This window comes from Chiloscyllium punctatum, chromosome 50 (genome assembly GCF_047496795.1).
Source record: "Chiloscyllium punctatum isolate Juve2018m chromosome 50, sChiPun1.3, whole genome shotgun sequence".
NCBI classification, from domain to species: domain Eukaryota; kingdom Metazoa; phylum Chordata; class Chondrichthyes; order Orectolobiformes; family Hemiscylliidae; genus Chiloscyllium; species Chiloscyllium punctatum.
Genome location: NC_092788.1, coordinates 5011233 through 5155411, shown reverse-complemented (window position 1 = coordinate 5155411; position 144179 = coordinate 5011233). Strand labels below are relative to the sequence as shown.

Here is a 144179-nt window from a genome sequence, read left to right as displayed (position 1 = left end):
GCACAAGTCCAGTAGTTTAAGTATGCCGTCTTTGTTGATAGATTTAACGTCCTGTTGTCTGTTATGTCTGTCTAGAAGGGTGGGCTATTGTTTCTCTGGCTGGGGTTTTGTCGATAGAGGTGAAGAGTGCCGTTACATCGAATGAGACCAGAGTTTCTTCCTTGTCTATGTGACTATTTCTGATGATGTCCAAGAATTCCTGTGTCGATTGTATAGATTGTCTGGATCCGCTGATCAGGTGTTTCAGTTTCTGCTGTAATTCTTTGGACAGTTTGTGTGATGGTGTCCCTGGTAGTGATACTATGGGTCTGAGTGGGATGTCTGGTTTGTGCACTTTGGGTAGTCCATAGAATCTGGGGGTGTTGTTGCTTTCAGGTTTCATTCTTTGTCGGTCAGACCTGGTTATCTGTCCGCTTTTTTGTAGATTCCTGAGTGTGTTTATCCTATTAGTGAGCTGTGGGGTGGGGTCAAACTCCCGCTTTTGGTAGGTGTTGATATCTGCAAGTAGTTGTTGTGCTTTTTGGATGTACTCTGCTTTGTCCAGGATGACCGTCATTCTGCCTTTGTCTGCTGGTAGTATGATTATGTTCTTATCATTTCTTAGTGATTTTAGTGCTTCCCTCTCCTTGGTGTTGAGGTTGTGTTTGTCTTTTTCTAGTTATCAGATGTACGATATTTTGTCTCACTGTTGTGTCTCTTCTGTCAGTCCATTATTCCTGAGTGTGCATTCTAGTGCTGCTAGGAAGTCTGCTGTCTTGGCGTCCCTGTGGTTGTAGTTGAGCCCATTAGCCAGTTTTGTTCTTTCCTTGTGTGTGAGCTGTCGGTGGGAGAGGTTTTTAACCCAGGTGTGTATTGTGGTGTCCTCTTCGTTGTGTGTTAGTTTGACCAGTTTTTCTTTTAGTGACGTTTTTTTTGCGGTGTGTGGACCTGTTCTGTCCTATGGCGACGGCCTGTTCTATGGTCCAGGTCCTTTCCTGATTGGTGGTTTTTGAAATTAACGGTTTTAACGCGCAAATTCTTGTCTGTATTTGTGTAGTCTGCTGTGAGCGTCTGTAATCATTACCTGGATCATCCTGAATCCGTTCTGCCTGGCTGTGTCCCTAGCTTGTGGACATGCCGCAACCCAAAGGACTAGCCACACTACCATACAGCAGGAGCATTTCCGAACTGACAGCCACACTACTGCGACCACTAGGACTCATAACAGCACATAAACCAACAGCCACTCTCAGACAATATCTCACCAGAACGAAGGACCCGATACCCAACATGAGCAAAACCAATGTCGTGTACAGAATCCCATGCAAGGACTGCACAAAACACTACATAGGACAAACAGGAAGACAGCTAACGATCCGTATCCATGAACACCAACTAGCCACGAAACGACACAACCAGCTATCCTCGATAGCCACACACACAGAGGAGAAGCAACATGAATTTGACTGGGACAACACTACCATTATAGGGCAAGCCAAACAAAGCACTGCCAGGAAATTTCTAGAGGCATGGCACTCATCCACAGACTCTATCAACAAACACATCGACCTGGACCCAATATACCGGCCACTACAGCGGACAGCTGGAACTGACAACCGGAAGCGGCAGAGACAGGCCACTATAAATGCCGGAGGAAACAGCACAGAATCGCTTCACAGGAGGCTCCCAAGCACTGAGGATGTCACCTAGACAGGGGACGAAACGTCTGCAACACAAATTCCCAGCTCGGCGAACAGAACCACAACAACGAGCACCCGAGATACAAATCTTCTCCCAAACTTTGAGATTACTTTATCTTAGTTTTTTTTTTGACGAGAGGTTTTTAAGGCAGAGGTGAAGAATTTCTGTCTGAAAACAGTTTAAGTAAATAACTGAGAAAGCCTTTAGGTTTTATTAAAATGGTGATAACAATGGAAGGGCAGTGGCCAGCTCTCCCAAACCAGGTTTCCTCGTTTTGTTTTTAGCTGCAGCATTCAGAAGTTGCTGGGGATCCCAAATATGTTCGGAGTTTCAATACAGGACCCCCAGCTGCTTTTCTCTCTGAGATCTCTGTTGATGTTGATTTCTCCTGGATCAGAAAACTGCATGTAAGAATCTGTATTTGAATATATCGTTGTGCCAAGCGGTGTATACCAAGAAGGTACGGAATCTATTGTTTGTGTAACTGTTCCAACATATAAGCCATCCGGAAATGTTCTTTTCTTTGATTGTATTTTAACTAAAGCATTTAATTAGATTATGTTTTGCTTAACGTCGAGTGGTTTGACCAGTCACAACATATCTGGAAAGCATACTTCACATCTATATTCAAAATAAGGAAAGGTTTGGGTCTAAGCGGCCTTCTTATTATATTTTGCGGGAATCTGATCTGGTCCACAACACTTCTAGACGAGGGGTTTCCAACTGACTCCTGTTATTGAAATGTTAGTGCAGCAGCTGGGGATGGTTTGCTGGAGGTTGTGCTCTGAGCTGCCTCAGATATTCAGGGTGACCTTTGGATTTGGTGACCCAACTTTGGATGGAGCCTGGGGACTGTAATTACAACATCTGGATCTGCAACATGAACAACAAATGGAGCAGAGGTTGCAGAGAGGGGAAGCTTTGAAACCACGCAGTGTGTGTGGGGAAAGGGATCTGCTGTGTCCACCCCGGATTTTCCAGGAACAGCTTCCCAAGCTCCACTTAACCCAGGAGCAGAGTGTGAGAGGACACTGATTGAACAAGGAGCTGGTCACAGAGCGGTGTCACCTCCTTTAACATGTCCTGCAGCTTCACACCAGGGGGAGGATGGTGCTGCCAGTGGCTGTTCGGGTCACAGTTTCATTCAACTTCTATGTTCTGGAACTTTCAAACAGGACTGGGTGACCTATCCATTATCTCCCAGTATGTTGCCATCAATGTAACCATTCAGTGACGGAGGATAAAAATGGTGGATGAGGTAAATACATTGTTTCACCCTCAGCAGGGAGCTGCCGGGTGTATCCAGTATAATGGGATTCCCGATGGTGTACATGGTATCTGCGGAGTAGCCATGTCAATGGGGAGAGGTAGAGGAACTGAAGGAGCACTGTCTGTATTAATCTTGCAGCGTGCCCATCACAGTGCATCATGTTGGTGAATACCGCTGTCCTCACTGCAGCCACAGCCTCTTCATTCACAAGCAGGCAGCCATTCCCATCGTCTTCAGATCTTTATGTATAAAAGAATGAATGTATCTTGGATAAAGGCCATCCCTTGATACACGTTTAAAAATAGCATCCCCCATCACCAACCAAACACTTCAAAACATTCCATGTGTACGGAGAGCAATGGGGTCACTTGGACCATCAAGGAGCAGATGATCAGGGATGAAGCAAAACCTCCCATGTCTGAACGGGGCTGAGTGAACCCCCCAGTACACAGTCTCATTAATCCCTGTAATCCCTCTCCATTGCAGTAACATACTGCCTTCCATTATTCCTGTAAATGAAATGACAGATTATATCATGTTATATTGCAGCTGCCAAGTTATTCTCCATTGCCTTTTCCTCTCTGTATCTATCTGTAGACCCTCCACTCTCTCTTGATAATTTAATCTCTTGCTTATCACAGCAACATGACCAAAATCAGTATCTGTATATCTGTTCCATCCTCCTGATCATTGATATAGATTGTAAATAGTTGAGGACCCAGCACTGGTCACTGTGTGACTCCACTGGTGACGTTGTGTCAAACTGATTTGGACTGTTTTATCCGTTGTACCTGCTTCCTGTTTGATACATAATCCTCCCCCATTACTGTGTAACACAGTCGTAAAGCTGAATATGAACAAGGAGCATCAGTCAGGAATCCAACCCTTCGAAACTGCTCCGCCATGGAATACGTTCATGGCTGGTGTCATCGCGGCCTCTGTTCGACATCCCTACTTTCTCTCGATCCTCAAACTGTAGTGTCTTATTGTAGATTGCGCCACATGAAAAAATATCCATTCAACCGCTACACTTTCAATTACGTTTAGCATTTTACAGACCTCAATTTGCTCTCCTTTCATTCTTATAAACTCGAGAGTATAGGCCTAAACTGCTCAATTTCTTTTCATAAGACAAACACTTCAAATATGGAATCAATCTAATGAAGCTCTTCTGAATTGCCTCCAATGGAAATACCTCATTCTGCAGGACACCCAAACTGTACTCCACTTGCAGCCTCACTAATACCTTGCATAGCTACAGCAACACTCCCTACCTTTCTACTCTATCCTTTTATAAATAAACGCTGAAGTTATGCTTGCATTCCTCATTACTTCAAGTACCCGCAAGCAAGTTTTCTGTGATATGCAAACAGACACCCAGCTCCCTCTGCACTTAAGCACTTTGAAGTTTCTCTCCATTTAGATAATCATCTGCCTTTTTATTAGGCTGGCTAACTTGAATAACCCCATATTTATCCACTTTAATTTTCATTGCCAAATGTTTGCCCATTCACCCAATCTATTCATATAGTTTTTAAATCTCTTGCATCATCATTCCGAAGTAATTTCCCACCAATGTTAGTGTCATCTGAAAATGTAGCTATAGTATTTTCTATCCCGTCAACCGAGTAATAATATCGATCCCAAATGGTTGAAGCATGAGAACTGAAATCTATGACACCCAACAAATTGCATTTTCCAATAGAAATTGACACAGTTTATTCATCTGACTGCATTTTGTTCGATATCCAATCCTCCATCCAAACCAATAAATTATTTCTAAACCCATGCTGTCTGGTCTTACCACTCACTCTTTGGAGAAGTGACGTATCTGAATCCTTCACGAAGACCAGATATATTCCATTTCCAAGATTCCCACTATCCACCTTGTTTGTCACATCTTTAAAGAAATCAAGAAAACACTTCAATCATGATTTTTCCTTTGTAAAACCATGTTGACTCCGATGGATTGTGGTTTACGTTTGCAAATGTCCACAACAATGGATTCGAATAATTTGCCTTAAATTACAATACTTTATTGTTACATTTTACTCCCTAATGTATTCAGTTATTATAAGTTTTTCCCTTTCTAAACCCTTTACGTTTTCTTTGAATTCCTGTTTGATGGGCAAAAGGGTTTTAAGAGATGTGATCCAGTTGCTACATAAGCGGTATGTGTGGCTGACTGGACTCAACATCCTGCTGGTGTACAAAATCAATGGGATGAAGTCTTTCTGGGGTTCCCAAGTTGTCATCTCCAAGGCCAGAATGACCACCTCCTGTTGATGCGTTAGAGGGGTGGGGGATTATGGAATCTTCCCGTTACTGTGTAACATTTTGAGGGTCTGATGGGTCTTCTCATATTTCTCCATAATCGGTGGAGATACTGAACGGTCTCCTCATGTATCCCAGAGATGGGACCAAGGGAGAGATTGGTCTTCTCTTGTTCCCACACAACAGACACGTGTCTGAATTACCTCCTCCTTTCTCATGAAATAAGTCTCAGATTTTTTTTATCCTTATCCAATTCTCTTGCAACAGACTCAGTGGGTCTGAATGGCCTCCTGTTATCCCAGTGTAACAAATCTCCAGTCACTGTGTGACCACTTTCAGTTCCTATGTTACGGACTTGAGATGGCTGAATGGGCTGATCCTGTTGCTGTGTAATAGGATACAGGTGCTGCATGGCCAACTCTGGGGCCAGTGTTATAGAATCACGGGGCTGATTGGCCTCCTCCTGTCCTCCTGGAAATATACATTCGGCTTCAGGGGCTGAACAGCCTCGTCCTATTCTGGTGTAACAGTGTCAAAGGCCTGAATATCCTTCTGTTGTTCGTGTGTATCAGGCTGGAGAACGGAATGGATTCCCCCACTATCTGTGTAATTCTCTTCAGTTGTTGACTCCTTCCTGTCATCTATGTTGAAATAAGATCTTCTTTCATTTTTGTAAACTCCAATGGCTATTGGATCAACCTGATCATCCTTTCAATATAAGCTAGCACCTTCATTGCAGGCATCAGGTGAGGGGATCATCTCTGAGCTGCTTCCAATATAACAACATCCTTTCTTCATTGAAGAGACCAAATCTGTACACACTACTCCAGATGTGAACTCACTAAGATCCTGTACAGCAGCAGCAATGCTTTACCAGCCTGCTGTAAGGTTCCCACCCAGGTTAGAGCAGTCTCAGCACGCTGGGGCAAATACAGAGCATTGTTGAATGATCATTGTTCTTCTCTACTCCACTAGGATAACGGGAAATCTAGAGAAAATGTCACAATGATGCTTAAGAAGATCATAAATGATGTGGCAAGATGATCTCTACGACTAATCTCCCCAAAGTCCACGTCACTCAGATTTTACAGAATCTTGTAAGGTGGAGCATAAAAACAGCAAGCAGAAGGAAACATTGATGGGAGTTAGATATCAAAGTGAAAGCTGCAATACAAATGCTGGACATGTTATAAAACAGGAAAATGAGATATACACATTTGTGGGTACTGCAGTAATAATGTCCTGTTTACATTATATCGAAACTGTGTTAACCCAACTGAATGCTAATGCTGGGAAAAATGGATTTCATGAGCATGTGTTAGACAGCTGGCATTGACATTTTGTCGAGCACTGAGCTAGAGATCAGGTTATTTAGAAATTGATGTTGGATGATCAAAAGAACGAATTGGAAACTTTGCTGTAAAGGACCTTTTGGGAACTGTGAACACAATGTATTGGTTTTCTTTTATGCTGTTTGAGTACACGGTAGTGTTTGTTTTATTTGAAGTCACTGTTATAAATCTGAATCATACAAGCCCTGAAGGTGTGAGGAGAAAGTGGGCACTGCAGCTGCTGGAGATCAGTGGCGCAGGAAAAGCACAGTCAGACAGTGTACTAGGACCAGGAGCATTGACGTTTTGGGAACAACCCTTCATCAGGAATGAGGCTTCTGGGTCAAGGGAGCTGAGTGATAAATGAGACGGGGGTGTGGCAGGAGGCAGGTAGCTAGGAATGTGATAGGTAGATGAAGGTGGTGTTGAAAGTGATAGGTGATGAAGGGAGACAGAACACCTCATCTACTGCATCCTTTAAACTCAGTGTGGTCTTCTCTACATTGGCGAGACATACGTGGATCATTTCAGAGAACATCGCTGGAACAGCCACATTGACCAACTCCACCACCTTGTGGCTAAACACTTTAACGCCCCTTTCCACTCTGGCAAGGACATGAGAGTCCTGGGCCTCCTCCATCGCCAAACCCTAACCACCCGAAGCATGGATGAAGAAAGGTTCCTTTTCTGCCTTGGGACACTCCAACCACAGGGAATTTCTGTAGATTTCACCAGTTTCCCCATTTCCCGTAACTCCACCTTATCCCAGTCCAATATTCCAACTCAGCACACTCCCCCTTTTGAACGTTCCAATGTGTTCATCTTCCTTCCCATCAATCTGGTCCACCCTCCTCTCCGACCTAACCCTTTCAGCCTCACCTTTAACTACCTATTAGGTCAAAGGAGGCAGCTTAGAAAAATGCCAAGTGTTGTTGTAAGCCAGTGGATTCAGAGAAATGGAGACCCAGTAAAGGATGACCAAGAAAATGAGAAGGAAATCAAAAAGCGAAACAGAATGCAAACAAAAGAAAAACATAAAGATTGCTAAAGAAAACCATAAAGACTGCTGAAGAGAAACATAAAGACTGCTAAAAAAACATAAAGACTGCTTTAAAAAAAAGTACATCAGTGTATGAAACAAAACTAAAAACAAGGTCACATGTGGAACAGTAGGTGTGCGGACAGGGTAATTTATTGTAGAGAACAGAGAAATCACAGGGGAAAGAAACAATTTCTTTGGGTCTATCTTCAAGGCAGAATATCCAGAAATTCTCCCAGAAATACCAAGTGACCATGGGAATTGTGTAAGTAAAGTCTAAGACCATTCTTATCAGTGTTGAGGTCATCTTTGAAAAGAAAGCTGGATTGAGTACCTATAAATCTGACAGATCAGATGTACTTCATACAAGAATTCCAGAGGAAGCAGCAAACGGCATATTGAATGCATCGCAGATTATCACGTTATTTTCCAATACATTCCGGAAAGATGTTTAGCCAATCTGGATGTGGCAAAAGTTATAAATATTATCCAACAGTTTAAGAAGGGATGAAGATGGAGAGTGGTGAACTACCGATCAGTTAACTCCGCGGTCGGGTGTCTCTTGGGCTGAATTACAAAGAACGTGTTACTGGATATATAGAAGGTAATTGGAAAACTGGGGAGGATGATAATGCATCGATGAAATGAAAACCATAAGTGGCAAACATTTTTTGGAATGGTTGGAAGATGATTCTTGTGGACGTAGGCAACAAGGAGCTAGTGGATAACGTATCGTTGGATATTCAGGAGGATCTTTCATTAAGAACTCTCCCACTAACATCATAAGGAAAGTTAAAGTGAAAGGAATTGGGAAGAACGCATGCAAATAGGAAACTAAAAATTAGGTTTACATTCATGTGAATGTAATTGGAATATAGAAAATGTCGTGCACCAGCTGCATACAGTGTTGCTGAGACTAAACTTAGAGTATTGCGTACCGTTTGGAGTCCCAATCTAAGATAGAATATACTGACTACAGAGGAACTGCGAAAGGTATTCTCCAGATTAATCCATATAATGGCAAGATCGTCTGATGGGGAAACTCAGCCTGTGATCTCGAATTTCAAAAGATGAGAGGTGATTGTAGTGAAACTTAGAAACTTAGGAACATAAAGGGGACTGAATAACAGAGAGACATGGAGAAGGGCAAGCAGGCGAGATTAGGGAGAATCTCACGGTATTCTACACGGGCAAGTAGAACAGAATAATCAGCAAATAGTTAGTATCCATTAGAAACCAAAGGGGCAATCAGTGTGTCAAGCCGGAGAACATTGATAGATTGTTACATGTAAACATCACAGCTGTTTTACTTGGGAGAAGGAGGATGCAGGTACAGAATTCGAGAAGATGGACTGGAAAGCTCTTGAACAGATTGATGTAAAATACGAGCGGGGGTGTGAGGCTGTGTCTGGTATAAAATTGGACCGATCCACAGGTCTGGATAATGTTGGAGTCAAGGGAGGAAACTTTAATTGGAATCTGACCACAGGGGAGGTGCCAGAGGGACTTGAGAACAGCTAATATGATTCCACTTCACAGTAAGGGTGGTAGAGATTTGCCAAGGTAACTATGGACGAGCGAGTATTAGATCACTGTTCAGGAAACTACTGGAGAAAATAGAGAAGGAGAAAATCGAACTCCAATCAGAGTCACAAGGTTTGATCAGGGATAACCATCATGACTTTATCAGAGTGAAGTCACATCTAATGAATTTGATTGAATTAGTTTGAGGAGGTCGCTTATTTAGATTTGCAACAAGGCCTCTGACAAAGTTCCACATGGGAAACTGAAAAACATAAAGTAAAATCTCAGAGTATCAAGGATAACTTGAAAAGTTACAACGAAATTTGTCTTAGTGTCAGGAGACAGAGGGTGGTGGGAGAAGGCTGTTTGTGTGACTGGAGACCAGTGTTCCCTGGTGTACCACAGGGATCAGTGCTGTGTCCCTTATTGTTTGTAGCATTCATAAATGGTATAGATGTGAATCTGGAGGGGGAGTGGGTGGAGGGGTGGGAATTGTGATAAGTTAGTTTGTGTTTGACACAAAGATTGGCCGAATGGTTGGCATTGAGGAGGAAGTTCTGATTTTACAGGAAAATACAAGTGGAATGATCAGATGGGCAGATTAATGGCAGATGGAATGTGATCCTGATAAATATGAGGTGATGTACTTTGGAAGGAGGAACCAGACATGGGGTGTACACAATGATTGGCAGCACACTAGGAAGGTCAGAGGGTATTTCTCCACACATCCCTGAATGTGACTGAACAGGGTAATAGACTAGTTGAGAATTGAACCTTGGGTGTAGCGTTTATTAAGCAGGGAGTAGATTATAAGTGCTATACAGGACTTGGTTTAGTCCACGTTGGAGTACTGTATGTCGTTCTGGGAGCCTCATTACAGGATGGATGTGATTGTTCTGGAGGGGTTTGCAGAGGGGATTCACCAGGATGTTCCCTGGGATGGAGCATATCAGCTATGGGGAGAGGCGAGATAAGCTCGGGTTGTTTACTTTGGACGGAGAGGCTGAGGGGGATGTGATTCAGAAGGATAAGTTAACAAGGGGCATGGACAGTGTGGACAGACAACAACTGTTCCTTCTAGACAGAGGGTCAAGAACAAGGGACATCACGTTTAAAGTGAAGGGTTTGAGGTTCAGAGAGGATTTAAAGATTACTTTTTTTCACCCAGAGGGTGTTGAGGTCTGGAATGTACTTCCTGAGTGGGGAATTATCACGGCTAACCTCTCAACGTTAAAAGTACTTGGACGAGCATTTGGAACTTTCATAACATTCCAGGCTATGTGCCTGGTGTTGGAAAGTGGGACTAATATAGATCGTGCTGTATTTCTGTTGGTACAGAGACTATGCTCCTGTGCGTGTCTGATGTGGAGCTGAGCAGCTTAAGATAGGAATTGATGGGTTTCTGAAGATAATGTTCACAAAGGTTATAAGAGTGAACTGTTATAGCTTGTCAAATTATGTCAATGTGAGAAGTATGAAAAAACAGTGCAGTTTCTTTCCAGTTTGAAACCAGAGAATGGAGAATGGGAAACAGGGAAATGGCAAAACTATGAATCCACTACTTCAGTTCTGTCTTTACAGAACTTTCTGACAATACCAGGAAAACCAAGTCTGGTCTGGAAAACGAAATAGTACATGGAACACAGAACATAGTAAATAAATGGTTTGGGAGAAATCATTGGGACTGAAAGTAATGGTCATAGACAACACTAACACAGGTTTATGAAATGGGAATTATGTTTGAGAAACAGACTGGGAGACAAATGAAAGAGAAACAATGGATGTAAAACACGTGGATTTTCAGAAAAATGTTGATAAAGCTCCCAGCCTAATTTGCAAATTCAAATCTTAGTGGATTGGGGCAAATATATGGTCATGTTTCTAGAATGGGACAGCAGGCAAGAAACAGTGAATAGAAATAAACAGACACGTGGAGCAACAGCCTGACATTGTATTTAAGGTAAGATTTAAGGTTTAATTTAAGGTAACTCTGGGTTAGGGACGTCAATGTCCACAAAAAGAGTGGTTCAGCAGCAGCATTACTGATTGAGCTGGCCGTATCCTAAAGGATATAAATGAGAGACTGGGTCTACGGCAGGTGGTGAAGGAACCCACAAGAGGGAAAAGCCATATTTGACCACAGCCTTACTAATCTGCCAGTTGCAGAAGTATCTGTCCATGACAGTGTCGGTAAGAATGACCACTGCATAGTTATTGTGGAGATAAAGTCACACCTGCACATTGAGAATAACCTCCACCATTTTAGGTGGCACTATCACCGTGCTAACTGGGACAGACTTCGAACAGATCTATCTGGGTTTCCATAACGTGTTGCGGGTCATCAATAGCAGCAGAATTGTACTCCAGCACAACCTCATGGCCTGGCATATCCTCCTCACAACAATTACCATCAAACCAGAGGATCAACATTGGTTCAATGGAGTGTGCAGGATGGCAGGAGCAGCACTGGGAATACCTGAAAATGAGGTGTCTGCCTGATGAAGTCACCAAACAGGACTACTTGTGCGCCAGACAGCATAAGCAGTAAGTGACAGACAAGCTAAGTGATTCCACAAGCAACGGATCAGATCTAAGCTCTGCAGTCCTTCCACTTCTAGTTGAGAATAGTTATGGACAATTAAACAAGTCGTCGGAGGAGGAGATTCCACAAGTATCCCCATCCTTAATGATGGAAAAGCCCAGCACTTCAGTGCAAAAGATAATATTCACGCATTCGCAACAATCTTCAGTCAGAAGTGCTGAGTGGATGATCCATCTCGGCCTCCTCCAGTGGTCCTCAGCAATTCAGTTACCAGTCATCAGCCAATTTGATTCAGTCCACGCGATATCTAGATTCAGTTGGAGATACTGGATACCCTAGAGGATACATACTCTGACAATATTCTGTCAATAGTACTGAAACGTTGTTCTCCAGACCTTGTCACTGCCCTCACCAAGCTGTTCCAATACCGTTACAACAATTACATTTCCCTGATTATGTGGAAAATTACCCCAAGTGTCTCCTGTATACAAAAAGCAGAACAAATCCAATCCGGCCAATTACCAACCCATCAGTCTACTCTCGATCATCAGTAAAGTGGTGAAAGGTCTCAGTGCTTTCAAGCAGCACCTGCCCAGCAATACCCTGGTCAATGACGCTCAGTTTGGGCTCCACCAGGGCCACTCAGCTCCTGACCTCATTACCGTGGTTCAAACATGGACAATAGAGCTGAATTACAGAGGTGGGGTGAGAGCGATAGCCCTTTAAATCAAGGCTGCCTTCGACCAAGTGTGGTGTCAAGGGGCCTTAGCAAAACTGGAATCAATGGGTATCAGAGGGAAACTCCCCGCTGGTTGGAATCATACCTAACATGTAGGAAGGTGGTCATGGTTGATAAAGGTCAGTCAACTCAGCTCCAGGACAAGTCTGTAGGAGTCCCTCGGGCAGTGGCCTAGGTCCATACATCTTCAGGGCTGCTTGAGCAATGACCTTGCCTCTATTCTAAGGTCAGAAGTGGGGATGTTCGCCAATGATTGCACAATATTCAGCAACATTGTGGCTCATCAGATACTGAAGCAGTCTATGTCCAAATGCAGCAAGATCTGGACAGTATCCAGGCTGACAAGTGGCAAGTAATATTCACATCACACAATTGCCAGACCGTGACCATCACCACTAAAATGCAATCTAAACACTGCCCTTGGCATTCAATGGTGTTACTATCACTGAATCCACAGTGGACCGCAGTGGTTCAACAAGGCAGCTCACCACCACCTTCTCAAGGGGCAACTAGGGACAGGAAATAAATGCCGGCCCAGCCAGTCACACCCAGATTCACAAAATAAATTAATTGAAAAACCAGATTTTTTGAACAGAGGAAGGTTGCTGAGGTATCACAGGTATCGGTGCTCGGGTCCCATCTGTTCACAATAACCATTAAACATTTGGTTGCGTCAATCAAATACAATATATCCCAACCTGCTGAGAGAACTAAAGGATGTTGGATTGCGAGTGGGTGAGGAGGTTGTAAAAAAGCTTCAAGATGACTAAGACAAGTGGAGTGAATGGGCAAATACGTGGCAGAAGGAGAGCAAGGTGGGTAGAGGTGACGGTGTACCCTTTAGTGGGAACAAGAGATTGGCAGCTTTTCATTTGAAAAGGGATCGTTTGAAACATGTTGATCTGAAAAGCGACGTATGGGCCTTTTTGTTGTTTCCTTCTGCGCGGCCCTCCGAGGTCCCTGCAGCACAGTGAGGTCTGAACCCACAAGGCAACACTGGGAATGGCATTCACACGCTGCCCAGTGTACATAGCCCTACCAAGTGGGGAGCTACAACATTGCAAAGGATCTGGATCTCCCTGTAAACCAGTCACTGAAAGCAATATTGCAGGAGCAAGAACCAGATAGGAAGATCAATGATGTGCTGACCTTCATTTCAGGGGGATTTGAGTCCAGGAGTAAGGGTGTCTTACTGCAGCTGTAGAGGGCTTTGGTGTGACCCTATCTCAAACACTGTGCAGTATTCTGTGCAGATTTGGTCTCGGTACATAATAAAGGACAAACCTGACATTGAGGGAGAGCAGTGAAGGATGACCAGACCGATCTTTGTGATGACAGGCTTGTTGTGGGAGCAGAGGTTGGGGCGACTGGGCCTGTATTCTATGGGGTTTAGGAAAATGAGTGGAGATCTCAGTGAGATATATCAAGCTCTGACAGGGTGAGATGGATTGGAAGCAGGGATAATAATTCCCCTGGCTGTGGTATCTAAAACAAGGGTCCACAGTATTAGGTACAGACAGACCATTCTGCAATGAGATGACAATAAATGTCTGCACTCAGCGACTGGTGAACCTGGGGAATGCACTCGAACCTGGAAGCCAAGACACTGAAAATAAATACGGACGTAGAGACAGTAAAGGAATGGTCGGAGAGAAGGAGAACGATATGGAAATAAAGGGCCAGGTATCATTATATTGAATTGGGTAGCAAACTCGACAGACCAAAGGGACGAGTGCACTTCCTACTTTATAGCTTCCCACAGTTAATCACATTAAGGGATGTGTACAGTGTGTGGGAAAAGTGCAGTGTGTACATATTTGAACATGAACTGGAATGGGGGAAGGCTCAATGTGTTGTATGACCTACTCCATTCCCGATGTTTCTATGTAGTTTGTAAATGTTGTCACAAGCTCTCAGATGTTAGGAAGGAGGTCTCTGCAGGGTCAACAGGACTGTGTTTCTCATTCCCTATTCCGATACTGAGGCTGGGGCCGGGTGTTCTGTCCGGTTTTATCCTTTAGACCTCGGAACAGTTTCATACAATAGAATGTCTTGTTTGGCGGATTCAGAGACCATTGAAGAGTTTATCACATGTCTGTGTGTCTGCAGTCACGTTTAGGCCAGACCAGGAAAGCACGGGAGATTCATTTTCTAAAAGGACATTTGTGAAGCAAATTGGTGTGAACAATCGACATTGGCTTGAAGGTCACTATTTACGGACACCAGATTTTGCATCCTAATATTTTGTCAATTGTGTTTAACTTCCACCAGCTGCCAGTGCATTAGCCTGGTCTGGATTAGTAATCCAGTGACTTTTCCACAGCTGCACCATCTCTACATGGGGACCTATCTGAAATCATACTGAGCAGGTTATTTCTGTGCTGTTTGATAACTCTGTCAAAAAGAACTCCCACCAATTTGACTGTCGAGGTGGGTCTGAGGGGGAGGTAACTGGTCAGATTGTAATTATAATCCTCTTAGGAACTGGACATAGTTGAGTAATTTTCCACATTACCAGGGAGATGTCAGAGTTGGAGCTGGAATGAAACAGTTTCCCCAGGGACACGGCTTGTTGTGCAGCACAAGTCTTCAGTCCTATTACAGGAATGGGGTCAGGGACCATTGCCTTTTTCGTACGTACTGTGTTCAGCTGTTTTTTCATGTCACGAACAGCAAATTGAATTGGTTGAAGACGGGCATCTGTGATTCTGTGGGTATCATGGCGAGGGTGAGGTGGATCATCAACTCCACACTTCTGGCTGAGGGTGGTGCAGATACCACATCCTGGTCTTTTACACTGATGTACAGGACTGTTCAATTATTTAGGATGGGGATATTTGTGGAGCCCTTTGCTCCAGTCATTTGTTTAATCATCCATCACCATTTATGACAGAATGTGACAGGATTGCGGAGCTTCGATCAGATCTGTTGGTCAAATGTGGTAGCTTTAATGGGTGAGCATCAGGTTTAGGTTCACGTGGTTCTGACCCAGTCATGTTCACCCACAGTCATTACTGAAACATAGATCATATTGATGGCAATGGCAGACTGAGGAAATTATTCGAGGCTAAAAGTTACAGGTTGTGGTTGAATGCTGTTTTGCTTCTCCTGCTGTAGTCTACAGCACTACATAAAAACGCAGTTTTGAGCTGCAATATCTGCAATGCAATTCTGCTGTCTGTCCTTTAGTTCACATCGAGACCCATTCACCCATCAGTCATGTACTCAGTGACCTACTCTGGTTTCTGATGTGGTAACACTTCCATTTTCATACTGTCATTCTGCTGAGGGTCTCTTCCCGGGTCATGCTTTCAATCTGACACATTCTGCAAAACAATTAACTGATTTTAATTCAATTGTTTAATTCATCTGAATCTTTTTCCTTGAGTAATACCATTTTCTGTGTTTAAAGTGAATGTGTTTCCTCTGTTTCTCTCCCTGACCATGACTAAGAGCTCTGCAGTGACAGTGATGCCAGCCTTATGGAGTTTCAGAGCCAATGAATTCTCTGGATTCCCAATCATCTTCACCACATTGTGTTTCTTTTTTTGGTTTGATGCCTTATTACTCATGGTTGCCTTGTCCTGCCATGAGTATGTTTCATCTCCTTTGGGATGAATTTCTGATATCCTCCGAAATATCCCCAGAAATTCCTGCTTTTGCTGTTCCATGGTCTGCCCTGCTCGGCTCCCCTTCCAATTAACTCTGGCCAGCTCCTCCCGCATGCCTTTGAAGTTACATTGCACATTTATAATCACATTACATCAAGAAGAGAGCAATAGATATAAACTGAAAGAAGGAGCTTTGAGAGAAGAGACGCAAAGAATAATTGGTAAATTTCTTAACTAGATACAAAGAGAGAAAGAGCGAGACAACATAGATGAGGAAATGTGAAAAATGAGAAAATTAGATCATCGAAAGAAGTAGATGCATATCCCTCAATGTTTTGGCAATTCCTGTGCGCTGTGGTCCTTAGTATAGTGCATGGACAACAGAGCAATGTGTTCAAATGCTGGCTCTGATGCCAGAATTTTTATCTCCAATAATATGACAGACACTAGCTTTGGAAAATATCCAACAGGCCAATATATTGAATTCTGGTAGAAAGGGGATTAACTGAAATAAGTTGGGACACCAGAAGCAAGAATTTATAACACATCCTGATAAGAAGGAGAGATTGGAGTAGAGAATTCCAGAAAAGGAGGGATCGTTGAGAGAAAGGGAACATATCATTTTAGATGAGAATCAAATGATGTTTTAATGTTTTATAAATTCTTTACATCATATGCATCACTTTTTGTTAACTGTGTCTCCGTTATTCATTTAGAATGTGTTGTGCACATATGAAAAATGTTACTTATCTGCACACACACATTGATTAAACAGTGCATATAAAATCATTGTTCCACCATTGAAACTGTCCTGTTGTTGTGTTACGCGGATACACGAACACCAACTAGCCACCAAAAGACAGGACGCACTATCACTATGTTCCATACATACAGACAAAGAAGGGCACCACTTTGACTGAGACAAAGTACACATATACTAAGACACGCAAGGACATTCTGAGAGGAAAGGCATTCTGACCAGAAGTCCATCAATAAACGCATCAATTTAGATCCTATCTACCTACTCTTGTAAAACAAAAGAACTGGAAATGACATCACCCATCTTAAGAACCCAAGACCTAAAAATAGAGAGGCGCAACATACCACCAGCACTTCAGCAGAGACTCTCACTGATGATGTTACCTAGTCATAGTATCGAATCATCAGAAAACAAACCTTCAAGCACAGCGAGCTAACTTGCATACATACAAACTGTTATTTTTCTTTTATTAGTGGAATTTGGGAGTTCTTTGTCACTCATGTATTAACAGATTACGAGGTGAGGTGAGCTTTCTTGGGTTTGTGGTTTTAATTAACAGAAGTGCTCGACATAGATGTCTCCACAGTTTGGGGCCATGCCGTAATGGACTGGGACAGATTTGAACAGATTTCAGGTACAAAATGTCCCAGCAAATTCCAACACGTTGCAATTAGTGACCTAGATCTTCAAATAAAACCGGTCTGAAAATCTGTTTAATTTTGTTTACTGGTGGTTGTTTAAATTAAAAGTGAGGGAAAAGGCTTTTAAAATTACTAAAGAGGTTCCCAAATTTGCCAAGAAAGTTTAGAAAGACAGAAGCAGGACATTTTTTAGAATTAGCAAATAGGTTGGAATTGGGTTTAACCAGGGACAAAAGGAAAGCTGAAATTGTAATGGATTTGGTCAAGCAATTTGATGTATCAAAGAAACAGACAAGTGCAGTCGAGTTAGAAAAAACTTAAATTGCAAATATGGCAACTGAAGTTAGAAGATAAAGAAAGAGACGGAAACAGAGAGAGAAAAAAGAGGAGAGGAAAAAGAAAGAGAGAGAGAATTTGAGATTCAGAAGTTGGGAATTAGACAAGAAAGTTGAATTAACAGGATGGAGATGAAGGGAGAACGTCGGCATGTATACAAATATATTAGTACCTTGCCATATTTCGGTGAGAAAAATGTCAAAACTTTTTTTATTTCATTTGAAAAAAATGACTCGGCAGATGACGTGTCCAGTGAACTTGTGGGGAATGCTCGTTCAGACTAAGCTGGTGGGCACAGCTGGTGAGGTATGTACAGCGCTGTCAGATGAGGGATCAAGAGATTATGCAGGTGTCAAATTGGCTATTTTGATTGGCTATGAATTGGTACCAGAAGCATGTAGACAGAGGTTCAGAAAAATAGAGACGGAACCAGGTCAGACTTATGTTAAGTCTGAAAGAATTAACTGCAGTCATTTTGATAGTTGTGTGCTGGACTTAAAAATAGATAAGACCTGTGAGGCTCGAAGGGAGATTATTATGCTGGAGATGTTTAAAGACTCACTTCCAGAGATGGTAAGAATTCATGTGCACGAACAGAAAGTTCAAGAAGCGAGAAGCGCGGCAGAAATGGCAGGTAAATATGCATTGGTGCATGAGATGAAATTTAGCTTCCGGGAGAATTTACATGCAATGAGGGATAGAAATTGGGAGAAGGGAAGTTCACACATTACAAAGCAAACAGTAGCGCACAATAGTTTACCACAGGTGAAAAAAGAAGCCCAAAGGGGTTGAAAGGAGGTGAAAGGCCTCAGGTGTTCTCAGTATAAGGGAGTGGAACACATAAAATGACAGTGCTGATGGTTTAAGGAGGGCACTGGGAAAAGGTGTTTTCATTGAAGTAAGCTGGGACACACTGTGATGGTCGTTGAAGGAAGGCACTTTGGGGAAAGATGCGGTAGAAGAGGCTAAGCCAGTGGCATTAGTGAAACTGGTAAAGGAGACCCCAAGTAGAGCCGAGGAGCTGCAGGAGAGTGCACAGCCGAGGCAGGGTCTGGGTATGGAGTCGGTACCTGATCTCTGAAAGAATTCACCTCTGTAGATAAAGTTTACTTAGAAAGATCGGGGGAGAAGGACAAGAAGTTATAATTTTGTGAGATGTGGGATCTGCTCAGTCTCTAATAGTTGAGAAGAGAGACGCTGGAAAAGCACAAAAGATCAGGCAGCATCCAGACAGCAAGACAATTGAATATCAGGCAGAAACCCATCGTCAGGAATTTGGGGGGGGGGCGGAGACAAGGGGACTGAAAGATAAATACGAGGGCAGTAGCTGGGCTGGTGGGAGGGTCACCGGGAAGGCGATAAGAAGATGTCGGTTGGAGTAATAGTGATATATCGGTTTGGAGGGTGGAGTCGGTAGGTGGGAAGGAAGATGGCCAGTTAGGGCAGTTCAAGAGGGCAGTGCTAGGTTGAACGGTTGGATATGGGAGAGGTTGGTGGAGGGGAGATTTGGAATTTGGTGAAGTCAACGTGGATGATGGTTCTAGTTTGAGGGTTCTAGTTGTCCTACCACCTATCCACAACACCCTCCTCTCCGAGCTATCACCATCACACCCCACCTGCGTCTACCTATCGCCTTCCAAGCTATCTTACACCCAGCTCCACTCCCACTCTCCTATTTATTTCTCGGCCCCCTTCCCCCTCCCTTACCCCACCTCCCACTTTCCTGATGAAGAATTTATGCCTGAAATGTCAACTCTTCTGCCCCTCAGATGCTGCCTGGTTGGCTATGCTTTTCCAGCCCCACACTTTTCAACTCTCACCTCCAGCATCTGCAGCCCTCACTTTCTCTCGGCCTCTAATAGTGAGAGATGAAAGTATTTTCACTCTTTCTGTCATATTAATCAAGATCGTGACAATTTGTGGAATGGGGTTAGAAATTAAGTATTCCCTTGTGTGACATCAGGATGGAATGCCAAATCAAGGTTGGGGCAGTAACAGCGACAGTGAGTAACAGAGTGTCATTTCCAGGAATATAGTTTATTCTTGTGAAAGATTTAACAGGATCCAAGGTGGGAGTGGCACCCCTTGTGTTGGAGAAGGCAAAAGGAAAACTAGGGAATTGGGGAGTTAAAAGAAAAATACCCAGGATTTTTTCCAGACTGTGTAGTAACAAGATCCCACTGTCATAAGTTAGAGCAGGAAGGAAAACCGAAATAAAAAGCCAAAGGAGTTGATGCTCAGTGAACTGACCCCCTGTTTGATGTCACGGTGCAGGAAAAACCTGAACAGGCAGAGGATCAGGCAGAGGGGTTTAGGCCAGAAAGGCTCATGGACTTACAACAGATATATACACACACATTCACACACACATTCACATGCACACACACAGAAAAGGAATCAGAATATATTGTCGAACATTATTAACTTAAAGATAGAATCATAAAATTAAAATGGAGACCCCGATAGGTTACTGCAGAAGGGAAATGGGCTGAAGTGCACGATATTGTGTTAGCAGTAACGTACAGTGTTACGGGTAGCACATAAACTAACTGCAGGGGGTCACCTAGGTGGACAGAAGAATCAGGTTAAGGTACAGAGGCATTTCTAGTGGCCTGGAATGCACAAGTACGTGGTTTTTTTTTTGTTGCACACATGTCAAACATTCTAAACGATAGGTCAGTCACAGGCAGTAATAAAACCAGCACCTTTGTTACCAATTCCTGCATTCGAAGAACATTTCACGTAGGTTATGATTAGTTGTGTCGCTCCCCTATCTAAAAAAAAGGTGGAAACCATTATTTGCTAGCCATAATGGATGTGTCTACCAGATTTCCAGAGGCAATTCTATTATGGAATGTTAAGGTAAAAAGGGAGGTGGAGGAGTTGGTAGCTTTCTTTACTCACTGTGGGCTCCGCAGAGAGATTCAGTCAGACCAAGGTCTCATGTTACCGCTCAGCTGTTTAAGGAAGTCATGGATAGCTTAGGCATACAGCAGTTTAAATCAAGGGCGTCCCATCCTGAATCCCAGGGAGCCTTGGAAAGTTAGCATCAGACGCTGAAGACCATATTAACAGTGTACTGTCAGGATTACCGGAATGATTGGAATGAAGGTGTCTCATTGAATTGTTTGCCATTGGACAAAAATTATTTGCCCCAAATAAATCTACTCAGTTTACTTCCTTTGAGTTAATATATGTACATGAAGTGAGAGGTCCTTTGAAATTAATTGAATATAAATTGACAGGACCGAAGTCAGAGATCTCACACTCGGATTATGTATCTGAGGTGAGGGAGAGATTAGATGGAGTAGGTGAGTTCGCTAAACAGCACCTGAAGGGCACAGCATAGAATGAAGCAAGTGGCAGATAAAAACTCTGAAATTTTGACGATTTCCTGTGGGGATGACGTATTAGTATTGTCACCAGTGATAGGAATTCCCTTCACAGCCAGGTTTAGTGACTCAGGAACAGAGTTACAGTCAGATGAACAAATTGTGCAGTTTATCTGTATGATGTAGTGACCTTTAGCAAGTGATTTAAAGCTCACACGTTACAGTTGGCAGAGCATGTTGAACGATTACAAGAAGCAAACTTGGTAATAAACTTAAAGAAAACAGAATTCACGAAGGCAAAGGTGCCGTTCTTGGGACATTACATTAGACATGGAAGATTGACCCCATGGAACACAAAGACGAAGGGCTTTGTGGAATTTCCACAACCATCCTCGAAGAAAGAGGTGCTTCGATTTTTGGAACTGAGTGGATTCTATCGGAAGTTTGTTCCAAACTTCAGCAGCGTATTGGCACCACTGATGGACTTAGTAAAGAAGAACACAGAATTGTGGTGGACAGAACAATGCCAGGAGGCATTTGAGAATTTTAAAGCAGGATTAATCACCGCACCAGTTTTAGCCATACCAAATATTCTGAAACCCTCGGGATATAGGGGTCGGAGATGTATTGATTCAGAAAGATGATGATGGGATTGAATGGCTAATTGGCTACTTGTCAAAAAAACTCAATATCCACCAGAAACAAAATACAACATCTCCATTACTGAAAAAGAATGACTAAGTTTCGCACTGGCCTGACAATATTTTAATGTTTATGTGACAAATAAATTGTTGGAGATGGTTGTGGACAACGACAAACCTCTCGCGTTTTTTGGAATATTTAAAGACCAGAATATGAGAATATTTCATTGGAGTCTTATCACGCTGACTTTAAACTTACACAATGTACATGCTGTGGGTCCTAAAATGTGATAGCAGATGTGTTATCGCGGATTTAAAGGAACAGGTGTTGATAAGATTTGACTTATCCCAGTGTTTTATATGTGTGCAAAATTAATATGAATGATATAACTGAGATTAATACTTTTGTATTTCATAATAATGGGATTAAGAATTAGAGGAAAGGAAACGAAGCCATCTTTTCATTCTGATGGTTCTTTTTTTTTCTGAAGGGGGGTGGTGTTATGAAGCCGAAAGCAGGTCAGGTCACTTTAAGACAGAACGGGTTTTGTTGAATGCAAAGTACAGCACAGATGCCAGCTAAATGTCTGATTGTTCCATATGTCACAATTAGCTGGGAAATGATACCTGGGCTTTGGTTGCTGTTTTGACAACAATTCAAATACAACCAAAGAGTTTAAATAACGTTCAGGATACCAGAAGCCAACGGAATTTGAATATTACTGTTTGGGTACCTGGAAAGCAATCAAATGTGAGAATTATTGTATCATTGGAAGTATATAAATCTAGCATTTTGAACACTCGAGGGAGAGCCACTGCCATCCAACAGCAGAGTAACTGCTGTAGAGCAGGAGTGCTAACTGACCATCCCAAACACTCTCTATCAAAGATACATGTTCATGTAAACCTACTTGCAATAAAAACATGACCCAGGGAGATCAGCAGCTGGAAGAGTGAACACAGCAGGGAAGATAGAGACTGTGTGGTCTTGAGATTGTAATGTTTCATATGTGGGTTGTTGGAACAGCAGATTTTGACAGAGTCAGAGTCAGATAATAAGTAGCTAAGAAAAGAGGGGCTTGTATTTGTGAAGCCCCTCTAGTGTTCACTATTAAAGTTAAGAAACTAACTTGTTAATTTTTGTTTAAATAGTGGAATGTAGGAGATCGCTGTCGCTCATATTTTAACAGATTACGAGGTGAGGCGAGCTTTTCTGGGTGTTTGGTTTTAATTAACAGAGGGGTTCGAGTCCACCTTGTAAATGTCCATCCAAGCTAACCCCAATTCCCTGCAGTTGGCCAATATCATCCTAGACTTTTCCTATCCACATATTTATCCAAATGCTTTTGAAATGTTGTTAATGTACCCCCCTCAACCACATCTGCTGGCAGCTCATCCACGTCCCAGCCCTCTGTGTAAAGAAGTGGCCCCACAGGTTCCCTTTTATTCCTTCCCCTTTAACCTTAAACTGGTCCCCTCTAATCCTCGATTCTCTACACCTTGGAAAAAGACTGAGAGCATTAACCCTACCATCGTGATCTTATTCAGCTCTATAAGGACTCCCTCAGTCTCCTTCACGCTAAAGAAAAGGTGCTAGCTTGTCCAAACTCTCCCTATAACTCAGACCAATGGGTCCTGGCAACGTCCTTGAAAATTTCTTCTGCACTCTTTCTAATTTAATAGCATCCTCCCTATAACAATGTGACAAAACTGAACACAATACTCTAAGTGCAGCCTGACCAAAGTCCAGTATAACTGCAACATAACTTCCCAGCTTCTCTGTACTCAATGTCCTCCCTGATGAAGGCCACTGTGCAAAAAGCCTTCTTCACTGCCCTGTCTACCTGTGACTCCACTCTTAGAGAACCGTGCACCTGAACTCCAAGGTCTCTCTGCCCACTACACTCTTGAAGATCTTTCCATGCACCATGAAACTCCTACCTTGATTTGATTTCCCAAAATGTAAGACATCACCCATCTATATTAAATTCCATTTGCCATTTCTCGGCCCACTTCCCCACCTGATTAAGTCCCTGCTGCAATTTCTGATAAACTTCCTCACTGATCACGCTACCACTTATTTTAGTGTCATCTGCAAACTTACTAATCATACCTTGTACATTCTCAACCAAATCATAGATAACAAACAGCAATGGGCCCAGCCTCCGGTCTGACAAACAACCTTCCACTAAACCCTCTGCTTCCGACCATCAACCCAACTGTGTATCCAATTGGACAGTTCCCCCACCATTCCACGTGATGGAACCTTCCTGAGCAGCCTGCCATGTGGAACCTTCTCAAAGGCCATACTGAAATCCATAGAGACTACGTCGACTGCTCTGTCCTCATCAACCTTCCTGGTCACTTCACCAAAGAACTCTAAGAAATTTGGGAAGCATGATCTCCCACTCACAAGTCTATGCTGACTGCTCCGAACCAAACCCTGTGTAAGTAATGGGTGCAGTCAATGGTATGCTGTGCTTCATTGTAAGATGATTCGAGTACATAAGTAAAGGCATCTTCCTGCTGTTGTAGAGCCTTGCTGAGAGAGCATTTGGGGCACTCTGTACAGATTTGATCTCCTTTGTAAGGAATGATCTCCTTACCACAGACATGGGTGATGGTAATATGAGGATAGAGTGAATAAGCTGAGTGTTTAATCTGTAGAGCTGTGAGAGACGAAGAAATGGTGATGCTGAAACACGAGGAGTGGCAGCGATCACTTATTTCCAAAAGAGACATTGATAGGGAGAGAAATTCCATACTTTACCCAGGATTGATTGGTTTGATTTATTGTCACGTGTACCTCAGTACAGGGAAACACGTTGTTTATGAGCAGTGGGGGAAGATCATATTAAGCAAGGCCAGACAAATCATAGGGTGGAAATAGACTTGGACAAAGTAAGGCACACAGGTTACACTGAACAGGACATGCACTAGACAAGGTCAACATGAACAAGATCACCATTATTTGAACTTAGAGAGTCCATTCATCAGTCTATCGTGACTTTCCTAATAGTTTATTTGCCTAAATTAACTCTCCCCACGTTATTGAGCAGTCGGCGTGTGAACCCTGTACTGAACATCAGGTTATTCACAATCCCCAACAGCAGCCACAATACCTTCCATCGGAAACAGGTAGCCATTCCCACCAGCTTCCACCCTACATAGAGAACACCAGGCAGCCTTCTCGGAGATGGTACATGCCTTCTTGAGATTTCACACAACACATATGATTTCCCTGCTCACCGTGAGTAACCCACGTTAAAGTCCCACATGTGTATCATGAGCGTTGGCGCCACGAGGTACAACGTGGAGCAGTCTGTTTGTGCAGCCTCTGCTCCAATTGTTCATCACGTTAGAGCATCTATTAGGAGACAGTGAGGACTGCCCATGCTGGAGATCAGAGTAGACAGTGGTTTGCTGGAAAAGCACAGCAGGAGAGTCGACATTTTGGGCATAAGACATTCATCAGGATCAGCATCAATTACCCTATTCTGCCCCCGTGTAAGTGCATTGAGGTGGAAATGGCCTTCTACTGTTCCTGTATAAGTGGCTCAACTGGCTGAATGGCCTCCTCTTGTTCATGTGTAAGTAACTCAAGGGGCTGAATGGCCTCGTTCCGTTTCTGTGTAATTGACTCAGGGGACTGAATGACTTCTTCCTTGTCCAATTGGACAGGGCCAAGGGCCTGACCTTTTACCCCTGGTTCCTGTTTGAAAGCTCGATGTACTGACAAGTGTGATGATGCTGCAGCTTTAAGAGGTTATTTTGTCCTGGTTTCTTTTAAGAGAGAGATTGAATGATCGTTACCAAGCTGGTTAGTTAAGACCACTTGAGTAAACAGCGAGGGAGGCCTTGGGTTTATTTTAATGCAGCCTGAATGGGTGTGACCAGCTCTCACAGATTAGGATCTTTGAGTTTGTGGCAATCTGTGACTGAATATTCAGTTTTGCCAAAGGCTGTCTTTATGGGATTTTCGTATATCGGAACAGTTCATTAGTAATATCTCCACGCTATATTATTCTGATAACTTGTCCTATAGAATTAAGTTATTCTAATTTCCTTTTTCTTTGGTTTCATTTTATCTTTCGTGTTTAAATAGTGTTGAGCTTCACACCGAGTATTTTGACCAGTCACATTGCATCTGGAACAGAGAATTTACATTCCCTTTAAAATAAGAAAACATTAGAGTCTAGGAGACTGCCTTCCAATATTTTCGAGGGGCTCTGGTGTGGCCCATCACACGAGACTCCTTCTCTTCCTGAGTAATAGGCTGGAGGCACTGAATGGGCTGTCCCTGTTCTTCTCCAATAGTGTCAATGGGCTGAATGGCTTCCTCATATTCCTGTGAAACTAGCGTGAGGTGCTGAATGAACTCTTGTTTTACTGTGGCAATGTGCAGTGCCAGGCAGTGCTGTTACATGAATGTTACTGATACTTTAACAGCACAAGTCTCAATGGAGTCAGGGTCTTGTTGCACATGAACACAGACCAGTTCAGGAGCTGAGAGGGGAACAAAATGTTCTGAACATAGTGGAATCTTCAGTGACCATCCCCACTTCTGATCTTATGTTGCGGAGGGTGAGGTTGGGGAGACATTGATGAAGCAGCTGAAGATGTTTGTGAAGAGGAAGCTACCCTGAGGATCTCCCACAGAGCTGACCCAGGACTGAGATGATGAACATCTTCCTTTGTGCCATGTTTGACCCCAAACACTGGAGAGTTTACTCTGATTCCCATTAAGTTCAGTTTTGTTAAGCTTCTAGACGTCAACAGAAGCCAACCACAGCCTTGATATCGGGGCCAGTCATTTTTACCTGAACCCTTGTCTCAACCTCTTTTGTGCACATCAATAAACCATGATATAGGAGCAGCAAGTGTTTTCTTCAAACAGGTGGGATTGAATGTCAGGATTTCTCTTCTCAAGAGTGTTCGGGGAGCGAGATGTCTGAAAGTATTTGAAGAGGATGTAGATGGATATTGATCTGACAGAGAGGTGAGGGCTATGAAGAGTTGGATATGAAAGAGGATTTGAGACCAAGAGCAGATCAGTCACGATCTTAGTGAAGGGCAAGGCAGGTTTGGGGAGTGAATGACCTGCCCCTGTTTCTGATGTTCTCCCATTCTGTTATTGGAGTGTTAGTGGGTGTTATTTTCATGAATGTGCAATTACTAAATATTGCAGTAAGGGAGACCAGATGATTTTGTGAGCCAACTCTGGTTGAGGTATGGGGGCTGTATTCACAGTGAATCTGGGTCTAACCATGACCAACAAATGAAGCACAAGTTGCAGAGAGGGGAAGCTCTGTAAAGAGAGATGAGGGGCCTCTTTCATACCCGTGCCTGGGCTTTCCAATTACATTTCCCAAATCACCTCAAAGCATGTGTAACAGTCTTGAGAGGCTGAATGGTCTCCCCTGTTTCTGTGCAACAGGTTATAGGAGTAAATGGCCTCCAACTGCTCCTGTCTAGCAGGTTTGATGGGCTGAATGGAACACAGAAACATGGGACTGAGGAGCAGGCGTGGGTCATTAGATACTTTGAGCCTTCTCCACCAGGCACTAAGATTGTGGCTGATCAAGTTGGGGTCTCAGCCCCACTTTCCTGTCTGTGTCCCATTATCTGTGACTCACTTCTCTGTCAAATATTTAACTAATGCAGCTTTCAATCAATGTGAACATAGAGGCACGATAAAGTTCCACTGAAGAGAATTCCCACTTGAAAGGTCCTTTCAGAATTTTTCGTCATCCTTCTTATAGAATCAGACAGTCATGCAGAACAGAAACAGACCCGTTAGTCCAATCTGTTCACTACGATCAGACATCAAATCTGATCCAGTCCCATTTGCCAGAATTTGGCCAATATCCCCCTTCTTTCAGATACTTTTTAAATGTGCAATTTTAACCGCCATCACCACTTCCTCTGACAGCAATTTCTGTACACACACCACTCTCTGTGTGAAACATTTATCTTCAGGTCCCTTCTAAATCATTCGCCCTCTCCCCTCCAACCTCTGCCCTCTTGTTCTGGACTCCCCTATCCTTGGGAGCAGAACGTGGCTGTTCAGAATATCCATGCCCCTGATGGTTTTATAAACCTCTATAATGTCACCCTTCAGCCTCTGACACTCCAGGAGAAAGCACCTCAACCTAATCAACCTCTCCTTAAAGCTCAAACCTCCAGTCCTGGAACATCTGTGTGTCAGTCATTTCTGCAGACAACCAAGTTGTACGCAGCATTCTTAAAGTGGCCTCACCAACATCCTGTACAGATGCACCATACCACCACAACTCCTATACTCAATCCTCTGACTGATTAAGGCAAATGTGCCAAATGTGTTCTGCACCACACTGTCTATCTGCGACTCCAGTTTCAAGGAACAATGCACCTGCAGCCCTATGCCCCGTTGTTTCACAACATGCCCCAGGACCTTACCAACAATTGTATAATTCCTGCCCTGGTTTGCATTTACAAAATGCAAAACCTCGTATTTATCTAAATTAAACTTCATCTGTCCATCCATGCCCCTTTGTTCCATCTAATTGTGGTCTTGTTGTAATCTGAGATAATCTACTACACCACCTTTCTGATGTCATCTGTAACCTTTCGAACTATGGCCCCAATATTCACATCTAAATCCATTACATAAATGATGAAATGCAGTGAACTCAGTACTGATTCTAACAGCACACTGCTGCTCACAAGCCTCCAATCTGAAAAATATCCCTCTTCCTTCAAGCCAATTGTGACGAGCTTCCTCTGTATCCCATGTGACAGAAAGTTACTAATCTGTCTACCAATCGGAATGAAATACTAGCTATGAAGAGAGGCTGAGTAGGTTAGGTTTATTTTCACTGGAAAAAAGGAGATGGGGTGGGGGTACCTGATTGAGGTTTACAAAATCATGAAGGGTATAGACAGGGTGGATAGAGAGGGGCTTTTTCCCAGAGTGAAGGATTCAGTAACGAGAGGTCGTGCTTTCAAAGTGAGAGGTGGAATATTTAAGGGGGATACACGTGGTAAGTACTTCATACAGAGGGTGGTGGGCATTTGGAACGTATTGCCTGCAGAGGTGGTCGAGGCAGGCACGGTCGATTCATTTAAGATGCGTCTGGACAGATGCATGAGTCGGTGGGGAGCAGAGGGATACAGATACTTAGGAATTGGGCGACAGATTTAGACAGTACATTTGGATCGGCTCAGGCTTGGAGGGCAAAGGGCCTGTTCCTGGGCTGTAAATTTTCTTTGCTCTTTGTTCTTTAAATGAACACCTTGCTGAAGCCCATATAGACAATGTCTACCAAACTGCCTTCATCAATCTTCTTTGTCACCTCTTCAAAAAACTCAACCAAATTAATGAGCCATGATTTCCCATGCAGAAAGCCACGTTGTCTACTCTGAACAGCCCTTTCCTTCCCAAATGTATGTAAATGCTATTCCTCAGAATCCCCTCCAACAACTTACCCACCACTGACATCAGGCTCACCCGTCTATAGTTCCCCGGCTTTTTGGGGTCACTGTTTCCTTTTCTAGTCCCACTCCTCCACTGCTCACAACAAATGTTAAATGTAACCAGGTTGGTGATATGGCCGATGATATTGGTCTCAGACTGGGTCAGGGTCAGTTTTAGGAACAAGTCAGGCTAGTTTCTTTAATCTGCTCAAACAACACGTTTATGATCGAGAGCAATGTTACTCCAACTATGGTGGAAAGATTAATGGCAAAGTGTTTGGGTATTGCAAATATATAATCAATGGCTTAGAAAGGATGGATGCTAAGAAATTGTTTCCGTTAGGCGAGGAGACTAGGACCCGTGGAATCAGAGGGGGTCAATTCAGAACAGAAATGCGGAGACATTTCTTCCGCCAGAGAGTGGTGGGGCCTGTGGCATTCATTGCTGCGGAGGGCAGTGGAGGCCGGGACGCTAAATGTCTTCAAGGAAGAGACTGCTAAATTCTTGATGTCACAAGGTATTAAGGGCTACGGGGAGAATTCAGGTAAGTGGAGTTGAAATGCCCATCAGCCATGATTAAATGGCAGAGTGGACTCGATGGGTCCGATGGCCTTACTTCCCCTCCTATATCTTATGGTCTAATATTTCCCTTTCTAAACACACATACACAGACACAGACACACACACACACACACACACACAGACACACACACACACACACACACACACACAAACACATGCATACACACACACACACACAGATTAACAAAATTTCCGCAATTTTAACTTGAAACAACTTTGTCCAGATATTATTGTAACTCCTGATAAAAGTAAAAATTGAGATTGTCCAAAACGTTATTCTGCTTCTGAAGATATTGTACTCACACAGCTGCTAGCAATGGGATTTCATCCTGGGAGAGTTGAATTTGGCTGAATTCCCTTTGGTTTAGGCAGTGAGGAGATTCCAGTGAATTCGGCTCAGGGAGCACCCAAAGGGTAGCACGGTGGTTAGCACTGCTGCCTCCGAGCACTAGGAACTTGGGTTCAATTCCAGCCTTGGGTGACTGTCTCTGTGGAGTTTGCACATTCCCCCCTTATCTGTGTGAGCTTCTAATGGGTGATCCAGTTTCCTACCACAAACTGTGTAGGTTCGGTGGATTGGTCACGCTAAATTGTCTGTAGTGTTCAGGGATTTTTAGGTTAGCTTCATTAGTCAGGTGTAAATATAGGGCTATGGGTTGGGAAGGTTGGTATGGAGTTGCTGGGCCGAAGGGCCTGTTTCAACACTGCAGGGATTCTATAAAAATAAGAATGGTAACGATGACTGCAGATTTTTTTTTAGCTCACGCACGTTGCTGTGATGAGGAACCCCAAAGGAGAGAGTGCAAGAGGCCATTCTTTTTCGGGCAGATTACAGTTTCTCCCTCTCTGAGTTGAATCACACAATAATATCATCCTCTCCCAAACTGCACCATGTGAGGTCTCCTTGTACATTGTCAAAACTATGTCTCCATCACATTCCCTGTTCCATGTAGGTACATCATTGCTACTGTCATACACCGAGCCATATCCTTAGCAGAAAATGGTCTCGGCCGATTTGAAATATGTTTACATGGCCCTGCATCAATAAAAAATAAAATAATTAATGTATTCAGAATACCTGTGTTAAAATGCATGCATTTTGTAACAAATACAGAAATTTGCTGGAAAAGCTCAGCAGGTCTGTCAGCATCCAGATGCCTTTTACATGCAGTAGTCGGACCAGCCTCCATCACTTCCTCTGGCAGCTCATTCCATACGCACACCACCCTCTGTGTGAAAAGGTGCCCTTTAGGCCTCATCAAAACTTTTCCCCTCTGGTTCAGAGTCAGGGACACTACCCACTACACTACCATACCCAGACTTGGGTCATATTTTAGTGCCCACTTTCAGCTCAGTGTGGATTTATTATAATCAGGTTCCCATGACTGAACTACACAAAACACTTTGTATTGTTAAACAAATACAAGATATTTGTCTCAACTGTAGGATATTGAGTGTACTTGCTATGCTATCAAAGTTAACTATAAACATCTTTAATTGCTATTATCTGTAGTCTGCAATATTAAGGAAAGAAATCCTGCAAACACACTCTGCCCAATGAAGAGTCTTAAATAGATATTTATTACTGAACACCAGAGACGAAGGAAGAGCTTAATTTCTGACTCCAAAACACCGATCACTCTTACCCACCTCTAACGTGCGACTGCCCTCTTCCTAAAACCATGAAGTGACACCAGGCCGCTGATTACTGTCCAGCCTCTCCTCCCCACTGACTGTGTCTGCAATCTGTCCCTCCTCTCCCTAACCACACAAGGCAAACCAAGCTCAGGGTCTTTGTGATAATCAAGGCCGGAGTGTGCAAGCCTCCTGGAGAGGGAGATGGGCATTTTAAAATTGAAGGGTGAGGGGGAGGTGACAGTAATATCACACACTGGGCTGAGGGGTGGCAGATGGAGTTTAGTTTGGATTAATGCGAGGCATTGGATTTGGTAAATCAAACAAGAACAGGACCTATACAATTAAAAGTAGGGACTTTGTCAGTGTTGTAGAACAGAGGCCTAGGCCGTCAGGTTTAATTCTTTAAAATTTGCATCTCATATAAATATTGTGGTAAAGAAGGTGTTTAACACACTTTTCTTCATTGGTCAGACCCTTTGAGTATCGGAATTGGGACGTCATGTTGTGGTTGTACAGGACATTAGTGAGACCTCTTCTGGAATACAGTGTCCAGTCTGGTCATCCTGCCCGCTCATTCCATAGGCACACCACCCTCTGGGTGAAAAAGCTGCCCCTAAGGTCACTTTTAAATGTTTCCCCTCTCACCTTAAGTCTATGTCCTCTAGTTTTGGACTCCCTGTGCCCTAAGAAAATACCTTGACTCTTCACTTTAATATTATTGACCTTGATATTATTAAACTGGAGAGGGTTCAGAAGAGTTTAACCTGGATGTTGCTGGGAAAGGAGGGAGTGAGCTACAAGGAGAGGCTGGGTAGGCTGGGACTGTTTTCACTGAAGCATATGAGATTCTGCGGTAACTTTACACAAGGGCTGATGTCTTTTCCCTAGAGTTGGGGATTCAAAACTGAGGGATATTTTAAGATGTGAGGAAAAAGATTTACAAAAGTCAGGAGAGGTAATTATGTAAGACAGAATCTGGCTTGGGTGTGGAATGAACTTCTAGAGGAAGTGGTGAAAGCAGGGACAGTTACAACGTTTAAAGGACATTTAGATCAGTCCATGGATAAGACATCAGTTTGGATGGTGCTGTGAGCAGCTGCCTTCTCCCTCCCCCTCTCTGAATGAATCTCTGTTGGTTTTTACCCTCTGCCAATGTCTGTGCAGTGGCGTGGGGAGGCCAGCAGAGGGTGGCATTGCATCACTTTAAGCACCACAGAGACTGCCAGACCTGCCCCACACACAGACACACAGATACACACAGCAATTGTTAGGACACAACATTGAGCTCATCTGGTAATATAAACTAAACATAAAGAAACGCTCAATTTGCCTTGTAAACTGTTAAAATATGAGTGACAGAGAACTCCCAAATTCCACTGTTTAAACAAAAATATCAATTTATTTTTTAACTCTGAAAGTGAACATTTTACATCAACTGTTCACAACTCTGAGACCCCCTTTCTCTTAACTGCTTATTTCCCCATTCCAACTCTACAGCAATTACATAAACGTAATTTCAAAACCACACAGCAGCTGTTGTTTCATCTGACCTCACACCAAGATCCTTTTTTCCCATCTTTCCTGGGAAGACTGGCTCATGTTACAGGATGTTATCGAAGTGTCTACATTTCAGCATTCTGAAAGCTGGGAACACATCCTTCCATGATACTGTCTCTCAGTTTCCCCCTCTCTGTCTATTTCCTAAACCCCTCCCATGTGGTGATATTTAAACTGAGTCCCCCGCCATCTCTCTCTGGCAGTGAGGTTCATACCCACAGCACACCCTTGTTAGGGCAACAATGGAGAGATGGAGCTGTAAATGGGTGGGAGCTGCACATCCTGTCACTTCCAGCCCGGGCTGCAAGTTTCCCCACACTGGGCAGGGATCTAACACAGTGTTACTGAGCAATGCCCTGGAGTGGGGTACAGAGCTCCACATGCTGGGAGGGTAACTGCTCCTGGGTTACAGATCAATGCACTGGGGTGGTGTACACAGTCCTACATGCTGGGAGGGTAACTGCTCCTGGGTTACAGATTAATGCAATGCGGTGGTGTACATAATCCTACATTCTGGGAGGGAAGCTGCTCCTAGTTTACAGATGAATCCATGGGTGATCACTGCACAGGTCGCTGTGCTGGTCAGACTATCTAGTTGAGGTTTATAGATAACACAATGATGTGGTTTGTGCAGCTCCCAATGCTGGATGGATATTTGTTTCAGGTTTAGACATGAGTGCCCTGTTCTGTTTTGCAAAGCTCCCCATCCTGGACAGATATCTTTTCTGGGTTTATAGATCAATGCACTGCTGTGGTCTGCACAGCTCCCCGTCCTGGACAGATATCTAGTCCGGGTTTATAGATCAATGCACTGCTGTGGTCTGCGTTGCTTCCCATGCTGAATACTTGCTGGAGGAACACCGCAATCCAGGCAGCATCAGGAGGTATAGAATTTGATGTTTCAGGTGTAGCCCTCCTTCAGGATCCTTACAGAATGGTTACACCTCCTGATGCTGGCAGCATTGCTGTGTTCTCACAGCTTCCTGCCTGTCTTCTTTGGACTCTAGCATCTGCAGCTTTTCTCTCTCTATCACAGCTTCCAAAACTGGACAGATGTCGAGCCTGCGTTTGAAGATAAGTGCCCTGATCTGATCTGTGTGTAGTGTTCCACTCTGGACAGATTGCTGGGTTGTATTGACCAGTGTAATGGATGAATCTGGACAGATTGCTGGGTTGTACTGTCCCAGTGTAATGGATGAATCTGGACAGATTGCTGGATTGTATTGACCAGTGTAATGGATGAATCTGGACAGATTGCTGGGTTGTACTGAGCAGGACACTGTCCTGGTCTACACAATGTTCCACGGTGAACAGATATCTCCCTCTGGGTGTATGGTTTCTGGGCTGGTTCTGTGAGGTGGATTGAGAATGTGGTATAACTAACCATTTCAGCTGATCTGGGAATGCCTTGAGTTCCCATTCCTGTGATTGGACCTTCCGTCTCTCACCCCATTAATGTTACAGTGTGTCCAGGCACAGGACATCATGTTTGTGGGGTGGATAGGGGGGAAAGGTCATGGACAGGTCAAGGGGTTAGCTAGAACGTTCTGTCCCCAACATTCTATAACTGACATTCCCCGGAACGTTCTGTACCAGACATTCTATAACTGACATTCCCCGGAACGTTCTGTCCCTGACATTCTATAACTGACATTCCCCGGAACGTTCTGTCCCCAACATTCTATAACTGACATTCCCCGGAACGTTCTGTCCCTGACATTCTATAACTGACATTCCCCGGAACGTTCTGTCCCCAACATTCTATAACTGACATTCCCCGGAACGTTCTGTACCAGACATTCTATAACTGACATTCCCAGGAACGTTCTGTCCCTGACATTCTATAACTGCCATTCCCCGGAACGTTCTGTCCCTGACATTCTATAACTGACATTCCCAGGAACGTTCTGTCCCCAACATTCTATAACTGACATTCCCCGGAACGTTCTGTCCCTGACATTCTATAACTGACATTCCCCGGAACGTTCTGTCCCTGACATTGTTTGTGAACGGCCGGATGTCAGTGAATTGAACAAACGATAATATCCCGAGGGAAGAGATCCCGTTCCAGGGAGAAGGAGACACTGTTCCGAAGGCCCCTCGGGCAGTTAAAGGGGTGAATACGTTTTCCCTGTGTTTACATTTCTCCACGACACAGGATCGACCACAATTTAGACCAAAATACAGGAATTCCCAAACTCCGTTTGTCTTCAGGAAACTGGGAGAGAATCCTTCAGGACAGCAACGTTTCCACCCTTCGTATTAGGAACTGGGAAGGAGTGACCTGTGTCTGCTCTCGAGTGATCGAGTGTGTGGGAATGTTCTAGAAACCATCTGTCCTTTTGGATGTGTCTCTGTGTGTTTGGGGAGGGAGGGTTTCTTGTGGTTTATGTCACATTTTTGTCAGTAATTCCGACCTTCCCATTTGTTATTCTAGCTCCAATTATTTTAATAAATCCCTGAATACAGGGACACATTTGAAAATCTCACTGGGTCCCCGATCAAACGGGTCCCTTTGCCTCCAGGCTGATGGATAATGGGTTTGTTTTCCTTCCTCACAGTTAACGTAGTGACCATCTACGTCCTGCTTTATAAAGATTGTGGATTGTCTCCATGTGTCAGACGTTACCTGGGGGCCATGGCAGCGGCGGATCTCCTGGTCATTATCCTCGACCTGATCCTGAGACACATTCCCATTGTCTATCGGGAACAGTTTTATTTCCTGAAGGACTCCGTCCCCGTGTGTAATATCCACGCCGTCCTGCTTTATGCAGCCACTGACTGCTCTGTCTGGTTCACCGTCACTTTCACCTTTGATCGGTTTGTGGCCATTTGTTGCCAGAAGCTGAAAAGTAAATATTGCAGTGAGAAAACGGCGGCTGTGGTTCTGGGAGCAGTGACTGTGCTGAGCTGTTTAAAGAACATTTCCTGGTATTTTATGTTCACGACTCGGTATGTGCTGATGAACGTCCCCTGGTTTTGTGATGTAACAGTCGCTGTTCTATTCTCCAGTGTCTGGGTCACAATCGAGTTCCTCCACCACATTCTAACCCCGTGTGTCCCATTTCTCCTGATTCTGCTGCTCAATGTTCTCACCGTCAGACACATTTTAGTGACCAGCAGAGCCCGCAGGAGACTCCGCACTCACACCAATGGGGACGCTCAGTCTGACACTGAAATGAGGAACCGAAAAAAATCCATCATTTTACTGTTTGTGATCTCGGCCAATTTCATCCTGTTATGGTCAATGTTAATGCTGTATTCTATATGGTACCGGATGTTGTTTATTGGGTATCGGTCTGTGTATCTCCATCCCTTTGTGCAGGATTTGGGCTTCATGCTGCAGCTCCTCAGTTGCTGCACAAACACCGCGATTTATGCCGTGACCCAGACTAAGTTCAGGCAGCAGCTGAAGAATGTGCTGAAATATCCCTTCACCCAAAACCATCCATCCATCAAATTCCCTCATTAATCAATCCATCCGGGATTTTCTCATTTCAGTTCAGTGTTTCAGCGATGAAGATCACTTCCACTTGTGAACAATAAAAATGTTGATTAAAGCGTGCCGAGCAGCAGAGTGACCGATGTTGTTGTGTGTCTTTGTGTTGGAGAAGCTGAGCTGGAGAGAGACAGACTCAGCTCCAAGTCCTGGTCCTCAGGGAAGGGGAGGGCACCGAGCCCTGAGCTCAGGAGCTGGGTTTAACTCCCTATGTCCCCTCCTCCCCAACCTGCACTCCCCATTTCATCTTCCCCACCACTTTCTACTCAATTCTCTCCCTTTCTCACATCACCCTCCTCTTCACACTCCCTCGTTCCCCCTCTCTCACACCCGCCAACCCCGGTTTCTGCACCTGCCTACACTCTTCCCTTTCCCCTCACCCTCATTCTCTCTGTTCTGCCGTCTCTGCCTCCCTGAGCAGTTCCATCTACACCCCATTTTCCCCTCCTCCTACCTCCCACATCTCCCACCCTCCACCACAGGCAGCCTCAAGATCAACCACACCCCCACCCCCCAGTCTCTGGGTCAGAGGAAGTGGGAAGAACCAGGGAAACAGAGTGTGTCTGAGAGAGAGGGAGGGAGGGTGAGAGATTCAGTCAGATAGAAACAGATGGAAGTGGGGAAAGCAAGAGAGGGAGAGAGAGACACTGATTGAGGGGGGTCAAGAGTGAGAAGGTGGAGAGAGAGTGAAGGAGTGGGAGGAAAGAGAGAGGGGGCAAGGGAGAGATAGGGTGAGATACTGGAGGGCAATAGAGGGGAAGGAGGGAGGGGAGGGAGAGACAGAGAGGGAGGGGGAGGGAAGATCAAGAGGGAGGGAGAGGGCTAGAGAGGGGATGGGAGACGGGTGGAGTGCGAGAGAGGGGGACGGCGAGAGACGGGGAGGGCGAGAGTGGGGGAGAGTGAAAGAGGGGGAGGGCGAGAAAGGGGAGAGTGCGAGGGAGGGAGGGGACGAGAGAGGGGATGGAGAATGGGGAGGGCGACAGAGGGGAGAGCTTAAGAGAGGGGAGGACGAGACAGGGGAGGGAGTGAAGGGAGGGCGAGAGAAGGGGAGCGCGAGAGAGGAGGATGGCGATACAAAGGAGGATGAGAGACGGTAGGGGGAGAGGGAAGGGCGAGAGAGGGGAGACCAAGAGAGGGGAGGGAAGGGAGGGGAGGGCGAGACGGGGTGAGTGTGAGAGAGGGGGAAGGCGAGTGGGAGGGAGAGGGCGAGAGAGGAGAGGGCGAGAGGGAGGGGGCGAGAGAGGGGATGGGAGAGAAGGGGAGTGCGAGAGAGGGGAGGGCGAGAGTGGGGGAGGGCGAGAGTGGGGGAGGGCGAGAGAGGGGAGGGAGGGAGGGAGGGGTGGGCGAGAGGGAGGGAGAGGGCGAGAGAGGGTAGTGTCAGAGAGGGGGAGGACGAGAGAGAGGGGAGGGAGAGGAGGAGGGCAAGAGAGGGTAGGGAAGGAAGGGCGGGAGGGAGGGAGACGGTGAGAGAGTGGAGGGAGGGGGAGTGCGAGAGGAAAGGACAGGATGAGAAAGGGGATAGGAAAGATAGAGAGCGCGAGTGAGGGGGAGGGCAAGCGAGGGGAGGATGAAAGAGGGGGAGACGGAGGGGAGGGCGAGAGGGAGGGAGAGTGCGAGAGAGGTGAGGGAGTGTGGGAAGGGCGAGAGAGGGGGAGAGGGAGGGGAGGGAGAGTGGGGAGAGGTTGAGAGAGGGGACGACGAGACCGGGGAGGGAGGGAGGGGAGGGTGAGAGACGAGGAGCGTGAGAGAGAGTAAGGCGGGAGAGGGGAGGGCAAGAGAGAGGGGAGAGCGAGAGAGGGGGACGGAGAGAGGGGGACAGAGAGAGGGGGGCAGAGTGAAGGGAGAGAGAGATGGGGGGACCGAGAAAGGGAGACTGAGAGAGGGGGACTGAGAAACGGGGACAGAGAGAAGGGGGACAGAGAAAGGTGGGACGGAGAAAGGTGGGACAGAGCGAGGTGGGACAGAGCGAAGGAGGGACAGAGCGACGGGGGACAGAGACGGGGGGATAGAGAGAGAGGGGACAGAGAGAGTGGGGACTGAGAGAGGGGGACAGAGAGAGGTGGACAGAGAGAGTGGGGACAGAGAGAGTGGGGACAGAGAGGGGGGTCAGCGAGAGGTTGACAGCGAGAGTGGGGACAGTGAGGGGGGAACAGAGAGGGGGGGACGGAGAGAGGGGGGACCGTGAGAGAGGGGAGAGTAGGGGGGACAGAGAGGCGGGACAGAGAGGAGTACAGAGAATGGGGGGACAGAGAGTCGGGGACAGAGAGAGGGGAGACAGTGAAAGGGGGGACAGCGAAGGGGAACAGAGATGGGAACATAGAGAGGTGGACATAGAGAGGGGGACATAGAGAGGGGGACATAGATAGTAGGACATAGAGAGGGGGCATGGGGGGGACAGCGAGGGGGGACAGCAATGGGGGTTCAGGTAGAGCGGGAACAGAGAGGGTCACAGAGAGAGGGACAGAGAGGAGGGGGACAGGGGGGGGACAGCGAGAGGGGGACAGCGAGAGTGGGGACAGTGAGGGGGGATAGAGAAGAGGGACAGAGAGGGGGGACAGAGAGTTGGTTAAGACAGTGGCGATTGGGCGACAGAGAGAGTGGGGACAGAGAGGTGGCAGAGAGAGAGGGAGCAGAGGGAGACGGGGACAGTGAGACGGGGCCAGTGAGAGGGGGACAGAGAGAGTGGGGACAAAGAGAGGGGGACAGAGAGAGGGAGCACAGAGAGGGGGCACAAAGAGAGAAAGGGGGTCTTAGGGGGGCAGAGAGGGAGGTTCAAGGAAAGCGGGGTCAGAGCGAGGGGGGACAGAGAGATGGGGTGAGGCAAGGGGTGGAAAGAGAGAGGGACAGAGAGGAGGGGGACAGAGAGGAGGGGGACAGAGAGAGGGGCAGAGAGGGAGGGACAGAGTGAGGGAGCAGATAGAGACAGGGACAGAGAGTGGGGGACAGAGAGAGTGGGGATAGTGAGAGTGGGTCACAGAGTGGGGACAGAGAGAGGGGGGACAGAGAGGGGGGGACAGAGAGGGGGGACAGAGAGAGGGGAGACAGAGAGAGGGGGGACAGAGAGAGGGGGACAGAGAGAGGGGGACAGAGAGAGGGGGGACAGAGAGAGGGGTAATAGAGAGGGGGGGACAGAGAGAGGGTGTTCAGAGAGAGGGGAACAGAGATATGATGGACAGAGAGAGCGGGACAGAGAAAGGCACAGAGAGGGGGGCAGAGAGAGGGGATACTGAGAGTGGGTCACAGAGTGGGGACAGAGAGAGGGGGGACAGAGAGTGGGGGGCAGAGAGAGTGGGGATAGTGAGAGTGGGTCACAGAGTGGGGACAGAGAGAGAGGGGACAGAGAGTGGGGGGCAGAGAGAGTGGGGATAGTGAGAGTGGGTCACAGAGTGGGGACAGAGAGAGGGGGGACAGAGAGAGGGGGGACAGAGAGGTGGGGACAGAGAGAGGGGGGACAGAGAGAGGGGGGACAGAGAGAGGGGTAATAGAGAGGGGGGGACAGAGAGAGGGTGTTCAGAGAGAGGGGAACAGAGATATGATGGACAGAGAGAGCGGGACAGAGAAAGGCACAGAGAGGGGGGCAGAGAGAGGGGGATACTGAGAGTGGGTCACAGAGTGGGGACAGAGAGAGGGGGGACAGAGAGTGGGGGACAGAGAGAGTGGGGATAGTGAGAGTGGGTCACAGAGTGGGGACAGAGAGAGGGGGGACAGAGAGAGGGGGGACAGAGAGGGGGGGACAGAGAGAGGGGGGACAGAGAGAGGGGGACAGAGAGAGGAAGACAGAGAGAGGGGGGACAGAGAGAGGGGGAATAGAGAGGGGGGACAGAGAGAGGGTGTTCAGAGAGAGGGGGACAGAGATATGATGGACAGAGAGAGGGGGACAGAGAAAGGCACAAAGAGGGGGGCAGAGAGAGGGGGATACTGAGAGTGGGTCACAGAGTGGGGACAGAGAGAGGGGGACAGAGAGAGGGGGACAGTGAGATGATAGACAGAGAGTGGGGACACAGAAAGGGACAGAGAGAGGGGGAAGAGAGAGGAGGATAGAGAGCGCAGGAAGTTAGAGTGAGCGGACAGAGAGAGATGGTCCAGAGAGTTGGGGCACAGAGATGGGGGACAAAGAGAGAGGGGCAGAGGAGGGGACAGAGAGAGCAGGATAGAGAGGGGGGTAGAGACAGTGGGAACAGAGAGAGGGGGGTCAGAGAGACGGGGGACAGGGGACAGAGAGGGGGGACAGAAAAAGGGGGAACCGTGAGAGAGGGTACAGAGGGGGGTCAGAGATAGGGGGGACAGTGAGAGAGGGGACAGAGAAAGGGGGACAGAGAGACGGGAAAGAGAGTGGGGGAACAGGGGGTACAGAGAGAGGGGGACTGAGAAAGAGGGACAGAGAGAGGGGGACAGAGACACGAGGACAGAGACAGGGGACAGAGAGAGGGGGACAGAGAAAGGGGGACAGAGAAAGGGGGACAGAGAAAGGGGGGACAGTGAGTGGGGACAGAGAGAGGGGGCAGAGAGAGAGTGGGACAGTGAGAGATGGACAGAGAGAGTGGGTCAGAGAAAGGGGGGACAGTGAGTGGGGACAGAGAGAGGGGGCAGAGAGAGACTGGGACAGTTAGAGATGGAGAGAGTGAGGGGGACACAAAGAGGGGGGACAGAGAGGAGGGGGGACAGAGAGAGACTCGGACAGTGAGAGATGGACAGAGAGGAGGGGGGACAGAGAGAGACTCGGACAGAGTGAGGTGAACAGAGAGAGGGGGGACAGAGAGAGGGGGACAGAGAGGAGGGGGACAGAGGGGGTGGACAGAGGGGGGGACAGAGGGGGGACAGAGGGGGGGACAGAGTGAGAGTGGGTCATAGGGGGCACAGAGAGAGGTTCAGGGAGAGAGGGGACAGAGAGAGGGAGACGGAGCAAGGGGAGGACAGAGAGAGGGACAGAGAGAAGGGGGACAGAGAGGAGGCGGACAGAGAAGGGCAGTGAGTGGGGGGCAGAGAGAGGGGGACAGAGAGAAGGGGACAGAGAGTGGGAGACAGAGAGCGCGGGCAGAGATAGACTGGGACAGTGAGAGATGGACAGTGAGAGGGGTCAGGGAGAGTGGGGACAGAGATAGAGGGGCAGAGAGAGGGGGACAGTGAGAGGGGCGACAGTGAGAGGGGCGACAGTGAGAGGGGGACAGAGTGAGCGGGACAGAGAGATGGGGACAGAGAGAGGGGGACAGAGAAACAGGACAGAGAGAGGGAAGACAGAGAGAGTCTGGGACAGTGAGAGATAGACAGAGAGAGAGGGTCAGAGAGAGTGGGGGCAGTGAGAGTGGGACAGACATAGTGGGACAGAGAGAGGGGCGACAGTGAGAGGGGGGGAGAGAGATGGGGACAGAGAGAGGGGGACACAGAGAGAGGGGGGACAGAGAGACAGGACAGAGAGAGGGGGGCAGAAGAGACTGGGACAGTGAGAGATGGACAGAGAGAGGGGTAATAGAGAGAGGGGGGCAGGGAGAGGGGGGCAGAGAGGGGGGATAAGAGAGGGGGGACAGAGAGGGCGGTCATAGAGAAGGGGGAAAGAGACAGGGGACAGTGAGAGGGGGAGAGTGAGAGGGGGACAGTGAGAGGGGAGACAGAGAGAGGTGGACAGAGAGAGGGGGGACAGAGAGAGGGAGGACAGGGAGAGGGGGGACAGAGAGAGGGACACATAGAGAGGGGGACAGATGGGGCAGAGAAATGGGTGACAGTGAGACGGGGACAGAGAGAGGGGACAGAGAGAGGGGAGACAGAGAGAGGGGCGACAGTGAGAGGGGGACAGAGTGAGGGGGACAGAGAGATGGGGACAGAGAGAGGGGGCACAGAGAGAGGGGGTCAGAGAGACAGGACAGAGAGTGGGGGGCAGAGAGAGAATGGGACAGTGAGAGATGGACAGAGAGAGGTGTGACAGAGAGAGTTGTGACAGAGAGAGGGGGACAGTGAGAGTGGGACAGACATAGTGGGACAGAGAGAGGTGCGACAGTGAGAGGGGAGACAGCGAGAGGGGGACAGAGAGAGGGGGAAAGAGAGAGGGGGACACAGGGAGAGGGGGACAGAGAGACAGGACAGAGAGAGGGGGCAGAGAGAGACTGCGACAGTGAGAGATGGACAGAGAGATGGGTAATAGAGAGAGGGGGGCAGAGAGAGGGGTGAGAGAGAGGGGGGATAGAGAGAGGGGGGACAGAGAGGGAGGTCATAGAGAAGGGGGACACAGAGAGGGGACAGTGAGAGGGGGACAGTGAGAGGGGACAGTGAGAGGGGAGACAGAGAGGGGATTCATAGAGAAGGGGGACAGAGAGGGGACAGTGAGAGGGGAAAATGAGAGGGGGTCAGAGTGAGGGGGCACAGAGCAAGGGGCTACAGAGAGAGCGGGACAGAGAGAGGGCGACAGAGAGAAGGGGACAGAGAAAGAGGGACAGACAAAGGGAGACAGAGAAAGGGGACAGAGAGAGGGGGACAGAGAGAGGGGGGACAGAGCGGAGGGGACAGAGAGAGGGGGGAACGTGAGAGGGGAACAGTGAGAAGGGGACAGTGAGAGGGGGACAGACATAGTGGGACAGAGAGAGGGGCAACAGTGAGAGGGGAGACAGTGAGAGGAGGATAGAGAGAGGGGGACAGAGAGAGGGGGGCACAGAGAGAGGGGGACAGAGAGACAGGACAGAGAGAGATGGGCAGAGAGAGACTGGGACAGTGAGAGATGGACAGAGAGAGGGGAGACAGAGAGAGGGGTAATAGAGAGAAGGGGGCAGGGAAGGGGGACAGAGAGGGGGGATAGAGAGAGCGGGGATAGAGAGGGGTGTCATAGAGAAGGGGGACAGAGAGAGGGGACAGTGAGAGGGGGACAGTGAGAGGGGGACCGTGAGAGGGGAGACAGAGAGTGGTGGACAGAGAGAGGGACACATAGAGAGGGGGACAGACGGGGCAGAGAAATGGGTGACAGTGAGACGGGGACAGAGAGAGGGGACAGAGAGAAGGGAGACAGAGAGATGGGCGACAGTGAGAGGGGGACAGAGTGAGAGGGACAGAGAGATGGGGACAGAGAGAGAGGGGGTCAGAGAGACAGGACAGAGAGTTGGGGGGCAGAGAGAGAATGGGACAGTGAGAGATGGACAGAGAAAGGTGTGACAGAGAGAGGTGTGACAGAGAGAGGTGTGACAGAGAGAGGTGTGACAGAGAGAGGGGAGACAGAGAGAGAGGGACAGAGAAAGGGGGATAGAGAGAGGGGGACACAGGGAGAGGGGGACAGAGAGACAGGACAGAGAGAGGGGGCAGAGAGAGACTGCGACAGTGAGAGATGGACAGAGAGATGGGTAATAGAGAGAGGGGGCAGAGAGAGGGGTGAGAGAGAGGGGGGATAGAGAGAGGGGGGACAGAGAGGGGTGTCATAGAGAAGGGGGACAGAGAGAGGGGACAGAGAGAGGGGGTCAGAGTGAGGGGAGACAGAGCGAGGGAGTACAGAGAAAGCGGGAAAGAGAGAGGGCGACAGAGAGAAGGGGACAGAGAAAGAGGGACAGACAAAGGGAGACAGAGAAAGGGGACAGAGAGAGAGGGACAGAGAGAGGGGAGACAGAGAGAGGGGCAACAGTGAGAGGGGAGACAGTGAGAGGAGGATAGAGAGAGGGGGACAGAGAGAGGGGGACACAGAGAGAGGGGAACAGAGAGACAGGACAGAGAGAGATGGGCAGAGAGAGACTGGGACAGTGAGAGATGGACAGAGAGAGGGGAGACAGAGAGAGGGGTAATAGAGAGAAGGGGGCAGGGAGAGGGGGGACAGAGAGGGGGGATAGAGAGAGGGGGACAGAGAGGGAGGTCATAGAGAGTGGGGACAGAGAGAGGGGACAGTGAGAGGAGGACAGTGAGAGGGGGACAGTGAGAGGGGAGACAGAGAGAGGTGGACAGAGAGATGGGGGACAGAGAGAGGGGGGACTGGGAGTGGGGGACAGAGAGAGGGACACAGAGAGGGGGACAGATGGGGCAGAGAAATGGGTGACAGTGAGACGGGGACAGAGAGTGGGGACAGAGGGAGGGGAGACAGAGAGAGGGGCGACATTGAGAACGGGACAGAGTGATAGGGACAGAGAGATGGGGACAGAGAGAGGGGGACAAAGAGACCGGGGACAGAGAGAGACTGGGACAGTGATAGATGGACAGAGAGAGGGGATACAGAGAGAGGTGTGTCAGAGAGAGGGGGACAGTGAGAGTGGGACAGACATAGTGGGACAGAGAGAGGTGCGACAGTCAGAGGGGAGACAGTGAGAGGGGGACAGAGAGAGGGGAAAAGAGAGAGGGGGACACAGAGAGAGAGGGGCAGAGAGACAGGAAGAGGGAGGGGGCAGAGAGAGGGGTGAGAGAGATGGGGATAGAGAGAGGGGGACAGAGAGGGGGGTCATAGAGAAGGGGGACACAGAGAGGAGACAGTGAGAGGGGCCAGAGAGGGGGGAGACAGAGAGGGGATTCATAGTGAAGGGGGACAGAGAGAGGGGACAGTTAGAGGGGGACAGTGAGACGGGGACAGTGAGAGGGGGGACAAAGAGAGGGACACAGAGAGAGGGGGACAGATGGGGCAGAGAAATGTGTGACAGTGAGACGGGGACAGAGAGAGGGGACAGAGGGAGAGGGACAGAGGGAGGGGGACAGAGAGTGGGCGAAAGAGAGAGGGGGACAGAGAGAGGTGGTCAGACAGATGGGGTACAGAGAGAGGGGGTACAGAGAGAGCGGCAAAGAGAGAGGGTGACAGAGAGAGGGGGACAGAGAAAGGGGGACAGAGAAAGGGGGACAGAGAAAGGGTGACAGAGAAAAGGGGACAGTGGGAGGGGGGCAGTGTGAAGGGGACAGTGAGAGTGGGACAGACATAGTGGGACAGAGAGCGGGACGACAGTGAGAGGGAAGACAGTGAGAGGGGGACAGAGTGAGGGGGGACAGAGAGAGGGGGACACAGAGAGAGGGGGGACAGGAAGACAGGACAGACAGAGGGGGGCAGAGAGAGACTGGGACAATGAGTGATGGACAGAGAGAGGGGGGACAGAGAGAGGGGTGACAGAGAGGGGGGTCATAGAGAAGGGGGTCAGAGAGAGGGGAGAGAGAGAGATGGACAGAGAGAGGGGTAATAGACAGAGGGGGGCAGAGAGAGGGGGACAGAGAGGGGGGATAGAGAGAGGGGGGACAGAGAGGGGGGATAGAGAGGGGTGTACAGAGAGGGGGGTCATAGAGAAGTGGACAGAGAGAGGGAACAGTGAGAGGGGGACAGTGAGAGCGGGACAGTGAGAGGGGCACAGTGAGAGGGGAGACAGAGAGAGGTGGACAGAGAGAGAGAGGGGGGCAGAGAGTGGGGATAGAGAGCGGGGGGACAGAGAAGTGGGGTCATAGAGAAGGGGGACAGAGAGGGGAGACAGTGAGAGGTGGACAGAGAGAGGGGGGACAGTGAGAGGGGGGACAGAGACAGAGGGACAGAGAGAGAGGAACAGAGAGAGAGGGGAACAGAGAGGAAGTGGGACAGAGAGAGGGGACAAATGGGGGGCAGAGTGAGGGGACAGAGTGAGGGGGGCAGAGAGAGTGGGAACAGAGAGGAAGGCAGAGAGAGAGGGAGCAGAGGGAGACAGGGGCAGAGGGAGATATGGACAGAGAGAGGGTGGACAGAGAGAGAGGGGCAGAGAGAGAGGGTTACAGAGAGAGGGGGATAGAGAGAGGGTTACAGAGAGAAGGGGACAGATGGGGGCAGAGAGACGGGTGACAGTGAGAAGGGAACAGAGAGACGGGGACAGAGAGAGGGGGACACAGGGAGGGGGACAGAGAGAGAGGGGGACAGAGAGAGGGGGACAGAGAAAGGGAGACAGAGAAAGGCAGACAGAGAAAGGGGGACAGAGAAAGGGGGACAGAGAAAAGCGGGACAGAGAGAGGGGGCAGAGAGAGGGGGACAGAGAAAGGGAGACAGAGAAAGGGGGACAGAGAAAAGGGGACAGAGAGAGGGGGCAGAGAGAGAAGAACAGAAAGAGGGGGACAGAGAGAGTGGGACAGAGAGAGTCTGGGACAGTGAGAGATAGACAGAGAGAGAGGGTCGCAGAGAGATGGGGACAGAGAAAGGTGGGACCGAGAGGGGGGGACAGAGAGGGGTGGACAGAGAGAGGGGGGACAGAGAGAGGGGGACAGTGAGAGGGGGACAGAGAGAGGGGGGACAGAGAGAGGGGGACAGTGAGAGGGGGACAGAGAGAAGGGGAAAGTGAGAGGGCGACAGTGAGAAGGGGACAGAGAGAGGCGGACAGTGAGAGGTGGACAGTGAGAGGGGGGCAGTGAGAGGCGGGACAGAGAGCGCGGGGGACAGAGAGAGGGTGTCAGTGAGAAGGGGAAAGAAAGAGGGAACAGAGAATCTGGGACAGAGAGACGGGGAGAGACATTGGGGACAGAGAGAGGGGGGACAGAGGGAGGGGGGACAGAGAGCGCGGGGGACAGAGAGAGGGGGACAGAGAGAGCGGGGGACAGAGAGAGAGTGTCAGAGAGAAGGGGACAGAAAGAGGGGACAGAGAGTCGGGGACAGAGAGAGTGGGACAGAGAGAGTGGGACAGTGAGAGGGGCGACAGTGAGAGGGGCGACAGTGAGAGGGGGACAGAGTGAGGGGGACAGAGAGATGGGGACAGAGAGAGTCTGGGACAGTGAGAGATAGACAGAGAGAGAGGGTCAGAGAGTGGGGGCAGTGAGAGTGGGACAGACATAGTGGGACAGAGAGAGGGGCGACAGTGAGAGCGGGCCAGAGAGATGAGGACAGAGAGAGGGGGACACAGAGAGAGAGGGGGGACAGAGAGACAGGACAGAGAGAGGGGGGCAGTGAGAGGGGGACAGAGAGGGGGGATAGAGAGGGGGGACAGAGAGGGGGGGTCATAGAGAAGGGGGACAGAGAGAGGGGACACTGAGACAGGGACAGTGAGAGGGGGACAGTGAGAGGGGAGACAGAGAGAGGTGGACAGAGAGAGGAGGGACAGAGAGAGGGGGGACTGGGAGAAGGGGGACAGGGAGAGGGACACATAGAGAGGGGGACAGATGGGGCAGAGAAATGGTTGACAGTGAGACGGGGACAGAGAGAGGGGACAGAGTGAGGGGAGACAGAGAAATGGTTGACAGTGAGACGGGGACAGAGAGATGGGGACAGGGAGAGGGGGACACAGAGAGAGGGGATCAGAGAGACAGGACAGAGAGTGGGGGGCAGAGAGAGAATGGGACAGTGAGAGATGGACAGAGAGAGGGGAGACAGAGAGAGGTGTGACAGAGAGAGGGGGACAGTGAGAGTGGGACAGACATAGTGGGACAGAGAGAGGTGCGACAGTGAGAGGGGAGACAGTGAGTGGGGGACAGAGAGAGGGGGAAAGAGAGAGGGGGGGACAGAGAGAGGGGGAAAGAGAGAGGGGGACACAGAGAGAGGGGGACAGAGAGACAGGACAGACAGAGGGGGCAGAGAGAGACTGCGACAGTGAGAGATGGACAGAGAGATGGGTAATAGAGAGAGGGGGGCAGAGAGAGGGGTGAGAGAGAGGGGGGATAGAGAGAGGGGGGACAGAGAGGGGTGTCATAAAGAAGGGGGACAGAGAGAGGGGACAGTGAGGGGGGACAGTGAGAGGGGACAGTGAGGGGGATACAGAGAGGGGATTCATAGAGAAGGGGGACAGAGAAAGGGGACAGTGAGAGGGGGACAGTGAGAGGGGAGACAGAGAGAGGTGGACAGAGAGAGGGGGACAGAGAGAGGGGGGAGATAGACAGGGGGACAGAGAGAGAAGGGAACAGAGAAGAAGGGGGACAGAGAGAGAGGGACAAATGGGGGTGCAGAGAGATTGGTGACAGTGTCAGTGGGACAGAGAGAGGTGACAGAGAGAGCAGGGACAGAGACAGCGGGGGACATAGCGAGTGGAGACCAGAGAGTGCAGGGTACAGATAGATCGGGGGAAAGAGAGGACGGGGGATCGAGAGAGGGGGTCAGAAAGAGGGGGTACAGAGAGAGGGGCTACAGAGAGAGCGGGACAGAGAGGGCGACAGAGAGAGGGGGACAGAGAAAGGGAGACAGAGAAAGGGATACCGAGAAAAGGGGACAGAGAGTGGGGGGACAGAGCGGAAGGGACAGAGAGAGGGGGCAGAGAAAGACTGGGACAGTGAGAGATGGACAGAGAGAGGAGAGACAAAGAGAGTGGGGCAGGGAGAGGGGGGACAGAGAGGGGGATACAGAGAGGGGGGACAGAGAGGGGGGTCATAGAGAAGGGGGACAGAGAGAGGGGACAGTGAGAGGGGGACAGGGAGAGGGGGGACAGAGAGAGGGACACATAGAGAGGGGGACAGATGGGGCAGAGAAATGTGTGACAGTGAGACGGGGACAGGGAGAGGGGACAGAGGGAGAGGGACAGAGGGAGGGTGACAGAGACAGGGCGAAAGAGAGAGGGGGACAGAGAAAGGTGGTCAGACAGATGGGGTACAGAGAGAGGGGGTACAGAGAGAGTGGCACAGAGAGAGGGGGACAGAGAAAGGGGGACAGAGAAAGGGAGACAGAGAAAGGGTGACAGAGAAAACGGGACAGTGGGAGGGGGAGAGTGAGAAGGGGACAGTGAGAGTGGGACAGACATAGTGGGACAGAGAGCAGGACGACAGTGAGAGGGAAGACAGTGAGAGGGGGACAGAGAGAGGGGGGACAGGAAGACAGGACAGAGAGAGGGGGCAGAGAGAGACTGGGACAATGAGAGATGGACAGAGAGAGGGGGGACAGAGAGAGGGGGGACAGAGGGGGATCATAGAGAAGGGGGACAGAGAGAGGGGAGAGTGAGAGATGGACAGAGAGAGGGGTAATAGAGAGAGGGGGGCAGAGAGAGGGGAGGCAGAGAGGGGGGATAGAGAGAGGGGGGACAGAGAGGTGGGATAGAGAGGGGTGTACAGAGAGGGGGGTCATAGAGAAGGGGGACAGAGAGAGGGAACAGTGAGAGGGGGACAGCGAGAGGGGGACAGTGAGAGGGGAGACAGTGAGAGGTGGACAGAGAGAGGGAGGACAGAGAGAGGGGGGACAGAGACAGGGGGACTGAGAGAGAGGAACAGAGAGAGAGGGGGGAACAGAGAGGAAGGGGGACAGAGAGAGGGGACAAATGGGGGGCAGAGAGATGGGTGACAGTGTGAGTGGGATAGAGAGAGGGGACAGAGAGAGCGGGGGAAATAGCGAGTGGAGGACAGAGAGATCGCGGTACAGATAGATCGGGGGAAAGAGAGGACGGGGGACCAAGAGAGGGGGTCAGAGTGAGGGGATACAGAGCGAGGGGGTACAGAGAGAGCGGGTCAGAGAGAGGGCGACAGAGAGAGGGGGACAGAGAAAGAGGGACAGACAAAGGGAGACAGAGAAAGGGGACAGAGAGAGGGGGACAGAGAGAGGGGGGACAGAGCGGAGGGGCCAGAGAGAGGGGGGAACGTGAGAGGGGAACAGTGAGAAGGGGACAGTGAGAGGGGGACAGACATAGTGGGACAGAGAGAGGGGCAACAGTGAGAGGGGAGACAGTGAGAGGAGGATAAAGAGAGGGGGACAGAGAGAGGGGGGACAGAGAGAGGGGGGACAGAGAGAGGGGGGACAGAGAGACAGGACAGAGAGAGGGGGCAGAGAGAGACTGGGACAGTGAGAGATGGACAGAGAGAGGGGTAATAGAGAGAGGGGGCAGAGAGAGGGGGGACAGAGAGGGAGGATAGAGAGAGGGGGGACAGAGAGGGGGTATAGAAAGGGGTTTACGGAGAGGGAGGTCATAGAGAAGGGGGACAGAGAGAGGGGACAGTGAGAGGGGGAATGTGAGAGGGGGACAGTGAGAGGGGAGACAGAGAGAGGTGGACAGAGAGAGGGGGGCAGAGAGGAGGGATAGAGAGAGGGGGACAGAGAGGGGGGTCATAGAGAAGGGGGATAGAGAGAGGGGACAGTGAGAGGGGGACAGTGAGAGGGGGACAGTGAGAGGGAAGACAGTGAGAGATGTACAGAGAGAGGGGGGACAGAGAGAGGGGGGACAGAGACAGGAGGACAGAGAGGGAGGGGAACAGAGAGGAAGGGGTCAGAGAGAGAGGGACAAATGGGGGGCAGAGAGATGGGTGACAGTGTAAGTGGGACAGAGAGAGGAGACAGAGAGAGCAGGGAAAGAGAGAGCGGGGGACATAGCGAGTGGAGGACAGAGAGAGCGGATTACAGATATATCGGGGGAAAGAGAGGACGGGGGACCGAGAGAGGGGGTCAGATTGAGGGGGTACAGAGAGAGGGGGTACAGAGAGACCGGGACAGAGATGGGCGACAGAGAGAGGGGTACAGAGAAAGGGGGACAGAGAAAGGGAGACAGAGAAAGGGGGACAGAGAAATGGGACAGAGAGAGGGGGACAGAGAGAGGGGGACACAGAGAGAGGGGGGACAGAGAGACAGGAGAGAGAGAGGGGGGGTGCAGAGAGAGACTGGGACAGTGAGAGATGGACAGAGATAGGGGAGCCAGAGAGAGGGGTAATAGAGAGAATGGGGCAAGGAGAGGGGGACAGAGAGGGGGGAAAGAGAGAGGGGGGACAGAGAGGGGGGTCATAGAGAAGGGGGACAGAGAGAGGGGACAGTGAGAGGGGGACAGTGAGAGGGGAGACAGAGAGAGGTGGACAGAGAGAGGAGGGACAGAGAAAGGGGGGGACAGCGCGAGGGGGGACAGCGCGAGGGGGGACAGAGAGAGGGACACATAGAGAGGGGGACAGATGGGGCAGAGAAATGGGGGACAGTGAGACGGGAACAGAGAGAGGGGACAGAGGGAAGGGGAAAAAAGGGATGGGGACAGAGAGAGGGGGACAGTGAGAGTGGGACAGACATAGTGGGACAGAGAGAGGGACAACAGAGAGAGGGGAACAGAGAGAGGGGGACACAGAGAGAGGGGGGACAGAGAGAGGGGGACAGTGAGAGTGGGACAGACATAGTGGGACAGAGAGAGGGACAACAGAGAGAGGGGAACAGAGAGAGGGGGACACAGAGAGAGGGGGGACAGAGAGACAGGACAGGGAGAGGGGGGCAGAGAGAGACTGGGACAATGAGAGATGGACAGAGAGAGGGGGGACAGAGAGGGTGGACAGAGAGAGGGGGGACAGAAAGGGGGGTCATAGAGTAGGGGGACAGAGAGAGGGGACAGTGAGAGGGGGACAGTGAGAGGGGACAGTGAGAGGGGAGACAGAGTGAGGAGGGACAGAGAGACGGTCACAGAGAGGGGGGAACAGATGGGGGCAGAGAAATGGGTGACAGTGAGACGGTGAGAGAGAGAGGGGGGGACAGACAGAGGGGGACAGAGAGAAGGGACAGAGAGAGCGGGGACAGAGAGAGGGGGGACATACCGAGCGGAGGACAGAGAGCGCGGGGGACAGATAGATCGGGGCACAGAGAGGACGGGGGACCGATAGAAGGGGTCAGAGAAAGGGGGTACAGAGAGAGGGGCTACAGAGAGCGCGGGACAAACAGAGGGTGAAAGAGAGAGGGAGTCAGAGAGAGGTGGACAGAGAAATGTGGACAGAGAAAGGGAGACAGAGAAAGCGGGACAGAGAAAAGGGGACAGAGAGAGGGGACAGAGAGAGGGGGGACAGAGAGGAGGGGACAGAGAAAGGGAGACAGTTAGAGGGGAACAGTGAGAAGGGGACAGTGAGAGGGGGACAGTGAGAGGGGGACAGTGAGAGGGGGATAGAGAGAGGGGGACAGAGAGAGGTGGACACAGAGAGAGGGGGGACAGAGAGACAGGACAGAGAGAGGGGGGCAGAGAGAGACTGGGACAGTGAGAGATGGACAGAGAGAGGGGTAATAGAGAGAGGGGGCAGGGAGAGTGGGGCAGAGAGGGGGGTCATAGAGAAGGGGGAGAGAGAGAGGGGACAGTGAGAGGGGGCCAGTGAGAGGGGGACAGTGAGAGGGGAGACAGAGAGAGGTGGACAGAGAGAGGGGGACAGAGAGAGGGGGGACAGAGACAGTAGGACAGAGAGAGGGGAACAGAGAGAGAGGGGAACAGAGAGGAAGGGGGACAGAGAGAGAAGGGGGACAAATGGGTGCAGAGAGATGGGTGACAGTGTGAGTGGGACAGTGAGTGGGGACAGAGAGAGCAGGGACAGAGAGCGCGGGGGTCATAGCGATTGGAGGACAGAGAGTGCAGGGTACAGATAGATCGGGGGAAAGAGAGGACGGGGGACCGAGAGAGGGGGGAACAGTGAGAAGGGGACAGTGAGAGGGGACAGACATAGTAGGACAGAGAGAGGGGCGACACTGAAAGGGGAGACAGTGAGAGGAGGATAGAGAGAGGGGGACAGAAAGAGGGGACACAGAGAGAGGGGGGACAGAGAGACAGGACAGAGAGAGGGGGGCAGAGAGAGACTGGGACAGTGAGAGATGGACAGAGAGAGGGGAGACAGAGAGAGGGGTAATAGAGAGAGGGGGCAGGGAGAGGGGGGACAGAGAGGGGGGATACAGGGGGGGGACAGAGAGGGGTGTCATAGAGAAGGGGGACAGAGAGAGGGGACAGTGAGAGGGGGACAGTGAGAGGGGGACAGAGAGAGGGGGCAGAGAGAGGGGACAGAGAGGGGGTCATAGAGAATGGGGAGAGAGAGAGGGGACAGTTAGAGGGGGACAGTGAGAGGAGGACAGTGGGAGAGTGACAGTGGGAGGGGGGACAGAGAGAGAGGTGGACAGAGAGAGAGGAGGGCAAAGAGGGGGGGGACAGAGAGAGGAGGGACAGAGAGAGAAGGGTCACAGAGAGAGGAGGACAGAGGGGGCAGAGAAATGGGTGACAGGGAGACGGTGACAGAGAGAGGGGGACAGACAGAGGGGGACAGAGAGAGGGGACAGAGGGAGGGGGGAAAGTGAGAGGGGAACAGTGAGAAGGGGACAGTGAGAGGGAACAGTGAGGGGGCAGTGAGAGGGGAGACAGTGAGAGGGGGACAGAGTTTTGGGGACAGAGAGAGGGGGACACAGAGAGAGGGGGGACAGAGAGACAGGACAGAGAGAGATGGGCAGAGAGAGACTGGGACAGTGAGAGATGGACAGAGAGAGGAGAGACAGAGAAAGGGGTGACAGAGAGAGGGGGGACAGAGAGGGGAGGACAGAAAGGGGGGACAGAGAGAGGGGGGACAGAGAGGGGGGTAATAGAGTGAGGGGGCAGGGAGAGGGGGGATACAGAGGGGGAGTCAGAGAGAAGGGGGACAGAGAGAGGGGACAGTGAGAGGGGGCAGTGAGAGGGGGACAGTGAGAGGGGGGACAGAGAGAGGTGGAGAGAGAGAGAGAGGGGTGACAGTGAGAGGGGGGACAAAGAGATGTGGACAGTGAGAGTGGGACTGACATCGTGGGACAGAGAGAGGGGCGACAGTGAGAGGGGAGACAGTGAGAGGGGGACAATGAGAGGGGGACAGTGAGAGTAGGACAGACATAGTTGGACATAGAGAGGGACGACAGTGAGAGGGGAGACAGTGACAGGGGGACAGAGAGTGGGAACAGTGAAGGGGGACAGAGGGAGGTGGACAGAGAGAGGGGGACACAGAGAGGTGGGGACAGAGAGAGGAGACAGTGAGAGGCGGACAGTGAGAGTGGACAGAGAGAGGGGAGACAGAAAGAGGCGGATGACAGAGAGAGGGGGGACAGAGAGAGGAGGGACAGAGAAAGGGAGACAGAGAAAGGGAGACAGAGAAAATGGGACAGAGAGAGGGGGAAAGAGAGGGGGGGACAGCGTGAGGGTGGACAGAGAGGGGGGACAGAGAGGGGGGACAGAGAGAGGAGGGACAGAGAGAGGGGACAGTGAGAGGGGGACAGTGAGAGGGGACAGTGAGAGGGGGACAGTGAGAGGGGACAGTGAGAGGGGGACAGTGAGAGGGGGACAGTGAGAGGGGGGACAGGGAGAGGGACACAGAGAGAGGGGGACAGATGGGGGCAGAGAAATGGGTGACAGTGAGACAGGGACAGAGAGAGGGGACAGAGAGAGGGGGAAAGAGGGAGGGGGACAGAGAGAGGGCGACAGAGAGAGGGGGACAGAGAGAGAGGGCCAGAGAGAAGGGATACAGAGAGAGGGGGTACAGAGATAGCGGAACAGAGAGAGGGGGCAGAGAAAGGGGGGATAAAGAGGAGGGGATAAAGAGAGGTGGAAAAGTGAGAGGGGAACAGTGAGAAGGGGACAGTGAGAGGGGACACAGTGAGAGGGGGACCGAGAGAGGGGGACAGAAAGAGGGGGACACAGAGATGGGGGACAGAGGGACAGGACAGAGAGAGGGGGGCAGAGAGAGACTGGGACAGTGAGAGATGGACAGAGAGAGGGATGACAGAGGGGGGGGGGACAGAGAGAGGGGGAACAGAGAGGGGGGACAGAGAGAGGGGGGAACGTGAGAGGGGAACAGTGAGAAGGGGAAAATGAGAGGGGGACAGACATAGTGGGACAGACAGAGGGGCAACATTGAGAGGGGAGACAGTGAGAGTAGGATAGAGAGAGGGGGACAGAGAGAGACTGGTACAGTGAGAGATGGACAGAGAGAGAGGGGAGACAGAGAGAGGCGTAATAGAGAGAAGGGGGCAGGGAGAGGGGGGACAGAGAGGGGGGATAGAGAGAGGGGGAACAGAGAGGGGGGTCATAGAGAAGGGGGACAGAGAGAGGGGACAGTGAGAGTGGGACAGTGAGAGGGGGACAGTGAGAGGGGAGACAGAGAGAGGTGGACAGAGAGAGGGGGGACAGAGTGATGGGGGACAGGGAGTGGGGGGACAGAGAGAGGGACACCTAGAGAGGGGGACAGATGGGGCAGAGAAATGGGTGACAGTGAGACGGGGACAGAGAGAGGGGACAGAGGGAGGGGGGCAGAGGGATGGGGACAGAGAGAGAGCGAAAGAGAGAGGGGGACAGAGAGAGGGGTTCAGACAGATGGGGTACAGAGAGAGGGGGTACAGAGAGAGCGGCACAGAGAGAGGGGAGACAGAGAGAGGGGCGACAGAGAGAGGGGGGACAGGGAGAAGGGGACAGAGAGAGGGACACAGAGAGGGGGGGACAGATGGGGGCAGAGAAATGGGTGACAGTGAGACTGGGACAGAGGGAAGGGGACAGAGAGATGGGGGAAGGTGAGAGGGGAACAGTGAGAAGGGGACAGTGAGAGGGGGACAGTGAGAGGGGGACAGTGAGAGGGGGGCAGTGAGATTGGGACAGACATAGTGGGACAGTGAGAGTGGAGACAGTGAGAGGGGGATAGAGAGAGGGGGACAGAGAGAGGTGGACACAGAGAGAGGGGGGACAGAGAGACAGGACAGAGAGAGGGGGGCAGAGAGAGACTGGGACAGTGAGAGATGGACAGAGAGAGGGGTAATAGAGAGAGGGGGGCAGGGAGAGTGGGGCAGAGAGGGGGGTCATAGAGAAGGGGGAGAGAGAGAGGGGACAGTGATAGGGGGCCAGTGAGAGGGGGACAGTGAGAGGGGAGACAGAGAGAGGTGGACAGAGAGAGGGGGACAGAGAGAGGGGGGACAGAGACAGTAGGACAGAGAGAGGGGAACAGAGAGAGAGGGGAACAGAGAGGAAGAGGGACAGAGAGAGAAGGGGGACAAATGGGTGCAGAGAGATGGGTGACAGTGTGAGTGGGACAGTGAGTGGGGACAGAGAGAGCAGGGACAGACAGCGCGGGGGTCATAGCGATTGGAGGACAGAGAGTGCAGGGTACAGATAGATCGGGGGAAAGAGAGGACGGGGGACCGAGAGAGGGGGACAGAGTGAGGGGGTACAGAGAGAGGGGGTGCAGAGAGTGCGGGAAAGAGTGAGGGCGACAGAGAGAGGGGGACAGAGAAAGAGGGACAGAGAAAGGGAGACAGAGAAAGGGGGACAGAGAAATGGGACAGAGAGAGGGGGAAAGAGAGAGGAGGGACAGAGCGGAGGGGACAGAAAGAGGGGGAGGGTGAAAGGGGAACAGTGAGAAGGGGACAGTGAGAGGGGGACAGACATAGTAGGACAGAGAGAGGGGCGACACTGAAAGGGGAGACAGTGAGAGGAGGATAGAGAGGGGGGACAGAGAGAGGGGACACAGAGAGAGGGGGGACAGAGAGACAGGACAGAGAGAGGGGGGCAGAGAGAGACTGGGACAGTGAGAGATGGACAGAGAGAGGGGAGACAGAGAGAGGGGTAATAGAGAGAGGGGGCAGGGAGAGGGGGGACAGAGAGGGGGGATACGGGGGGGGACAGAGAGGGGTGTCATAGAGAAGGGGGACAGAGAGAGGGGACAGTGAGAGGGGGACAGTGAGAGGGGGACAGAGAGAGGGGGCAGAGAGAGGGGACAGAGAGGGGGTCATAGAGAAGGGGGAGAGAGAGAGGGGACAGTTAGAGGGGGACAGTGAGAGGAGGACAGTGGGAGAGTGACAGTGGGAGGGGGGACAGAGAGAGAGGTGGACAGAGAGAGAGGAGGGCAAAGAGGGGGGGACAGAGAGAGGAGGGACAGAGAGAGAAGGGTCACAGAGAGAGGAGGACAGAGGGGGCAGAGAAATGGGTGACAGGGAGACGGTGACAGAGAGAGGGGGACAGACAGAGGGGGACAGAGAGAGGGGACAGAGGGAGGGGGGAAAGTGAGAGGGGAACAGTGAGAAGGGGACAGTGAGAGGGAACAGTGAGGGGGCAGTGAGAGGGGAGACAGTGAGAGGGGGACAGAGTTTTGGGGACAGAGAGAGGGGGACACAGAGAGAGGAGGTCAGAGAGACAGGACAGAGAGAGATGGGCAGAGAGAGACTGGGACAGTGAGAGATGGACAGAGAGAGGAGAGACAGAGAAAGGGGTGACAGAGAGAGGGGGGACAGAGAGGGGAGGACAGAAAGGGGGGACAGAGAGAGGGGGGACAGAGAGGGGGGTAATAGAGTGAGGGGGCAGGGAGAGGGGGGATACAGAGGGGGAGTCAGAGAGAAGGGGGACAGAGAGAGGGGACAGTGAGAGGGGGCAGTGAGAGGGGGACAGTGAGAGGGGGGACAGAGAGAGGTGGAGAGAGAGAGAGAGGGGTGACAGTGAGAGGGGGGACAAAGAGATGTGGACAGTGAGAGTGGGACTGACATAGTGGGACAGAGAGAGGGGCGACAGTGAGAGGGGAGACAGTGAGAGGGGGACAATGAGAGGGGGACAGTGAGAGTAGGACAGACATAGTTGGACATAGAGAGGGACGACAGTGAGAGGGGAGACAGTGACAGGGGGACAGAGAGTGGGAACAGTGAAGGGGGACAGAGGGAGGTGGACAGAGAGAGGGGGACACAGAGAGGTGGGGACAGAGAGAGGAGACAGTGGGAGGCGGACAGTGAGAGTGGACAGAGAGAGGGGAGACAGAAAGAGGCGGATGACAGAGAGAGGGGGGACAGAGAGAGGAGGGACAGAGAAAGGGAGACAGAGAAAGGGAGACAGAGAAAATGGGACAGAGAGAGGGGGAAAGAGAGGGGGGGACAGCGTGAGGGTGGACAGAGAGGGGGGACAGAGAGGGGGGACAGAGAGAGGAGGGACAGAGAGAGGGGACAGTGAGAGGGGGACAGTGAGAGGGGACAGTGAGAGGGGGACAGTGAGAGGGGACAGTGAGAGGGGGACAGTGAGAGGGGGACAGTGAGAGGGGGGACAGAGAGAGGGTGGACAGAGAGAGCGGGGTCAGGGAGAGGGGGGACAGGGAGAGGGACACAGAGAGAGGGGGACAGATGGGGGCAGAGAAATGGGTGACAGTGAGACAGGGACAGAGAGAGGGGACAGAGAGAGGGGGAAAGAGGGAGGGGGACAGAGAGAGGGCGACAGAGAGAGGGGGACAGAGAGAGAGGGCCAGAGAGAAGGGATACAGAGAGAGGGGGTACAGAGATAGCGGAACAGAGAGAGGGGGCAGAGAAAGGGGGGATAAAGAGGAGGGGATAAAGAGAGGTGGAAAAGTGAGAGGGGAACAGTGAGAAGGGGACAGTGAGAGGGGACACAGTGAGAGGGGGACCGAGAGAGGGGGACAGAAAGAGGGGGACACAGAGATGGGGGACAGAGGGACAGGACAGAGAGAGGGGGGCAGAGAGAGACTGGGACAGTGAGAGATGGACAGAGAGAGGGATGACAGAGGGGGGGGGGGACAGAGAGAGGGGGAACAGAGAGGGGGGACAGAGAGAGGGGGGAACGTGAGAGGGGAACAGTGAGAAGGGGAAAATGAGAGGGGGACAGACATAGTGGGACAGACAGAGGGGCAACATTGAGAGGGGAGACAGTGAGAGTAGGATAGAGAGAGGGGGACAGAGAGAGACTGGGACAGTGAGAGATGGACAGAGAGAGGGGAGACAGAGAGAGGCGTAATAGAGAGAAGGGTGCAGGGAGAGGGGGGACAGAGAGGGGGGATAGAGAGAGGGGGAACAGAGAGGGGGGTCATAGAGAAGGGGGACAGAGAGAGGGGACAGTGAGAGTGGGACAGTGAGAGGGGGACAGTGAGAGGGGAGACAGAGAGAGGTGGACAGAGAGAGGGGGGACAGAGTGATGGGGGACATGGAGTGGGGGGACAGAGAGAGGGACACCTAGAGAGGGGGACAGATGGGGCAGAGAAATGGGTGACAGTGAGACGGGGACAGAGAGAGGGGACAGAGGGAGGGGGGCAGAGGGATGGGGACAGAGAGAGAGCGAAAGAGAGAGGGGGACAGAGAGAGGGGTTCAGACAGATGGGGTACAGAGAGAGGGGGTACAGAGAGAGCGGCACAGAGAGAGGGGAGACAGAGAGAGGGGCGACAGAGAGAGGGGGGACAGGGAGAAGGGGACAGAGAGAGGGACACAGAGAGGGGGGGACAGATGGGGGCAGAGAAATGGGTGACAGTGAGACTGGGACAGAGGGAAGGGGACAGAGAGATGGGGGAAGGTGAGAGGGGAACAGTGAGAAGGGGACAGTGAGAGGGGGCAGTGATAGGGGGACAGTGGAAGGGGGTCAGTGAGAGTGGGACAGACATAGTGGGACAGAGAGAGGGGTGACAGTGAGAGGGGAGACAGTGAGAGGGGGACAGAGAGAGGTGGAAAGAGAGAGGGGGGCACAGAGAGAGGGGGAGAGAGAGACAGGACAGAGAGAGGAAGGCAGAGAGAGACTGGAACAGTGAGAGATGGACAGAGAGAGGGGAGGCAGAGGGAGGGGTGACAGAGAGAAGGGGGAAAGAGAGAGGGGGGACAGAGAGGGGGGGACAGAGAGAGAGGGGACAGAGAGGGGGGTCAGAGAGAAGGGCGATAGAGAGAGGGTCAGTGAGAGGGGGACAGTGAGAGGGGGACAGTGAGAGGGGGAATAGAGAGAGGGGGGACAGTGAGAGGGGGAATAGAGAGATGCGGGACAGGGAGAGGGGGTACAGAGAGAGGGACACAGAGAGAGGGGGACAGGTGGGGGCAGAGAAATGGGTGAAAGTATGATGGGGACAGAGAGAGGGGACAGAGAGAGAGGGGGACAGAGGGAGCGGGAAAGAGAGAGGGCGACAGAGAGAGGGGGACAGAGAGAGGGGGAAAGAGAAACGGTGACAGAGAAAGGGAGACAGAGAAAGGGAGACAGAGAAAGGGGGACAGAGAGATGGGGACAGAGAGAGGGGGGAAAGAGAGGAGGGGACAGAGAGAGGGGGGAAGGTGAGAGGGGAACAGTGAGAAGGGGACAATGAGAGGGGGAAAGTCAGAGGGGGACAGTGGAAGGGGGAAAGTGAGAGTGGGACAGATATAGTCGGACAGAGAGAGGCGAGACAGTGAAAGGGGGACAGATAGAGGGGCAAAGAAAGAGAGGGACACAGAGAGAGGGGGGCAAAGAGAGACTGGGACAGTGAGAGATGGACAGAGAGAGGGGAGACAGAGAGAGGGGTGACAGAGAGAGAGGTGACAGAGAGAGGGGGGATGAGAGAGGGGGGAACAGAGAGAGAGGGGACAGAGAGGGGGGTCAGAGAGAAGGGCGTTAGAGAGAGGGTCAGTGAGAGGGGGACAGTGAGAGGGGGACAGTGAGAGGGGTGACAGAGAGAGGTGGACAGAGACAGGGGGGACAGAGGGGGGAGAGGGAGAGGGGGACAGAGAGAGGGACACAGAGAGAGGGGGACAGAGAGGGGGGTCAGAGAGAAGGGCGTTAGAGAGAGGGTAAGTGAGAGTGGGACAGTGAGAGGGGGACAGTGAGAGGGGGACGGTGGAAGGGGGACAGTGAGAGTGGGACAGACATAGGGGGACAGAGAGAGGGGCGACAGTGAGAGGGGAGACAGCGAGAGGGGGACAGAGAGAGGTGGACAGAGAGAGGGGGGGCACAGAGAGAGGGGGGAGAGAGAGACAGGACAGAGAGAGGAAGGCAGAGAGAGACTGGAACAGTGAGAGATGGACAGAGAGACGGGAGGCAGAGAGAGGGGTGACAGAGAGAGGGGTGACAGTGAGAGTGGGGACAGAGAGAGGGGATACAGGGAGAGGGGGTACACAGAGAGAGACACACAGAGAGAGTGGGACGGGGGGGCAGAGAAATGGGTGAAAGTGTGACGGGGACAGAGAGAGGGGACAGAGAGAGGGGGGATAGGGAGAGGGGATACAGAGAGAGAGACACAGAGAGAGTGGGACAGGTGGGGGCAGAGAAATGGGTGAAAGTGTGACGGGGACAGAGAGAGGGGACAGAGAGAGGGGGACAGAGGGAGCGGGAAAGAGAGAGGGCGACAGAGAGAGGGGGACAGAGAGAGGGGGAAAGAGAAAGGGGGACAGAGAAAGGGAAACAGAGAAAGAGAGACAGAGAAAGGGGGACAGAGAGATGGGGACAGAGAGAGGGGGGACAGAGAGAAGGGCGTTAGAGAGAGGGTCAGTGAGAGGGGGACAGTGAGAGGGGGACAATGAGAGGGGGGCAGTGAGATTGGGACAGACATAGTGGGACAGTGAGAGTGGAGACAGTGAGAGGGGGTTAGAGAGAGGGGGACAGAGAGAGGTGGACACAGAGAGAGGGGGGACAGAGAGACAGGACAGAGAGAGGGGGGCAGAGAGAGACTGGGACAGTGAGAGATGGACAGAGAGAGGGGTAATAGAGAGAGGGGGGCAGGGAGAGTGGGGCAGAGAGGGGGGTCATAGAGAAGGGGGAGAGAGAGAGGGGACAGTGAGAGGGGGCCAGTGAGAGGGGGACAGTGAGAGGGGAGACAGAGAGAGGTGGACAGAGAGAGGGGGACAGAGAGAGGGGGGACAGAGACAGTAGGACAGAGAGAGGGGAACAGAGAGAGAGGGGAACAGAGAGGAAGAGGGACAGAGAGAGAAGGGGGACAAATGGGTGCAGAGAGATGGGTGACAGTGTGAGTGGGACAGTGAGTGGGGACAGAGAGAGCAGGGACAGAGAGCGCGGGGGTCATAGCGATTGGAGGACAGAGAGTGCAGGGTACAGATAGATCGGGGGAAAGAGAGGACGGGGGACCGAGAGAGGGGGACAGAGTGAGGGGGTACAGAGAGAGGGGGTGCAGAGAGTGCGGGAAAGAGTGAGGGCGACAGAGAGAGGGGGACAGAGAAAGAGGGACAGAGAAAGGGAGACAGAGAAAGGGGGACAGAGAAATGGGACAGAGAGAGGGGGAACAGAGAGGAGGGACAGAGCGGAGGGGACAGAAAGAGGGGGAGGGTGAAAGGGGAACAGTGAGAAGGGGACAGTGAGAGGGGGACAGACATAGTAGGACAGAGAGAGGGGCGACACTGAAAGGGGAGACAGTGAGAGGAGGATAGAGAGAGGGGGACAGAGAGAGGGGACACAGAGAGAGGGGGGACAGAGAGACAGGACAGAGAGAGGGGGGCAGAGAGAGACTGGGACAGTGAGAGATGGACAGAGAGAGGGGAGACAGAGAGAGGGCTAATAGAGAGAGGGGGCAGGGAGAGGGGGGACAGAGAGGGGGGATACAGGGGGGGGACAGAGAGGGGTGTCATAGAGAAGGGGGACAGAGAGAGGGGACAGTGAGAGGGGGACAGTGAGAGGGGGACAGAGAGAGGGGGCAGAGAGAGGGGACAGAGAGGGGGTCATAGAGAAGGGGGAGAGAGAGAGGGGACAGTTAGAGGGGGACAGTGAAAGGAGGACAGTGGGAGAGTGACAGTGGGAGGGGGGACAGAGAGAGAGGTGGACAGAGAGAGAGGAGGGCAAAGAGGGGGGGGACAGAGAGAGGAGGGACAGAGAGAGAAGGGTCACAGAGAGAGGAGGACAGAGGGGGCAGAGAAATGGGTGACAGGGAGACGGTGACAGAGAGAGGGGGACAGAGAGAGGGGGACAGAGAGAGGGGACAGAGGGAGGGGGGAAAGTGAGAGGGGAACAGTGAGAAGGGGACAGTGAGAGGGAACAGTGAGGGGGCAGTGAGAGGGGAGACAGTGAGAGGGGGACAGAGTTTTGAGGACAGAGAGAGGGGGACACAGAGAGAGGGGGGACAGAGAGACAGGACAGAGAGAGATGGGCAGAGAGAGACTGGGACAGTGAGAGATGGACAGAGAGAGGAGAGACAGAGAAAGGGGTGACAGAGAGAGGGGGGACAGAGAGGGGAGGACAGAAAGGGGGGACAGAGAGAGGGGGGACAGAGAGGGGGGTAATAGAGTGAGGGGGCAGGGAGAGGGGGGATACAGAGGGGGAGTCAGAGAGAAGGGGGACAGAGAGAGGGGACAGTGAGAGGGGGACAATGAGAGGGGGACAGTGAGAGTAGGACAGACATAGTTGGACATAGAGAGGGACGACAGTGAGAGGGGAGACAGTGACAGGGGGACAGAGAGTGGGAACAGTGAAGGGGGACAGAGGGAGGTGGACAGAGAGAGGGGGACACAGAGAGGTGGGGACAGAGAGAGGAGACAGTGAGAGGCGGACAGTGAGAGTGGACAGAGAGAGGGGAGACTGAAAGAGGCGGATGACAGAGAGAGGGGGGACAGAGAGAGGAGGGACAGAGAAAGGGAGACAGAGAAAGGGAGACAGAGAAAATGGGACAGAGAGAGGGGGAAAGAGAGGGGGGGACAGCGTGAGGGTGGACAGAGAGGGGGGACAGAGAGGGGGGACAGAGAGAGGAGGGACAGAGAGAGGGGACAGTGAGAGGGGGACAGTGAGAGGGGACAGTGAGAGGGGACAGTGAGAGGGGACAGTGAGAGGGGGACAGTGAGAGGGGGACAGTGAGAGGGGGGACAGAGAGAGGGTGGACAGAGAGAGCGGGGTCAGGGAGAGGGGGGACAGGGAGAGGGACACAGAGAGAGGGGGACAGATGGGGGCAGAGAAATGGGTGACAGTGAGACAGGGACAGAGAGAGGGGACAGAGAGAGGGGGAAAGAGGGAGGGGGACAGAGAGAGGGCGACAGAGAGAGGGGGACAGAGAGAGAGGGCCAGAGAGAAGGGATACAGAGAGAGGGGGTACAGAGATAGCGGAACAGAGAGAGGGGGCAGAGAAAGGGGGGATAAAGAGGAGGGGATAAAGAGAGGTGGAAAAGTGAGAGGGGAACAGTGAGAAGGGGACAGTGAGAGGGGACACAGTGAGAGGGGGACCGAGAGAGGGGGACAGAAAGAGGGGGACACAGAGATGGGGGACAGAGGGACAGGACAGAGAGAGGGGGGCAGAGAGAGACTGGGACAGAGAGAGATGGACAGAGAGAGGGATGACAGAGGGGGGGGGGGACAGAGAGAGGGGGAACAGAGAGGGGGGACAGAGAGAGGGGGGAACGTGAGAGGGGAACAGTGAGAAGGGGAAAATGAGAGGGGGACAGACATAGTGGGACAGACAGAGGGGCAACATTGAGAGGGGAGACAGTGAGAGTAGGATAGAGAGAGGGGGACAGAGAGAGACTGGGACAGTGAGAGATGGACAGAGAGAGGGGAGACAGAGAGAGGCGTAATAGAGAGAAGGGTGCAGGGAGAGGGGGGACAGAGAGGGGGGATAGAGAGAGGGGGAACAGAGAGGGGGGTCATAGAGAAGGGGGACAGAGAGAGGGGACAGTGAGAGTGGGACAGTGAGAGGGGGACAGTGAGAGGGGAGACAGAGAGAGGTGGACAGAGAGAGGGGGGACAGAGTGATGGGGGACAGGGAGTGGGGGGACAGAGAGAGGGACACCTAGAGAGGGGGACAGATGGGGCAGAGAAATGGGTGACAGTGAGACGGGGACAGAGAGAGGGGACAGAGGGAGGGGGGCAGAGGGATGGGGACAGAGAGAGAGCGAAAGAGAGAGGGGGACAGAGAGAGGGGTTCAGACAGATGGGGTACAGAGAGAGGGGGTACAGAGAGAGCGGCACAGAGAGAGGGGAGACAGAGAGAGGGGCGACAGAGAGAGGGGGGACAGGGAGAAGGGGACAGAGAGAGGGACACAGAGAGGGGGGGACAGATGGGGGCAGAGAAATGGGTGACAGTGAGACTGGGACAGAGGGAAGGGGACAGAGAGATGGGGGAAGGTGAGAGGGGAACAGTGAGAAGGGGACAGTGAGAGGGGGACAGTGATAGGGGGACAGTGGAAGGGGGACAGTGAGAGTGGGACAGACATAGTGGGACAGAGAGAGGGGTGACAGTGAGAGGGGAGACAGTGAGAGGGGGACAGACAGAGGTGGAAAGAGAGAGGGGGGCACAGAGAGAGGGGGAGAGAGAGACAGGACAGAGAGAGGAAGGCAGAGAGAGACTGGAACAGTGAGAGATGGACAGAGAGAGAGGAGGCAGAGGGAGGGGTGACAGAGAGAAGGGGGAAAGAGAGAGGGGGGACAGAGAGGGGGGGACAGAGAGAGAGGGGACAGAGAGGGGGATCAGAGAGAAGGGCGATAGAGAGAGGGTCAGTGAGAGGGGGACAGTGAGAGGGGGACAGTGAGAGGGGGAATGGAGAGAGGGGGGACAGTGAGAGGGGGAATAGAGAGAGGGGGGACAGGGAGAGGGGGTACAGAGAGAGGGACACAGAGAGAGGGGGACAGAGAGAGAGGGGACAGGGAGAGGGGGTACAGAGAGAGAGACACAGAGAGAGTGGGACAGGTGGGGGCAGAGAAATGGGTGAAAGTGTGACGGGGACAGAGAGAGGGGACAGAGAGAGGGGGACAGAGGGAGCGGGAAAGAGAGAGGGCGACAGAGAGAGGGGGACAGAGAGAGGGGAAAAGAGAAAGGGGGACAGAGAAAGGGAAACAGAGAAAGAGAGACAGAGAAAGGGGGACAGAGAGATGGGGACAGAGAGAGGGGGGACAGAGAGAAGGGCGTTAGAGAGAGGGTCAGTGAGAGGGGGACAGTGAGAGGGGGACAATGAGAGGGGTGACAGAGAGAGGTGAGCAGAGAGAGGGGGAACAGAAGGGGGACAGGGAGAGGGGGGAAGGTGAGAGGGGAACAGTGAGAAGGGGACAGTGAGAGGGGGAAAGTAAGAGGGGGACAGTGGAAGGGGGACAGTGAGAGTGGGACAGACATAGTCGGACAGAGAGAGGGGCGACAGTGAGAGGGGAGACAGTGAGAGGGGGACAGAGAGACAGGACAGAGAGAGGAAGGCAGAGAGAGACAGGGACAGTGAGAGATGGACAGAGAGAGGGGAGACAGAGAGAGGGGTGACAGAGAGAGGGGGGACAGAGAGAGGGCGAACAGAGAGAAAGGGGACAGAGAGAGGGGGGACAGAGAGAGGTGGGATCAGAGAGAAAGGGGACAGAGAGGGGGGTCAGAGAGAAGGGCGTTAGAGAGAGGGTCAGTGAGAGGGGGACAGTGAGGGGGGACAGAGGGGGGACAGGGAGAGGGGGGACAGAGAGAGGGGGACAGGGAGAGGGGGTACAGAGAGAGGGACACAGAGAGAGGGGGACAGATGGGGGCAGAGAAATGGGTGACAGTGTGATGGGGACAGAGAGGGGGGACACAGGGAGCGGGACAGAGAGAGGGCGACAGAGAGAGGGTGGTCAGAGAAGAGGGGAAAGAGAGAGGGGGGAAAGTGAGGGAAACAGTGAGAAGGGGACAGTGAGAGGGGGACAGTGAGAGGGGGACAGACATAGTGGGACAGAGAGAGAAGTACAGAGAGAGAGGGGGGAGACAGAAAGACAAGATAGAGAGATGGGGGCAGAGAGAGACTGGGACAGTGAGAGATGGACAGAGAGAGGGGAGACTGATAGAGGTGTGACAGAGAGAGAGGGACAGTGAGAGTGGGACAGACATAGTGGGACAGAGAGCGGGGCGACAGTGAGAGGGGAGACAGTGAAAGGGGGACAGAGAGAGGGGCAAAGAAAGAGGGGGACACAGAGAGAGGGGGGCAAAGAGAGACTGGGACAGTGAGAGATGTATAGAGAGAGGGGAGACAGAGAGAGGGGTGACAGAGAGAGGGGGGACAGAGAGAGGGGGGACAGAGAGGGGGACAGAGAGAGGGGGACAGAGGGGGTGGCAGAGAGAGAGTGAGTGTGAGAGATGAAAATAGAGAGGGGGGAACAGAGAGAGCGAACAGAGATAGGGGCTGAGAGAGGGGGCAGAGAGAAGGGGACAGAGAAATGGGGGACAGAGAGAGCGGGGAAATAGAGAAGGGGGACAGAAAGAGGGGGCAGAGAGGTAGTACAGAGAGAGGGGACAGAGAGAGGGGGTACAGAGACCGTGGGAACAGAGAGATGGGGACAGAGGAACGGGGTACAGAGAGAGGGGGAAGAGAGAGGGTGCAGAGAGAGAGGCGGACAGTGAGGGTGGACAGAGAGAGGGGGACAGACGGGGTGGCAGAGAGAGAGTGAGAGTGAGAGATGGAAATAGAGAGGGGGGACAGAGAGACCGAACAGAGATAGGGGCAGAGAGAGGGGGCAGAGAGAATGGGACAGTGAGAGGTGGACAGAGAGCGGGGGACAGAGAGCGGGGGACAGAGTGTGGGGGACAGAGAGGAGGGGACAGAGAAAGTGGGGACTGAGAGCATCGGGACAGAGAGATGGGGTCAGAGAGATGGGGGACAGAGAGGGGGGCAGAGAAAGGGGGGACAGAGAAAGGGAGCCAGAGAAAGGGGGACAGATAGAATGGGGGCAGAGAGAGGGTTGACAGAGAGGGGGACAGAGAGAGGGGGGACAGAGAGAGGGGGGGAAGGGAGAGGGGGGACAGAGAGAGGGACACAGAGAGAAGAGGACCGATGGGGGCAGAGAAATGGGTGACAGTGAAACGGTGACAGAGAAAGGGGACAGAGAGAGAGGGACAGAGGGAGGGGGACAGAGAGAGGGGAGACAGTGAGGAAGGGGGACAGATGGGGGGCAAAGAGATGCGTGACAGTGAGAGTGGGACAGAGAGAGCTGACCGAGAGAGCGGCGACAGAGAGAGCAGGGGACAGAGAGAGCGGGGGGCCGAGAGCGTGGGGGACAGAGAGAGTTGGGGACAGTGAGAGAGGGGGACAGATAGATCAGTGGACAGAGAGGACGGGGGACCGAGAGAGGGGGACCGAGAGATGGGGACAGAGAGACGGGGACAGACAGAGGGGGACAGAGAAAGGGAGACAGAGAAAGGGGGACAGAGAAAATGGGACAGAGAGAGGGGACAGATAGAGGTGGTCAGAGAGACAGGGACAAAGAATGGGGGACAGAGGAGGGGGACAGAGAGAGGGGGACAGAGAGGGGGGACAGAGAGAGGGGGACAGTGAGAGGGGTGACAGAGAGAGGTGGACTGAGAGAGAGGTGACAGAGAGAGGTGGACAGAGAGAGTGGGGACAGAGAGAGTGGGGACAGAGAGAGGGGGACAGAAAGAGGGGGCAGAGAGGCAGGACAGAGAGAGGGGACAGAGAGAGGGGGTACAGAGACCGTGGGAACAGACAGATGGGGACAGAGACGCGAGGTACAGAGAGAGGGACAGGAGAGATGGTGCAGAGAGAGAGGCGGACAGTGAGGGGGGACAGAGAGAGGGGGATGGCCGGGGTGTCAGAGAGAGTGAGAGTGAGAGATGGAAATAGAGAGGGGGGACAGAGAGTGCGAACAGAGATAGGGGCAGAGAGAGGCGGCAGAGAGAAGGGGACAGTGAGATGTGGACAGAGAGCGGGGGACAGAGAGCGGGGGACAGAGAGTGGGGGACAGAGAGGAGGGGACAGAGAGAGAGGGGGGACAGTGAGAGGGGGACGGTGAGAGGGGGACAGTGAGAGGGGGGACAGAGAGAGGTGGACAGAGAGAGAGGTGTTCAGAGAGAGTGGGGACAGAGAGAGGCGGAGAGAGAGTGGGGACAGAGAGAGAGGGACAGTGAAAGGGGGACAGCGAGGGGGGACAGTGATAGGCGTGACAGAGAGAGGTGGACAGAGAGAGAGGTGACAGAGAGAGAGGTGGACAGGGAGAGGTCGTCAGAGAGACAGGGACAAAGAATGGGGGACAGAGAGAGGGTGTACAGAGAGAGGGGGGACAGAGAGTGTGGGGGCCGGGAGAGGGGGCACAGAGAAAGGGGGGACAGTGAGACGGGGACAGTGAGAAGGGGAGGGTGAGAGGGGGACAGTGAGAGGGGTGACAGAGAGAGGGGGACAGTGAGAGGGGGACAGTGGGAGGGGGACAGTGAGACGGGTGACAGAGAGAGGTGGACAGAGAGAGAGGTGACAGCGAGAGAGGTGGACAGAGAGAGTGGGGACAGAGAGAGTGGGGACAGTGAGAGGGGGACAGAAAGAGGGGGCAGAGAGGTAGTACAGAGAGAGGGGACAGAGAGAGGGGGTACAGAGACCGTGGGAACAGAGAGATGGGGACAGAGAAACGGGGTACACAGAGAGGGGGAAGAGAGAAGGTGCAGAGAGAGAGGTGGACAGTGAGGGGGGACAGAGAGAGGGGGACAGAGGGGGTGGCAGAGAGAGAGTGAGTGTGAGAGATGAAAATAGAGAGGGGGGAACAGAGAGAGCGAACAGAGATAGGGGCTGAGAGAGGGGGCAGAGAGAATGGGACAGTGAGAGGTGGACAGAGAGCGGGGGACAGAGAGCGGGGGACAGAGTGTGGGGGACAGAGAGGAGGGGACAGAGAAAGTGGGGACTGAGAGCATCGGGACAGAGAGATGGGGTCAGAGAGATGGGGGACAGAGAGGGGGGCAGTGAAAGGGGGGCCAGAGAAAGGGAGCCAGAGAAAGGGGGACAGATGGGGGGCAAAGAGATGCGTGACAGTGAGAGTGGGACAGAGAGAGCTGACCGAGAGAGCGGCGACAGAGAGAGCAGGGGACAGAGAGAGCGGGGGGCCGAGAGCGTGGGGGACAGAGAGAGTTGGGGACAGTGAGAGAGGGGGACAGATAGATCAGTGGACAGAGAGGACGGGGGACCGAGAGAGGGGGACCGAGAGATGGGGACAGAGAGACGGGGACAGACAGAGGGGGACAGAGAAAGGGAGACAGAGAAAGGGGGACAGAGAAAATGGGACAGAGAGAGGGGACAGATAGAGGTGGTCAGAGAGACAGGGACAAAGAATGGGGGACAGAGGAGGGGGACAGAGAGAGGGGGACAGAGAGGGGGGACAGAGAGAGGGGGACAGTGAGAGGGGTGACAGAGAGAGGTGGACTGAGAGAGAGGTGACAGAGAGAGGTGGACAGAGAGAGTGGGGACAGAGAGAGTGGGGACAGAGAGAGGGGGACAGAAAGAGGGGGCAGAGAGGCAGGACAGAGAGAGGGGACAGAGAGAGGGGGTACAGAGACCGTGGGAACAGACAGATGGGGACAGAGACGCGAGGTACAGAGAGAGGGACAGGAGAGATGGTGCAGAGAGAGAGGCGGACAGTGAGGGGGGACAGAGAGAGGGGGATAGCCGGGGTGTCAGAGAGAGTGAGAGTGAGAGATGGAAATAGAGAGGGGGGACAGAGAGTGCGAACAGAGATAGGGGCAGAGAGAGGCGGCAGAGAGAAGGGGACAGTGAGATGTGGACAGAGAGCGGGGGACAGAGAGCGGGGGACAGAGAGTGGGGGACAGAGAGGAGGGGACAGAGAGAGAGGGGGGACAGTGAGAGGGGGACGGTGAGAGGGGGACAGTGAGAGGGGGGACAGAGAGAGGTGGACAGAGAGAGAGGTGTTCAGAGAGAGTGGGGACAGAGAGAGGCGGAGAGAGAGTGGGGACAGAGAGAGAGGGACAGTGAAAGGGGGACAGCGAGGGGGACAGTGATAGGCGTGACAGAGAGAGGTGGACAGAGAGAGAGGTGACAGAGAGAGAGGTGGACAGGGAGAGGTCGTCAGAGAGACAGGGACAAAGAATGGGGGACAGAGAGAGGGTGTACAGAGAGAGGGGGGACAGAGAGTGTGGGGGCCGGGAGAGGGGGCACAGAGAAAGGGGGGACAGTGAGACGGGGACAGTGAGAAGGGGAGGGTGAGAGGGGGACAGTGAGAGGGGTGACAGAGAGAGGGGGACAGTGAGAGGGGGACAGTGGGAGGGGGACAGTGAGACGGGTGACAGAGAGAGGTGGACAGAGAGAGAGGTGACAGCGAGAGAGGTGGACAGAGAGAGTGGGGACAGAGAGAGTGGGGACAGTGAGAGGGGGACAGAAAGAGGGGGCAGAGAGGTAGTACAGAGAGAGGGGACAGAGAGAGGGGGTACAGAGACCGTGGGAACAGAGAGATGGGGACAGAGAAACGGGGTACACAGAGAGGGGGAAGGGAGAAGGTGCAGAGAGAGAGGTGGACAGTGAGGGGGGACAGAGAGAGGGGGACAGAGGGGGTGGCAGAGAGAGAGTGAGTGTGAGAGATGAAAATAGAGAGGGGGGAACAGAGAGAGCGAACAGAGATAGGGGCTGAGAGAGGGGGCAGAGAGAATGGGACAGTGAGAGGTGGACAGAGAGCGGGGGACAGAGAGCGGGGGACAGAGTGTGGAGGACAGAGAGGAGGGGACAGAGAAAGTGGGGACTGAGAGCATCGGGACAGAGAGATGGGGTCAGAGAGATGGGGGACAGAGAGGGGGGCAGTGAAAGGGGGGACAGAGAAAGGGAGCCAGAGAAAGGGGGACAGATAGAATGGGGGCAGAGAGAGGGTTGACAGAGACAGGGGGACAGAGAGAGTGGGGACAGAGAGAGGGGGACAGAGAGGGGGGACAGAGAGAGGTGGACTGAGAGAGAGGTGGACAGAGAGAGTGGGGACAGAGAGAGGGGGAGAGAGAGTGGGGACAGAGATAGGGGACAGTGAAAGGGGGACAGCGAGGGGGGACAGTGATAGGAGTGACAGAGAGAGGTGGACAGAGAGAGAGGTGACAGAGAGAGGGGGGACAGAAATAGTGTCACAGAGATATGGGTGACACAGAGAGGGGGACAGGTGGGGGCAGAGAGATGGGTGACAGTGAGATGGGGACAGAGAGACGGGGACAGAGAGTGGGGAACAGAGGGAGGGGGCAGAGAGAGCGGGACAGAGAGAAGGGGGACAGAGAGAGGGGGGATAGAGAGAGGGGGGATAGAGAGAGAGGGGACAGTGAGAGGGGGGACAGAGAGAGGGGGACATAGAGAGGGGGACTATGAGAGGGGGACTGTGAGAGGGCGGACAGAGAGAGGGCGGACAAAGAGAGGGTGGTCAGAGAGAGTGGGGACAGAGAGAGGGGGGACAGTGAGAGGGGGGCAGAGAGAGTGGGACAGAGAGAGTGGCAGAGAGAAAGGGGTGACAGAGAGGAGGAGGACAGAGAGAGTGGGGCAGAGAGAGAGGTGGACAGTGAGGGAGGGGCAGAGAGAATCAGGGACAAAGAATGGGGGACAGAGAGAGGGGAAAGAGACACGGGTACAGAGAGATGGAGGACAGAGAGAAGGGGACAAAGAGACGGGGGACAGAGAGAGGGGGGACAGAGAGAGCAGTGACAGAGAGAGGGGGCAGAGAGAGGGGGACAGAGAGAGGGGGGACAGAGAGAGGAGTGACAGAGAGAGAGGGGGCAGAGAGAGGGGGACAGAGAGAGAGGGGGCAGAGAGAGAGGTGGGGACAGAGAGAGGGGAACAGAGAGAGGGGACAGAGAGAGGTCGTCATAGTGAGGCAGGGAAAAGGGGTTCAGGGAGAGAGGGTACACAGTGACGGGAACAGAGAGAGGGGGCAGAGTCACAGTGACAGAGATGAGAGGAGGACAGAGGTGGGGGGGACAGAGAGCAGGGCAACCGAGAGATTTGGTGGACAGAGAGAAGGGGAAATAGAGAGGGGGACAGAGAGAGGGGGAACAGAGAGAGAGGGGGGAGACAGAGAGACAAGATAGAGAGAGGGGGGCAGAGAGAGACTGGGACAGTGAGAGATGGACAGAGAGAGGGGGGACAGAGAGAGGGGGACAGAGATGGGGACAGAGAGACGGGGACAGAGGGAGGGGTCATGGGGGGAGAGTGAGGGACAGCGAGGGGAGACAGAGAGATGGAGACAGAGAGAGGGGAACAGAGAGAGGGAGACTGGGGGGACAGAGAGAGGGGGTACAGAGAGAGGGGGGACAGAGAGAGGCAGACAGACGGGGGGGACAGAGAGAGGAGGACAGAGTGAGAGGGATAGAGAGATAGGGGGACAGAGAGAGAGGGACAGAGAGAGGGGGACAGAGAGAGAGGGTGACAGAGAGAGAGGGGGACAGAGAGAGGGGGACAGACGGGGGGTACAGACAGGTGGGACAGAGAGAGGGGGGCAGAGAGAGGGGGACAGAGAGAGGGGTGCGGAGAGAGGGGGACAGAGTGAGAAGAACAGAGAGAGTTGGACCGAGTGTGGGGGACAGAGAAAGGGGGACAGAGAGAGAGGGAGGAGAGAGTGAGTGCGAACAGAGGGGGGGGGGACAGAAAGAGTGGGGACAGAGGGGGGACAGAGAGCGGGGCACAGAGTGGGGGCGACAGAGTGTGGGGGACAGGGGGGGAACAGAGAGAGCATGGAAAGAGAGAGGGCGGACAGTGAAGGGGCCAGAAAGAGGGCAACAGAAAGAGGAGGGACGGGGGGACAGAAATGGGGGACAGAGAGAGAGGGGGAGAGAGAGAGGGCAGAGAGGGGGGAAAGAGATACTGGGGTCCAGAGAGAGGGGGGCAGTGTGAAGGGGCACAGAGAGAGGTGTGACAGAGCGAGGGGGCTACAGAGTGAGGGGGAGACTGAGAGACAGGGGGATAGGGAGGGTGGACAGAGCGAGGGTGGGACAGAGAGAGGGGCAGAGAGTGGAGGACAGAGCGGGGGGGGACAGTGAGAGAGGGACAGTGAGAGGGGAACAATGAGGGGGACACAGAGAGGATGGTCAGGGGGGCAGGGAGCGGGGGACGGAGCGAGGGGTGGACAGAGAGAGGGGGAGTCAGAGAGTGGGGGACAGAGAGAGGGGGACAGAGGGGGGGTGTCAGAGAGTGGAGAACAGTGAGAGGGGGGACAAAGGGGGGGGACAAAGAGAGGGGGGACAGAGGGGGAGGGGAAAAAGAGGGGGCTGGCAAAGAGAGGGGGGACAGAGAGAGGGAGACAGAGAGAGTGGTGTACAGAGAGAGATGAACAGAGAGTGGGAGACTGGGGGTCAGATGGGGAACAGGACGAGGGGGCCAGAGAGAGGGAGACTGGGGGGAGCAGAAAGAGGGGGACAGAGAGAGTGGGGCAGAGAGAGAGAGGGCAGAGAGGGGGGAAGAGGTTGTGGGGTTCAGAGAGAGGGGGGCAGTGTGAGGGGGTACAGAGAGAGGTGTGATAAAGCGAGGGGGCGACAGAGTGAGGGGGAGACTGAGAGACAGGGGATAGGGAGGGTGGACAGAGCGAGGGTGGGACAGAGAGAGGGGGACAGTGAGAGGGGCACTGTGAGGGGGACACAGAGAGGGTGGTCGGGGGGCAGGGAGAGGGGGACGGTGCGAGGGGTGGACAGAGAGAGGGGGAGTCAGAGAGTGGGGAACAGTGAGAGGGGGGACAAAGAGGGGGGGCAGAGGGGGTGGGGAAAAAGAGGGTGGTGGCAAAGAGGGGGGGGCAGAGAGCAAGGGACAGAGAGAGTGGGGGACTGAGAGAGATGAACAGAGAGTGGGAGACTGGGGGACAGAGGGGGGGACAGGAAGAGGAGGACAGAGAGAGGGAGACTGGGGGATTGAAAGAGGGGGACAGAGAGAGGGGGGCAGAGAGGGGGGCAGAGAGAGGTGAGCGGGAGGGCAGAGAGGGATGGGCAGAGAGAGGGGAGAGAGAGGGGGGACGGGGGGGCGACAGAGAGAGGGGTACAGAGAGATAGGGGGACAGCGAGAGAGGGGGACAAAGAGAGATGAACAGAGAGTGGGAGACTGGGGGACAGAGGATGGACAGAAAGAGGGGGACAGAGAGAGGGGGACTGGGGGTCAGAAAGAGGGGGACAGAGAGAGGGGGAGAGAGAGAGAGAGGAAAGAAAGGGGGTGCAGAGGGAGGGGACAGTGAGAGGGGAACAGAGAGAGTTGGACAGACAGAGGTGGACAGAGAAAGAGGGACAGAGAGAGAGGGTGGAGAGAGGGAGTGCGAACAGAGAGGAGAACAGAAAGAGGGGGGACAGAGAGCGAGGCACAGAGAGGGGGCGACAGAGTGTGGGGGATGGGGGGACAGAGAGAGCGCGGACAGAGAGAAGGTGGACAGAGAGGGGGCCAGAAAGAGGGTAACAGAAAGAGGAGGGATGGGGGGGACAGAGAGCCGGGGGCAGAGGGTGGGGACAGAGAGGGGGGACAAAGAGAGGGGGAGAGAGAGAGAGGGCAGAGAGGGGGGAAGAGATAGTGGGGGGCAGAGAGCAGGGGGCAGTGTGAGGGGGCACAGAGAGAGGTGTGACAGAACGAGGGGGAGACAGAGTGAGGGGGAGACTGAGAGACGGGGGATAGGGAGGGTGGACAGAGCGAGGGTGGGACAGAGAGAGGGGCAAAGAGAGGGAGGACAGAGCGGGGGGGGGGACAGTGAGAGGGGGACAGTGAGAGGGTGACAGTGAGGGGGACACAGAGATGGTGTTCAGGGGGGCAGGGAGAGGGGGATGGAGTGAGGGGTGGACATAGAGGGGGGAGTCAGAGATTGGGGGACAGAGAGAGGGGGGTGGTCAGAGAGAGGGGAACAGAGAGGGGGGTGCAGAGGGGGGGGGAAAGAGGGGGGTGGCAAAGAGAGGGGTGACAGAGAGAGGGGGACAGAGAGTGTGGGTGACAGAGAGAGATGAACAGAGAGTGGGAGACTGGGGGACAGAGGGAGCACAGGAAGCGGGGGACAGAGAGGGAGAGTGGGGGGACAGAAAGAGGGGGACAGAGAGAGGGGGCAGAGAGAGGGGGCAGAGAGAATGGGGCGGGGGGGCATAGAGGGAGGGGCAGAGAGGGGGGACAGAGGGGGGGACAGGGAGATAGGGCGACAGAGCGAGAGGGGGACAAGGAGAGATCAACAGAGATTAGGAGCCTGGGGGACAGAGGGGAGACAGAAAGAGGGGGACAGAGAGAGGGAGACTGGGGGGACAGAAAGAGGGGGACAGAGAGAGGGGGTACAGAAAGAGGGGGGACAGACGGGTGGGACAGACAGGTGGGACAGAGAGAGGGGGATAGAGAGAGGGGGACAGAGAGCGAGAGGGACAGAGAGAGGAAGACAGAGAGAGAGAGGGTGACAGAGACAGAGGGGGACAAAGAGAGGGGGACAGACGGGGGGCGTACAGACAGGTGGGACAGAGAGAGGGGGACAGAGAGACGGGGACAGAGAGAAGGAAAGAGAGAGAGTTGGACAGAGACAGGAGGACAGAAAAAGGGGGACAGAGAGATAGGGCGGAGAGGGAGAAAGACATAGTGGGGAACAGAGGGGGGACAGAGAGAGGTGGGACAGAGCGAGGGGGCAACAGAGTGAGGGGGAGACTGAGAGACAGGGGGATGGGGAGGGTGGACGGAGCGAGGGTGGGACAGAGAGAGGGGCAGAGGTGGGAGGACAGAGCGAGGGGGACAGTGAGAGCGGGACAGTGAGAGGGGGGAACAGTGAGAGGGGGACAGTGAGGGGGGACAAAGAGAGGGGGGGTCGGGGGACGCAGACAGAGGGGAATGGAACAAGGGGTGGACAGACTGAGGGGAACGAGGGGACAGGGAGAGTGTGACAGAGAGAGTGGGAGTCAGAGATTGGGGGAAAGAGAGACGGGGACAGAAAGACGGAGGTGGTCAGAAAGTGGGGAACAGAGGGGGGACAAAGACAGGGGGGACAAAGACAGGGGGAACAGAGGGGTTGGGGAAAAAGAGGGGTCTGGTAAAGAGAGGGGCGACAGCGAGAGGGGGACAGAGAGAGTGGGGGACAGAGAGAGATGAACAGAGAGAGGGAGACTGGGGGACAGAGGGGGGACAGAGAGTGGAGGGGAACAGAGAGGAAGGATGGACAGAGTGGACTTCAGAGAGTAGGGGGACAGAGCGAGGGGAGACAGAGCGACAGGGGGCGGGGGGAAGAAATAGTGGGGAACAGAGAGAGGGGGAAGAGTGGGTTGTGGGGGAGAGAGCGGGCAGAGAAAGGGAGAGAGAAAGGGGCAGAAAAAGGGGAGAGAAAGAAGGGGAGTGAGATTGGGTGAGAGAGTGGGGAGAGATTGAGGTAGAGAGGGGGGAGAGTGAGAGGGTGAGAGAGGGAGGGGGAGAAAGAGGGTGGAGGGGGACAGGGAGGGGAGAAAGACGGTGGAGGGGAGAGAGAGGGGAGAGATGGGGAGAGAAAGAAGGGGAGTGAGAATGGGGAGAGAGTGGGGAGAGATTGACGGGGAGAGAGGGGGAGAGTGAGAGGGTGAGAGAGGGAGGGGGAGAGATAGGGGAGAGAGATGGCGGTGAGAGTGGGGGAAGATATTCGGGAGAGATTGGGGAAAGACAGTGGGGAGAGAGGGGAGAGTGAGAGAGGGAGAGAGGGAGGGAGTGAGAGAGGGAGGGAAAGAGAGGGGAGAGATTTAGGTGACAGAGTGGGGGAGAGAGTTAGTGAAGAGAGAGAGGGGAGAGAGCGATTGAGGGGTAGAGAGAGGGGTGAGCGGGGTGGAGAGAGGGTCGAGAGAGAGGGGTGATGGAGGCGGGTAGAGGGGGAGAGAGGGGGAGAGAGAGGGGAAGAGAGGGGCGCGAGAGAGGGACTGAGAGAGAGGAGTGAGTGGGAGAGAGAGAAGGGAGTGAGTGGGGTTGAGACAGGGCAGTGAGTCGGGGTGAGACAGGGGAGAGTGAGAGGGAGGGAGGGAGTGAGAGAGGGAGGACGTGAGAGAGGGAGGGAGAGTGAGGTGACAGAGTAAGGGGAGGGAGCTCGTGAAGAGAGAGATGGAGAGAGAGGCTTAGAGAGAGCGGGTGAGATAGAGAGGGGGAGGGAAAGGGGAGAGAGAGAAAACGACGAGAGACAGGGTGAGATGGGGATAGACGGGGCAAGAGGGAGGGGGCGAAAGAGGGGGGCAATAGAGTGCGGCGAGAGAGAGGGGGTTGAGAGAGGTTGCAGAGAAAGGGGGTGAGAGAGGGAGAGGCAATAGAGGGGGGAGAGAGGGGGTAGAGAGGGAGAGAGTGTGTTTGGGAGAGAGGGGGAGAGAGAGGTTGGGGAGAGAGGGGGAGAGAGGGGCCAGAGAGGGGGAGAGAGGGCGCGAGAGGAGGGGAGAGAATGGTTAGAGACAGAGGGGCTGGTAGAGGGGTTGGGACGGAGAAAGAGAGGGGAGAGAGAGAGGAGAGAGAGCGGGGAGAGGGGGAGAGAGAGTGAGAGAGAGATGGATGGAGAGAGATGGGTGGAGAGAGATATGTGGAGAGAGAGGGGGTGAGGCAGATGGGGTGAGGGAGAGGCGGTGAGGGAGCGGGGGTGAGAGAGAGGGGATGAGAGTGAGGGGGTGAGAGTGAGGGGCAAGAGAGAGGGGGAAAGACAGGGCAAGAGTGGGGTCAAGAGAGGTGGAGAGGGGGGGAAGAGAGTAGGGGAGAGTGAGAGGGAGGGAGTGAGCGAGGGAGCGTGTGAGAGGGGGAGGGAGAAGAGGTGACAGAGTAAGGGGACAGAGCTAGTGAAGAGAGAGAGATGGGAGAGAGAGGGGTAGAGAGAGGGGAAGAGAGAGAGGTGAGCAAGGGAGGGGGAGGGAGAGGGGAGTTAGAGTGGGGCAAGACAGAGGGGAGATGGAGGTCAGAGGGTGCGAGAGAGGGGGGCAAGAAAGAGTGGGGTGAGAGGGTGGACGAGAGAGAGGAGGCCAGAGAGAGTGGGTAGAGAGAGGGAGGAGAGGCGGGAAAGAGAGGGGAGAGAGAGGGGGAGAGAGGGGGGGAGAGAGAGAGGGGAGAGAGAGGAGAGAGAGGGGGGGAGAGAGAGAGGGGACAGAGAGAGGGGAGGGAGAGGGAAGAGTGAGGGGAGAGAGAAAGGGGAGAGAGAGAGAGGGAAGAGAGAGAGAGTGGAGAGAGAGGGGGGACAGAGGGGGGAGAGAGGGGAGAGAGGGGGAAGAGAGAGGGGGAGAGAGGCGGGGGAGAGAGAGAGGGGGAGAGCGACGGGGAGAGAGAGAGACGAGAGAGGGGGCAGAGAAAGAGGGAGAGAAAGGAGGAGAGAAAGGAGGAGAGAAAGGAGGAGAGTAAGGAGTAGAGAGAGAGTTTGGGGACAGAGAGGAGGGGAGAGGAGGGGAGAGGGGAGAGAGAGGGTGAGAGACAGAGTGAGTGCAGAAAGAGTGGGGGCAGAGAGAGTGAGGGGAAGATTAGGGGAGACAATGGGGGTGAGAGTGAGGGGGGAGAGTGGGGAGAGAGAGAGTGGGGAGAGTGTGGGGAGACAGTAGGGAGAGAGTGGGAGGAGATTGGGGGAGGGAGAGTGTTAGGGAGGGAGGGAGAGAGAGGGAGCGAGTTGGTTGACAGAGTGGGGGAGGGAGTTAGTGAAGAGAGAGAGGAGAGAGTGGGGGTCAGAGAGAGAGAGGTGAAGAGAGAAGGGTTGAGAGAGAGAGACGGTAGAAAGAGAGGGAGAGAAGGGGAGAGAAGAGGGGAAAAGGATGGGGAGAGAGAGTGGGAGAGAGGAGTGGAGAGTTGGTGAGAGAGGGGGCGAGAGAGGGAAGTGGAGAGGGGGGAGCGAGATAGAGAGTCTTGGAGAGGGGTGAAGTGAGAGGCGGTAGAGCAAGATAGATACTGGGGAAGAGGGACGGGGAGAGGGGAGAGAGAGAGGGGGATAGAGGCTGAAGAGAGAGGCAGAGAGAGGGAGAGAGAGAGGGGAGAAAGAGAGGGGGTGGTGGAAGGGAAGTGGAGAGGGGGAGTGTGGGTGTGAGGGGGAGAGAGAGAGAGGGGGGAGTGAGTGGGGGAAATAGAGGATCGTGAGTAACAGTGTGTGAGAGAGTGGGAGGAAGACAGGGAGTGAGTGAGAGAGGTAGGCAGAGTGATGTGACAGAGTGAGGGGAGAGAGAGAGAGGGTCAGAGAGAGGTGCAGAGCGAGAGGGGCGAGAGAGGGAGGATGAAAGAAGGGAGGGAGATGAGGCAAGGGAGAAGGGGCAAGGGAGAGGGGAGAGAGACTCAGAGAGAGGGGAGAGAGACAGGCGAGAGAGAGGGGCAAGGGAGGGGGAGAGAGAGGGGGGAGGGGGAGAGGGGAGGGGAGAGAGAGATTGGAGAGATAGAGAGGCAGTAGAGAGTGAGAGGGGGAGAAGGGGCAGAGAGCGTGGGGTGAAAGAGGAGGAAGAGACAGGGGGTGAGAAAGAGAGGGAGAGAGAGAGGGGAGAGAGCGGAGGTGAGAGAGCGGGGGTAGAGTGTGCGGGAAGAGAGAGAAGGAGAGAGTGGTGAGAGAGTGGGGAGACAGGGGTGAGAGAGTGGGGAGACAGGGGTGAGAGTGTGGAGAGGGGGGTAGAGCGTGGGGGGGGAGAGAGTGAGGGTAGAGAGTGAGGGTAGAGAGGGAGGGTAGAGAGAGGGAGGAGAGAGACCGAGAGAGATACGGGGAGAGAGACGGAGGAAGGAGAGGGTGGGGGAGAGGGAGGGGGAGAGAGACGGGGACAGAAAATGTGTTGAGAGGGGGACCATGAGAAGAGAGGGGGGAGAGAGATGGGGAGAGAGATGGGAAGAGAGAGGGGGAGAGACAGAAGTGCAAGAGGGGAGAGAGAAGGGGAGGGGGAAGAGACAGAAAGGGGCAGAGAGAGGGGAGAGAAATCGGAGAGAGTGGGGTAAGATGGTGGGAGAAGAGAGTGGGCGAGAGAGTGAGGGAAAAGAGTGGGGGAAAAGAGTGGGGGAGAGGGAGGAGAGATTGAGAGGGTGAGAGAGGGAGGGAGTGAGAGAGGGAGAGAGAGGGGAGAGATTTAGGTGACAGAGTGGGGGAGAGAGTTAGTGAAGAGAGAGAGAGTGGAGAGAGAGAGTGAGGGTTAAAGAGAGGGGGTGAACGGGGTAGAGAGAGAGGGTGGAGAGAGGGGGTGAGAGAGGGCGGAGAGAGAGAGAGCGAGGAAGAGCGAGGCGGTGAGATGGAAAGGGGAGAGATAGGGGAGAGTGGTGGAGAGATGAGAGTGAGGGGGACGGAGGGAGGGAGACAGAGGGGGAACAAAGAGTGGAGGGAGAGAGAGGGGGACAAAGGGAGGGGTAGAGAGGGAGGAGAGAGGTGGGGGAGAGAAGGGAGAGAGAGGGGAGAGAGAGGGGAGAGAGAGGGGGATAGAGAGGGGGAGAGAGGGGGTGGAGAGAGAGGGGGAGAGAGATGGAGAGAAATGGGGAGTAGAGAGAGTAGGGGAGAGAGCAGAGAGAGTGTGGGGAGTGAGTGGGCAGTAAGTGTGGGGGGAGAGAGTGGGGGAGAGAGTGGCGAGGGAGAGGGTTAGGGAGGGAGTGAGAGAGAGGGGAGAGAGTTAGGTGGCAGGGTCCAGGAGAGTTAGTTAAGTGAATGAAAGAGGGGAGACAGTGAGTGCAGGGTAGAGAAAGGGGGTGAGAGAGACGGTAGAGAGAAACGGTAGAGAGAGGGGAGAGAGGGGGTAGATAGGAGGCAAGAAAGGGGGATTGAGCGCTTAGACAGTGGATGAGAGGGGGCAAGGCAGCAGAGAGAGAGGGAGGAGAGTGAGAGGGGCAGAGAGAGGAAGAGAAAGAGAGGGGAAGGGAGATGGGTAGAGTGACGGGGAGAAAGAGGGGGAGAGACGGGAGAGAGAGGGGAGAGAGAGAGAGGGTTGGTGGGAGAGAAGTGGAGAGACGGGGGAGTGTGGGTTTGAGAGAGGTGGAGAGACAGGGGGACGTGAGTGGGAGAGAGAGAGGATAGTGAATGACAGGGTGAGAGAGGGAGGGGTGAGAGAGGGAGGGAGAGTGAGGTGACAGAGTGAGGGGAGAGAGAGGGGCAGAGACAGGGGCAGAGAGAGAAGGGCGAGAGAGGGAGGGTGAAAGATGGGAGGGAGAGGAGACAAGGGAGAAGGGGCAAGGGAGAAGGAAGAGAGAGGCCGACAGAGGGGGCAAGGGCGGGGGAGAGAGAGGGAGGGGCGAGAGGGGGAAGGGAGGAGGTAGAGGAGGGGCAGAGATAGAGAGGCAGTAGAGAGAGGGCAGAGAGAGGGGGTAGAGAGCGGGCGAGAAAGAGGGGAAGAGAAATGGGGAAAGTTAGGGGAGATTGAGGGGTGTGACAGAGAGAGGAGAGAGGGGGCGAGAAAGCGGAGGTGAGAGAGCAGGCGTGAGAGAGCAGGGAAGAGAGTGGGGGAGAGAGAGTGGGAGAGACAGGGAGTGAGGGGGGGAGAGTGAGGGTGGAGCGAGAGGGCGAGAGAGAGGGGGATATAGTCGGGGAGAGAGACGAAGAGAGAGGGGGAAGCAGAAGTGGGGAGAGGGGTTGGGGGAGAGAGAGAGGCAGAAAATGGGAGTGAGAGGGGGAGAGAGTGGGGGAAGAGAGTGGGGGAAGAGAGAGAGGGTGAGAGAGGAAGTGAGTGAGAGATGGAGACAGAGGGTGAGAGAGGGGAGAGATTTAGGTGACAGCGAGGTGGAGAGAGTTATTGAAGAAAGATCCGGGAGACAGAGAGAAGGAAGGGGAGAGAGAGGGGAGAGTGGGGAGAGAGAAGTGGGAGACGGAACAGAGGGAGGGGGACAGAGTGGGGACAGAGAGTGGAGGGAGAGATGGGGGAGAGAAAGGGGAGAGAGAGAAACGGGTAGAGAGATGGGGAGAGAGAGAGGGGAGAGAGACAGGGGAGAGTGAGGGGGGAGAGAGAGAGGGAGAGAGAGGGGGGAGAGAGAGAGACGGGGAGAGAGAGAGGGAGAGAGAGGGGGAGAGAGATGGGGAGAGGGAGGGTGAGAGAGATGGGGAGAGGGAGGGTGAGAGAGAGGGGGAGAGAGAGGGGGAGAGAGATGGGGAGAGGGAGGGTGAGAGAGAGGTGGAGAGAGAGGGGGAGAGAGAGGGGGAGAGCGACGGGGAGAGCGAGAGGGAGAGCGAGGGGGAGAGAGAGAGGGCGGAGAGAGAGGGGGAGAGAGATGGGGAGAGGGAGGGTGAGAGAGAGGTGGAGAGAGAGGGGGAGAGAGAGGGGCAGAGCGAGGGGGAGAGCGAGAGGGAGAGCGAGGGGGAGAGAGGGGGGGGAGAGAGGCGGGGAGAGAGAGAGGGGGAGAGAGAGGGGGGAGAGAGATTGTGGAGAGAGAGTGGGGGAGAGTGTGGCCGGTGGGAGTGGGGGGAGAGAGTAGGGAGAGAGTGAGTGAAAGAGAGAGGGGAGACAGTTAGGTGACAGGATGTGGGAGACAGTGAAGAGAAAGTGAGGGGGGAGAGAGTGAGGGGTAGAGAGACGGAGTGAGAGAGACGGTATAGAGAGATGGGAAAAGAGGTGGTGAGAGGAGGAGAGAGAGGGAGAGAGGGGGGTAGAGAGGGGGAGAGACGGGGAGAAAGAGAGGGGAGAGCGATGGGGAGAGTGAAGTGGAGAGAGAGGAGAGACAGAGAGGGTAGAGCGAGAGAAGTAGTTTGTCCAATGTGTGCAGGAGGGTTTCCTGACACAATATGTAGATAGGCCAACAAGAGGTGAGGCCATACTGGATTTGGTTCTAGGTAATGAACCAGGCCAGTTGTTAGACTTGGAGGTAGGTGAAAACTTCGGGGGCAGTGACCACAACTCGGTGACTTATACTCTAGTGATGGAGAGGGATAAGTGTGTACTGCAGAGCAACAGTTATAGCTGGGGGCAGGGAAATTATGATGCGGTGAGGCATGAATTAGGATGTGTGGTTTGTCAAAATAGGCTTCAAGGGAAGAACACAAATGATATGTGGAGATTGTTCAAGGAACAGCTAATGGGTGTCCTTGATAAGTATGTACCAGTCAGGCAGGGACGAAAGGGTCTTGTGAGGGAGCCGTGGTTTAATAACGAATTGGAATCCCTTGTGAAAGGGAAGAGGGCGGCCTATGTAAAGATGAGGCGTGAAGGTTCAGTTGGGGCGATTGAGAGTTATAAGGTAGCCAGGAAGGATCTAAAGAGAGAGCTAAGAGCAGCAATGAGGGGACATGAAAAGTCCTTAGTTGGTAGGATTAGGGAAAACCCAAAGGCTTTCTATAGGTATGTCAGGAATAAAAGGATGACTAAGGTAGGTATCGGTCCAGTCAAGGACAGTAATGGGAAGTTGTGTGTGGAGGCGGAGGAGATCGGTGAGACACTAAATCAATACTTTTCGTCAGTATTCACTCAGGAACAGGACATTGTTGCTGATGTGAATATTGAGTCACAAGTGATTAGAATGGATGGCCTTAAGGTACGTAGGGAAGAGGTCTAGGGAATACTGGAAAGGATGAAAATAGATAAGTCCCCTGGGCCTGATGGCATTTATCCTCAGATCCTCTGGGAAGCTAGGGAGGAGATAGCGGAGCCATTGGCCTTGATTTTTAGGTCGTCGTTGTCTTCGGGGACAGTGCCAGAAGACTGGAGGATAGCAAATGTGGTCCCCTTGTTCAAGAAGGGGAGTAGGGATAGCCCGAGTAACGAGAGGCCAGTCAGTCTCACTTCTGTTGTGGGCAAAGTCTTAGAGAGAATCTTAAGGGATAGGATTTATGAACATCTGGATCGGAATAATGTGATCAAGGATAGTCAGCATGGTTTTGTGAAGGGCAGGTCGTGCCTCACAAACCTTATTGAATTCTTTGAGAAGGTGATCAAGGAAGTGGACGAGGGTAAAGCAGTATATGTGGTGTATATGGATTTTAGCAAGGCGGTCGATAATGTACCCCATGGCAGGCTAATGCAAAAACTACGGAGGTATGGCATTGAGGGTGCATTAGAGGTTTGGATTAGGAATTGGCTGGCTGGAAGGAGACAGAGGGTAGTAGTTGATGGTATAGGTTCATTTTGGAGCGCAGTTACTAGCGGTGTTCCACAAGGATCTGCTTTGGGACCATTGCTGTTTGTCATTTTTATAAATGACCTGGAGGAGGGGCTTGAAGGTTGGGTGAGCAAGTTTGCGGATGACACGAAAGTCGGTGGAGTTGTGGACCGCGAAGAAGGATGTGGCAGGTTACAGCGGGATATAGATAAGTTGCAGAACTGGGCAGTAAGGTGGCAAATGGAATTCAATGTAGCTAAGTGTGAAGTCATGCACTTTGGTAGGAGTAACAAGAAGATGGATTACTGGGCTAATGGTAGACTACTTGGTAGTGTGGATGAGCAGAGGGATCTTGGTGTCCATGTACACAGTTCTTTAAAAGTTGCCACCCAGGTAAATAGTGCGGTGAAGAAGGCATATGGTGTACTGGGCTTTATTGGTAGAGGAATTGAGTTCCGGAGTCCTGAGGTCATGTTGCAGTTGTATAGGACTCTGGTGCGGCCTTATCTGGAGTATTGTGTGCAGTTTTGGTCGCCATACTATAGGAAGGATGTGGAGGCATTGGAACGAGTGCAGAGGAGGTTTACCAGGATGTTGCCTGGTATGGTAGGGAGATTGTATGAGGAAAGGCTGAGGCACTTGGGGCTGTTCTCATTTGAGAAAAGAAGGTTTAGGGGAGATTTGATAGACGTGTACAAGATGATTAGGGGTTTAGATAGGGTTGGCAGTGACAACCTTTTTCCGCGTATGGAGTCAGCTGTTACTAGGGGACACAGCTTTAATTTAAGGGGAGGTTGGTATAGGACAGATGTTAGGGGTAGATTTTTTACTCAGCGGGTTGTGAGTTCATGGAATGCCCTGCCAGTAGCAGTGGTGGACTCTCCCTCTTTATGGTCATTTAAGCGGGCATTGGAGAGGCATATGGAGGTTATTGGGCTAGTGTAGGTTAGGTGGGCTTCGGTCGGCGCAACATCGAGGGCTTAAGGGCCTGTATTGCGCTGTATTTTTCTATGTTCTATGTTCTAAGTAAAGAGACGGGGGAGTGTGGGTTCGAGAAAAGGGAGAGAGGGGGCAGTGAGTGGTGGAGAGGGAGGATAGTGAATGACAGGGTGAGAGAGGGAGGAAGGGAGAGAGGGAGGGAGTGAGAGAGGGTGGGAAAGTGAGGTGACAGAGTGAGGGGAGAGAGAGGGGCAGAGAGAGGGGCAGAGAGACAGGGGCAAAAGAGAGGAGAGAGAGGAGGCAAGGGATAAGGGGCAAGGGAAAGGGGAGTGATGGGGAGAGTGGGGGAGAGAGGGAGAGGGAAGACGGGGGAAAGAGAGTGGGGAGAGAGAGGTGGAAAATGTGGGGGGAGAGTGAGGGGGGAGAGTGAGGGAGAGAGTGGGAGAGGGGGGAGAGAGTGGGAGAGAGTGCAGGAGAGAGGGTCAGAGAGCGGGGAGAAAGAGTGGGAAGAGAGAGGGGAGAGAGTGGGGGAGAGGGCAGGGGAGAGTGAGAGGTTGAGAGAGAGAGGGGGAGAGAGTGAGGAGAGACAGGGGGAGACAGACTGGGAGAAAGAGGTAGAGAGAAGGGAGAGATAGAGTGGGAGAGGGGGCAGATAACGGGCTGAGAAAGAGGGAGAAGAGCGGCGGTGAGAAAGTGTGTGGAGAAAGGCGGGGAGAGAATGGTGGGAGAGTGAGGGGGAGAGAGAGAGGGGGAGAGAGAGTGGGGAGAGGGAGAGGGATAGAGATGGCGAGAGAGGGGGGGGTGAAGGGTGGAGAGACAGGGAGAGTGACGGGGAGACAGGGGGAGTGAAAGGGGAGGGTGAGTAAAGGGGAGAGGGAGTGGGGAGAAAGGGGACTGAAAGGGGCTGAGGGAGAGAGAGCGGGAAGTGAGCGGGGGGGCCGAGTGAGGGCGCTCCAGTGAGGGGGTTTGAGTGAGTGGGGGGTTGAATGAGGGGGGTTGAGAGAGGGGTAGAGAGGGGAGAGAGAGAGAGGATATAGACAAAGGGTGGTCAATAGAGTGGGTCGAGTGAGGGGGCCGAGTGAGGTGGGGTTGAGTGAGGGGTTGGAGTGAAGGGGTCGAGTGGGGGGGGGTTGAGTGAGGGGGTCGAGAGAGGGGGTCAAGAGAGGGGGTTCGAGGGTGGTCGAGTGAGGGGATCGAGGGGGGGAAAGAAAGGGGGAGAAAAGGGATCGAGAGGGGGCAAGAGAGGGATGGGGGAGAGGAGGAGAAGGTGAGAGAGAGGTGGAGAGAGAGGGGGTTCAAGTGAGGCGGTTCGAGTGAATGGGTCAAGAGGTGGGGTCGAGAGTGGCGGGTCCTGAGAGGGAGTCGAGAGATGGTGTAAAGTGAGGGGGTTTGAAAGAGGGGGTGTCGAGAGAGGGGGGTCGAGAGAAGGGGGGCGCTAGAGAGAGGGATCGAGTGAGGGGTGTCGAGTGAGAGGGAGAGACAGGGGGAGAGGGACTGGGAGAGAAAGGGGGAGAGAGGGGTGGAGAGACGGGGAGAGCAACGGGCTGAGACGGGGAGTGACAGGATTAGTGAGAGGGGGAGGGTGAGGAAGGGGAGAGGGAATGTGGAGAAAGGGGGACAGAAAAGGAGTGAATGGGGAGAGAGAGTCAGTCGAAAGAGGGGGAAGAGTGAAGGGGAGAGAGGGGTGAGAGAGGGAGTCGAGCGAGTGGGAGTCGAGAGAGGGGGAGTCGAGAGAGGGTGATGAGTGAGGGATCGAGTGAGGGGTCTTGAGTGAGGGGGTTGAGTGAGGGGGAGGGGGAGAGATGGGGAAACGAGGTATGAGAGAGGGAGTCGAGAGAGGGGGTAGAGTGAGGGGGTTGAGAGAGGGGCAGAGAGGGAGGCGGAAAGGGGGTGGAGGGGGGATGGGGATGGGGAGAACAAGAGGGAGTCGAGAGAGGGTGTTGAGAGAGGGAGTCGAGAGAGAGGGTCGAGTGAGGGGTACGAGAGGGGGAGAGATGGGGAGAAAGGGGGAGAGAGAGTGGGGAGAGAGGGGGTGGAGTGAGGTGGGTAGAGAGAGAAGGGTCGAGACAGCGGGGTCGAGAGAGATTCGAGAGAGGGGGTCGAGTGAAGGGGTCAAGTGAGGGGGTCGACAGAGTGGATCGAGAGAGGGGGTGAGAGAGAGGGGTGAGGTGGGGAGACAGAGGAGAGAGAGGGATCGAGAGAGGGGGTCAAGAGACGGGGTCCAGTGAGAGGGTCGATAGAGTGGGTGAGAGAGGGGGCGAGAGAGGGGGCGAGAGAGGGGCGCGAGAGGGGCGGGAGAGACTGGGGCAGAGACGGGGGAGAAAGTGGGGGAGAGAGGGCGGAGGGAGAGAGGGGGCATAGAGAGGGGGCAGAGAGAGGGGAAGAAAGTGATAGAGAAGGGAGCGAGAGTGAAGGGAGAGAAGGGGTGATCGAAGTGTGAGCAAGGGAGACGGGCGAGAGATGGGGCGAGCGAGAGAGAGAGTGAGTGAGGGGACAGAAATGTGAGAGAGTCTGGGAGATCGAGAGAGAGAGAGCATGATAAGGGGATGAGAGAGAAATAGAAAGAGAGTAAGATAGAAAGAGGGGAGAGCGAAATAGGGAGAGATACAGGGCGAGCCAGAGAGAGAGGGGGACTTGAGGGAGAGGCATGCGAGGGAGAGAGAGAGGTGCAAGTGTGAGTGAGCGAGGGGACAGAAATGAGAGAGAGAGTCTGAGAGATCGAGAGAGAGCGCGATAAGGGGAAGAGAGAGAATGAGAAAGAGAGTAAGATAGAAAGAGGGGGAGAGCGAGCTAGGGAGAGATACAGGGTGAGCCAGAGAGAGAGAGGGATGTGAGGGAGAGGCACGCGAGGGAGAGAGAGAGAGTGCGTTGAGAGACAGGGATGAGATGGAGAATAAGTGAGGGGGTGGGAGCAAGAGTGAGTGAGAGGGTGAGAGAGAGAGAGTGAGTGAGGGGAAGAGAGATAGAGAGAGAGGGTGAGAGGGGGGTGAGAGAGAGAATGAGAGTGGGTGGGTGAGAGAGGGGATAAAGAAAAAGAGACAGAAAGTCAGAGAGAGAGAGAGAGAGAAAGAGATGTCCCAGGGAGGACTAGTACAGCGGAGGTGAAAGCAGGACCCTCACAAGATGGTGGGAATGAAGTCTAGAATGTTGCTGCACCTTGCCCAGCTCTGTATCTATGTCCTGTCTTCCGTGTCTGAATATAGAAGGCCACGACCTCCTTGCTGTGCTGTTTCCTGTGAGTGATCTTTCCGTCTGCAGGATTTACTGAAGGCTCCAGATCTCCCTCTCCGTCTATCTCTGGTTGACCAAGCGACTTTGATGTGGTTATGGACGAGACAGGAGTTAGGAATTCGGCTAAGACAGGAACATCCTGATTACCTGCAGGAGACAGAGAAATAGACAGAATGGGAAGTTAAACTGCTACAGTGAGGTAAAAACAATGACTGCAGATGCTGGAAACCAGATTCTGGATTAGTGGTGCTGGAAGAGCACAGCAGTTCAGGCAGCATTCAAGTAGCTTCGAAATCGATGTTTCGGGCAAAAGCCCTTCAGAAGTGAGGGTTACACAAGGAGAATGGCACTGAGTCCCACATAGATCTGGAAAATTTCAGTCTCCATCTCTGGCCTGTGCTGTTTTTCTCTCTGGAGTGGAGAATTCTGTTAGCTCAGAATCTGGATTAACTGCAAGAGTGAGAGACATAACAGAGGCAGCAATTAGACCCATACAGTGAGCGGTATCACATGGAGGGAGACTGAGTGATATCACCAGAGTGCAGGAAGATATCAGGAGCAAACAATGGTCATGGTGAAAGGGGTTTGATTCATGCTGCATTGGGATCAGTACTCACTGACGGTTGAACTACGATTGGGACAGGTGATGGCCTCGTGCTATTCTCACCCGACTGTTCATCCAAACCTTAATACTGGAGTGCAGTATACCCATCTAACTGCCTCATATCCTTTCAGGAAGGAAATCTGTTATGGGCAGCGGGTCTGGCCTACATATGAATCCAGACCCAGAGCAATGGGGTTGACTCTCAACTGCCCCCTGAAATGATCCAGCAAGGCACTCAGCTCAAGAGCAGCTCGGAGTGGGCATGCGATGCTGGCTAACCAGAGACAGCAACATCCCATGAGTGAATTAAACACAACACTGCTGGGAACAGTGTCCTGGTCAACCGTGTCGGTAAGCTTATGGGCAGGACTTTAAACTGACAGAGAGGATGCAGGGCCAGGGTTCAGGTGAAAGGACCTATCCAAATCCAAAGAGAAAATGGTGATGTAGCTGAAGACAAGCAGAAAGGAACAGGGAGAGACAGAGTTTAACTGAAACTGTACATCAGTGAATTGGACTGTGACAAGAAATTGTGGAAAGAGTCAATCTTAATGTTCTTTTTTTGTACTGGATAATGTCTCTGCAATAAGGTGGATGGATTGTGGCACAGAGATAAATGAGATTTAGTGGTGACAGGGTGAACAAAAGGTGGATCATGAATATTCTATTGTCCACCTCCTTGAGGGGTGTCAGGGAGTGCAGGATGGGTATCCCTGACAGTAATGGGTAACAAAGGCATTACAGAGAAAGCATTTGGCCTCAGATGATGCAGCTGAATCAGTCTGAATGCAGATTCTGGGTAACACGTGTCAAAAACACAAGCAGGAGAACAGTTTTTAGGTGACCTAACAGTATTTCAATGCTCAACCCTGTTACACATTCCTGTGTAATACAAAGCCACTGTGATAATTCTGGGAGACTTCAGTCTTTGTATAATCTAGGGCAGTCACATCGGCAAAAGTGATGTTCTCCGAACTCCTCTTTGAATGTTTGTGTCAGTGTTTCTTTGAATAACACGTTGTGCAAACGGCCAGGGAGGTGACTATCTCAGATCGACCGTTGGGTGATGACGCTGAGGGAAGGAGTAATGTCCCACTGAGATATCCTCTGGGAAATTGTCGTGTAGTGAAATTCAGTGAGATGATGGATTGTTAAAGTGACCATAAAGCACACCCGACAATCACAACCAAAGCCATTGACATGTGTTTGAGAGGAGAACTGACCAAGGTAAACAGGGGAAACAGTGAAGTGTGTGGCTGGAAATGGACAGTGCAAAACATTTACAGTCATAGAGATGTACAGCACAGAAACAAATCATCCACGCCACCAACATATCCTATCACAATCTCGTTTTATTTGCCATCAGTTGGCCCAAATCCCTCTCAACCCTTCCTGTTCGTATACCCATCCAAATGCCTTTTAAATGCAGTAATTGTACCAGTCTCCACAACTTCATCTGGCAGTTAATTCCATACACGCAACACCCTCCACATCAAAACGTTGTCCCTTACGTTCCTTTTATATCTTTCCCCTCTCACCCTCAACCTGGGCCCTCCAGTTCTGGACTACCCCACCCTAGGGAAAAGAACATGTCTGTTATACCTATCGATTTGTCTCATGGTTTTATAAACCTACATATGGGTGCCCCTCAGCCTCAGACATTCCAGGGAAAACAGGCCCAGTGCATTTCACCTCTCCCTGTGGCTCAATTCCTCCAATCCTATCTTCATCTTTGTAAATCTTTTCTGAACCCTTTCAATTTATACAACATCCTTCCGATAGGGAGGAGACAAGAATTGCACACAATATTCCAAAAGTGGCTTATCCAATGTCCTATACAGCCACAACATGACCTCCCAACTCCTCTACTCAATGCACTGATCAGTAAACACAACCATACCAAACTCCTTCTTCACTATCCTATCGACACACAATTCTCTTTTCAAGGAACAATGAACCTGCACTCCAAGGTCTCTTTGTTCAGAAACACTCCCTGGGACCTTAACATTAAGTGGATCAGTCCTGCGAAGAGTTGCTTTTCCAAAATGTAGCACCTCCCATTTATCTAAATAAAGCTCCATCTCCCACTCCTCAGCCCATTGGCCCATCAGTTCACCATCCCGTTGTAATGTGATGTAACATTCTTCACTGTCCACTACAACTACAATTTTGGTGTCATCTGCAAACTTACTAACTATACCTGCTGTGTTCACATCCAAATCATTTATATCATTAATGGAAAGTAGTGGACGCAGCACCGATCCTTGTGGCACTCCACTGGGCACAGGTCTCCAGACTGAAAAAAACACCCTCCACAACCACCCTCTGTCTTATACCTTCCTGCCAGATCCATATCCAAATGGCTGGTTTACCCTGTGTTCCATGAGATCTATCCTTGCTCTCCAATCTCCCATGTGGAAACATTTCGAGCACCTTACTGAAGTCCATGTCGCTCCCATCCACCGTGCTGCCCTCATCAATCCTTTTGGTACTTCTTCAAAAAACTCAATATCTTGAGCCATGATTTCCCACGTACGAAGCAATGCTGACTATCCCTAATTAGACATTGCCTTTCTAAATACATGTAATTCCTGTCCCTCATGTATCCATCTTTCCACGTGCCCACGACTGACGTCAGGTGAACCAGTCTGCAGTTCCCTGGCTTGTCCTTACCAGCCTTCCTAAACAGTGGCACCACGTTAGCCCAACCTGCAGTCTTCTGGTACCTCACCTGTGTCTATCGATGATACAAATATTTCAGCAAAGGGCACAGCAATCACTTCTCTAGCTTCCGAGAGATCGAGAGTATACCTGAAAAGGTCCTGGGGATTTATCCACCTTTAACCATTTCAAGACATCCAGCACCTCCTCCTCTGTAATATGGACATTTTGCAAGATGACATCATCTATTTCCCAATGCTATTTCCCAAACCATCATTCTATTCTACATCATCCATGTCCTTCTCTACAGTAAACACTTGTTCAGTTTCTCCCCCATCTCCTGCAGCTCCACGTGCAGGCTGCCATGATCTTTGAGGGCTCTATACTCTCCCCAGTGACCCTTTTGTCCTACATGGATTTATACAAATGTTTTGGATTCTCCTTAAATCTATTTGCCAAAGCAATCTCATGTCCCCTTTTTGCCCTCCTGATTTTCCTCTATCCCGACACAACACTACACTGACCCCCTCCCTGATTGATCCCTTCACAACACTGCAATCTCCCCCTCCCTGACTGATCCCTACCCAACACTGCAATCTCCCCCTCTCTGACTGTTCCCTACCCAACACTGCACTCACCCACTCCCTGACTGATCCCTACCCAACACTGCAATCTCCCCCTCCCTGACTGATCCCTACCCAACACTATAATCTCCCCCTCTCTGACTGATCCCTACCCAACACTGCAAACTCCCCCTCCCTGACTGATCCCAACCCAACACTGCAGTGTCCTCCTCCCTGACTGATCCCTACACAACACTGCAATATAACCCATTCCCTGACTGATCCCTACCCAACACTGTAATCTCCCCCTCCCTGACTGATCGCTATCCAACACTGTCATCTCCCCCTCGCTGACTGATACCTACCCCGCATTAAATAAAGCCCCTCACTGACTGATCACTACCCATCACTGCAATCTCCCCTCACTGACTGATCCCTACCCAACACTGCAATCTCCCCCTCCCTGACTGATCCCTATCCAACACGGCAATCTCCCCCTCCCTGAATGATCCAATCCCAACACAACAATATACCCCTCCCTGACTGATCCCTCCCCTACACTGCAATCTCCCCCTCCCTGAATAATCCATTCCCAACATTGCACTCACCCCCTCCCAAATTGGTCCCTACACAACACTCCAATCTCCCCCTCCCTGACTGATCGCTATCCAACACTGTCATCTCCCCCTCCCTGACTGATACCTACCCCGCATTAAATAAAGCCCCTCACTGACTGATCACTACCCATCACTGCAATCTCCCCTCACTGACTGATCCCTACCCAACACTGCAATCTCCCCCTCCCTGACTGATCCCTATCCAACACGGCAATCTCCCCCTCCCTGACTGATCCAATCCCAACACAACAATATACCCCTCCCTGACTGATCCCTCCCTAACACTGCAATCTCCGACTTCCTTACTGATCCCTACCCAACACTGCAATCACCCCCTCCCTGGCTGATCTCCACTCAACACTGCAATCTCCCCCTCCCTTACAGATCGCTCCCCAACACAGCACTCACCCACTCCCTGACTGATCCCTACGCAACACTGCAATCACCCCCTCCCTGACTGATCCCAACCCAACATTGCACTCACCCAATCCCTGACTGATCCCATGCCAACACTGCAATCTCCACCACCCTGACTGATACCGAACCAACACTGAAATCTCCCTCTCCCTGACTGATCACTTCACAATTGCAATCTCCCCCTCCCTGACTGATCCTTATCGAAAACTGCAATCCCCCTTCCTGAATGCTCCTGACCCAACACTGCAATATCCCCCTCCCTGTCTGATCCCTGCATAACACTGCACTTACCCTCCCTGACTAATCCCTATCCAACACTGCAGTCTCCCCCTCCCTGACTGATCCCTCCCCAATACTGCACTAACCCCCTCCCTGGCTGATTCCTACCCAACTTTGCAATCTCCCCCTCCCTGACTGATACCTACCGAACACTTCAATCTCACCCTCCCTGACTGATCCCTCCCCAACACTGCAAACTCCCCCTCCCTGACTGATCCCTCCCGAACACTGCAATCTCCCCCTCCCTGACTGATCCCTCCCTAATACTGCAATCTCCGACTTCCTTACTGATCCCTACCCAACACTGCAATCTCCCCCTCCCTGACTGATCCAATCCCAACACAACAATATACCCCTCCCTGACTGATTCCTCCCCTACACTGCAATCTCCCCCTCCCTGAATAATCCATTCACAACATTGCACTCACCCCCTCCCAAATTGGTCCCTAACCAAAACTGAAATCTCCCTCTCCCTGACTGATCACTTCACAACATTGCAATATCCCCCTCCCTGACTGATCCCTCCCCAAGACTGCAATCTTCCCCTCACTGGCTGATCCCTCCCTAATACTGCAATCTCCGACTTCCTTACTGATCCCTACCCAACACTGCAATCACCCCCTCCCTGGCTGATCTCCACTCAACACTGCAATCTCCCCCTCCCTTACAGATCGCTCCCCAACACAGCACTCACCCACTCCCTGACTGATCCCTACGCAACACTGCAATCACCCCCTCCCTGACTGATCCCAACCCAACATTGCACTCACCCAATCCCTGACTGATCCCATGCCAACACTGCAATCTCCACCACCCTGACTGATACCGAACCAACACTGAAATCTCCCTCTCCCTGATTGATCCCTACCCAACACTGCACTCACCCAATCCCTGACTGATGCCTACAAAACACTGCAATCTCCCCCTCACTGACTGATCCCTATCCAGCACTGCAATCTGTCCATCCCTGACTGATCCCTACCCAATACTGCACTAACCCCCTCCCTGACTGATCCCTGCCCAACACTGCACTCACCCCAATCCCTCACTGATGCCTACAAAATACTGCAATCTCCCCCTCACTGACTGATCCCTATCCAGCACTGCAATCTCCCCCTCCCTGGCTGATTCCTACCCAACTTTGCAATCTCCCCCTCCCTGACTGATAACTACCGAACACTTCAATCTCACCCTCCCTGACTGATCCCTCCCCAACACTGCAAACTCCCCCTCCCTGACTGATCCCTCCCCAACACTGCAATCTCCCCCTCCCTGACTGATCCCTATTCAACACTGCACTCACCACATCCCTGCCTGATCCCTACCCAACACTGCAATCACCTCCTCCCTGACAGATTCACGCCCAAAACTGTAATCCCACCTCCCTAACTGATCCCTAACCAACACTGCAAACTCCCCCTCCCTGACTGATCCCTCCCCAACACTGCAATCTCCCCCTCCCTGACTGATCCTTAACCAACACTGCAATCCCCCCTCCCTGACTGATCCCTACCCAACACTGCACTCACCCCCTCCCTGACTGATCGCTGCCCAACACTGCACTCACCCCCTCCCTGACTGATCCCTGCCCAATACTGCACTCACCCCCACCCTGACTGATCCCTACCCAACACTGCACTCACCCCGTCCCTGACTGATCGCTGCCCAACACTGCACTCACCCCCTCCCTGACTGATCCCTGCCCAACACTGCACTCACCCCCACCCTGACTGATCTCTACCCAACACTGCAATCTCCCACTCCCTGGCTGATCCCTAACCAACACTGCAATCTCAACCTCCCTGTCTGATCCCTACCCAACACTGCAATCTCACCCTCCCTGACTAATACCGACACAACACTGCACTCAACCCCTCCCTGAGAGATCCAGACCTAACACTGTAATCACCCCCTCGCTGAGTATTCCCGACCCAACACTGCAATCTCCCCCTCCCTGACTGATCCCTAATCAACACTGCAATCACCCCCTCCCTGACTGATCTTTATCCAACACTGCAATCACCCCTCCCTGATTGATCCCTCCCCAACACTGCAATCTCCCCCGCCCTGACTGATTCCTACCCAAGAGTGCACTCACCCATTGCTTGGCTGATCCCTACCCAACACTGCAATCTCCCCCTCCCTGACTGATCCCGACCCAACACTGCAATCCCCCCCTCCCTGACCGATCCCTATTGAACACTGCAATCCACCCCTCCCTGACTGGTCCCTATTCAACGCAGCAATCACCCCCTCCCTGACTGATTCCGACCCAAGAGTGCACTCACCTGTTTCTTGGCTGATCCCTATACAACACTGCAATCTCACCCTCCCTGACTGATACCGACACAACACTGCAATCTCCTCCTCCCTGATTGATCCACACCCAACACTGCAATATACCCCCACCCTGACTGAACCCTACCCAACACTGCAATCTGCCCCTCCCTGACTGATCCCTCCCCGGCTGATCGCTATCCAGCACTGCAATCTCCCCCTCCCTGACTGATCCCTACCCAACACTGCAATCTCCCCCTCTATGACTAATCCCTACTGAACACTGCAATCTCCTCCTCCCTGACTCATCCTTAGCCGACACTGTACTCACCCCCTCTCTGACTGAAACCTACCAAACTCTGCACTCACTTACTCCCTGACTGATCACTTCACAACTCTGCAATCACCCACTCCCTGACTGATCCCTACCCAACACTGCAATTAACCCCTCCCTGACTGATCACGACACAACACTGCAAACAACCCTCCCTGACTGATCCGTATTCAACACTGCAATTACCCCCTCCCTGAGAGATTCCTAACCAACATTGCACTCACCGCATTCCCTGGCTGATCCCTAACCAACACTGCAATCTCCCCCCTCCCTGTCAGATCCCTACAAAACACTGGAATCTCCCCCTCCCTGACTGATCACGACCCAACACTGCAATCTCCCCCTCCCTGACTGATTCCTACCCAACACTGCAATCTTCCCCTCCCTGACTGATCCCTACCCAACACTGCAATCTCCCCCTCCCTGACTGATCCCTACCCAACACTGCCATCTCCCCCAGCCTGACTGATCCCTACCCAAAACTGCAATCACTCCCTCCCTGACTGATCCCCACTCAACACTGCAATATACTCCCACGGTGACTGATCCCGACCCAACACTGCAATCTCCCGATCCCTGACTGATCCCTACACAACACTGCAATCTCCCCCTCCCTGAATGATCCCTACAAAACACTGCAATCTCCCCCTCCCTGACTGATCACGAACCAACACTGCAATCTCCCCCTCCAGGACGGATCCCTATTCAACACTAAATTCACCCACTCACTGACTAATCACTAGCCAACACTGCAATTACCCCCTCCCTGACTGATCCCTTACCAACACTGCAATCTCCCCCCTCCCTGACTGATCCCTATTCAACACTGCAATTACCCCCTCCCTTATTGATTCCTTCCCAACATTGCACTCACCGCATTCCCTGGCTGATCCCTAACCAACACTGCAATCTCCCCCCTCCCTGACTAATCCCTACAAAACACTGGAATCTCCCCCTCCCTGACTGATCACAACCCAACACTGCAATCTCCCCCTCCAGGACGGATCCCTATTCAACACTAAAGTCACCCACTCACTGACTAATCACTAGCCAACACTGCAATTACCCCCTCCCTGACTGATCCCTTACCAACACTGCAATCTCCCTCCTCCCTGACTGATCCATATTCAACACTGCAAATTACCCCCTCCCTTACTGATTCCTTCCCAACATTGCACTCACCCCATTCCCTGGCTGATCCCGAACCAACACTGCAATCTCCCCCCTCCCTGACTGATTCCTACAAAACACTGGAATCTCCCCCTCCCTGACTGATCACGTCCCAACACTGCAATCTCCCCCTCCAGGACGGATCCCAATTCAACACTAAATTCACCCACTCACTGACTAATCCCTAGCCAACCCTGGAATCACAGCCTCCCTGACTGATCCCGACGCAACACTGCACTCACCCCCTCCCTGACTGATCCCTACCCAACACTGCAATCTCCCCCCTCCCTGACTGATCCCTACCCAACACTGCACTCACCCCCTCCCTGACTGATCCCTACACAACACTGCAATCATCCCCTCCCTGACTGATCCCCACCCAACACTGCAATATACGCCCACGGTAACTGATCCCTACCCAACACTGCAATCACCCCCTCCCTGACTGATCCCTACCCAACACTGCAATCTCCCCCTCCCTGACTGATCCAGAACCAACACTGTAATCTCCCCCTCCCTGACTGATCCCTAAACAACATTGCAATCTCACCCTCCCAGACTGATTCCCTACCCAACACTTCAATCTCCCCCTCCCTGACTGATCCCTACCCAACACTGCAATCACCCCCTCCCTGACTGATACCGCACCAACACTGAAATCTCCCCCTCCCTGACTGATCACTTCACAATTGCAATCTCCCCCTCGCTGACTGATCCCCAACCAACACTGCACTCACCCAATCCCTGACTGATGCCTACAAAACACTGCAATCTCCCCCTCACTGACTGATCCCTATTCGGCACTGCAATCTCTCCATCCCTGACTGATCCCTCCCCAATACTGCACTCACCCCCTCCCTGACTGATCGATGCCCAACACTGCACTCACCCCATTCCCTGACTGATGCCAACAAAACACTGCAATCTCCCCCTCACTGACTGATCCCTATCCAGCACTGCAATCTCCCCCTCCCTGGCTGATTCCTACCCAACTCTGCAATCTCCCCCTCCCTGACCATTCCCTCCCCAACACTGCAATCTCCCCCTCCCTGACTGATCCCTAACCAACACTGCAAACTCCCCCTCCCTGACTGATCCCTCCCCAACACTGCAATCTCCCCCTCCCTGACTGATCCTTACCCAACACTGCAATCCCCCCTCCCTGACTGATCCCTACCCAACACTGCACTCACCCACTCCCTGACTGATCCTTACCCAACACTGCACTCACCCCCACCCTGACTGATCTCTACCCAACACTGCAATCTCCCACTCCCTGACTGATCAATAACCAACACTGCAATCTCACCCTCCCTGTCTGATCCCTACCCAACACTGCAATCTCACCCTCCCTGACTGATACCGACACAACACTGCACTCAACCCCTCCCTGGGAGATCCCGACCTAACACAGTAATCACCCCCTCGCTGAGTATTCCCTACCCAACAGTGCAATCTCCCCCTCCCTGACTGATCCCTAACCAACACTGAAATCACCCCATCCCTGACTGATCTCTATCCAACACTGCAATCACCCCTCCCTGATTGATCCATCCCCAACACTGCAATCTCCCCCGCCCTGACTGATTCCTACCCAAGGGTGCACTCACCCCATTCCCTGGCTGATCCCTTACCAACACTGCAATCTCCCCGCTCCCTGACTGATCCCTACAAAACACTGGAATCTCCCCCTCCCTGACTAATCACGACCCAACACTGCAATCTCCCCCTCCAGGACGGATCCCTATTCAACACTAAATTCACCCACTCACTGACTAATCCCTAGCCAACACTGTAATCACAGCCTCCCTGTCTGATCCCAACGCAACACTGCAATCTCCCCCTCCCTGACTGATCCCTACCCAACACTGCAATCTCCCCCAGCCTGACTGATCCCTACCCAACACTGCAATCACTCCCTCCCTGACTGATCCCCACTCAACACTGCAATATAGTCCCACGGTGACTGATTCCTACCCAACACTGCAATCTCCCGCTCCCTGACTGATCCCTACCCAACACTGCAATCTCCCGCTCCCTGACTGATCCCTACCCAACACTGCAATCTCCCCCTCCCTGACTGATCCCTACCCAACACTGCAATTACCCCCTCCCTGACTGATCCCTTACCAACACTACAATCTCCCCCCTCCCTGACTGATCCATATTCAACACTGCAATTACCCCCTCCCTTACTGATTCCTTCCCAACATTACACTCACCCCATTCCCTGTCTGATCCCTACCCAACACTGCAATCTCCCCCCTCCCTGACTGATCCCTACCCAACACTGCAATCATCCCCTCCCTGACTGATCCCTACCCAACACTGCAATATACGCCCACGGTAACTGTTCCCTACCCAACACTGCAATCACCCCCTCCCTGACTGATCGCAAACCAGCACTGCACTCACCCCCTCCCTGACTGATCCCTAGCCAACACTGCAATCACCCCCCTCCCTGACTGATCCAGAACCAACACTGTAATCACCCCCTCCCTGATTGATCCCTACACAGCACTGCACTCACCCCCGCCCTGATTAATTTCTACCCAACACGCCAATCACCCCCTCCCTGACTGATCGCAAACCAGCACTGCACTCACCCCCTCCCTGACTGATCCCTAGCCAACACTGCAATCACCCCCCTCCCTGACTGATCCAGAACCAACACTGTAATCTCCCCCTCCCTGATTGATCCCTACACAGCACTGCACTCACCCCCGCCCTGATTAATTTCTACCCAACACGCCAATCACCCCCTCCCTGACTGATCCCTAGTGAACACTGCAATCGCCCCCTCCCTGACTGAACCAGAACCAACACTGTAATCTCCCCCTCCCTGATTGATCCCTACACAGCACTGCACTCACCCCCGCCCTGATTAATTTCTACCCAACACGCCAATCTCCCGCACCCTGATTGATCCCTACCCAACAATGCAATCACCCCCTCCCTGACTTATCCAGACACAACACTGGAATCACCTCCTCCCTGACTGATCCCCAACCAACATTGCACTCATCCCCTCCCTGACTGCTCCCTACCCAACACTGCCATCACCCCCACCCAGACTGATCCATACCCAACACTGCAATCTCCCCCTCCCTGACTGATCCCCACACAACACTGCAATCATCCCCTCCATGACTGATCGCTACCCAACACGGCAATCTCTCCCTCCCTCACTAATCCCTACCCAACACTGCAATCTCCCCTCATTGACTGATCCCTATCCAGCACTGCAATCTCTCCCTCCCTGGCTGATTCCTACCCAACTCTGTAATCTCCCCCTCCCTGACTGAGCCCTGCACAACACTGCAATCTCCCCCTCACTGATTGATCCCTATCCAACAGTGCAATCTCCCCCTCCATTACTGATCCCTCCCCGACTCTGCACTCACCCCCTCCCAGACTGATCCCGACCGAACACTGCACTCGACCCTCCCTGACTGATCCCTACCCAAAACTGCAATCACCCATCCCAGACTGATCTCTACCCAATAATGCAATCACCCCCTCCCTGAGTGATCCCTACCCAGCAATGCACTCATCACCTCCCTGACTGACCCCCACCCTGCACAGCAATCACCCCCTCCCTGACTGATCCCTTAACAACATTGCAATCTCACCCTCCCAGACTGATCCCTACGCAACACTGCAAACACCCCCTCCCTGACCGATCCCAACCCAACACTGCACTCACCCAATCCCTGACTGATGCCTACAAAACACTGCAATCTCCCACTCCCTGACTGATCATTACCCAACACTGCAATCCCCCCTCCCTGACTGATCCCTACCCAACACTGCACTCACCCCCTCCCTTACTGATCCCTAACCAACACTGCAATCTCACCCTCCCTGTCTGATCCCTACCCAACACAGCAATCTCACCCTCCCTGACTGATACCGACCAAACACTGCACTCAACCCCTCCCTGAGAGATCCCGACCTCACATTGTAATCACCCCCTCGCTGAGTATTCCCTACCCAACACTGCAATCTCCACCTCCCTGACTGATCCCTACCCAACACTGCAATCCCCCCCTCCCTGACTGATCCCTATTGAACACTGCAATCCCCCCTCCCTGACTAATCCCTATTCAACGCAGCAATCACCCCCTCCCTGACTGATTTCTACCCAAGTGTGCACTCACCCATTCCTTGGCTGATCCCTACACAACACTGCAATCTCACCCTCCCTGAATGATCCCGACACATCACTGCAATCTCCTCTTCCCTGACTGATCCACACCCAACACTGCAATATACCCCCACCCTGACTGAACCCTACCCAACACTGCAATCTCCCCCTCACTGACTGATCCCTCTCCGACTGATCGCTATCCAGCACTGCAATCTCCCCCTCCCTGTCTGATCCCTACCCAACACTGCAATCTCCCATCTCTGACTGATCCTTACTGAACTCTGCAATCTCCTCCTCCCTGACTGATCCCTAGCCAACACTGTACTCACCCCCTCTCTGACTGAAACCTACCCAACTCTGCACTCACTCCCTCCCTGACTGATCACAACACAACACTGCAATCACCCCCTCCCTGACTGATCCCTACCCAAAACTGCAATCAGCTCCTCCCTCTCTTATCACTACCCAACACTACAATTCCCCCTCTCTGACTGATCCATACACAACACTGCAATCTCCTCCCTCCCTGATTGATCACTGCCCAACACTGCAATCTCCCCCTCCCTGCCTGATCCCACCGCAACACTGTAATCACACCCTCCCTGATTGATCGCTACCCAACACTGCAATCACCCCCTCCCTGACTGATCCCTACCCAACACTGAAATAACCCGTCCCTGACTGATCCCTGCACAACACTGCTATCTCCCCATCCCTCTCTCATCCCGACTCAACACTGCAATCTCCCCCTCGCTGACTGATCCCTTCCCAACACTGCAATCTCCCCCTCCCTGACTGATCCCTACTGAACACTGTAATCTCGCCTTCCCGGACTGATCCCTACACAACACTACTCACCCCTTCCCTGACTGATCCCTACTGAACATTGCAATCTGCGCACTCCCTGATTTATCCCGAACCAACACTGTAATCTCGCCCTCCCGGACTGATCCCTACACAACACTGCACTCACCCCATCCCTGACTGATCCGTCCCCAACACTGCAAACTCCCCATCCCTAACTAATCCCTACACAACACAGCAATTCCCCCTCCCTGACTGATCCCTGCCTAACACTGTAATCACACCCTCCATGACTGTGCCCTACCCAACACTGCAATCTCCCCCTCCCTGCCTGATCCCTCCGCAACACTGTAATCACACCATCCCTGACTGATCGCTACCCAATACTGCAATCACCCCCTCCCTGACTGATCCCTGCCCAACACTGCACTCACCCCCTCCCTGACTGATCTCTACCCAACACTGCAAACTCCCACTCTCTGACTGATCCTTACCCAACACTGCAATCCCCCCTCCCTGACTGATCCCTACCCAACACTGCAATCTCCCACTCCCTGACTGATCCTTAACCAAAACTGCAATCCCCCCTCCCTGACTGATCCCTACCCAACACTGCACTCACCCCCTCCCGGACTGATCGCTGCCCAACACTGCACTCAGCCCCTCCCTTACTGATCCCTAACCAACACTGCAATCTCACCCTCCCTGTCTGATCCCTACCCAACACTGCAATCTCACCCTCCCTGACTGATACCGACACAACACCGCACTCAACCCCTCCCTGAGAGATCCCGACCTCACACTGTAATCACGCCCTCGCTGAGTATTCCCTACCCAACACTGCAATCTCCCCCTCCCTGACTGATCCCTACCCAACACTGCAATCCCCCCCTCCCTGACTGATCCCTATTCAACACTGCAATCCCCCCCTCCCTGACTGATCCCTACCCAACACTGCAATCCCCCCCTCCCTGACTGATCCCTATTCAACGCAGCAATCACCCCCTCCCTGACTGATTCCTACCCAAGTGTGCACTCACCCATTCCTTGGCTGATCCCTACACAACACTGCAATCTCACCCTCCCTGAATGATCCCGACACAACACTGCAATCTCCTCTTCCCTGACTGATCCACACCCAACACTGCAATATACCCCCACCCTGACTTATCCCTACCCAACACTGCAATCTCCCCCTCCCTGAGTGATCCCTACCCAACACTGCAATCTCCCCCTCCCTGACTGATCCCTACCCAACACTGAAATAACCCGCCCTGACTGATCCCTGCACAACACTGCAATCTCCACCTCCCTGACTGATCCCGACCCAACATTGAAATCTCCCCCTCCCTGACTGATCCCTACCCAACACTGCAATCTCCCCCGCCCTGACTGATCCCTACCAACATTGCAATCTCCCCCTCCCTGACTGATCCCCACCCAACACTGCAATCTCCCCCTCCCTGACTGATCCCTACCCAACACTGCAATCTCCCCCTCCCTGACTGATCCCTACCCAACACTGCAATCTCCACCGCCCTGATTGATCCCTACCCAACACTGCACTCACCCCCTCCCTGACTGATCCCTACCCAACACTGAAATCACCCCCTCCCTGACTGATCCCTACCCAACACTGAAATAACCCGTCCCTGACTGATCCCTGCGCAACACTGCTATCTCCCCAACCCTCTCTCATCCCGACTCAACACTGCAATCTCCCCCTCGCTGACTGATCCCTTCCCAACACTGCAATCTCCCCCTCCCTGACTGATCCCGACTGAACACTGTAATCTCGCCTTCCCGGACTGATCCCTACACAACACTGTACTCACCCCTTCCCTGACTGATCCCTACTGAACATTGCAATCTTCGCACTCCCTGACTAATCCTTAGCCAACACTGTAATCACAGCTTCCCTGACTGATCCCTACCCAACACATTTATCTACCCCTCCCTGACTGATCCCTACCCAACACTGCAATGTCCCACTCCCTGACTGATCCCTACCCAACACTGCAATCGCCCCCTCCCTGACTGATCCCTACCCAACACTGCAATCTCCCCCTCCCTGACTGATCCCGACCAAACAATGCAATCTGCCCCTCCCTGACTGATCCCCACACAACACTGCAATATACGCCCACGGTAACTGATCCCTACCAAACACTGCAATCACCCCCTCCCTGACTGATCGCAAACCAACACTGCACTCACCCCCTCCCTGACTGATCCCTACCCAACACTGCAATCTCCCCCTCCCTGACTGATCCCTACCCAACACTGCAATCTCCCCCTCCTGACTGATCCCTACCCAACACTGCAATCTAACCCTCCCTGACTGATCCCTACCCAACATTGCACTCTCCCCCACCCTGACTGATCCCAAACCGACACTGTAATCTCCTCCTCCCTGACTGATCCCTACACAACACGGTACTCACCCCCTCCCTGAACTAATTCCTACCCAGCACTGCCCTCTCCCCCATCCTGACTGATCCCGAAACATAACTGCCGTCTCACCCACCCTGACTGCTTCCTACCCATCACTGCAATCTCACCCTCCCTGTCTGATCCCTACCCATCACTGCAATCTCCCCCTCCCTGACTGATCCCTACTCAACACTGCAATCTCCCCCTCCCTGACTGATCCCTACCCAACACTGCAAACTCCCCCTCCCTGACTGATCCCTACTCAACACTGCAATCTCCCCCTCCCTGACTGATCCCTACCCAACACTGCAAACTCCTCCTCCCTGACTGATCCCTACCCAACATTGCAATCTCCCCCACCCTGACTGATCCCTACACAACACTTCAATCACCTCCCCCCTGACTGATCCCTCCCCAACACTTCAATCTCCTCCTCCCAGACTGATACCTAACCAACACTGCACTCATCCCCTCCCTGACTGATCCCTAACCAACACTGCAATCACCCCCTCCCTGACTGATCCCCACCCAACACTACAATATAAGCCCACGGTAACTGATCCCTTCCCAACACTGCACTCACCCCCTCCCTGATTGATCCCTACCCAACACTGCAATCTCCCCCTCCTGACTGATCCCTACCCAACACTGCAATCTCCCCCTCCCTGACTGATCCCTACCCAACACTGCACTCTCCCCCACCCTGACTGATCCCAAACCGACACTGTAATCTCCTCCTCCCTGACTGATCCCTACACAACACGGTACTCACCCCCTCCGTGAACTAATTCCTACCCAGCACTGCCATCTCCCCCATCCTGACTGATCCCGAAACATAACTGCCGTCTCACCCACCCTGACTGCTTCAACCCATCACTGCCATCTCGCCCTCCCTGTCTGATCCCTACCCATCACTGCAATCTCCCCCTCCCTGACTGATCCCTACTCAACACTGCAATCTCCCCCTCCCTGACTGATCCCTACCCAACACTGCAAACTCCCCCTCCCTGACTGATCCCGACCCAACACTGTAATCTCCCCCTCCCTGACTAAATCCTACCCAACACTGCAATCTCCCCCACCCTGACTGATCCCTCCCCAACACTTCAATCTCCTCCTCCCAGACTGATACCTAACCAACACTGCACTCATCCCCTCCCTGACTGATCCCTAACCAACACTGCAATCACCCCCTCCCTGACTGATCCCCACCCAACACTACAATATACGCCCACGGTAACTGATCCCTTCCCAACACTGCACTCACCCCCTCCCTGATTGATCCCTACCCAACACTGCAATCTCCCCCTCCCTGACTGATCCCTACCCAACACTGCAATCTCGCCCTCCCTGACTGATCCCGACCAAACACAGTAATCTCCCCCTCACTGACTGATCCCTACCCAACACTGCAACCCCCCCCTCCCTGACTGATCCCTACCGAACTCTGCAATCTCCCCCCTCCCTGGCTGATCCCGACCCAACACTGCAATTGCCCCCTCCCTGACTGATCCCTACCCAACACTGCAATCACTCCCTCCCTGACTGATCCCTACCCAACACTGTAATCTCACCCTCTCTGACTGATCCCTACCCAACACTGCAATCACCCCCTCCCTGACTAATCCCTACCGAACTCTGCAATCTCCCCCCTCCCTGGCTGATCCCGACCCAACACTGCAATTGCCCCCTCCCTGACTGATCCCTGCCCAACACTGCCATCTCCCCCAACCTGACTGTTCCTGACCCAACACTGCAATCTCACCCTCCCTGACTGATCCCTACCCAACACTGCAATCTCCCCCTCCCTGACTGATCCCTACCCAACACTGCAATCTCACCCTCCCTGACGGATCCCTGCCCAACACTGCCATCTCCCCCACCCTGACTAATCCCTACCCAACACTGCAATCACCCCCTCCCTGACTGATCCCTACCGAACTCTGCAATCTCCCCCCTCCCTGGCTGATCCCGACCCAACACTGCAATTGCCCCCTCCCTGACTGATCCCTGCCCAACACTGCCATCTCCCCCACCCTGACTGTTCCTGACCCAACACTGCAATCTCACCCACCCTGACTGATCCCTACCCAACACTGCAATCTCACCCACCCTGACTGATCCCTACCCAACATGCAATCACCCCCTCCCTGACCGATCCCTACCCAACACTGCAATCTCCCCCACCCTGACTGATCCCTACCCAACACTGCAATCTCACCCTCCCTGACTGATCCCTGCCCAACACTGCCATCTCCCCCACCCTGACTGATCCCTACCCAACACTGCAATCTCCCCCTCCCTGACTATTCCCTACCCAACACTGCAATATCCCCCACCCTGACTGATCCCTACCCAACACTGCAATCACGCCCTCCCTGACTGATCTCCACCCAACACTGCAATTTACGCCCACCCTGACTGAACCCTACCAAACATTGCAATCACCCCCTCCCTGACTGATCGCAAACCAACACTGCAATCACCCTCTCTCTGACACATCCCTAACCAACACTGCACTCATCCCCTCCCTGACTGCTTCCTACCCAACACTGCAATCTCACCCTCCCTGACTGATCCCTGCCCAGCACTGCAATCTCCCCCACCTTGACTGATCTCTACCCAACACTGCAATATACACCCACCCTGACCGATCCATACCCAAAAATGCAATCATCCCTCCCTGACTGATAGCAAACCAACACTGCACTAACCCCATCCCTGACTGATCCCTACCCAACATTGCAATCACCCCCTCCCTGACTGATCCCTGCTGAACACTGCAATCTCCCCCTCCCTGACTGATCCCAAACCGACACTGTAATCTCCTCCTCCCTGACTGATCCCTACACAACACGGTACTCACCCCCTCCCTGAACTAATTCCTACCCAGCACTGCCCTCTCCCCCATCCTGACTGATCCCGAAACATAACTGCCGTCTCACCCACCCTGACTGCTCCCTAACCATCACTGCAATCTCGCCCTCCCTGACTGATCCCTACCCATCACTGCAATCTCCCCCTCCCTGACTGATCCCGACCCAACACTGCAATCTCCCCCACACTGACTGATCCCTACCCAACACTGCACTCATCCCCTCCCTGACTGATCCCTACCCAACACTGCAAACTCCCCCTCCCTGACTGATCCCTACCCAACACTGTAATCTCCCCCACCCTGACTGATCCCTACACAACACTTCAATCACCTCCCCCCTGACTGATCCCTCCCCAACACTTCAATCTCCTCCTCCCAGACTGATACCTAACCAACACTGCACTCATCCCCTCCCTGACTGATCCCTAACCAACACTGCAATCACCCCCTCCCTGACTGATCCCCACCCAACACTACAATATACGCCCACGGTAACTGATCCCTACCCAACACTGCACTCACCCCCTCCCTGTCTGATCCCTACCCAACACTGCAATCACCCCCTCCCAGACTGATCCCTGCCCAACACTGCCATCTCCCCAACCCTGACTGATCCCTACCCAACACTGCAATCACCCCGTCCCTGACTGATCCCTACCCAACACTGCAATATCCCGCTCCCTGACTGATCCCGACCAAACACAGTAATCTCCCCCTCACTGACTGATCCCTCCCCAACACTACTATTTCACCTCCCTGACTGATCCCTACCCAACACTGCAATCTCACCCACCCTGACTGATCCCTACCCAACAATGAAATCTCACCCACCCTGACTGATCCCGAAACAACATGCAATCACGCCCACCCTGACTGATCTCCACCCAACACTGCAATACACGCCCTCCCTGACTGATCCCTACCGAACTCTGCAATCTCCCCCCTCCCTGGCTGATCCCGACCCAACACTGCAATTGCCCCCTCCCTGACTGATCCCTGCCCAACACTGCCATCTCCCCCTCCCTGACTGATCCCTACCCAACACTGCAATCTCCCCCGCCCTGACTGATCCCGACCCAACACTGCAATCTCCCCCGCCCTGACTGATCCCTACCCAACACTGCACTCACCCCCTCCCGGACTGGTCCCTACTGAACATTGCAATCTGCGCACTCTCTGATTTATCCCGAACCAACACTGTAATCTCGCCCTCCCGGACTGATCCCTACACAACACTGTACTCACCCCTTCCCTGACTGATCCCTCCGCAACACTGCACTCACCCCATCCCTGACTGATCCCTCCCCAACACTGCAATCTCCCCATCCCTAACTAATCCCTACACAACACAGCAATTCCCCCCTCCATGACTGATCCCTACCCAACACTGCAATCAGCCCCTCCCTCTCTTATCACTACCCAACACTACAATTCCCCCACTCTGACTGATCCATACACAACACTGCAATCTCCTCCCTCCCTGATTGATCACTGCCCAACACTGCAATCTCCCCCTCCCTGCCTGATCCCACCGCAACACTGTAATCACACCCTCCCTGATTGATCGCTACCCAACACTGCAATCACCCCCTCCCTGACTGATCCCTACCCAACACTGAAATCACCCCCTCCCTGACTGATCCCTACCCAACACTGAAATAACCCGTCCCTGACTGATCCCTGCGCAACACTGCTATCTCCCCATCCCTTTCTCATCCCGACTCAACACTGCAATCTCCCCCTCGCTGACTGATCCCTTCCCAACACTGCAATCTCCCCCTCCCTGACTGATCCCGACTGAACACTGTAATCTCGCCTTCCCGGACTGATCCCTACACAACACTGTACTCACCCCTTCCCTGACTGATCCCTACTGAACATTGCAATCTTCGCACTCCCTGACTAATCCTTAGCCAACACTGTAATCACAGCTTCCCTGACTAATCCCTACACAACACAGCAATTCCCCCTCCCTGACTGATCCCTACCCAACACTGCAATGTCCCACTCCCTGACTGATCCCTACCCAACACTGCAATCGCCTCCTCCCTGACTGATCCCTACCCAACACTGCAATCTCCCCCTCCCTGACTGATCCCGACCAAACAATGCAATCTGCCCCTCCCTGACTGATCCCCACACAACACTGCAAAATACGCCCACGGTAACTGATCCCTACCAAACACTGCAATCACCCCCTCCCTGACTGATCGCAAACCAACACTGCACTCACCCCCTCCCTGACTGATCCCTACCCAACACTGCAATCTCCCCCTCCCTGACAGATCCCTACCCAACACTGCAATCTCCCCCTCCCTGACTGATCCCTACCCAACACTGCACTCTCCCCCACCCTGACTGATCCCAAACCGACACTGTAATCTCCTCCTCTCTGACTGATCCCTACACAACACGGTACTCACCCCCTCCGTGAACTAATTCCTACCCAGCACTGCCCTCTCCCCCATCCTGACTGATCCCGAAACATAACTGCCGTCTCACCCACCCTGACCGCTTCCTACCCATCACTGCAATCTCGCCTTCCCTGTCTGATCCCTACCCATCACTGCAATCTCCCCCTCCCTGACTGATCCCTACCCAACACTGCAAACTCCCCCTCCCTGACTGATCCCGACCCAACACTGTAATCTCCCCCTCCCTGACTGATCCCTACACAACATTTCAATCACCTCCCCCCTGACTGATCCCTCCCCAACACTTCAATCTCCTCCTCCCAGACTGATACCTAACCAACACTGCAATCTCCCCCTCCCTGACTGATCCCTAACCAACACTGCAATCACCCCCTCCCTGACTGATCCCCACCCAACACTACAATATACGCCCACGGTAACTGATCCCTTCCCAACACTGCACTCACCCCCTCCCTGACTGATCCCTGCCCAACAATGAAATCTCACCCACCCTGACTGATCCCGAAACAACATGCAATCACGCCCACCCTGACTGATCTCCACCCAACACTGCAATACACGCCCTCCCTGACTGATCCCTACTGAACTCTGCAATCTCCCCCCTCCCTGGCTGATCCCGACCCAACACTGCAATTGCCCCCTCCCTGACTGATCCCTGCCCAACACTGCCATCTCCCCTATCCTGACTGTTCCTGACCCAACACTGCAATCTCACCCTCCCTGACTGATCCCTACCCAACACTGCAATCTCACCCTCCCTGACGGATCCCTGCCCAACACTGCCATCTCCCCCACCCTGTCTAATCCCTACCCAACAGTGCAATCACCCCCTCCCTGACTGATCCGTACCCAACACTGCAATCTCACCCACCCTGACTGATCCCTACCCAACATGCAATCACGCCCTCCCTGACTGATCCCCACCCAACACTGCAATCACCCCCTCCCTGACCGATCCCGACCCAACACTGCAATCTCCCCCACCCTGACTGATCCCTACCCAACACTGCCATCTCACCCTCCCTGACTGATCCCTGCCCAACACTGCCATCTCCCCCACCCTGACTGATCCCTACCCAACACTGCAATCACCCCCTCCCTGACTAATCCCTACCCAACACTGCAATATCCCCCACCCTGACTGATCCCTACCTAACACTGCAATCACGCCCTCCCTGACTGATCTCCACCCAACACTGCAATTTACGCCCACCCTGACTGAACCCTACCAAACATTGCAATCACCCCCTCCCTGACACATCCCTAACCAACACTGCACTCATCCCCTCCCTGACTGCTTCCTACCCAACACTGCAATCTCACCCTCCCAGACTGATCCCTGCCCAACACTGCCATCTTCCCACCTTGACTGATCTCTACCCAACACTGCAATATACACCCACCCTGACCGATCCATACCCAAAAATGCAATCATCCCTCCCTGACTGATCGCAAACCAACACTGCACTAACCCCATCCCTGACTGATCCCTACCCAACATTGCAATCACCCCCCCCCTGACTGATCCCTACTCAACACTGCAATCTCACCCTCCCTGACGGATCCCTGCCCAACACTGCCATCTCCCCCACCCTGACTAATCCCTACCCAACACTGCAATCACCCCCTCCCTGACTGCTTCCTACCCAACACTGCAATCTCACCCTCCCAGACTGATCCCTGCCCAACACTGCCATCTTCCCACCTTGACTGATCTCTACCCAACACTGCAATATACACCCACCCTGACCGATCCATACCCAAAAATGCAATCATCCCTCCCTGACTGATCGCAAACCAACACTGCACTAACCCCATCCCTGACTGATCCCTACCCAACATTGCAATCACCCCCTCCCTGACTGATCCCTACTCAACACTGCAATCTCACCCTCCCTGCCGGATCCCTGCCCAACACTGCCATCTCCCCCACCCTGACTAATCCCTACCCAACACTGCAATCACCCCCTCCCTGACTGATCCGTACCCAACACTGCAATCTCACCCACCCTGACTGATCCCTACCCAACACTGCAATCTCACCCACCCTGACACATCCCTAACCAACACTGCACTCATCCCCTCCCCGACTGCTTCCTACCCAACACTGCAATCTCACCCTCCCAGACTGATCCCTGCCGAACACTGCCATCTTCCCACCTTGACTGATCTCTACCCAACACTGCAATATACACCCACCCTGACCGATCCATACCCAAAAATGCAATCATCCCTCCCTGACTGATCGCAAACCAACACTGCACTAACCCCATCCCTGACTGATCCCCACCCAACACTGCAATCACCCCCTCCCTGACCGATCCCTACCCAACACTGCAATCACCCCCTCCCTGACCGATCCCTACCCAACACTGCAATCTCCCCCACCCTGACTGATCCCTACCCAACACTGCAATCTCCCCCTCCCTGACTGATCCCTACCCAACACTGCAATCACCCCCTCCCTGACTAATCCCTACCCAACACTGCAATATCCCCCACCCTGACTGATCCCTACCCAACACTGCAATCACGCCCTCCCTGACTGATCTCCACCCAACACTGCAATTTACGCCCACCCTGACTGAACCCTACCAAACATTGCAATCACCCCCTCCCTGACTGATCGCAAACCAACACTGCAATCTCCCCCTCCCTGACTGATCCCTACCCAACACTGCAAACTCCCACTCCCTGACTGATCCCTACTCAACACTGCAAACTCCCACTCCCTGACTGATCCCGACCCAACACTGCAATCTCCCCCACACTGACTGATCCCTACCCAACACTGCAATCACCCCCTCCCTGACTGATCCCTACTGAACACTGTAATCTCCCCCTCACTGACTAAATCCTACCCAACACTGCAATCTCCCCCACCCTGACTGATCGCTACACAACACTTCAATCACCTCCCCCCTGACTGATCCCTCCCCAACACTTCAATCTCCTCCTCCCAGACTGATACCTAACCAACACTGCACTCATCCCCTCCCTGACTGATCCCTAACCAACACTGCAATCACCCCCTCCCTGACTGATCCCCACCCAACACTACAATATACGCCCACGGTAACTGATCCCTACACAACACTGCACTCACCCCGTCCCTGACTGATCCCCACCCAACACTGCAATCACCCCCTCCCAGACTGATCCCTGCCCAACACTGCCATCTCCCCCACCCTGACTGATCCCTACCCAACACTGCAATCACCCCCTCCCTGACTGATCCCTACCCAACACTGCAATATCCCGCTCCCTGACTGATCCCGACCAAACACAGTAATCTCCCCCTCACTGACTGATCCCTCCCCAACACTACTATTTCACCTCCCTGACTGATCCCTACCCAACACTGCAATCTCACCCACCCTGACTGATCCCTACCCAACAATGAAATCTCACCCACCCTGACTGATCCCTACCCAACAATGAAATCTCACCCACCCTGACTGATCCCTAAACAACATGCAATCACGCCCACCCTGACTGATCTCCACCCAACACTGCAATACACGCCCACCCTGACTGAACCCTACCCAACATTGCAATCACCCCCTCCCTGACTGATCGCAAACCAGCACTGCACTCACCCCTCCGTGACTGATTCCTACTCAACATTGCAATCACCCCCCCCGACTGATCCCTGCTGAACACTGCAATCTCCCCCTCCCTGACTGATCCCAAACCGACACTGTAATCTCCTCCTCCCTGACCAATCCCTACACAACACTGTATGCACCCCCTCCCTGAACTAATTCCTACCCAACACAGCCCTCTCCCCCACCCTGACTGATCCCGAACCAACACTGCCCTCTCCCCCACCCTGACTGCTCCCTACCCAAAACTGCAAACTCGCCCTCCCTGACTGATCCCTATCCAACATTGCAATCACCTCCTCCATAATTTCTCCCTACCCAACACTGCAATCACCTCCTCCATAACTGATCCCTACCGAACACTGCAATCTCCCCCTCCCTGATGGATCCTGACCCAACATTGCAATCATCCCTCCCTGACTGATCGCAAACCAACACTGCACTAATCCCCTCCCTGACTGATCCCTACCCAACATTGCAATCACTCCCTCCCGGACTGATCCCTGCTGAACACTGCAATCTCCCCCTCCCTGACTGATCCCAAACCTACACTGTAATCTCCTCCTCCCTGACTGATCCCTATACAAAACACTGCAATCACCCCCTCCATAACTGATCCCTACCGAACACTGCAATCTCCCCCTCCCTGATGGATCCTTACCCAACATTGCAATCTTCCGCACCCTGACTGATCCCTACCCAACACTGCAATCACCCCCTCCCTGACTGATCCCTACTGAACACTGTAATCTCCCCCTCCCTGACTAAATCCTACCCAACACTGCAATCTCCCTGACCCTAACTGATCCCTACACAACACTTTAATCTCCTCCTCCCAGACTGATACCTAACCAACACTGCACTCATCCCCTCCCTGACTGATCCCTACCCAACACTGCAATCAACCCCTCCCTCACTGATCCCCACCCAACACTGCAATATACGCCCACGGTAACTGATCCCTACCTAACACTGCACTCACCCCCTCCCTGACTGATCCCTGCCCAACACTGCAATCACCCGCTCCCTGACCAATCCCTAGTGAACACTGCAATCTCCCCCCCCTGACTGATCCAGAACCAACACTGTATCCTCCCCCTACCTGACTGATCCCTACACAGCACTGCACTCACCCCCGCCCTGATTAATTCCGACCCAACACGGCAATCTCCCGCACCCTGATTGATCCCTACCCAACACTGCAATCGCCCCCTCCCTGACTGATCCCTACCTAACACTGCACTCACCCCCTCCCTGACTGATCCCTGCCCAACACTGCAATCACCCGCTCCCTGACCAATCCCTAGTGAACACTGCAATCTCCCCCCGCCTGACTGATCCAGAACCAACACTGTATCCTCCCCCTACCTGACTGATCCCTACACAGCACTGCACTCACCCCCGCCCTGATTAATTCCGACCCAACACGGCAATCTCCCGCACCCTGACTGATCCCTACCCAACACTGCAATCACCCCCTCCCTGACTGATCCAGACACAACACTGCAATCACCCCCTCCCTGACTGATCCCCAACCAACACTGCATTCATCCCCTCCCTGACTGCTCCCTACCCAACACTGCCATCACCCCCACCCAGACTGATCCCTACCCAACACTGCCAATACCCCCACCCTGACTGATCCCTACCCAACACTGCAATCACCCCCTCCCTGACTGATCCAGACACAACACTGCAATCACCCCCTCCCTGACTGATCCCCAACCAACACTGCATTCATCCCCTCCCTGACTGCTCCCTACCCAACACTGCCATCACCCCCACCCAGACTGATCCCTACCCAACACTGCCAATACCCCCACCCTGACTGATCCCTACCCAACACTGCAATCACCCCCTCCATGTCCGATCCCTACCCAACACTGCAATCTCCCGCACCCTGACTGATGCCTACCCAACACTGCAATCACCCCCACCCTGACTGATCCCTACCCAACACTGCAATCACCCCCTCCATGACCGATCCCTACCCAACACTGCAATCTCCCGCACCCTGACTGATGCCTACCCAACACTGCAATCACCCCCTCCCTGACTGATCCCGACCCATCACTGCATTCTCCCCCTCCCTTCCTGATCCCTAGTGAACACTGCAATCTCCCCGTCCCTGACTGATCCCGAACCAACACTGTAATCTCCCCCTCTCTGACTGATCCCTACACAGCACTGTAGTCACCCCCGCCATGACTAACTCCTACCCAACACTGCACTGATCCCCTCCCTGACTGCTCCTTACCCAACACTGCTAACTCCCCCTCCCTGACTGATCCCTACCAAACACTGCAATCTCCCCCTCCCTGACTGAACCCTACGCAACACTGCAATCTCCCCCTCCCTGACTGATCCTGAACCAACACTGTAATCTCCCCATCCCTGCCTGACACGTACACAACACTGTATTCACCCCCTCCCTGACTAATTCCCACCCAACACAGCAATCTTCCCACCATGACTGATCCCGACCCAACACTGCAATCACCCCCTCCCTGACTGATCCAGACACAACACTTCAATCACCTCCTCCCTGACTGATCCCGACACAACACTGCAATTTCCCCCTCCCTGAATGATCCCTGCCCAAATCTGCCATCACCCCCTTCCTGACTGATCCCTACACAACACTACACTCACCCCCTCCCTGACTAGTCCCGAACCAACACTGCAATCACGCCCTTGCTGACTGATCCCTGCCCAACACTGCAATCTCCCCTCCCTGCGTGATCCCGACCCAACACTGCAATCTCCCCTCCCTGACTGATCCCTCCCCAACACTGCAATTTCCCCCTCCCTGACTGATCACTACCCAACACTGCAATCACCCCTTCCCTGACTTATCCCAAACTGGAACTGCAGTATACCCCTTCCCTGACTGATCCCTCAAGCAACAATGCAATCTCCCCCTCCCTGACTGATCCCTATCCAACACTGCAACCAGCACCTCCCTAACTGATCCCTCCCCAACACTGTAATCACCCCCTCCCTGACTGATCCCGACACAACTCTGCAATCACCCACTCCCTGACAGACCCCTACCCAACACTGCAATATCCCCTCCCTGACTGATCCCGACCACAATAATCTTCCCCTCACTGACTGATCCCTAACCAACACTACTATCTCAACCTCCCTGAATGATCCCTACCCAGCACTGTAATCTCCCCCTCCCCGACTGATAACTACACACCACTCTAATCTCCCCCTCCCTAAGTGATCCCTACACAACACTAAATTCACCCACTCACTGACTAATCCCTACCCAACACTGCAATCTCCCCCTCACTAACTGAACGCAAACCAACACTGCAATCACCCTCTTCCTGACTGATCCCTAACCAACACTACACTCACCTGCTCCCAGACTGATCCCTACGGAATACTGCAATCACCCCCTCCCTGACTTATCCCTATCCAACACTGCGCTCACCTACTCCCTGACAGATCCCTACCCAACACTGCAATCACCCTCTCCCTGGCTGATCCCTACCCAACACTGCAAATGCCCCCTCCCTGATTGATCCCTACCCAACACTGCAATCACCCCCTCCCTGACCGATCCCTACCCAACACTGCAATCTCACCCTCTCTGACTGATCCCTACCCAACACTGCAATCACCCCCTCCCTGACTGATCCCTACCCAACTCTGCAATCTCCCCCCTCCCTGGCTGATCCCTACCCAAGACTAAAATTGCCGCCTCCCTGACTGATCCCTGCCGAACTCTGTCATCTCCCCCACACTGACTGATCCCTACCCAACACTGCAATCACCCCCTCCCTGACTGATACCTACCCAACACTGCAATCTCCCCCACCCTGACTGATCCCTACCCAACACTGCAATATACGCCCACCCTGACTGAACCCTACCCAAAATTGCAATCACCCCCTCCCTGACTGATCACAAACCAACACTGCACTCAACCCTCCCTGACTGGTTCCTACCCTACACTGCAATCTCACCCTCCCTGACTGATCCCTGCCCAACACTGCCATCTCCCCCACCCTGACTGATCTCTACCCAACATTGCAATATACGCCCACCCTGACCGATCCAAACCCAAAAATGCAATCATCCCTCCCTGACTGATAGCAAACCAACACTGCACTAACCCCCTCCCTGACTGATCCCTACCCAACATTGCAATCACCCCCTCCCTGACTTATCCCTGCTGAACACTGCACTCTCCCCCACCCTGACTGATCCCAAACCGATACTGTAATCTCCTCCTCCCTGACTGATACCTACACAACACGGTACTCACCCCCTCCCTGAACTAATTCCTACCCAGCACTGCCCTCTCCCCCATCCTGACTGATCCCGAAACATAACTGCCGTCTCACCCACCCTGACTGCTCCCTAACCATCACTGCAAACTCCCCCTCCCTGACTGATCCCAACCCAACACTGCAATCATCCCCTCCCTGACTGATCCCTGCCCAACACTGCCATCTCCCCCACCCTGACTGATCCCTACCAACTCTGCAATCTCCCCCCTCCCTGGCTGATCCCTACCGAACACTACAATTGCCCCCTCCCTGACTGATCCCTACCCAACACTGCAATCACCCCCTCCCTGGCTGATCCCTACCCAACACTGCAATTGCCCCCTCCCTGACTGATCCCTACCCAACTCTGCAATCACCCCCTCCCTGACTGATCCCTACCCAACACTGCAATCTCACCCTCTCTGACTGATCCCGACCCAACACTGCAATATACGCCCACCCTGACTGAACCCTACCCAACATTGCAATCACCCCCTCCCTGACTGATCGCAAACCAACACTGCACTCAACCCTCCCTGAATGCTTCCTACCCTTCACTTCAATCTCACCCTCCCTGACTGATCCCTGCCCAACACTGCCATCTCCCCGACCCTGACTGATCTCTACCCAACATTGCAATATACGCCCACCCTGACCGATCCATACCCAAAAATGCAATCATCCCTCCCTGACTGATCGCAAACCAACACTGCACTAACCCCCTCCCTGACTGATCCCTACCCAACATTGCAATCACCCCCCTCCCTGACTTATCCCTGCTGAACACTGCAATCTCCCCCTCCCTGACTGATCCCAAACCGACACTGTAATCTCCTCCTCCCTGACTGATCCCTACACAACACGGTACTCACCCCCTCCCTGAACTAATTCCTACCCAGCACTACCCTCTCCCCCATCCCGACTGATCCCGAAACATAACTGCCGTCTCACCCACACTGACTGCTCCCGAGCCATCTCTGCAATCTCGCCCTCCCTGACTGATCCCTTCCCATCATTGCAAACTCCCCCTCCCTGACTGATTCCTACCCAACACTGCAATCTCCCCCTCCCTGATGGATCCTTACCCAATATTGCAATCTCCCGCACCCTGACTGATCCCGACCCAACACTGCAATCACCTCCTCCCTGACTGATCCCGACCCAACACTGCAATATCCCCCTCCCTGACTGATCCCAAACAAACAAAGTAATTTCCCCCACCCTGACTGATCCCTGCCCAACACTGCCATCTCCCCCACCCTGACTGATCCTTACCCAACACTGCAATCACCCCCTCCCTGACTGATCCCTACTCAACACTGCAATATGCCCCTCCCTGACTGATCCCGAACAAACACAGTAATTTTCCCCTCCCTGACTGATCCCTGCCCAACACTGCCATCTCCCCCACCCTGACTGATCCTTACCCAACACTGCAATCACCCCCTCCCTGACTGATCCCTACTCAACACTGCAATATCCCCCTCCCTGTCTGATCCCGAACAAACACAGTAATTTCCCCCTCACTGACTGATCCCTCCCCAACACTACTATTTCAACCGCCCTGAATGATCCCTACCCAACACTGTAATATCCCCCTCCCTGACTGATCCCGACACAGCACTGTAATCTCCCCCTCCCTGAGTTATTGCTACACAAGACTAAATTCACCAACTCACTGACTAATCCCTACCCAAGACTGCAATATCCCCCTCCCTGACTGAACGCTCGCTAACACTGTAATTACACGATCCCAGACTGATCCTTACGCAACACTGCAATCACCGCCTCCCTGACTGATCCCTATACAACACTTCAATCTCCCCCTCCCTGACTGATCCCAATCCAACACTTCAATCTCACCCTCTCTGACTGATCCCTACCCAACTCTGCAATCTCCCCCCTCCCTGGCTGATCCCTACCCAACACTGCAATCTCACCTCCCTGACTGATCCCTACCCAACACTACAATTGTCCCCTCCCTGACTGATCCCTACCCAACACTGCAATCTCACCCTCTCTGACTGATCCCTACCCAACTCTGCAATCACCCCCTCCCTGACTGATCCCTACCCAACTCTGCAATCACCCCCTCCCTGACTGACCCCTACCCAACACTTCAATCTCACCCTCTCTGACTGATCCCTACCCAACTCTGCAATCACCCCCTCCCTGACTGATCCCTACCCAACTCTGCAATCTACCCACTCCCTGGCTGATCCCTACCCAACACTACAATTGCCCCCTCCTGACTGATCCCTACCCAACACTGCAATCACCCCCTCCCTGGCTGATCCCTACCCAACACTACAATTGCCCCGTCCCTGACTGATCCCTACACAACACTGCAATCTCCCCCTCCCTGACTGATTCCTACCCAACACTGCAATCTTCCCCTCCCTGACTGATCCCTACCCAACACTGCAATCTCACCCTCCCTGACTGATCCCTATTCAACACTGCAATTACCCCCTCCATGACTGATTCCTACCCAACATTGCACTCACCCCATTCCCTGGCTGGTCCCTTAGCAACACTGCAATCTCCCTCCTCCCTGACTGATCCCGACCCAACACTGCAATCACCTCCTCCCTGACTGATCCCGACCCAACACTGCAATATCCCCCTCCCTGACTGATCCCAAACAAACACAGTAATTTCCCCCTCCCTGACTGATCCCTGCCCAACACTGCCATCTCCCCCACCCTGACTGATCCTTACCCAACACTGCAATCTCCACCTCCAGGACGTATCCCTACCCAACACTGCAATCTGCCCCCTCGCTGACTGATCCCTACCCATCACTGCAATCACCCCATCCCTGACTGATCCCTACATTTCACTGTACTCATCCCCTCCCTGACTGATCCCTCCCAACACCTGAAACTCCCCCTCTCTGACTGATCCCTGCCCCACACTGCAATCTCCCCTCCCTAACTTATCCCTACCGAACACGACAAACTCCCGCTCCAAGACTGACCCATCACCAACACTGCAGTCACCCCCTCCCTGAATGATCCCTACCCAACACTGCAATCTCCCCCTCCCTGACTGATCCCTACCCAACACTGCAATATCCCCCCTCCCTGACTGATCCCTACCCAACACTGCAATCACCCCCTCCCTGACTGATCCCTACCCAACACTGCAATCTCCCCTCCCTGACTGATCCCTACCCAACACTGCAATCACCCCCTCCCTGACTGATCCCTACCCAACACTGCAATATCCCCCCTCCCTGACTGATCCCTACCCAACACTGCACTCACCCCCTCACTGACTGATCCCTACCCAACACTGAAATCTGCTCTCCCTGACTGCTCCCTTCACATCATTGCAATCTTCCCCTCCCTGACTGATCCCTACCCATCACTGCACTCATCACCTTCCTGACTGATCCCTACCCAACAGTGCACTCACCCCCTCCCTGACTGATCCCTACACAACACTGCAATCTCCCCCTCCCTGACTGATCCCTCCCAACACCTGAAACCCCCCTCCCTGACTGATCCCTACGCCACACTGCAATCTCCCCTCCCTGACTGATCCCTTCCCAACACTGCAATCAACCCTTCCCTGACTGATCCCTACCCAACACTGCAATCTCCCCCTCCCTGACTGATCCCTACCCAACACTGCAATCTCCCCCTCCCTGACTGATCCCTACCCCTCACTAAATCCACCCCCTCACTTTCTCATCCTTATACATCACTGAATCAAACACTCCGTGACTGATGTGGACACAATAAAGTAATCACCCCCTTCCTGACTGATCCCTACCCACATTGAAATCTCCCTCTTCTGTTGTGATACCGACACACCTCTGCCCTCACAACTCCCCCCTGGAAGGTTACATCGAATGGAATCCAGGGGGCGTTGGTAAACTGCTACACAGTTGGCCTGATGGAAGGAAGCAGTGGATAATAGTCAGACTGGAGGCCTGTGACTCGTGGTGTGCCTCAGCGGTCATAGGATCATAGAATCTCTCCTCTGTGGAAACAGGCCCTTCGGCCCAACAAGTCTACTGGTCCTCTGAAGATTATTCCACCCAAACCCATTCCCCTACTTTATTACGCTACATTAACCCTTGACTAACGCAACTTACTTACACATCCATGAACACTATAGGCAATTTAGCATGGCCAATTTACCTGACCTGCACATCTTTGGATTGTGGGAGGAAATCGGAGCACCCGGAGGAAACCCACGCAGACATGGGGAGAATGCACAAACTCAGTTGATGTAGCATGGAGGCTCAGTGGTTGGCACTGCTGCGTCACAGCGCCAGGGACCCGGGTTTGACCCCAGCCTCGGGTGACTGTCTGTGTGGAGTTTACACATTCTCCCTGTGTCTGCGTGGGTTTCCTCTGGGTGCTCCGGTTTCCTCCCACAATCCAAAAATGTACAGGTCAGATGAATTGGCCAGGCGAAATTGCCCATAGTGCTAGGTGCATTCGTCAAGGGTAAATATGGGGCAGGGAGAATGGCTCTGGGTGGGTTACTCTTCAGCAGGTCGGTGTGGACTTGTTGGGCCAAATGGCCTGTTTCCATACTGTCGGAAATCTAACCCTAACAGGATCTAATCCACACAGAGCACCCTGTGAGGTTGGAATTGAATCCAGATCCACGGTGCTGTGAGGCAGCAGTGCTCACCACTGTGCCACTGTGCCACTGAGCTGGTCAGTGCTAGGCCCATTGCTGTTTGCCATCAATATCAATGATTTGGATGCGGGTGTTTAAGGCATGAATAGTAAGTTTGCAGATTACACTAAAATAAGTGAGGAAGGTTCTCAGCAATTGCAACAGGGCCTTCATCAGCTGGGGAATTGGGCTGAGAAATGGCAAATGGAGCTTAATATAGACAAGGACGAGATCTTGCACTTTGGAAAGTAACATCAAGACAGGGGTTTCATGGGGAATGGTAGGGCCTGAAGGAGTGTAGAGGAACAGAGGGACCTTGGATTCCAGGAGCACGGCTCTCTGAACTCAGGGAAACAGGGCAGTGAAGAAGTCTTTTGGCACATTGGGCCCTTCACCAGTCAGGGCATGGAATATCGAAGTTGGGAAGTTCTGTTGTAGTTGTGCAGGATGTTAGTGAGGCCGCACTTGGAATATTGTGATCAGTTTTGCCCACCTTGCTATCGGAAGGATGTTATTAAACTGGAAAGCGTGCAGAAGAAACTTATTAGGATGTTGCCAGAACTCAACTAGACAGATATAGAGAGAGGTTGAACAAGCAAGGACATTTTCTTTAGTGTGTAGGAGACTGAGGGGTGTCCTGAAAGAGTTGTACAAGATTATGGGAGGCATGGATAGGGTGAATGCACTCAGTCTTTATCCAAGGCTTGGGGAATCGAGGACAAAAGGGCATCAGTTTAAGATGAAAGGGGAAGATTAAAAGGGAACCTGAGGGACAATGCTTTTACCCAGAGGGTGGTACACATACGGAATGAACTACCAGTGCAAGTGGTCGAGGAGGATACATTTAATAACATTTAAAATGCACTTGGACAAATACATGGAGAGCAACGCATTGGAATGATATGGGCCAAGTGCAGGGAAACGGGGTTAGTGTGGATGGGCCAGTTTGGACCAAAGAGCCTGTCTCCATGCTGTCGAACTCTATGACTCTATGAACATACCCAGGTGTCCCATAATACAGAAGCGACCAAAGCAATAGGAACAAGAACCGGTGCAAATGTGAAACAGTCCTGCAGAATTTCACAGGAAGCCAGCCTAGCCTTGCAGTGAAGGGTTCCTGGTACAGGAGCTGTGGTGAGATGTCCATAGAGAACCGGGGAAGGAAGCTGGAAAGCTCACTCCACTGCCGATAGCCTGGAGGACCCCCGGCTGGGATAAGGCAGCTGGGAACACTCACCCCAGGGAAACCTACAGGCTGTGACCGAGCTTGGTCTCCGACACAATGAGCAGGACAGAAGGTTGCAGGAACATGGGACTACTCCAGTTCCAATTGGGAAGAGCCCAATCCAGTGAAAGGAGGGTCTCTGGGGATGGGGAAGCAGCCTCAGGTTACATTGACAATCTGGAAGGACAGTGTATGATCTCCAAGCAGCTGCATGTGTCCTGTACACCTGCAACACGGAGCAACACACATCAGGCCCCAGTAGGGGGTGTCAAGAGCAAATACAATCCCTAGGGAACCAGGACTCCTCCCAGAATGGGATGATGTGTGCCTTTGGGGTTCTACCTCCCCAGGGATATAACGACAGTCCCCACACTGACACATCCACACCCGCTCACAGATGGGGACTCCCACCGCCTTTCTCCCAGGTAACTGCACCTTTTGCCCCCAGCCCTGACCCACAGCCGAACTCAGATTCCATGAATCCTGTGGTTACCCAGTGTAAAGCAGCTTATGGTCTCACTCCGTACACAACAGCCATTCCAGCCACCCAGCTGGTGGGCAGCACCAAAAAGGCCACTCTGTTTGATCCTGTCTCAAACACAGATACATTTTTGGATGAGACAGACTGACAGTCTGTCATACACGGACTGGATGCTGACAAACAAATTAAATTAATCACCCTGTGACTTTGTCCACCAGGCCATTCAGCCCTCCCTGAGGGACAACAGTGAGGGAGGGGCATCCATGATGAAATGAAGGCAGAGGTCCTCACTGCTCGAGAAAAGTCCCATTCCGGGTTAGTGACAAACAACGTAAATATTTGTTCCAGGAGAACACCCACACTAACATGTCTCACTGTCAGTTACAGCAGCTCACCAAGGGCTGGGTTAATGACAGCTGTAAGGATACTTTCGGTGGAGCACTGGCCTTGGTGCGAGAGATTCCAATTATCCCAAGTGACAATGTTAGGATGGGGATCTTTGATGTCGAAAGTATCAGAATTACATTAAAGAAGGTATTTGGATGGGTTATCATGATTCCCTCCCACATGCTGTGGAGATAGAGGGGACATTGACAGGGACCACACTTACGTAAATGTGAAGGAACAGGCCATACCATGGCATTCCCATCGCCTGTCATTAACGAATTCGGCTCCTCTCACATCAAGCTGTGGTCCTAACTGCACTCACCTTGATATATCTCGGGATCCCGGTGGTTAGGATTGCAGGCTGTAACAGATGGGTACGATCATGGTGAATAATGCCTGGATACACCCCCAGGGACTGGAAGGTAGATGGAACTCCCCGGGTGATCACCTTAGTTTCATTCATTTGCAGTGTTTGAGTGTTCCTGGCTGGGCCCAGTATTGATTGCCTGTCCGTAGCTGCTCGGGAGCTGGTTTTGATGGTGAGCTGCCTCCTGGAACTGTTGCAGGTGATGGACCCACAATGTCCTTAGGAAGGGAATTCCTGGAGTTTGAGCCAGCAGGTCTCATTCACTTGCATTTATTCTGCTCAGTGGATGTTGGCTATGCATCACAATTCTGTATGGATTCTCAGAACGGAATATGTTTTGTCAAAACAGTTTGGAGAGCGACAGTCACTCAGTGGTTAGCACTGTTGCCTCACAGCGCCAGAGACCTGGGTTTGATTCCACTCCTGAGCGACTGTCTGTGTGGAGTTTGTACATTCTCTCTGCATCTGCATGGGTTTTCTCCCACTGTTCAATGGTGGGCATTTTTGACAGATTGCCCGTAGTGTCGAGTGATATTCAGGTTAGCTGGAATAGCCATGGGAAATGCAGGGTTTCACAGATATCATCAGGGGATGGATCTGAGTTGGATTCTCTTCAGAGGGTCATTGTGGACTCGATGGGCTGAAGGGCCTGTTTCTGCTCTGTCGGGATTACTATGGTATCACTTATCAGCCATATGACAATCAGTTTGACCAATGTACAAAATGGTTTTCGCTCAAACAGCAGGTTACTCTGACAACAAACATAACCAGCTTTTAAAATTAGGTTTGTAATTCATTGTATAAGCTTCTTTCTATTCAAAAGACTGGGTGGGGGAGGGGGAATGGGTGAAATGTTCCTGCCTCCTTGCTAAAACACAGATAGACAGCTAAGAGATGCTGGGTATATTGGACAAGTTATACTCCCAAATCACAAAAGCCAGACAGCAGCCAGATGGTTATCCCATCAGCATAATGTCAAAGGCAACAGTTTCCCTGGGCAGACATATCCCTAATAACGTCTCCACCAAACAAAGGAGGGCCCAAACAGGAAGGTACCGGGTCCTGCTACACAAAGAAACTAACAGGAACAAGCCATCCAAATGATTAGCAACGCTTCAAACTATTAACTGATTCTCCGAATTGGCCAGAAGTATAGAAAGTTCTGGGAAACCATCCAGAAATGAACAAAACCAGGGATCACATGCAGACTGATCTCTTGAATTTTCTGGAGGTTTTCTGAGGTGACCAACATGGCAAGGGACAGAGACCAGCTCACCATCCAGAGAGAGGGAGAGAGAGAGGGAGAGAGAGACAAGCTGAAGGAAACCTCAGGAGCATGGGACAGAGGGAGTGTGAAAAACCATTGAGAGAGAGAGAGCTGGAACCAACTGGAATACTGAGTGTCACCCCTCCAGTCTGTCCATGCTTTAACGCCTGTTTGTCTCAGTCTGACTTCCCCTTCTCTCTTTGTCCTTCTCTCTCCCTGTCTGTCTCTTTCTCTCAATCTGCCTTTCTCTCACACCCTCCCTCTCACTGTCTGTCTCTGCCCCATCTTTCTCTCATCCCCCTTCTCCATCCCCACTCGCTCTACCTGTCTCTCTTCTTCTCACCCTCCCTTTCTCTTTTTCTTTATTTCAGACCTGAAAGTGCTCACCCAATTTTGACCCCGCTAAAAACATTTGCCCCTCATTTTAACTCTCCTCAGAAATTTATTCCCTTCCCCAAAAACCTTCCCTCCCAAATACCTACCTTACCAACTGTGACCCCCTCAAATATTTTGCTGCCCCCAACATTGCTGTGATCCCCACTCCCTGGGGCAGAGGGAAATGAGTGGAAAAGTGTGGAGCTGGAAAAGCCCAGCAGGTCAGGCCTGACCCATCGACTCTCCTGGCTGACCTGCTGTGATTCCCCAGCTCCACACTTTGTAACTCTGACTCTCCAGCATCTGCAGTCCTCACTTTCTCACACAGGTAAATGAGTCTGGGTTGACTGACTCGCCTGTAACGATTTTAATGTACAGGAAGATCCCAGTCCGAGAATTACAGAAGGTTTACATCACAGATGGAGTCCTTTCTGCCCATCATCCCCCCTCCCCCATTAAATGATCCTGGACCGGTTCAGGATCCTCAGGATTGGCCCCTGAATGGCCTCATTGACTATCCTTCCTGTGGAGACCTCTTCACAACCCTGTCTCAGATTTTGCATCACATGTTATCCCTCCCTCCATCTCTCTCTGACAACAGCCCCTCCTTTCTCCAGCAACCCCAAAACTCCATCAAACCCTCCCCCTGTCTCTGGCTGTCCCACTCTCTCCTTGTCTCCCACTCTCCCCCTTCCAATGCAGACTCACAGTCCCTGGGCTGGAGGACATAGTGCAGAGACTAACTCACCTTTTGACTGACTGCAGTAATGCACAACAAGATCCCACTCTGAAACCGTCGCCAAGTACACACACTGTCCTTCTCCCTCCATATATGCCCTTCTCACTTTCTGTCTCTCCCTGTCTCTCTCACTCTGTCCTTTTCTCACTCCACCTCCCTGACTCTTACTGCCCATTTCTCTCTCTCCACTTTCTCCATCTCCACTCTCTCCATGTCTTTCTCTCTTTTTATCACTCTCCCTTTCTCTTTCTCTTTTTCTTTATTTCAGACACACTCAGAAAAGTACTTCATGTTCCTTCCACTCACCACCTCCCCACAGTGGGTGTAAAACCTAGGAGAGACCAGGCACTGAGGCAAGCTCTTCCCAATGCCCCTTCCCCCAGTCGCTAGGACAGAGCAGAGGGGTCCAGGGAGAAAGAGGGAGAGCAACTACACGAGAGAAAGAGAGATGGATGTACAGACAGTGAGAGGGAGGGAGAGAACAAGAGAAAGACAGACAGGCAGAGGGGGGTAGAGGAAGTGAGAAGAACTGGGAGAGAGCAGACAGAGACAGAGAGAGAGAGAGAGAGAGAGAGAGAGAGAGAGAGAGTTAAACTCCAGGAAGAGAAATACAATGTCAGACAGATACAAGGAGAAAATGGGAGGAGAAAGACAGGGAGAGTTCAGGCAGACAGCAAGACAGAAATCCCAGGGAGAGATATAGGACAGAGAGAGAGAGGAGTTACAACAGCAGAGAGATAGAGCTGAGAGAGTGGGGTGGTAGTGGGGGCTATGATGTTGCTAGAGTGATGTACAGACAGGAATAGCAAGATCCCACAGAGCTGAGAGACAGATGCAGAGAGAGATGAGTTTTGTGAAAGACTGAATGATTAAGCATTCCTGAAAAACCTGGTGAGGTGACAAAGGGGGAAGGGAATCTACTGGGAAATGTAAACAGGACAGAGATGTGAAGGATGGTGAGGAATAGAGATTGAAGGAAAGATGTGGGAGAGAGAACTGGGAAAAACAAAAACAGACATGAGAGCTGCAGAGAGAGAGGGAAGGAGTGAAATCTGTGGGATCAGATCCCTCTCTAGCATTATGCTCCTTTGTCTCTCCCCGTTTCCACAGACGGCCTGAATCCCACAATTTGTGTGTATGTGTATGTGTATGTGTGTGTGTGTGTGTGTGTGTGTGTGTGCTCTCGTCTGATAATTCCTTATCGCAGAATAATTTGATTCTCTGTCTCTGTACTGTCCAGGTTTCAGCTCCCAAATCAATACTAAATCATTCACGATTCTATTGAATAGTAGAGCAGGCTCGAGGGGCAGAATGGTCTCCTCCTGTTCCTATTTCAGATGGTCTTATGTTCTTAACACCACCTCCCAGCTCTTGGTCCCCACACTGGAGGTTATGACTCCACAAGGCCCTGATCTGTAGAGTGCTGCACTCTTCCGTGAGTCTCGGAGGGAACCAGCCTGATTTCGATTGGAGTTGCAGCCTCTCAGTGAGAAGTGAAATCTCCTCGAGGTTCCCCTCAGTCTCTCACTGTAAGGTGGAGCAGGCCAGTCTCGGGGAAGCAAACAGCAGGCCCGGTCTACCCTGTCCTCCAGCTCCATTTCAGAAGGCCACATGGGAGGGGCTTGTTTCCTTCATCAGCTTCCCGTGCTCTCCCTTCTGGGTTAAGGTGGGGGCCGAATGGCCTTGCTCCTGGCTCTTCTTGAGGTGCAGGCTGGCAATGATTGGGTTATACACGGCATGCCCCTGGAGTGAGGTTGGTTAGCTCAGTTGGCTGGTCAGTTAGCTTACCACACTAGCTAAAGTTACTCTGAAGGACTCTCCTTCCCAACCTCTCCCCTCAGTTGGGCCATAGTGACCCTCTGATTAAATCCCCACCAGACCCCACTCTGTAATGAGGAGCTGTCCCATGCTCTGGTAAGACTACGGTGACATTACATTGGTTTGTACCTGGAGCACTGTGTGCAGGACTAGTCACTGCATTGCCAGAGGGATGTTAGTGTGTGGGGAAGGTTTACTGGATGAATCCCCACTGGAATGAACAGCACTCTCTTTCCCCCAGTTAATTCACTCTTGCAGCCTTTGTGTCTTTGGAGACACGAGGACCACCTCACCTGAAATAGCAGCTGGATTTTATATTCATGGGCACCTGATAAGATTGGCTAGTTTACACACACACACACACACACACACACACACACACACTCTCTCTCTCTCTCTCTCTCTCTCTCTCTCTCTCACAAACACTCACTCTCTCAAACATACACACACTCTCACTCCCTCAAACACATACACACACACTCTCTCACAAACACACACTCAGACAGACACGTACAAAAACACATAATCCCTCTCTCACACACACAGACACACAGAGATACGCACACATGCACTCTCTCTCACACACACGGACAGACACTCGCTTTCTGTGTCTCTCTCTCACAGAGATAAGCACACAAAACCACGGTTACTGTACAAACGTGGAGGAAGGTTCAATGGAGAGGTCACTTTCCAAGGACTGAACCCTGATCTCGCATGATGACTGCTCCAGGGAGACAAACAGCAACTGCAAATGAATTGTTGGATCTTCCTGTGCACCGCATCTTGCATCGATAGCATTGGTCTGTTTGGGTGCCTGCTTTTCTAGAGAGTCTCCAAGCATCAAGTGACCATACATTGACAACAGTTTTTCTCCAATCCATGTTTAAGACACATGGTGATGTTATTTTTCACTGATTGTTTAAAAAGATCTGAATCTTTTAAAATGGACGTGGCCTCCATCCCAAACCATTTCCACAAGCCACGCTGACCATCCCTAATCAATCCTTGCTTTTCCAAATCCATGTAAATTGTCTCTCAGAATGCTCTCCAACAGCTTACCCACCACTGACCTCAGGCTCACAGCTCCATAGTTCAATGGCTGTTCCTTGCAGCCTTACTTCAATAATGGCCCATCATTAATCACCCTCCAGTCTTCAGGCACCTCACCCGTTGTCACTGATCGGTCCATCTGACAAGCCCATCTCCATCCTTCTGTAATCTAAGGCTATCATCCTCAGTATTTATCACCCAACCAATCTTCATATCATTCATGAACCCAATGATTAACCCTCCACCATTCAAATCTAAATCTTTTCTATCAACCACATCAGTAAGACCCCAACAGTGAGACATGAACAGACAGAGATTTCTAATTGGGCCATCACTGTCTGTTTCCTGCCACTCAGCATTCTGCGCCAAATTCCTTGGATCTTGAGTTTTTATGTTCACTATCAGTTTCCAGTATGGATCCTGATAAAAGCCTTACTGACCTCCAAGCAGGCGACAGGAAAGTATTGCCCTTATTTAAACACCTGGTCACCTCCTTAAAAAGTGCAATCCCATTGGTCAGACCCGACCCCTCCTTAACACAACCATTCTGACTGTTCTTCATGAACTCCAGTCTCTTTAAATGCTGATTAATTCTATCTCCCAAAATTGCTTCCAACAGACGTCCCACCCACGATATTAGCCTGACTGGCCTGGAGCTGCCTGATATATCTCATGCTCCTTCTTGAATAACAGTACCACATGGTCAGTCCGACGACACCTCTCCTGTGGCCAGAGGGGATTTGAAAATGTTTGCAAGTGTACCTGCTCCTTCCTCCATCACCTCATTTGGTAAACTGAGATACATTTCCACCGTCTTTGGAGATTTATTGGGTTGGAAGAAGGCCAGACCACTCAGAATCATCTCTCTCTCTATATATGCTAATTCATTTAATTGTATCAAGGAGCATCTTCACAATTTCATATCAACCCTGTCCCAATGAGCACTGACAAAATGAATCCATTCACTGTAGCCTCTGGGTCCATGCACAAATTCTCACTGTGTTCCACAACTTACTCTTTCTGTCATTATCAATTCACCATTAATGTCACTGTAAGGTACTTTCAGATTTTTATTTCCTCTCTTAGCACTCCTCTGTCCCAGGTAATTCGCCTGCGATACGATTTGGAGGAGTGTGGATTAGCATTGGGAAGCTAAGAAATGAGGAACACCCGACTGTGCTGAGTGTGGGGCAGTGGGATTCATTTGGGATGAGCACATGGAAGCTGAGGAATAAACCTCAGTCCTGCAGCATGAAAATATACAATTGAGCTGGCAGGTCAGTCACACGAAACGAAAACTTGATCCCTGGGAAAAGAGGGTGGTAACCAAATGAAGGCGGTCTGTTTGAACACAGCCTCTGGAATCTGAACGTGGGGATCATTGCTGAGCAGGGTTTGTAGGAAGCAGAGGCAGAAATATACTGAACAATTTCAGATATTCCTCTTAGACCACAAGACATGGGAGCAGAAATTAGCCCATTCAGCCCATCTGATAGTGTGGCACTCACTCAGTCCTGCCTCTCTTACGATGCAGGTATCCCCCAGACTGATGCGCTGACAGTGCAGCACTCCCTCAGTCATGATCCTCTGACAGTGCAGCACTCCCTCAATACTGACTCTCTGACACTGCAGCACTCCCTCAGTACTGACCCTCTGACAGTGCAGCACTCCCTCAGTACTGACTCTCTGACACTGCAGCACTCCCTCAGTGCTGTCTCTCTGACACTGCAGCACTCCCTCAGTACTGACCTTCTCACAGTGCAGCACTTCCTCAGTACTGACCTTCTCACAGTGCAGCACTGCCCCCAGATTGACCCTCTGACATTGCAGCAATCCCCCATTACTGACCCCCCTGATAGCGCAGCACTCCCTCAGTAGTATCCTCTGACAGTGCAGCATTTCCACAGTACTGACCTTCCGACAGTATGGCACACCTGCAGTGCTGACTCTCTGACAGTGCAGCCCTCCCTCAGAACTGACCTTCTGACAGTGCAGCACTGCCTCAGTACTGACCCCCTGACAGTGCATATCTCCTACAGTACAGTCCCTCCGACAATGCAGCTCTCAACAGTACAGACCCTCCGACATTGCAGCACTCCCTCAGTAATGACCCTCTGACAGTGCAGCACTCCCTCAGTACTGATCCTCTGACAGTGCAGCACTCCCTCAGTACTGACCCTCTGACAATGAAGCACTCCCTCCGTACTGACCCTCTGACATTGCAGCACTACCTCAGTCCTGACCCTCTGACAGTGCGGCCCTCCCTCAGAACTGACCCTCCGACAGTGTGGCACTCCCGCAATACTGAGCCTCTGACAGTGCAGCGCTCCCTCAGTACTGATACTCTGACAGTGCAGCACTCCCTCAGTACTGACCCTCTGACAGTGCAGCACTCCCTCAGTACTGGCCCTCTGACAGTGCAGCACTCCCTCAGTACTGACCCTCTGACAGTGCAGCACTCCCTCAGTACTGACCCTCTGACAGTGCAGCACTCCCTCAGTACTGATCCTCTGACAGTGCAGCACTCCCTCAGTACTGACCCTCTGACAGTGCAGCACTCCCTCAGTACTGACCCTCTGACACTGCAGCACTCCCTCAGTACTGACCCTCTGACAGTGCAGCACTCCCTCAGTACTGACCCTCTGACAGTGCAGCACTCCCTCAGTACTGATCCTCTGACAGTGCAGCACTCCCTCAGTACTGACCCTCTGACAGTGCAGCACTCCCTCAGTACTGACTCTCTGACACTGCAGCACTCCCTCAGTACTGATACTCTGACAGTGCAGTACTCCCTCAGTACTGGCCCTCTGACAGTGCAGCACTCCCTCAGTACTGACGCTCTGACAGTGCAGCACTCCCTCAGTACTGGCCCTCTGACAGTGCAGCACTCCCTCAGTACTGACCCTCTGACAGTGCAGCACTCCCTCAGTACTGACCCTCTGACAGTGCAGCACTCCCTCAGTCCTGACTCTCTGACACTGCAGCACTCCCTCAGTACTGGCCCTCTGACAGTGCAGCACTCCCTCAGTACTGACTCTCTGACACTGCAGCACTCCCTCAGTACTGACCCTCTGACAGTGCAGCACTCCCTCAGTACTGACCCTCTGACAGTGCAGCTCTCCTACAGTACAATCCCTCCGACATTGCTGCACTCAACAGTACAGACCCTCCGACATTGCAGCACTCCCTCAGTAATGACCCTCTGACAGTGCAGCACTCCCTCAGTACTGATCCTCTGACAGTGCAGCACTCCCTCCGTACTGACCCTCTGACATTGCAGTACTCCCTCAGTCCTGACCCTCCGACAGCGCCGCCCTCCCTCAGTACTGACCCTCCGACAGTGCGGCACTCCCTCAGTACTGACCCTCTGACAGTGCAGCGCTCCCTCAGTACTGACTCTCTGACAGTGCAGCACTCCCTCAGTACTGACACTCTATCAGTGCAGCACTCCCTCAGTACTGACCCTCTGACAGTGCAGCACTCCCTCAGTACTGACCCTCTGACAGTGCAGCACTCCCTCAGTACTGGCCCTCTGACAGTGCAGCACTCCCTCAGTACTGACCCTCTGACTGTGCAGCACTCCCTCAGTACTGGCCCTCTGACAGTGCAGCACTCCCTCAGTACTGACACTCTGACAGTGAAGCACTCCCTCAGAAATGACCCTCTGACAGTGCAGCGCTCCCTCAGTACTGATCCTCTGACAGTGCAGCACTCCCTCAGTACTGACCCTCTGACAGTGTGGCACTCCCTCAGTACTGACCCTCTGACAGTGTGGCACCCCCTCCGTACTGACCCTCTGGCAGTGCAACTCTCCCTCAATACTGTTCCGATGACAGTGCAGCACTCCCTCAGTACTGACCCTCCGACAGTGCGGCACTCCCTCAGTACTGACCCTCTGACAGTGCAGCGCTCCCTCAGTACTGACTCTCTGACAGTGCAGCACTCCCTCAGTACTGACACTCTATCAGTGCAGCACTCCCTCAGTACTGACCCTCTGACAGTGCAGCACTCCCTCAGTACTGACCCTCTGACAGTGTGGCACTCCCGCAATACTGAGCCTCTGACAGTGCAGCGCTCCCTCAGTACTGATACTCTGACAGTGCAGCACTCCCTCAGTACTGACCCTCTGACAGTGCAGCACTCCCTCAGTACTGGCCCTCTGACAGTGCAGCACTCCCTCAGTACTGACCCTCTGACAGTGCAGCACTCCCTCAGTACTGACCCTCTGACAGTGCAGCACTCCCTCAGTACTGATCCTCTGACAGTGCAGCACTCCCTCAGTACTGACCCTCTGACAGTGCAGCACTCCCTCAGTACTGACCCTCTGACACTGCAGCACTCCCTCAGTACTGACCCTCTGACAGTGCAGCACTCCCTCAGTACTGACCCTCTGACAGTGCAGCACTCCCTCAGTACTGATCCTCTGACAGTGCAGCACTCCCTCAGTACTGACTCTCTGACACTGCAGCACTCCCTCAGTACTGATACTCTGACAGTGCAGCACTCCCTCAGTACTGGCCATCTGACAGTGCAGCACTCCCTCAGTACTGACGCTCTGACAGTGCAGCACTCCCTCAGTACTGGCCCTCTGACAGTGCAGCACTCCCTCAGTACTGATCCTCTGACAGTGCAGCACTCCCTCAGTACTGACCCTCTGACAGTGCAGCACTCCCTCAGTACTGACTCTCTGACACTGCCGCACTCCCTCAGTACTGGCCCTCTGACAGTGCAGCGCTCCCTCAGTACTGACCCTCTGACAGTGCAGCACTCCCTCATTACTGGCCCTCTGACAGTGCAGCACTCCCTCAGTACTGACACTCTGATAGTGCAGCACTCCCTCAGTACTGACTCTCTGACACTGCAGCGCTCCCACAGTGCTCTCTCTGACACTGCAGCACTCCCTCAGCACTGACCCTCTGACAGTGCAGCACTCCCTCAGTACTGACTCTCTGACACTGCAGCACTCCCTCAGTACTGACCTTCTCACAGTGCAGCACTGCCCCCAGATTGACCCTCTGACATTGCAGCAATCCCCCATTACTGACCCCCCCGATAGCGCAGCACTCCCTCAATCGTATCCTCTGACAGTGCAGCATTTCCACAGTACTGACCTTCCGACAGTATGGCACACCTGCAGTGCTGACTCTCTGACAGTGCAGCCCTCCCTCAGAACTGACCTTCTGACAGTGCAGCACTGCCTCAGTACTGACCCTCTGACAGTGCAGCTCTCCTACAGTACAATCCCTCCGACATTGCTGCACTCAACAGTACAGACCCTCCGACATTGCAGCACTCCCTCAGTAATGACCCTCTGACAGTGCAGCACTCCCTCAGTACTGATCCTCTGACAGTGCAGCACTCCCTCCGTACTGACCCTCTGACATTGCAGTACTCCCTCAGTCCTGACCCTCCGACAGCGCCGCCCTCCCTCAGTACTGACCCTCCGACAGTGCGGCACTCCCTCAGTACTGACCCTCTGACAGTGCAGCGCTCCCTCAGTACTGACTCTCTGACAGTGCAGCACTCTCTCAGTACTGACACTCTATCAGTGCAGCACTCCCTCAGTACTGACCCTCTGACAGTGCAGCACTCCCTCAGTACTGACCCTCTGACAGTGCAGCACTCCCTCAGTACTGGCCCTCTGACAGTGCAGCACTCCCTCAGTACTGACCCTCTGACAGTGCAGCACTCCCTCAGTACTGGCCCTCTGACAGTGCAGCACTCCCTCAGTACTGACACTCTGACAGTGAAGCACTCCCTCAGAAATGACCCTCTGACAGTGCAGCGCTCCCTCAGTACTGATCCTCTGACAGTGCAGCACTCCCTCAGTACTGACCCTCTGACAGTGTGGCACTCCCTCAGTACTGACCCTCTGACAGTGTGGCACCCCCTCCGTACTGACCCTCTGGCAGTGCAACTCTCCCTCAATACTGTTCCGATGACAGTGCAGCACTCCCTCAGTACTGACCCTCTGACAGTGAAGCACTCCCTCAGAACTGACCCTCTGACAGTGCAGCACTCCCTCAGTACTGACCCTCTATCAGTGCAGCACTCCCTTTTTAGTGACCCTCTATCAGTGCAGCACTCCCTCAGTACTGACCCTCTGACAGTGCAGCACTCCCTCAGTACTGACCCTCTATCAGTGCAGCACTCCCTCTGTACTGAACCTCTATCAGTGCAGCACTCCCTCAGTACTGACCCTCTGACAGTGCAGCACTCCCTCAGTACTGACCCTCTGACAGTGAGGCATTGCACGTATACTGACCCTCCCACAGTGTGGGGCACCTTCATACTGACTTTCAGATGATGCGGCACATTCTCTGATCATTCAGTACTCCCTCAGAACTGACCCTCTGACACTGCAACAGCCCCTTGGCCCTGCGCCCCTGACGGTGCTGCAATCCCTCAGTACTGACCCTCTGACAGTGCAGCACACCTTCAGCACTGCTCCTTTTACACTGTAGCACACCCTCAGAAATGACGCCCTGACACAACAGCATTCCCTCAGTACTGACACTCTGACACTGCAGCACTCTCTTTGCACTGACATTTCTACAATGTGGCATTCCCTCAGTACTGACCCTCCGACAATGTAGCCCTCCCTCAATACCGATGCGCTTACAGTGCAGCACTCCCTCGATACCGACCCTCCGATAACGTGGCATTTTCTCAGTACTGACTCTCCGACAGAGCAGAACTCCCTCAGTACTGACCCTTTGGCAGTGCAGCTCTCCCTCAGTACTGACCCTCTGAAACAACACTCCCTCAGAACTGACACACTGACCGTGTAGCGCTCCCTCAGTAATGACCCTTTGAGTGTGCATCACTCTCTCAGTACTGACCCTCTGGCAATGCAGAAATCACTCAGTACTGACTGTCCGACACATAGTGTGGTGCTCCCTCAGTACTGACCCCCTCACAGTGCGGTGATCCCTCAGTACTGACCCTCTCACAGCGCAGTGATCCCTCAGTACTAATCCCCTCAGAGTGTGGTGCTCCCTCAGTCCTGACCCCCTCACAGCGCGTTGATCCCTCAGTACTGACCCCCTCAGAGTGTGGTGCTCCCTCAGTACTGACCCCCTCACAGTGTGGTACTCCCTCAGTACTGACCCCCTCACATCACGGTGATCCCTCAGTACTAATCCCCGCAGAGTGTGGTGCTCCCTCAGTACTGACCCCCTCACATCGCGGTGATCCCTCAGTACTAATCCCATCAGAGTGAGGTGCTCCCTCAGTACTGACCCCCTCACATCGCGGTGATCCCTCAGTACTGACCCCCTCGCAGTGCGGTGATCCCTCAGACTGACCCCCTCACAGCGCGGTGATCCCTCAGTACTGACCCCCTCACAGCGCGGTGATCCCTCAGTACTAATCCCCTCAGAGTGTGGTGGTCCCTCAGTACTGACCCCCTCACATCGCGGTGATCCCTCAGTACTAATCCCCCTCAGAGTGCAGTGCTCCCTCAGTTCGAACCCTTTCACAGTGCGGTGCTCCCTCAGTAGTAACCCTCTCACAGTGCGACACTCTGACAGCATGGCCATCCATTAGTACTGACCATCAGAGAGTGCGCACTTCATCATTACTGACCCTCTCACTGCCCAGCAATCCCTCCGTCCTGACTCACTGACAATGCAGCACTCCGTCCATACTGACCCTCTGACAATGCAGCACTACCTCCACACTGATCCTCTGTCAATACAGCACTCCCTCCACACTGACCCTCTGACAATGCTGCACTCCCTCCACACTGATCCTCTGATAATGCTGCACTCCCTCCACACTGATCCTCTGATAATGCTGCACTCCCTCCATACTGACCCTCTGACAATGTAGCACTCCCTCCACACTGATCCTCTGACAATGCTGCACTCCCTCCACACTGATCCTCTGACAATACTGCACTCCCTCCACACTGATCCTCTGTCAATACAGCCCTCCTTTCACACTGACCCTCTGACAATGCTGCACTCCCTCCATACTGATCCTCTGACAATGCTGCACTCCCTCCACACTGATCCTCTGATAATGCTGCACTCCCTCCACACTGATCCTCTGATAATGCTGCACTCCCTCCATACTGACCCTCTGACAATGCAGCACTCCCTCCACACTGATCCTCTGACAATACTGCACTCCCTCCACACTGATCCTCTGTCAATACAGCCCTCCTTTCACACTGACCCTCTGACAATGCTGCACTCCCTCCATACTGATCCTCTGTCAATACAGCACTCCCTCCACACTGACCCTCTGACAATGCTGCACTCCCTCCACACTGATCCTCTGACAATGCTGCACTCCCTCCACACTGATCCTCTGATAGTGATGCACTCACTCAGTACTGACTCTCTGACAGTGTGGAAGTGGCCCTATACTGACCCTCCGACAGTGTGGCCCAATCTCAGGACAAAACCTCTGACAGTACAGCACTCCATCATAACTGATACTCTGACAGTACAGCACTGCCTCAGTACTGACTCATTGACAGTGTCGCACTCCCTCAGTACTGACTCATTGATAGTGAAGCACTCCCCCAGTACTGACCCTCAGGCTCGGTCCTGCTCCTCTGACAGTCCAGCAGTGCCTCAGTACTGACCCTCTGACAGTGTAGCACTCTCTCTGTACTGACCCTCTGACAGCGTAGCACTCTCTCTGTACTGACCTTCTGACAGTATGGTGCTCCCTCAGTACTGACCCTCTGTAATTTTTGACCCACCCTTAGCTTCTTCATTACGCTGATTTGAACAGAGGTAAAGAAACAGAGTTAGTGACCATCCACCGTCACCCTGTAATAAAACTTATTTTCAAATGTGGCTTGTATGTGATTCCCACAGCCTCTAATAGTTGCCTGGAAGGTGGGGGTGGGGTGTACTCTCCTGCTGCAGTCCTTGGGTGTCCCACAGTGATGTTAGGGAGGGAGCTCCAGGAGTTTGACCTGAACCATGTAAAGAGCTCTCTTACTGGAGTGCCCTTTTTAAAGTTGGGAAGTTATTATAGACCAGGAGGACCCGAGAGCTGCTGTCTTGTCAGGGAGAGAGGCTGGTGGGTCACACACCTCAGGTGAGAGGCGAGGTTGAGAAGCTGGGGCCTTCATGGTAATTTCAGACATGATAGAGATTGAACCAACAATGTTGGCATCACGAACCTGTTAGCTGTGGTAACAGACCCCCCTTTGTAGCAGAGGGATTCAATCCCTTTAATAGAGCAAGCTGGAGAATTCAACACTAAAATCAATCTGTACGGACGCACTAGAGACCTGAAACATCAATACAGAGATTGCTGAAGAAGCTCAGCATGTCCAGCAGCATCTCTGAAGGGAGAGGGAGAAAGAGACAGAGAGAGAGTTCACCTTTCAATCCAGTGATTTCTGCGGGAAAGTTCCTTCAGAACAGACCGTTTTGAGGAAGAGTCACTTGGAATGCGAATTGTTCCTCTCTCTCTTCACCGTTGCTACCTGCTGAATTGTGCTGAATTTCCCCACCATCTGTTTACTTGAGAACTTGACCTGATCCAAGCGTCACTGAGTAATTCAGTCTGTGTTCAATGCCCTGAGGCTGCTTCTGCTGAAAGTTGACAAACAGGTTTAAGGCTGTGTAAGGTATTGTGTTCGGAGGGCGGGCTACATGGGAGAACAGATACAGAACAAAGGCACACGGAAATGTTAGGTCTGAGCTGTTCCTTCTGAACTAATATCACAAAGTTACATTGATCAGGATCTTTGTGAAGTGCCTTTGTCAAGTGACCCTTCCTCAAAACCCTGAGATTGGGCCACACTGTCAGAGGGTCAGTATCGGGCCACTTCCACACTGTCAGAGAGTCAGTACTGAGGGAGTGCTGCACTGTCAGAGGGGTCAGTACTGAGGGAGTGCTGCACTGTCAGAGAGTCAGTACTGAGGGAGCACCACACTGTCAGAGGGTCAGTCCAGACGGCAAGCCTCCCTATCAGAGGATCTGCACTGAGAGAGCACTGCACCATCAGAGGGTCAGTACTGAGGGAGTGCCTCATTGTCTGAGGGTCAGTACTGAGGGAGCACTGCACTGTCAGAGGGCCAGTACTGATGGAGCGCTGCACTGTCAGAGGGTCAGTACTGAGGGAGTGCTGCACTGTCAGAGGGTCAGTACTGAGGGAGTGCTGCACTGTCAGAGAGTCAGTACTGAGGGAGCACCACACTGTCAGATGGTCAGTCCAGACGGCAAGCCTCACTATCAGAGGATCTGCACTGAGAGAGCACTGCACCATCAGAGGGTCAGTACTGAGGGAGTGCCTCATTGTCTGAGGGTCAGTACTGAGGGAGTGCTGCACTGTCAGAGGGTTAGTACAGAGAGAGTGCTACACTGTCAGATAGACAGTACCCTGAGGCACTGCTGGACTGTCAGAGGTGCAGGACCGAGGCAGAGGGTCAGTACTGAGAGAGTACTACACTGTCAATGAGTCAGTACTGAGGGAGTACTACACTCTCAATGGGTCAGTACTGAGGGAGTACTACACTGTCAATGGGTCAGTACTGAGGGAGTGCTACACTGTCAATGGGTCAGTGCTGAGGGAGTACTACACTGTCAATGGGTCAGTACTGAGGGAGTGCTACATTGTCAATGGGTCAGTACTGAGAGAGTACTACACTGTCAATGGGTCAGTGCTGAGGGAGGACTACACTGTCAATGGGTCAGTGCTGAGGGAGTGCTACACTGTCAATGGGTCAGTACTGAGGGAGTACTTCACTGTCAATGGGTCAGTACTGAGGGAGTGCTACATTGTCAATGGGTCAGTACTGAGAGAGTACTACACTGTCAATGGGTCAGTGCTGAGGGAGTGCAGTACTGTCAGAGGTTTTGGCCTGAGATTGGGCCACACTGTCAGAGGGTCAGTATAGGGCCACTTCCACACTGTCAGAGAGTCAGTACTGAGGGAGTGCTGCACTGTCAGAGGGTCAGTACTGAGGGAGTGCTGCACTGTCAGAGAGTCAGTACTGAGGGAGCACCACACTGTCAGAGGGTCAGTCCAGACGGCAAGCCTCCCTATCAGAGGATCTGCACTGAGAGAGCACTGCACCATCAGAGGGTCAGTACTGAGGGAGTGCCTCATTGTCTGAGGGTCAGTACTGAGGGAGTGCTGCACTGTCAGAGGGTCAGTACTGAGGGAGTGCTGCACTGTCAGAGGGTTAGTACAGAGAGAGTGCTAGACTGTCAGATAGACAGTACCCTGAGGCACTGCTGGACTGTCAGAGGTGCAGGACCGAGGCAGAGGGTCAGTACTGAGAGAGTACTACACTGTCAATGAGTCAGTACTGAGGGAGTACTACACTGTCAATGGGTCAGTACTGAGGGAGTGCTACACTGTCAATGGGTCAGTGCTGAGGGAGTACTACACTGTCAATGGGTCAGTGCTGAGGGAGTACTTCACTGTCAATGGGTCAGAGCTGTGGGAGTGCTACACTGTCAATGAGTCAGTACTGAGAGAGTACTACACTGTCAATGGGTCAGTGCTGAGGGAGTACTACACTGTCAATTAGTCAGTACTGAGGGAGTCCTACACTGTCAATGGGTCAGTGCTGAGGGAGTGCAGTACTGTCAGAGGTTTTGGCCTGAGATTGGGCCACACTGTCAGAGGGTCTGTATAGCGCCACTTCCACACTGTCAGAGGGTCAGTACTGAGGGAGTGCTACACTGTCAGAGGGTCAGTACTGAGGAAGTGCTACACTGTCAGAGGGTCAGTGTGGAGGGAGTGCAGCATTGTCAGAGGGTCAGTGTGGAGGGAGTGCAGCATTGTCAGAGGATCAGTATGGAGGGAGTGCAGCATTGTCAGAGGATCAGTGTGGAGGGAGTGCAGAATTATCAGAGGATCAGTGTGGAGGGAGTGCAGCATTATCAGAGGGTCAGTGTGGAGGGAGTGCAGCATTGTCAGAGGATCAGTGTGGAGGGAGTGCAGCATTGTCAGAGGATCAGTGTGGAGGGAGTGCAGCATTGTCAGAGGGTCAGTGTGGAGGGAGTGCAGCATTATCAGAGGGTCAGTGTGGAGGGAGTGCAGCATTGTCAGAGGATCAGTGTGGAGGGAGTGCAGCATTGTCAGAGGGTCAGTGTGGAGGGAGTGCAGCATTGTCAGAGGATCAGTGTGGAGGGAGTGCAGCATTGTCAGAGGATCAGTGTGGAGAGAGTGCAGCATTGTCAGAGGGTCAGTGTGGGGGGAGTGCAGCAGTGTCAGAGGTTCAGTATGGAGGGGGTGCAGCATTGTCAGAGGATCACTGTGGAGGGAGTGCAGCATTGTCAGAGGGTCAGTGTGGAGGGAGTGCAGCATTGTCAGAGGATCAGTGTGGAGGGAGTGCAGCATTGTCAGAGGATCAGTATGGAGGGAGTGCAGCATTGTCAAAGGGTCAGTATGGAGGGAGTGCAGCATTGTCAGAGGATCAGTGTGGAGGGAGTGCAGCATTGTCAGAGGATCAGTGTGGAGAGAGTGCAGCATTGTCAGAGGGTCAGTGTGGGGGGAGTGCAGCAGTGTCAGAGGTTCAGTATGGAGGGGGTGCAGCATTGTCAGAGGATCAGTGTGGCGGGAGTGCAGCATTGTCAGAGGGTCAGTGTGGCGGGAGTGCAGCATTGTCAGTGGGTCAGTGTGGAGGGAGTGCAGCATTGTCAGAGGGTCAGTGTGGAGGGAGTGCAGCATTCTCAGAGGGTCAGTGTGGAGGGAGTGCAGCATTGTCAGAGGGTCAGTGTGGCGGGAGTGCAGCATTGTCAGTGGGTCAGTGTGGAGGGAGTGCAGCATTGTCAGAGGGTCAGTGTGGAGGGAGTGCAGCATTCTCAGAGGGTCAGTGTGGAGGGAGTGCAGCATTCTCAGAGGGTCAGTGTGGAGGGAGTGCAGCATTATCAGAGGGTCAGTGTGGAGGGAGTGCAGCATTGTCAGAGGGTCAGTGTGGAGGGAGTGCAGCATTGTCACAGGATCAGTGTGGAGGGAGTGCAGCATTGTGAGAGGGTCAGTGTGGAGGGAGTGCAGCATTGTCAGAGGATCAGTGTGGAGGTCGTGCTGCATTGTCAGTGAGTCAGGATGGAGGGATTGCTGGGCAGTGAGAGGGTCAGTAATGATGAAGTGCGCACTCTCTGACGGTCAGTACTAATGGATGGCCATGCTGTCAGAGTGTCGCACTGTGAGAGGGTTACTACTGAGGGAGCGCTGCACTGTGAAAGGGTTAGAACTGAGGGAGCACTGCACTCTGAGGGGGATTAGTACTGAGGGATCACCGCGATGTGAGGGGGTCAGTACTGAGGGAACACCACACTCTGAGGGGATTAGTACTGAGGGACCACCGCGCTGTGAGGGGGTCAGTACTGAGGGATCACCGCGAAGTGAGGGGGTCAGTACTGAGGGATCACCGCGCTGTGAGGGGGTCAGTACTGAGGGAGCACCACACTCTGAGGGGGTCAGTACTGAGGGATCACCGCGCTGTGAGGGGGTCAGTACTGAGGGAGCACCACACTCTGAGGGGATTAGTACTGAGGGACCACCGCGATGTGAGTGGGTCAGTACTGAGGGAGCACCACACTCTGAGGGGATTTGTACTGAGGGATCATCGCGATGTGAGGGGGTCAGTACTGAGGGAGCACCACACTCTGAGGGGATTAGTACTGAGGGATCACCGCGATGTGAGGGGGTCAGTACTGAGGGATCACCGCGATGTGAGGGGGTCAGTACTGAGGGAGCACCACACTCTGAGGGGATTAGTTCTGAGCGATCACCGCGATGTGAGGGGGTCAGTACTGAGGGAGCACCACACTCTGAGGGGATTAGTACTGAGCGATCACCGCGATGTGAGGGGGTCAGTACTGAGGAATCACCGCGATGTGAGGGGGTCAGTACTGAGGGATCACCGCACTGTGAGG

The 144179-nt window shown here is 53.0% G+C and overlaps 1 long non-coding RNA gene across 1 annotated transcript; it reads right to left on the bottom strand.

Annotated features, from left to right (window-relative positions):
- Positions 1-35586: 35586 nt before the first annotated feature.
- Positions 35587-139859, bottom strand: LOC140470084 (uncharacterized). Its single transcript, XR_011956359.1, has 3 exons — positions 139663-139859; positions 88376-88597; positions 35587-35798 (listed from the first exon to the last, which is right to left on the bottom strand). It is a non-coding gene; the product is annotated as an uncharacterized lncRNA (long non-coding RNA).
- Positions 139860-144179: the final 4320 nt, after the last annotated feature.